The 110,475-nt window shown below is 38.2% G+C and overlaps 9 protein-coding genes, 2 long non-coding RNA genes and 1 pseudogene across 14 annotated transcripts in view; 7 read left to right on the top strand and 5 right to left on the bottom strand.

Annotated features, from left to right (window-relative positions):
• LOC103706986 (DEAD-box ATP-dependent RNA helicase 31-like) overlaps positions 1 to 3,121 on the top strand; it is a 9,731-nt gene extending 6,610 nt beyond the window's left edge. Inside the window, exons 9-10 of the mRNA XM_008791334.4 lie at positions 1,419 to 1,601; positions 2,503 to 3,121. Of these exons, the coding sequence (XP_008789556.2) occupies positions 1,419 to 1,601; positions 2,503 to 2,730 (411 nt within the window). The 3' untranslated portion in view covers positions 2,731 to 3,121. The remainder of the gene's footprint in view (positions 1 to 1,418; positions 1,602 to 2,502) is intronic.
• A 2,131-nt stretch (positions 3,122 to 5,252) lies between these two features.
• LOC103707227 (zinc finger CCCH domain-containing protein 1) lies at positions 5,253 to 8,836 on the top strand. The gene is made up of 2 exons (XM_008791745.4): positions 5,253 to 6,368; positions 8,420 to 8,836. Exons 1-2 carry the CDS (start codon positions 5,481 to 5,483, stop codon positions 8,519 to 8,521), a joined length of 990 nt encoding a protein of 329 aa, XP_008789967.1. The 5' UTR covers positions 5,253 to 5,480; the 3' UTR covers positions 8,522 to 8,836.
• Positions 8,837 to 16,634: 7,798 nt separating this feature from the next.
• Positions 16,635 to 19,653, top strand: LOC103707144 (abscisic acid receptor PYL3-like). Its single transcript, XM_008791563.4, is given in 4 exon segments — positions 16,635 to 17,157; positions 17,650 to 17,845; positions 17,848 to 17,864; positions 18,919 to 19,653. Coding segments are annotated over 4 exon segments (537 nt in total). The 5' UTR covers positions 16,635 to 17,049; the 3' UTR covers positions 19,135 to 19,653.
• Positions 19,654 to 24,100: 4,447 nt separating this feature from the next.
• LOC103707061 lies at positions 24,101 to 27,781 on the top strand. Its single transcript, XM_008791451.4, has 2 exons — positions 24,101 to 24,576; positions 27,260 to 27,781. Exons 1-2 carry the CDS (start codon positions 24,394 to 24,396, stop codon positions 27,518 to 27,520), a joined length of 444 nt encoding a protein of 147 aa, XP_008789673.1. The 5' UTR covers positions 24,101 to 24,393; the 3' UTR covers positions 27,521 to 27,781.
• A 2,533-nt stretch (positions 27,782 to 30,314) lies between these two features.
• Positions 30,315 to 34,869, top strand: LOC103707418 (probable polygalacturonase). Of its 2 annotated transcripts, none has more exons than XM_008791935.4 (6): positions 30,315 to 30,698; positions 30,822 to 31,170; positions 31,512 to 31,632; positions 32,768 to 32,942; positions 33,654 to 33,724; positions 33,954 to 34,869. In XM_008791935.4, exons 2-6 carry the CDS (start codon positions 30,844 to 30,846, stop codon positions 34,586 to 34,588), a joined length of 1,329 nt encoding a protein of 442 aa, XP_008790157.1. In that variant the 5' UTR covers positions 30,315 to 30,698; positions 30,822 to 30,843; the 3' UTR covers positions 34,589 to 34,869. The 2 variants fall into 2 exon arrangements, with proteins under 2 accessions (XP_008790157.1, XP_008790230.1); XM_008792008.4 differs by having other exon boundaries at positions 30,318 to 30,698; positions 30,844 to 31,170.
• Positions 34,870 to 45,422: 10,553 nt separating this feature from the next.
• Positions 45,423 to 52,566, top strand: LOC103707667 (pentatricopeptide repeat-containing protein At1g12620-like). 2 transcript variants are annotated; one of them, XM_026805482.2, is made up of 4 exons: positions 45,423 to 47,812; positions 47,940 to 47,984; positions 50,213 to 50,616; positions 52,182 to 52,566. In XM_026805482.2, the coding sequence occupies exon 1, from the start codon at positions 45,553 to 45,555 to the stop codon at positions 47,446 to 47,448; it is 1,896 nt and encodes a 631-aa protein (XP_026661283.2). In that variant the 5' UTR covers positions 45,423 to 45,552; the 3' UTR covers positions 47,449 to 47,812; positions 47,940 to 47,984; positions 50,213 to 50,616; positions 52,182 to 52,566. The 2 variants fall into 2 exon arrangements, with proteins under 2 accessions (XP_026661283.2, XP_038986228.1); XM_039130300.1 differs by lacking the exons at positions 50,213 to 50,616; positions 52,182 to 52,566 and having other exon boundaries at positions 47,940 to 48,107.
• A 1,066-nt stretch (positions 52,567 to 53,632) lies between these two features.
• Positions 53,633 to 54,610, bottom strand: LOC103707555. The gene is made up of 3 exons (XM_008792122.4): positions 54,483 to 54,610; positions 54,168 to 54,315; positions 53,633 to 54,073 (listed from the first exon to the last, which is right to left on the bottom strand). Exons 1-3 carry the CDS (start codon positions 54,557 to 54,559, stop codon positions 54,011 to 54,013), a joined length of 288 nt encoding a protein of 95 aa, XP_008790344.1. The 5' UTR covers positions 54,560 to 54,610; the 3' UTR covers positions 53,633 to 54,010.
• Positions 54,611 to 60,165: 5,555 nt separating this feature from the next.
• LOC103707838 (KAT8 regulatory NSL complex subunit 3) lies at positions 60,166 to 64,797 on the top strand. Of its 2 annotated transcripts, XM_008792552.4 has the most exons (6): positions 60,166 to 60,429; positions 62,143 to 62,204; positions 62,696 to 62,831; positions 62,947 to 63,019; positions 64,244 to 64,309; positions 64,419 to 64,797. In XM_008792552.4, exons 1-6 carry the CDS (start codon positions 60,284 to 60,286, stop codon positions 64,635 to 64,637), a joined length of 702 nt encoding a protein of 233 aa, XP_008790774.2. In that variant the 5' UTR covers positions 60,166 to 60,283; the 3' UTR covers positions 64,638 to 64,797. The 2 variants fall into 2 exon arrangements, with proteins under 2 accessions (XP_008790774.2, XP_026661531.2); XM_026805730.2 differs by lacking the exon at positions 60,166 to 60,429 and having other exon boundaries at positions 62,143 to 62,289.
• A 3,231-nt stretch (positions 64,798 to 68,028) lies between these two features.
• On the bottom strand, positions 68,029 to 68,860 carry LOC103699726. Its single transcript, XR_602910.3, has 2 exons — positions 68,420 to 68,860; positions 68,029 to 68,321 (listed from the first exon to the last, which is right to left on the bottom strand). It is a non-coding gene; the product is annotated as an uncharacterized LOC103699726 (long non-coding RNA).
• Positions 68,861 to 78,911: 10,051 nt separating this feature from the next.
• LOC103701318 (bidirectional sugar transporter SWEET3b-like) lies at positions 78,912 to 81,809 on the bottom strand. The gene is made up of 5 exons (XM_039130596.1): positions 81,733 to 81,809; positions 81,556 to 81,651; positions 80,365 to 80,416; positions 79,344 to 79,463; positions 78,912 to 79,263 (listed from the first exon to the last, which is right to left on the bottom strand). Exons 1-5 carry the CDS (start codon positions 81,807 to 81,809, stop codon positions 79,093 to 79,095), a joined length of 516 nt encoding a protein of 171 aa, XP_038986524.1. The 3' UTR covers positions 78,912 to 79,092.
• Positions 81,810 to 88,939: 7,130 nt separating this feature from the next.
• Positions 88,940 to 92,709, bottom strand: LOC120112016 (annotated as a pseudogene).
• Positions 92,710 to 97,724: 5,015 nt separating this feature from the next.
• Positions 97,725 to 103,492, bottom strand: LOC103708017. The gene is made up of 3 exons (XR_005513413.1): positions 103,269 to 103,492; positions 103,074 to 103,159; positions 97,725 to 98,095 (listed from the first exon to the last, which is right to left on the bottom strand). It is a non-coding gene; the product is annotated as an uncharacterized LOC103708017 (long non-coding RNA).
• Positions 103,493 to 110,475: the final 6,983 nt, after the last annotated feature.

The raw sequence follows: 110,475 nt of genomic DNA, 5'->3' as shown, positions 1-110,475 counted from the left end.
AGGCTGCAAGCTTAATGACATGTGTTCCTCATGCAGAAGAACGGAAATAGTTCCATATCATCTGCTGCCCTACTATTTAGTTTTAAGACTAGATAGTGACATACATTGGGGTAATGCCCATGTCCAGATAGCCTACATGCAGTTGTCCTGCTATGTGCTTGCACCAGAAACATCCTGTTCCACACATGCATTGCATTGTTCTTCGTATCACAGTAAAGGTGTATGTGATGCTATTCACAAGTGACTGGATATTCCAGTAGGGTGATGTGGCTGATGGACTAGATCCTTGCGTATAAATCTCTATGCTGTCTGTTTGGAACTGATGGACTGGTGCCTTCATCTCTTTGATGGGCAGAACATAAGATTCTGGAGCATTTTGCTGTATTCAGTTTTGTGGTAGACCTGAGAGCAGATGATGCACAATTTTTGAGGATTCCAAATTTTGTATATAACCCTTCAAATACTTTTCTTGCATCTCCTTTTTGAGGGATCATTTATTTATAATAGATTGCCCCTGTTCTTATATCTTGGTTTGTGAACCTTTGTTTTGCTATAATTAATGAGTATACTCTCCTATGTTGGTACCAGATGCTGCAGAATGCGCACCTCTTACTTGGTCTTAATGCATAATTTTTTTGGTTCCTACACATGCAGATATGCTCATTTTTTGGTTCCTACACACATGCTAATATGCTCATAATCAAATAAGAAAATCTCAAGCTCTACTAGGATTTTATGTTCAGGATCTGCAGTCATTTGTTATTTGCTCGTTACTGAGTGAACATCAACGTTGTTGAGTTCATATTCCTTGAAAGAGAGAGCATGTAAGATGACATCAATACATCTTCATCACGATGCGACATCCTTTTGCCCTGAACACTTTGAGCAGACCAATCAGCTGCTCTTCATTGTAAGACTAACCAGAACCTTTTCATTTTTCAACTTTTCTATTTCCAATAGCGGTTAAAATTATAAACATAAGTGACGTAGCGTAAGTTTGTTTGGATTCCAAATGTCAAAGAACTTTTAGTCTTTTACATCTGTCAATTGACATTGTTCAGTCCACAACACCATTAGCTTGAGACATTCCTATAGGATGTCAAAAAATGCAAAAATAATTAAAAAAAAAAATCTCAATGTATATTGTGCCGACTCAGATTTTTTTTTCCATTCATGACAAGGGTCAAATTTGTGCGAAGCAATTTGTTAGCTTTCATTTCTTTTTCTCTATTCTCCGAGATCCATGTAGATGATGAAAATTAAGATTGCTGACTTTAGTAGTTATGTGTAGCTCTAATATTTTCTTTATAATACATGCTGAACTCATTATGAGATGACATATTTCCTCCATCTATTTGGATTTTCTTTCTCCGCCATTTAATTACGATCTTTCATGCACCTAAATATTTGTGTTGCAGTTGGGAGTGCCTGCTGACAGGGAGCAATATATACATCGACTTGGTAGAACAGGCCGGAAAGGCAAGGAAGGAGTAGGCTTATTGATGTTGGCACCATGGGAAGAATTCTTTTTGACTAGCATCAAGGACTTGCCAATAACAAAGGCTCCATTACCACTAATTGATCCTGACACTAGAAAAAAGGTAACTCCAACCTCCATAAGTTCTTTCCCCTTTGTATTCTGCCTTTATGTTTTACTGGCTCGATATATGCTTATTAAAGACAATGTCCTCTGCTCCAAACATTTTCAGATTTTAGATACAGCATCCTTTAACATATCTGTTTTTTTGTTTCAATGTGTAAATAATGATTATGACGTGAACTATTTTTGATATTATACAGCATACATGCAAACTATGCCAAAAAGGGGCAGAAAGCTGATCTTATGTCGGTGCCATGTTTCTTGAACATTTTTCTGTATCAGTATTCTTTGTTGTCAAAAGAACATCCCTAGGTTTTGTTTAGGTGGTCAACCTTTTGATATTATTTTCTTCTGAGTATTTTGCAACTCAAAGAAGACATCATGCTGTGCTCAAGTAGGTTTGAACACTGCAAAAGTGCAAACAGCTAAGCCTTAACACCTGGGCTAAGATATACGGCACATACTGCAGATTGTACTTTTTCTTGTGATTGTCTTCAGCCAGTTGACCCTAGCTAGCTGACAGCCTGATCTTTAGCACAAGAATATGACGATGTTATTGGCAGCCTCACTGAGCCTAGGACCTCGTGTCTTATTCCAAAGGGCAAAAAATGAAGTAGCCTGACTGAATGTCTAGGACAGCTAGATAGTGGTTTCATCTCGGCAAGGTAGGGTGACTTTAAAAGAATTGGGCCTGATGTAGCGTTCCTCTCTATCTGGAAACACCATGGTAGACTCGGTTGAGCTAAGTGCTTGCTCTCACCAAGTAGTGATGTTTTTGATATCTCACTTGTTACTCTTCGCTATAGATTTACATCTGAGACCTTTTTATTTTGTGTGTATGTATATTTATATTATTGGTTAATAGTTAATATGTCTGATTTTTTTTAAACTGGATTCTCTAGGTGGAACGGGCACTGGCACATGTGGAGGTGAAGAACAAAGAATCAGCATATCAAGCATGGCTTGGTTACTATAATTCTAATAAAAATGTTGGCCGTGACAAGTATCAGCTTGTAGCTCTGGCCAATGACTTCAGCCGAAGCATGGGACTTAATGATCCTCCTGCCATTCCTAAACTTGTCCTTAGAAAAATGGGGCTTAACAATATCCCAGGTCTGCGGGCAAAGTAGTTTTACGAACATGGCTACTTCCAAAATTTTGGACAAATTGTTCACCATTGCCTCGGGAAAATCATTTCCCCTGCAGACAAAACGGGAACATATTTGGTATTTTGTTAACATTTGGCAGATGCCAGATGCCAGATGCCTTCATTATTTATATTTTTTTGTTTACAATGCCTTCACTTTTTTAATAGCTTTACACCACATCCATTTCATTTAGTATAACCCAAGGTAATGGACGATTGTGTAATTCGAGTGATGTTATTGGGATTGACATGGAAGGCCTTGTAATTTATGGATTACTTGCATCTCACAAATGTCATTAGTGCTCAATATTTTTGGAGAATCAAACAGACATGTTAACCTAGAACTGTGTTATGGAATTGAGAATTTAGTGTTATTCTTGGTCTGACAGTCATCAAATGACTATTATTCATGTTCTGAATATAGATGTATATCATGTGCAAGGTCAAGTTGGCAAATTCTGCGATTTTTAAATTTAATCTTTATGAGTTCAGTCTAATCATTTGTATGAAATCTTTCTTCTGATTTGTCAACCATCATTTATGCATGAAGTACAATGTGTCACGTAAGTAGCTTTAATTGATCCAAAACGTAAAGCTTATTCAAGAGGGGTCATCTGAACTCCCAGGTTGGATGATACAAGTTTAATTGTCAAGTGAGTCCTTCGAGATCAATACCAACGAACTGTTTTCTAAGTCATTTGAGATTGGTATTAATGACCTCCCTAGATTTTGAACCTCGTTTCCTCCAATCCTGGTTTGTAAATGATACCAATCACCATCTGCATATTAAAAATCTTTTAATTTGTGCATATTAAATATTTTTGATACGATATTTGATTCGTTTATTGGACTTGGTGGAAGAGGCACCTGCATATGCGGAGTTGAAGAACAAAGAGTCAGCATGTGAAGCATGGCTTGGTTACTATAATTCTAGTAAAATTATTGGCCATGACAGTTATCGGCTCTGCAAATGAGTCAAGCCAAAGCATGGGCCCCGAGTCCTGTCATTCCTAAACTTGCCCTCAGAAATGGGGCTTAACAATATCTCAGGTCCGAGCAGAGTAGTTTCCCGGACACCATTACTTCCAAAACTTCGAAAAATTGCTCATTGCAAACCTGAAATAAACTTTTTCCATTGCTGAGAAAAAAAGAGCATATTTAAGGATTTTGTCAACATTTGGCAGATGTAAGCTGCCTCTAGTTTTGTCGTAGTTTTTTCACTCGGTGTATTTCATTTAGTCTAGCTCATGTTAATTGGCCGTTGTATAATCCAAAGTGGAATGCCTTATAGTTATCGGCTACTATTAATTTCATCTAACAAATGTTATTAGTCGTTAGCTTAAGGAAGTTGGTAGTTTAGCATCATTCATGGTAGATGGCGAGCAAATTAGCCAACGCTTTCGTGCCTAGCTGGAACAGCAAGATGTATTTAAGGGGATTTTGATCTTTCTTACTTTGGCTTCAAGTTTTTTTTTTTCACCAGGGGAACTTATGAATAAAGCGTTTGTTTGTCCATGATCATGCTCATGGAATCGATGCGTCTTGAACTTTCGTTAATGCCGAGAGTTCCACTCTCTCTCATCATATTTTCCCCATTAACTCCGAAAGGTTGTTCTCCAAATTTGAAGATAGCATATTTACAGTGAAGTTACATATATAAGATCAATATGCCTCTGCCTCAGTCTCAATAAAAGCATATTTATAGCATCAATTCTAATGAAATTGTCATATGATCTGCTTCTATTTTCCATCATCACATATCAACCATGTACTTTAAATCAGTCAAGTGTAATTTAGGTGCAAGTTTTGTAATTTTTTAATTTTAATTTTTATCTCTATATCCATCTCTATATTTATTAAACGGAAAGGAGACATTAAACTCAATCTTCAAAATTCAAAAAACAAAAAAAAAAAGGTAGAAAAATCGATTCTTTTTAATTACTTTTGAAAGTCATGTAAAAAATGCTCATGTTCTCCACACATAAAAAAATATTTTTTGATTAATTTAGGAAGTCCTGAATAAAAAAATATCCCATTCCACATTCGTGTAAGAAAAAGAAAAAAAGATATTTCCTTAAGAATTTTGTTTTTATATAAAAAATTGGGAGACTCCATGTTAGGAAGTCGTGTAAAAAAAAAAATGCTCATATTTACTCCATGCAAAAAAAAATAATTTTAAAATTATTTTAGAAAGCTCATGCATAAAAAGTTTCAAAATTGTTAATTATTTTAAAAAGTCACGTAAAAAAATTCTTCATATTTTCTTTTAAATATAAAAAATTCGAAAATAAATTCCTCATATTTTTATCCTTTTAAAACTTTATTTATTTATTATAATATAAAATTATGTTTAAATTTTCGTTATTTTTTCGTGCATCGCGCGAGTATCATCCCTCTCATTTCGAGGGAGAGAGTGCAGAACAGCAGCCAGGCGGCGGAGAATCTTTACAACCGAACGCAGAACCGTCAAGTCAACAACCTGACAATATAAACTAGCTCTCATATCCGGGCTCCGGGCCCAGTTTAGTAAAGGCCCAATCCGGTTTGCGCTCGAAAGCCTCCGTCGAAGAGAGCGGCGGTGGCAGTTCCCCAAACCCTAATTTCGCTCTAGTTCTCCAATCTCTTTCGGAATTCGGAATCCTCATCCAACTCTAATCTCCTCCTCTCTGCTCTCATCTTTATCGAATCTTTCTCCTCAAATCCTTCATCTTTTTCTCTGCAAACCCTTCATCCATGGCGGACTCTGGCGAGGTCTGCAACTTCTTCCGAAAGCCCACCAAGAACAAGAACATCCGCAAGCGTAAAGCCGCCGGATCCAGTGACGACGACGATGAAGAAGGCTCCCAACCCTCCTCCTCCATCGCCCAGAGATCCAAGAAGCCCGTCATCGCCGACAACAAGCTCCACTTCTCCACCGCCCGCTCCTCCTCCAAGCCCTCGGGCGACGGCACCGGAGACGATGACGACGACGGCCACAAAGCCGCAGGAGGGCGAGCCAGCGCCCTCTTCCACTTCGAGTCCTCCAAAGAGATCCAGGTCCAGCACGACAGCGGCGCCACGGCGACCCTGGAGACCGAGACCGAATTCTCCAAGGACGCCCGGGCGATCCGGGAGCGGGTCCTGAAGCAGGCCGAGGAGGCGCTCAAGGGGAAGTCCAAGGGCCACGACAAGCTCTACCGCGGCCTCCATGGCTACACCGACTACAAGGCTGGGCTCCGGAGGGAGCAGACGGTGGCCGGGGAAAAGGCCGGCGGCGCCCACGGTCCTCTCCGGGCCTCCTCCAACATCCGGCTGTCGGCGAGGTTCGACTACCAGCCGGATATCTGCAAGGATTACAAGGAGACGGGCTACTGCGGGTATGGGGATGCCTGCAAGTTTTTGCACGATAGGGGGGACTACAAGTCCGGGTGGCAGCTGGAGAAGGAGTGGGAGGTTGTGGAGAAGGCGAGGAAGAGGGGGTTGGCTTTAGGGGGTGGGGAGCCGGATGGGGATGGTGGTGATGATGAGGATGATGACGATGACGATTCATTGCCCTTTGCCTGCTTTATATGCAGACAGCCGTTCGTGGATCCGGTGGTGACAAGGTGCAAGCACTACTTCTGCGAGCATTGTGCTCTAAAGGTTTGACATTTCCTTCTTTCCCTGCTTCTTTTGTTTAAAATGTACGAATTGATTGTGTCTCTATATTTGATACTGGGGATATGAAAATGTGCTTGTTCCTGTTTTGTCAATTAGGAACTCTTCTTTGTATTCTCGAGGATTTTAGAGTACTGTTGGGAATAATTCCGTCTAACCCATGTGGACATTGGCGATGCTTTGAGGATAATTCAAACTATCTTCTTGTTGTTGGCAATATATGCTGAGTGGGCTTTGAAGGCCCATCAATGAAATATTATCATCGATTTTTTGGTTCCATCAAGGGGGTGCTAGTTCTTGCATTGGCACCTTTTGCTTTGTTTTAATACTTGAAGATATACGTGGATATCTGTTGTATCATAGATGTTATCAGTCTCTTAGGTGATGTGATGATTATCTTAATGTCTTTGGATTATCTTTATTTATTAATCATTAGGCTTCATAGAACTTTTTGTTGGGTTGTCATGAATATTAGTGATCATCGAACAGTAATCCAAGAGTACTTTTGTTTCCTTTTTCTTATTCTAGGTATCCAGTGGAGAATAAATCTTAAGAAACTTGGAAGATTAGGTTGGGGCTTGTATCTTTTTCATATTTTCTGTAAGGAGAAAGAAAAGCTGCATTGTATATGTGTGATTTTTAATCTTGATAATTGAGATCCCTTGTTGGAACTACTGATGAAATCTAGTTGATGAAGCAAGATGCATATGTTCTCTCAAATTGGACCTTGTTCATCTTGTCAAACTGGAATTATGAAGTGCAATATTTTTGTTCAGCATTGGCTGGAGTCTAATCATGATGACTAGATTCTGTTCATGGTAATGCAGTGTTCGAGCCTTAATCTTTTTTCCCTTAAAAATATGCAATAAATTGTTAATTTTATGTGACCAGGGGAGGTGGAAGTTTGGAGATAAAAGAGGAAGAGAAAACATTTACAAGTCATTCTGAACACTTCTAGCAAATCCAGATGTTGTGGCCCATCACTTTTTCTCGCTACCCTCCTTAAGTTGTTGCTTTTCTAGCCTTCCTTTATCTCATGTCACTCTTGATAACACATGTGTAGCTTGGACATCTCGCTTAATTTCTAGAAGCTTACCAGAGACCATATTCCCTCCTTGCATTCATGCATGCCCCATTCAAAACATAGCAATCTCCCAAATGATGAAGGGGGGAAAAGGAGACCCCGACCTCCTCTTTCCCTTGGTTCTCTATTATTGCAAATTCCTATATGTCCATCCCCCTCTTTGCCATTTCAATTTGAGTATTTTCTTGGTCTGCAAACCGTGTTTGGTTCTTCATGATGGGTCCAAGAATGAAAGGTGAAATTTTGAAAAGGATCATGCATGGTATTGGAAAAATAAATCTAGATTCCCCAGAGCTGTTAAACTTCATCTGGGGTCTGTTCTGATCTTGTTGTAAGCTGATCCTTCTTCTTCTTTGTCTTCTTGTTCTTTTACTTCTCCTCCAAGTTTAAGAACATGGAAGTTAATGATTTTAAGGTAACTTGCTTATTTCTTGCTTGGTCTGTTATAATCAAAATTATGATTCCTCCCTTGTTTGAGCCATATAAGGTTTATTTAAATATTGAATTTAGACATATTCAAAATATTGGACCTTTTTATTAATATTGAAACCGGAGTGGCATTCAATAATTTCTTGTTATTTTATTCCATAAGGAGGCTCTTTGTTGTCGGTAGCTTTATTATTAACTGAATTAAAATAAGGTGCTCGTGTGACTCTGATGAGAGTTAAGTTGCTCGTGAGACTCTGATGAGAGTTCATATTCCCCAAAGATTTGATGTTTTCTCTTTAAACTTTTTTGTATTTTATTAGCAACTATGCTTGATAATGAGCTCTTTTTGTTTCCTTTGTAATTCATGCTTAAACCTGATTTTTTTTATCATATTCTATACCTCATTTGCCAAGATGTAATCTGCCTTCTTTAGGTTTCTTTTTAAATCATTATTTTTGTACCGATAAGATCACCATTATTTAATCTGACACAATATTTGTTTACTTTCTATCTTGAGCTGCAGCATCATTCAAATAACAAGAAGTGCTTTGTGTGCAACAAACCAACATTTGGCATATTCAACGCAGCTCAAGAGATCCGGAAGAAGATGGCACAAGAAAAATAGTGAGTTCGGATACTTGAAGAGTTCTACTTCTTTAACAGATTATCGGTACCTGTTCTTTTTTCTAACTTTTGTAACTTCGGTAATATTTTTTATTTTTCTTTGTACGCTTGGCGGAGTGGAAGAGTTATGACCTACACTAGATGCTAAGTAGTTTTATAAAACTTCTCTTTCGTAAAATGGTCGAGGGCAACTAGTTCGTCAATGTTTAACTATTGGGCATGCCAAACATATGCATATAAATGCCGCTGAATTATAGCTTGGACTAAATCAATGTTGAGGTTTAGTAATTGCTTAATATTGTCAATTTATTATTTACTTGCTTGAATTTTCTCTTAAATCAATGATGATGTCTATCTTTCATTTAGTATAACATTTATTTAGTAACCTTAGTTTGGTTTTGAATATCACAACTGGTAGTTTTAACGATACAAGAAGCTGGTTCAAAAATTTAATGAACTGTCTTTAAACATTGAAAATATAAAAGGGTTGTGTATAACTGTATAAGTGGCCTAGGACTGACTCTTAGGCCCTGTTTGGGGGAGCTTTTGGAGGGCCAGAAAGCACTTTCTGTTCCTCCAAAAGTATTTTTAGATGAAAAACTGTGTTTGGTAAATTTTTCAAAAAGCTGTTTCAGCTTTTGCGGGAAGCTGAAAATAGCTTTTGGGAGGAAGCTCCAATTTGGAGCTTTTGGGAGGAAGCTGTTTCAGCTTTTTTAGAAAGCTGTATTTTTGACAAAAATGCCCATATTAAAATAACATAATTACATAGTTTATCTCTTTATAAACCTAAAAATCTGCTGGAGCCAAGAACCCAAGCCGTCAGACTCCCTTCCGTAAGAAAAGATATTTTTCTTTTCAATTTTTGTATGCATCTCTTGAACCACATTTTAGAAGAAAATTTTTTTAATCCATTTCCATACCTTCCAAAATCAATCTATTTTTTTTTATCATCAACCTCGCGGCCCACGCTGAGGTCCTCCTCAAGCGTGGACCACGAAGAAGAGCCCCCGGACCGCGGAAAATTATTATGAAAAATTATTTTATACTAATAATTATAATATTTTATACCTTTATTTTTGTATTATACTATAAATATAATATCATATTATATTATATCATAATACATTAATATATTATGTTAAATAATTTAATATTATGTTATATTATGAAAAATTAATTTATACTAATAATTATAATATTTTATACCTTTATTTTGTATTATACTATAAATATAATATCATATTATATTATATCATAATACATTAATATGTTATGTTAAATAATTTAATATTATGTTATATTATGAAAAATTAATTTATACTAATAATTATAATATTTTATACCTTTATTATTTATTATACTATAAATATATATTATATTACATACATTATAATACATTAATATGTTATTTTAAATAATTTAATATTATGTTATATTATGAAAAATTAATTTATAATATTAATTATAATATTTTAGACCTTTATTATTGTATTATACTATAAATATTGTATTATATTACATTACATTATAATACATTAATACGTTATTTTAAATAATTTAATATTATGTTATATTATGAGAAATTAATTTATACTAATAATTATAATATTTTATACTTTATTATTGTATTATACTATACATATAATATATATTACATTATATCATAATACATTAATATGTTATGTTAAATAATTTAATATTATGTTATATTACCAAATATTAATTTACTCTAATAATTATATTACTATTATGCTGTATTAACATAAAATTATTTTATATTACAATAATATTATACTATATCGTATATTTATGTATTAATTTATGTTATGTTTTATTATGTTCTGTTGTATAATACTATGCAATGTCCTTTATGGTAATTTTGTCATATAAAAGTACTTTCTCAGTTTGTTTACCAAACACAAAACAAAGTACCACAGCACTTTACGAATGTAGTTACCAAACAGCAAACAACTTTTTATAACAGCTCTACTTCAGACAGCTCTACTTCCAATAGCTCTACTGCCAACAGCTCCCCCAAACAGGGCCTTAGTTTGCTTTGTGTGTGTGTGTGTGTGAGGGAGAGAGAGAGAGAGAGCTGCTAAGGTCTTCAAACAAGATGTGTGCAAAACTATTGACTTGTCATCAACGGTATGGAAAATAAAATTATGAAAAAGTAAAATGCTTAAGCCATAACTGTCACTCTGCCTCTCTTTCAGGAAGTGAACAAATATTTCTGAAAGCAAATGAAATATCATTGATTTATACTAGAAATTCAGGACCTGGAAGGTAAGAGATCTGTAGTCAAAGGACTTCAGAATTTTTTTTTCTGGTTTCTGTGACAAATATGTGGTTGCTAAATGGTTCTAAATTTCATTGCTTTATTCATCAATTGCAACATCTTTATCTTAATTATATTACTCACATAAATATGATACATAGCATGCAGTATAGCAATCCAGCAGGCAATGATACAAGCTGGTATCTTATAAAATTGAGAAGAAGGTTGAAGGATCAGTAAAAGTTAGTTTTTGCAAAATATTCTTCAAGTTATATTTTGGTTGGTTCTATTTATCATTGTTGGGCAACAAAGAGAATATTGATATGTTAAATGTGATCCGTCGATGTCGACTTATTCATTTTGTCTATAGAAATGCTTTTGTTTTTTATGAAATGCGAGAGATTTATCGACGAAGTGGGGTGAATGTGGAGTAGAAGCCGGTTGTACCTGGGTTAATAGGTTTATGTAATATGGTAATGGCATGTGCAAATGTGGTGGTGAAATATGGCTTTTGATGCATATTGGGGCTTGCTTCAATGGGTACACCCCTCTGCTTAGTAGTCAGAGGTTTTGTGTTTGAGTCTTGGGCGGTACATTTTCAAAAAGCTAAATTGAAGATAATTATAGTGCGAGTAGATCTCCCACCATTTCTCTCAAAGAAATGTGGCTTCTTGATACAATTGAATGGGACTTCGGAAAATATCTAGAAGGGGGATGGGGGGAGCATAGAAATTTTTTTTTTTTTAATGAGGACTAATTTTAATTTTCGTAACTTGATCATTCTCTCTCTAGCTCAAGTAGGCTATTTGTGTGACATCTTAGGGGTGATAGGGATTGAATAGAGGATGTGGAAGGAAGAACAGGGCTCTAGGGGAAGCCATGATCCAACTACTGTAAGATTTTTAGAGTTCATGATGAAACCTGGTATCTCATGAATATAGGGAGTCGTGTGATTGGTGGCCTCCATAACCTCTCCATTCTCCCATCTTTTTGCACCTTTACTCGAGGACTCCTGTGTGGATAGGTCGGTCTAGCATAAAACATGGCTAAAGTGTTTATAACACCTTTAGTGGAATAGGGCTTGAGGGAAAGCTATGATAGGTTTTGAGAGTTCATGATGAAGTCTGGTATCTCTGTGATTCATGGCCTCCTTAACCTCTCCATTCTCCCATCTGTTGCGGGTACTCCTATGTGGATAAGTTGGTCCAGCATACATATGTAAAATGTTTTTTTAACACCTTTAGTGGCAGTTAATATAAATATCAAGAAATTGGTATAAATGAATCTAACGATTTTCTCTAGATTGTGGTCGCAGGATAAATGGAAAAGGTATGAATCTTAAATATTAGATGATTGGTTATAAGGTACCGATCTTAAACATTAGATGATTGGTTGTAAGAGATTTGGTTGTGAGTGGCATTGTGCGCTCGAACTCATTAAGACTGAGCAGTTCGACAGCAATGCAATATATGTTGACTATTTCGGAAATGATCTGATCTCCAGTCTTTATGTACTTTTCAAGGCATCCGAGAAAAGGAAAGGTTTTTATTTATAAGTAGTTGTTCCCAATTAATGGCTCATGCTGTTTCTTGATTCGTTTATGCTCTTCCAAGTTTAGATGTGTCAGTGCCTCCAGATTTGTGGTACTTGAGCTTAATCCTTGGACTAAGAGTTCCTTTAACATAATCTGATAATCAGTAAAGGTACTGGCTTGATCATACTTCTTTTTTGTAATGTATGCTGTAATAAGTTCTACGGTGATGACTGCATAAAAACAATTAATGTCCACCAGAAAATGCATGCCCAAGAAGAGTTAATGATGAGAGAAGAGATTGGTGACAACACTGACAGGGCTCAGAAGCTATAACACCCATTTGGCGGTGTTCATAAAAGTCAGCAAAGCTGTTTGACATGTATAGCTAACTTGGTATTAGTATTTTCTTGGGCAGCAATTTTTTTGTATGTTTTTGCTTTGTTAGTTTCAAACTAAACTGCAACTATTATTTATCAGCTGCACTCCCCTTAATCAGGTTCTATAGAATTCTGTCTGGTTTTTTTCCAGATCAAATAGAGAAAAGAATCTATACGTGAATTGACTTTGCAATCGAATGCTTCACATAGACCATCATTAGAAGCTTAAGAAATTAAGACTTTCGACGATACTTTGTCGATCAGCTTCTCCTGTGGTAAGTTTTTTGTTGTTTGATCCTTTAAAAACAAAGGAGAGATGAGCATCCCATTAAGGAAATGCTGTCAGTGTTAGTAATAAAGGTTCCGGATGCTAAAGTTGCTATTTTTTGATATTGTTACAAAGTATACCCTCAGTTTGTTCATGAAGGCCAAGATGGGTAGTCTCTTATGGGAAATTAAGTCCCACTTCAATGTGGCTACTCGAATCATTGGTGGTAGCCTGCTACATCTATGTGTAGTTTCTGTAACTTGCATTAATGGAGTAATACACTTAAAGCTTTCCTTCAGTCATTGAAATAGCTGGATTTATATGCTTAAATTTTTAAGTTTTTTTTTTTTTTTCTAATTTGTGCAAATACCATTTGTTTGAATAGGTTCTCAATACTGCCATTGCTGTACATCTTTCTGTACTTCATCAAATTTTTTTAGTCATTGCAGTAACAATATCCTCATGGGCTCCTCCATGTATTTGTTCCTTTATTTTTTTGACATGCATTAACTTCTCTTGTACTTAATCCCGTTTTATTATGGTGTTTTCTATTGTTGGATTACTCGACAAACTTAGGCGCTCTTATAGGCTTTTACATGTTTCACTTTGTTGGATTCACACTTAGGTTCCAATGGTGGATTCATCTGTATGTTAGGAAATCAGAGTAACCTATTCTGTCAGCGATGGAACCATAACATGCGAACCCGGAATTTTATTTTTAGGATGTATGAAGAAGTACTTTGGAGCGCACATATAGTATGTATTACACCCATTCAGAATTGTATGGTAAGAATGATTTGTGTTGATATTGTTTTCGACAATATTAGCTCAATTTAGCCAACCTTTTCCACTATCAGTTCATTGTTACGATTCCATAATTCTCTTTCTAAAATATCACCACCTTTCATTATCATTCCTGCTTAATTTTACTTAAACCAGAAAAATTTTGAGCAGGCGTGCCATATATTTTCCTTATGGTTTGGAACAGCTGGTGCAATGTGCCATGCATTTGATGGCACGTTCGGGCATACCTTTTTGCGCTTGCGCTAAAATTTGGCGCAGCAGCCTGTGGCTTCGTCACCGGTCAGCCACTCCACTCAGCCCATGGCAAGCGACGTTAAGTTTACCTGTTGTGACCTGATCCAGAGTACGCCAATTTCTAGTTTATATTATGTTGAGCACGACTTTCCAACAGGGCTTGAGCGGCCACTAAGACCCACCGTCCAAGAAGATAAGAATGCCTCCTCATCTGTTCTTTTATCCTGAAAACGTTAACCCAACAAACCTAAAACTCATCCAAGCGGTATTAGCTTTATTGATTAAGAGCTAAGCTATAGAAAATCAGTAATCTTTACAATTGTGTAACTTTCTAATGTCAATTTCTTATGGAATCAGCATTATATTTGATTCTTAGCCGCCTCGGGGCAGGAACCTGGCAACTTAATTTATGAGTTAGAAGTCATACTTTATTATCAACCTTGTCACTCGTTTGATTGGAACGTTTCTTTGTGATTATCCAAGACGTCCGTGAGAATGAGAGAGAGAGAGAGAGAGATGATACAAATTGATCCGACCTTGGATGTTAGTTGCAAGCCTCTGATTATATATATTTTTTCTATACAATTGTATTGCATCTACATATATCTACTTTTTAAAAAGGAAAAAATCTTTCTGTCCTAGCACAGCTTGATAAAAGAAGCTTTTTGTAGTAGGATTTAATGGAATGGCATTTGTAGTTGCACTACCTGTAGAGGTCTACCTCCGATAGAGAAGTTTGTTGTGGTGTTGGAAACTATAGCTTTTGGCCTTGAACAATAATAAAAGGAAAGTGTCTCCTTGATTCATTTCGTTTACATTTAAAATAGTTTTTTACTGGATGGTGCGTTTCTAGATGTAATTTAGTTTGTTATAGAGTTAAATACATTTATGGTGGATTTTGAGATTGATGCATAGTTCCATGCTCAACTCTTAAAACGTTCTATATGCTGTAGTGAGAGTCTATAGAGATCTAGCTCTCTAGAGATGAAGTGTGTGCGCGGGCATACTTCCAATTTATACATACTTTTCAATTTATTAAATGGGATTGCATCCCTATCCACCTAGTAAAATGACTAAATTAAAGAAAAGAGTATATAAACTTAATGGAAAATACATTTGTGAAATTATTATATATATATATATATATATTGAAGGAATCATATGCATTCTCTTCCAATCAATCATTGATAATATATATGTCTTTTTGTCTGTGAAAAAAATTGATGATTGTTTATCAAATATTCTTTCAGCATGCAATACTAGTATATAAAGATCAGCTGTACTTTGATGAATAAAGTAGTGAAGCGTCTTTGGTTAAATGAATTCAAATCCTTTCTAGTTTGGCATTAAATTGGAAAGATTCAGTCCTGCTTTCATGATCATCTTTCTATTGTGTAACGGTAACAGTTGTAATTAAGTGAACTCCATACAGTTTATGAAAGTATTGTATCATATATTATTTAGGATCCGATCAATTACAATTATTGTGCAAAGCATAAATGGCTGTAACTGAAGGGGTATATCTCCCTGGTTCTATCCTCAACTCAGAGTAGCGAGGAAATGGAACGACTTGCCACGAGCGGGACGGTGGGCACGCCCATCTCGTGCTCTAAAAGGACGACCGACCGCCCATCGGGATGATGGCCATCCAAGCTGGATTCGTTCGTCCGACCACGCTGCTGGATTCGTTCCGGACGAGGCATTCCTTTTATCGTTTGCCTTTAAAATACCTATGATACCACGTGGGATCGTGGATCCCAATTTCTCTTCCATCTATCATTCGAATCAACAAATGGAGTCCTTTCTGCTATCAGTCCGACGGACGGTCGGTTTGCAACTCAACACGAGTATCGTCTCCATCTTCCATCATCTACATATATTTTATTAAATATTATAATTCTACCGGACGTCCAACATTTTATAATAATGCCTTGCCTGATCCATGCTCGACCCGTTGCTATCTTTGTTTGGACAGCAATTGTGTCAAATTTCACTATAGTGAAAAACTGGTCATAGGCTTGTGTACAAAAGTTATTAAATTTTATATAGGTCCGGCTTAAAATTGATTAAAAATGAATAGAGTTTAGGGCTAAAGTCCGGCTCATGATTAGCTTTACTGTAAGGGTATTTAGTATGGGTTGGTCATTACAATATCAAAGATGATGCAGATAGAGATAACGAGATCATCATGTTCAGCTGCACCATAATGATTCTACATGATAGTAATTTCAAATCATTCTTATTTCTCGAATCATTGTCCAATCTAGTAATAAAAATCCATCCTTGAGGTCGGATATCCAAAGGCCATCCAATAATAATGATCTTGGGTTAAAACTTAGAAATAAAAAATACCATTCGGTCCAACAAAAAAATTGGTATATCAAAACACCATTAGTATATTATATCAATATTATATATTATATTTATTAGCATTACATATATTGCATTTATGATATAATTATATTATAATATATTATTAATCATATAATTATCATACTATTATTTATTTAATAATTTTAACAAAAGAAAATGGGTCGCGGCGGGTGCTTGCATCCTGGCGGCAGCTGAAAGTGGTATATCGGTAGATAACGCGGAGAAGCGACGGCATAAATTAATACAAATCGGGTGAGGATAAGACGGCGTTCGCAAGCAGTGGGGCACCCGCGATTTTTTTATCGTTTTGGGGGGCGGACGGTGGAGGGCGAAAGGCAAACCGATCAGAAAAGCTCAGAGCCGAGGCTCGGACCATCGCGATACCTCTCTGTTCTCTCTCTCTTTCTTCGAAGAGAATCATAGAAGTGAGAGAGGATATAGATAAGAGGAGAAGCTTCGTCGCGACTCGCGAGGGAAGGAGGGCGGGTTCGGGGAGAGAGCGGTTTCTCTTCTCCTATTAGCTTGTCTGTTGGGGTTTTTGGGGGTTGGGGGTGGGAAGGGGTCGGGGGCCCTAAAGCTGGATGGTTGGGATGAACGGCGGAGGGCGGGGGAGGACCGGCGATCGGGCGTGGAGGCTGGCTGACGAGATGAACAGCAACGGATGCCGCGGATGGAGTCGGAGTACGTGAGGCGGCTCCATCGGCACGAGCCCAGGGAGAATCAGTGCAGCTCCGCTCTGTTCAAGCACATCAAAGCCCCTGTTCATCTCGTAAGTGTTTCGATTCTTTGGCTATTATTGGTATCGAGAACAAAATCTACGGTGCGGTTTTGAATGGTTGCTCATGGACGTCTAGGGATTTGATATGTGGTATTATCAAATATTTTCGAGTAGATCTGAAGGGGTTCAGATAGAAAAGTTATATGATTTTCTTCAAGAAAAAATATATGTTTGTACTAATTAAGCTATATTTTAGGGGATTGGTGTGGTCCGTTCGATTAGTTTGGATTGGCATGATTTTGTTCTCGTGGTAGCCCGGTTTAATGTGGTTTCCTTCTATTTTCTCTGAAACAGATGGAAGGGCGATACGAGGAATTTCGATTCTAGAAATCTTTAAGGATAATTATAAAAAAATCATCTTCTTTCTGTTGGTAAACAAAGAATAGGATTGATTTGACCGACAATGCTATCTACGATTCAATATATTAGAAATTTATGGAATTTTGGCTACGGTGATGAATTTGATTGTTTCATTGATGGCAGGTATGGTCTTTGGTGAGGAGATTTGATCAGCCGCAGAAGTACAAGCCCTTTGTAAGCAGATGTGTCATGCGAGGGGATCTGGGGATTGGGAGCGTGAGGGAAGTGAATGTCAAATCTGGGCTCCCTGCCACCACCAGCACCGAAAGGTTGGAGTTTCTTGACGACAATGAACACATCCTTAGCATCAAGATTGTCGGAGGGATCATAGGCTCAAGGTCTGGTCCTCTTTATCATCTGTCCCTTGTGTTTCCTTTTTCTTCTTTCTCTGCATGTCTCATTGCTTGGTTCTTGGTCGAATAGGTCTCATCTGTTAAGAAGTTGGCCAAATGGGTAAATTTGATTGCTATATTCCAAGTCACTTAGAATTGCATGCAGTCTTGAATGATCAGGTTTCCATATCTTCACTCTGTGTTGGATAACGTTATGCTTACTAGATGCTTTGTTTCTTCTTGATCAATTATGGATATAAGAATGGCTATAAGAATGACTAGTGCTTTCTCACTGGTTTGCTTGATTGATTTGCATCAACTGAAGCTGCATGTCTGTCTTTGTGCTTGATTCCTGTAGCAGTTCTTCTTTATTTGGACCTTACAGAGATGTTTCCTTTTTGTTCTAAAAAGAAAGGTCCATGTGGTACCAGTCTATAGCTGTGGAAGTTTGATTAGATTTTGGATATATCTCGCTGAACTTATAGTAGCTGTTTCTTTCTTTCCAGCAAAATTTATAACATTTGAGTCAAAATTCCTCCACAAACCTTTTCCACACAGCTGAACATTACCTAAATGCCATAAAAATGGGTGCTCTGTTGACTTCTTAATGGTAAAATTGTTCATCAACTTTCTTCTTTCCATCTAAATCCAATTTTTCAGATTTTCAATTTCCCAATTTGGTGCAGCTTTTGTCATCCAAAATGTAACTTCTTCCTGATTGATGTAAAATATGTGTCAATTCTATCGAGTGTTGTCTTTTTTTCTCCTCATTAGAGCTCCTTCCTTTATATCTGTAGAACTATGTAGTTGTTATTGCAACAGGAGTGTTTATTTTCTAAAAGCGATCCTTGGATCTGGGGATTGTGCATCTGGTATATAATGTAAATGTTTATTTCTTTGTCATAGTTTAGAGCATCGTTACCGAGCTGAATGTCTTTCTCCAATCTGGCTGATGTTGTATATGGGTAGTTTATTTGTAGAGTAACAGCTGATGCTTAGTACTTCATTTTTGACTGCGTTTCGAGTTTTACGGCTCATTCACCAACATGTCACTTGGCAGAACTACTCATCCATCATCACCCTCCACCCCGAGACCATCGACGGGAGGCCAGGGACACTGGTGATCGAGTCATTTGTGGTGGATGTGCCCGATGGGAACACCAGGGACGAGACATGCTTTTTCGTGGAGGCCTTGATCAAGTGCAATCTCAAATCGTTGGCTGACATATCAGAGCGCTTGGGGGTGCAAGATCAGACCGAGCCCATTGATCGGTGATTCCATTGATTCATCTGCGCGCGGAGCAATGAAAGTTGCCGGGATAAAGCTTTCAAGCCATTCTGGACTTGGAAGCTTTTGAGACACTGGTAGTTTATTTTCTTCTTCCTAGCTCCTACTGTTACCCTTTTTATCCTATCCTTCCGTTTCATTCCCATACTCTTTCAAAAGTGAAGGCGATGTTTTTGTCTGGGTAGTACCAGAACCTCATTCTCTCGTGAGACACACAAATTCAGAGGTCGCTTATAGTTAGGTCTCTCTTGGGTTTTCCTGAAGGCCTTTGAACACTGCTTTGGTGAATCTGTGTCCGGAATTGATGATTGTATGATTTTCATGATGAAGGCTAGCTTATTTATCTGATGCTGCCGTGGAGATGGGAATTTAGAGGACCTTCGACTGTTTCGTTGGGTGCACTTTGGAGGTATTGTATATATTCGAACAATGAGATAGATTCTGGATGGACATGGTTTTAGTAATAGATTTCATCTCCCGAGCTGCCATCTTTTCTCTTGGTTGAAATACATATATCGTCACTTCAGACTTGGGACTGTTTTTTTTTTCCCCGCATACGTGCCGCAAGTCATGGACCATCAGTTTATAGTTTTGCATGATTGTCTCGAAAATTTTTGATAGTCCAAATCAGATCTGTTAGTGAAATTTTTCTCTGACGTGCCCCCAGATTACGGGGTATGGCTGGCTACAGTCCTGAAATCTTCTTGTGCGGTGGAGGATGGAAGATAGCCGTCCGGGCCTACGTGGTTGGGACTGGGTTTTTGGGCTCGACGCCTCAGTTGGGGGCCAGCAGAAGCTTTAAATGCGGCTGACCGGCTGCTTTGCCGGTGGAGCCGTTTCTTAATTGGTGGGCCGTTGGGGGAAAGCATCGAGACCGAATGCTGCGGTCGTCGTGGCGTGGACGGTGCATGCGTCACGCTTCCCTCCACTAGACGACAAAGGAAACCTGAAAGCGACTCTCTCCTACCCCCGGCCGGGTTGGCTCTTCGTCTGTTTCGGCGGCGTCTAAAACAATGAAGTTAATTATATCCGTCATTGTCGCCCATCGGCTTCTTCTAGCGGTTCATTTTTAAGGTTGCGAGGTTTTGGTTCAAGTCATTGCGAGTTCCAAGCTCGAGTGGCCGACGCGTCGGCCATGCGGCCCTTTTTTAAGCAACAGATTAGGCATTATTCAATGAGGATGGGATTGTTATATTATTATAATATATTAAAAAAAATATAGCAGAAAGTTGAAGAGTATGAGATAAGAAAAAAAAAATTATTTTATTAAATTAAAACTCAAAACAGTTATAACGTATTACGGGTACTGTACATCAATCGACGGAGTTCATTAAGGAAAAGCAGCATTCTGCTTGTGCAGCGGCTCCCTCCAAAATTTGCCGATTAGTTTGTCATGTGAATTGCTTTTACAGGGACGGATTCGCTGTATCGTCGCCTGTATATCCTGCACGGTGGACCTGATCATCTGAGAAATTCTCTCTCGTTTTAGCATGCGCATCAAGAACGGGAATCACAGGAGGAGGTCCCGAAAAGTTCCCTTGGTTCCTTCATGGAGCAAAGCCTCGCTTGTTAACTGTTACCCATGGTTCGTTCGCAGGGACTCTTGGCAATACACGTGAGCGAGTAAAAAGCATCCGCCCTCACGGTTCCCAAAACAAAACCAGCACGTGCGAGCACGCTCTCGGGCGAGAAGGAGGGTTCCATGTGCGACAAGTCTGCTTTGCACGTGGTGAGATCTAGCAACTAGTTGAGAAGCATACTCATTAGTCAAAACTCTAGCCTTCCTAATAACCGTTTGATCGGGGGCCATAAATTGCTTAAATATATAAGCATCTCGATTCTTCTAATGCCCTATAATATTGCAGCCAAAAAAAGTCCTACCTAGTAATAATTTTTTTTTTGGTACAACAGCGGCTCATAAAAAAATCACATAAAGGCTCAAATAATGACCTATGGACTGCCTAGATAAAATTTTCAAAATGGTGAACGGTAAAGAGACAATCCAGTCTAGACACACTGTGGTCCCATGATCTGTTCCATTATTAATGAGTACCATTCAGTCCAGGTTCTATGAAACCAGTCCTGAACTAGCATGGTTCCAATGCGTAATATCTTGGAACCATATGACGTATAGGGCAAAGACTGTCATGGACAAGACCAATATAATGCAAACAGAGCTGAGTAGGCAGCATACCCCATGACATCCTCCGCATTAAAAAGCTAAATTCTAGGTGCAATTAGGAATCGCCATAGTAGTTGCCAAAAAGTTTTGCAAGAAGAAAACAGTATACAGATCTCGCCTTACCTGCGCCTCTGAAATATAAAATGCGAGAAAAAAAACCATTGGTTACATTAATATCCATAAATTTTAAAAAGAAGGTTTGTAGGTAAGGGGAACCAAAGTCGCCAATGGCTGCGTATAAAGAGAGTTGCATTGTTCCCATCACCACGACTATAACATAGTCCTTGCTTAATGGATGGGGCTCGTAGAAACTAGCACCAAGAGGGGAGACTCTCCTTAAAAAAAGGCCGCATGTCCCGCGGCTCCAAAGATCCATAGGTTACTCTTGGACATAATGGGAAAGAGATGCCCCGCAAGAAAGCAGCCATTCACTGACCGAACCTAATTCTATCTGGGATAAGAACGTCTGCTCAAGATATAAGTGGGAAAAAAGTGAATCTTTATACTTTTTTTTTTCAGTTGAGGATTGTGGATGTGAATTATTATTCCAAGTGATCACTTATATGGCTAGCTGCCTCATCTAGGGCATTCGGAAGTTGGCTCTTGGATATTGGTGATTTGATTTTTATTCCTACAAATATCTTTTCATGTTGCAGGGCTAGACTTACTACCATCAAGAAAGTTTCCTCGAGGTTTCTGGTGTGGTCGTGTAGAGCACCAATCCCCAATGGTATAGAAAATATTTTTCAATGAATTTGGGCCGTGCTTAGTAGTCTTTTTCTTTACCATTGGCGATTCCTCGTGCCTCCCTCTAATCTTTTTTCTGTTTTTGTATCTGATGTGTTAATGTCTTGGGACCCGCCAAAAAGGAGGAAACTGCAGAAAATGTGATCATGATCCAACTGATTCGGATCCTTTCAGGTTGGATTGCCATTAGACCTGCTTATCGGGCGGTTCAGGCCGGATTCGGGCCAGGCTTGATCCAATGCATAACTAAAAGTAGCCAAGCCCGAGCATGACCTGGCCCGGCTTTCTGGCTTACTTCTCAGATCCGAGTCCGGTAGCTTTGGACGTCGGGCCGGGCCTCGTACTTTTCGGATGGTGGATGATGATGCTCACTAGTCGCCTGGGGATCTCCACTAGGGTTGGCGCTTGATGGGCACGCAGAGGGGGAGGGGAGTCCACGGCGGCGGCGGCGGCGGCTAGAGGGGGAAGGGAGCCCGTGGCTGTGGCAAGAGAGCAACGGGAGACCGTGACGGCGGCGAGAGGGGAAAGAGAGGTGTCTGGCAGAGTGGCACTGCTATAGCATGGCCTAAAATTAGACAATGAGGTCTTCTTAGAGAGCTACAAAACGTAGCTGAGTCAACATCATACTGTTATACGTACGGTATAACAATATATATATATATATATATATACACACACACACACACACACAACATAGCTCGAGTATTTGATCAGTTAATGGAATCACTGTGAATACTATTAGGACATTCATGCGGCAATGCTCGTACTATTGACTCGTAACCTTCATACTTGCTGTTTCTTACTAGTTACTATCGCGAACTTGACGGCCCACATACCAAGCACGTGACATATCAAGAAACAAACTCAAAATAGATTTATTTTCGGATGGAAGTATATTCTGAAATTCTCCTTTTTCTTTAAAAAAAAAACATCATCTTACTTGAAGAATGAAGCTTGTAAGAGTAATTTTACCGGCAATACAAAATATGAAACTCCTGCATATTTCTTTTAGAATGGCATTGCCTTAGCATTGCTCGAGCTCAGACAAAGAGGTCTTGGAAAAAAGTCACAAAATGCGTGAGGATCAGCGTTATATAAGCCCGATGAATGGTAAAATAACATAACAAAAGACAACATAAAATAACTCCCAAGTATTTGATCAACTGATGGAATCACTGCCATCCAGGCATGTCGCGAATCCTGCACCAATGACTCGTAAATAATCTTCGAACTTCTTGTTTTTATCTTATTAATGGAACTGGGCTTGTTTATGGTCGGTTCACCTAGCACGTTTGGGCTATATTTGCTTCTGCTATGGGCTTTTCTTTTTGTTGGACTAATTGGGCTTGGATTGTGATTGGTCTAGCTTTGGTGAAATTGCTTGGAGTTGTTCATTAGTTTGGATTCTCTTGCCTCTTCCTTCTCTCTCTCTCTCGGATCCCCTTTTTTTCTTATTCTAGTTGTTTACCCAATTCATATGTAATAGATATATAAAAATTTAAAAATAAAAGTGGACTTATTTTTGGATGAAAGTATAACTGTTTTGGATAACATGCACTCTTCTTAGCTTAGCAAGCTAATTGTTTTTAATGGGACAAAAAAAAAGAGAGCACAGTAACCAAAAACATCGAATAAATGTTCTTTTATTTGAAGTGGCCACTCAGACATTTCTTGCCACTCAGACAAGAAAACAAAATTACCGTCTCTACTTTGTCTTTAATCAACAGAATCTTGGTTCCACCATTGGTTTGCTTTGGAGCCATAAAATAGAGGGTGGGAAGCTTTTTTTTTTTTTTTATAGTTCATCAGCAACTCACACTAGTCTCGCATGAGTACTGCCAGTTTGCCATCTGAGTCAAAAAATAAAATACTCCACAAATGTAGAGGAATGGATACAAAATGGGTCCAGAGAATTTTTCCAGAATGACGAGCAGCAAACGAGGTGATCCAGTCAGTAGCTCTGTTCGTCTTTCGCAATATATGTGCAATCTGAAAGGTATTATATTCCCTCAGCAACCTCCTAATATCATCTTGCTCGTTAGATAAACCGGATTAGCCTCTCTTTGTCCATAGAAAAAAGCAAGATCATATTAACTCGCAGGTGGTACAGAGTTCGACAGCCGATTCCATGGCGCGGCCGAAAAGCGCTGACCCAATTTAGAACCAGGGACCGATTGGAATGGCTTCAAGCGCCACCTCCGTTGCGGCTCCAGACTCCTGAGAAGGTCGAAGGGTTTTGGGGGTTTTGAGGCAACACACGGGAGGAGAGAGAGGCAAGGAAGCGTAGAGTTGATTGGAATAGAGACGGAGGAGAGGGGATGCCTCTTTACGATTGTCTGCTGCTGGCGAAGCCCCATGCAAAGAAGGAGGCGTTGATGGATCTGGTGGCCCGCGTGGGCCGGCGCGTCTACCAGCGCAACGGCGTCATCACCGACCTCAAGTCCTTCGGCACCGTCCAGCTCGGCTATGGCATCAAGAAGCTTGACGGCCGCCACTACCAGGTGCCCCCCTCCCCACCCCCAAATATCTCAATTTTTTTTTAATCTTAATGCCCAATCTGTCCATTTCTTGATTATTATTTCTTTTTCCTTTTCCATTCAATTCCTAATGTTTGCAATTGTACTAATGGAGATCTATGCGGTGCTTTTGGTTTCATGTTCGGGTGTTATGCGATGACAATCCATTATATTAACTTGTTATGCCTCTTTTAGGATGATGATGTCAAGAATCCAACTAATTGTGTAAAAAAAAATTGGGGTGGAGATTTGGATAAATTAGTCTATGTTTCTTTATTTTGTAGCTTCGGTGTTTGATGAAATGAACGGGGAAAGAGAAAACTTGGGTTGCCTGTATTTTCCGAATGGGATCTGAGACGAGTTTAACCTAAGCTTAACTTCATTGGCAATGTTGATTAGAATTATGGTGGTATGATGACGATGACTGCAAAATGCCATTACAAATAAATGTTATTTTCATTCGTTGTGCTAGATCCTAACAATCAGGTGTCACCATGTCAGCCTGTCAGGTTTTCCTCATTTTTGTTGTTAGGTTTTTAACTTGATGGACTGCTTCCTTCAGAGAAATTGTTTTTGCTGGAGGTGTTTTTTTTTTTTAAGATTGTAATTGTTTGGACGCCAGCTATGGAAAGTGGATAAACAATTTTTAGAAAAATGTCCTTTGATATAACCATGACATAAATATTTTGAATTTCTTTTCCAAGTCCACTGAAAAAGACAATAAGTTTGAAATTTTAATCATAACTTAGTATCTAATCTACAGAAAAATTAGCAATGATGCTGGGTTTTTTTAATTATTTTCTTTAGTTTGACTGTCATTCTTCATCTAGTAACTTTTCTTCTCTATTTCCTTCAGGTTGTTGTCTTTTCCCCTAAAACTCCAGACTTCATACAAAGTCATGTCAGTCTAAGAATCTGCAAATTAATTTGCTAGGACCAAATGGAATTAAAGGTGTAGGGTTTGGATCCCTTGATCTTCTGTTGTGGAATGTTTGAATAAGTAAACAAGCTAATGCATAAAACAATGAGAACAAGTGCTGAAGAATGCATGCTTCTCACTGTATGATGTAAGACCAGCAACACTGTAGGCATCGCTGCAATTAATATAAGATGATGGTTTCGTAAATGAACATCTGGTAGAAAAATTTTGCCTTGAAGAAAGATATAGATAACCCTAATCAAGGACATGATAAGGTCAAATTGGATAGGATAGATTAATATTATGAAACACCGGAAAAAGGGGCTTGATTTATGTCAAAGCAATTAAAAGGAGAGAGAAGGCCTGAGAAATCGTGGATTGGAATTTTGATTTGTGATTTGTGAAGAAGGATTTGAAAAAAAAAAATGTAAGCAAATCAAAATTCTGGGATATGAATTATTTCTCTTGAGTTTCAGTGTGCTTCATTAAACAGAAATAAAGGTTAAGCTAGAGCATTTTCTGTAACTTGAAATGATTTCAGTTCTCTCTCTTATCTATTGTAGTTTCTACATTGACCAATTTCTGTCCATTTTCATTTCTTTCTTTTAATATTGAAGATTGTTGCTGTCAATACAGAGTTGGAACCATTCAGAGCCCTTGCAGTATCTTCTCTTGATTTCTTTTTTTGGAGACTATTTGAATTTTATACGAATATCTAAACATTAGAAATTTGCACTGAGAAATTTGACTATTCCTGTTTAAAAGATGGATTTTTAGTCTAGTGTTGAAAAAGAAACAATTAGGAGGCTTGCAAGTCCCTCTGTGAGAATCATTATTCCATGTGTTTCAAGTGTATAGGTGGTGAGGGAAAGTTTGAGTATTTGCCTGCGGACTTCAAGTTGACCCTTCATATTTTCAGTCAATTGCTTCATTCTTGTTGTAAAATATTCTTAATGTATTATTGAATAATTACCGAGAATGCGATAGTGGATTATCCAAAAGCCAGTAGAAGGGTATTTAAATTAATCCCGAGTCATGCTGGAGCATGAATAATTTGGAGAGAAATAATAGGATCAAGAAGACAAGACATAAACTCTACTTGAGGTACAAAAACATGTGGCTGACCAAAAGTAGACTCATGGAGGTTAAGTGCCAATTTTAAACAGACATTTTCTATGAATAAAATTATTAGTGTGATATCATAATTTTTAACCAAAGGAAAAAAGGAATAGAGAGAGGAAAGAAGAGTAGAAAAACTGTGATTTTACAGACATAGAACTGTGGTGACAAATAAATGATATCATTACTCTTTTCGTGCATTTTTATTCCTATGCATGAGTGCATGAGGCTTTATCACTAGAACAGGGATTGTCTTTGGGTTTAAGAGATATAAGTGGAGACTACCTCTGTGTAATGGTATTTTTTTTATATATTTATTTGGCATGTTCTTGCTTGCTTTGGCAAGATTACCCACCTTCATTTGTACAAGTGGATGGATGTTGAAAGGCTTGGGGGTCATGGTGAAGTATTTTGTTATCAAGGCACACATGAAATTCTTTGCTTGTAACATATATTATGTTAGTAAATATGTAATATCTGGTTTGCCTATCATATCCGGTTTTGTTTTTTTTTCCTCCATATGTATAATTATCCCTTGTTATGCGAAGTTGGTGTTGTTGTTAAATGGTAACCATTGTGCTTTAACTGTTCTTTTTTTCTGAATATGCTCAATGCATGCTATATGTGCAGGGCCAACTCATGCAGATGACCATGATGGTTCCACCTACTTTCAATCAGGAACTTCAGTATTTGAATAAGGAAGACCGTCTGCTGCGCTGGCTTGTGGTAAAACACAGGAATGCTGTATATGGACTAGAGTTCATTAATGAGGATGATGGAAAAGATGAGCTAAGCATGTTCCGCAGTGGTAGCTTGATAAATAAGGGAGAAGATGAGGACGACGATGATGAGGATGAGGACGATGACGAGGAGGACTACCAAGTGGAGTAGGCTGGTTAATGAGTTTCTGCACAGTTTTGTATTCAATTCTCCTGCAGTCAAATCGTGAGCATAATAAACTATGCTTGCAATTTGATGGAAAACGGGAAGAGGAAACATATTTTTGATTTGGTTGTGGTAATGGCATTGAAGAACTGGAATTTTGTTCTCTGCTTTTATGATTTGGTTTATGTCTTACTGTTTTATTGTACTGAGTGCATGACACTTCATTTAGAGAAAATTGTGCTTTTGCAGTTCGCATGAATTGCTGTAGACCTTGATTTCAATTTGTTGGCAGTTCAATTTCCAAGTTTTCAATCCCCTCTAGTTACACCTGCCTTTGTTATTTGTTGATGTCATATTTATTACCATAGCAGATGGAGCAAACTCTAAAATATACGCTGACTGGGAACACTGTAAGCATTTGATGAGTCACCTTTTACAAATGGCTTAAGTTACTGCTCCAGAAGCCTTGGAAGCTTCTTCCTCTTCTTTTATTTTATTGGATTGGATCGAATATTTTCTTTTGTTTTTTTTTCTTTTTTGAGTTTTTGACTAATCTGATTTATACTCTTAACCGGAATTGACTTGCAATCATGGAAGGAGAGTATGTAGGGAAAAAGTGGTACAAGACGCCATTGTTTGATAAGCTGATTGTTTAATTATGTTATGCTCTAATGGAAGGATTGATTTTTCACCTGGGCACCCGGATCTTGCACTCATGCTATGCTCAAGTGCATGCTGCCGACCCTTTAGCTAGTATAGATTTTCTCTCAAATGGTAAGGAGCTGCGTGGAGCTCAGAAGAAACTATGCAGGAGTTATTATATGTAGTTGGAGAGTCTATTCATGAGCATGTTGTCTCTGGGTCCATATCAGCAGTTGGATTCTCTTTTTTTTATCCAAAAAAACTATCATCTCTGATCTACATCCTCAATTAATTTGACTCTTTTTTTATATTTAAGAAAGTAAACATACTATTTATGTAAGCCATGTATATCATTTTCTCTTATCACCTATTTTTCAAAATTTTATGTTAAATTATATTCTTAGCATATGCAGCTTTTATATTATAATGAACAGAAAGTTGCCAAACATGAACACTCCTTTCATGGGCAGAAAGATGATGATATGATCTCTATGGACTAGTATAGGTCTTTTTCTTTTTTCTTTTTCCATTCTCGTTGCTTTCGTTTTCTTCTGGCATTTTGTCTCGAGGCTCAAAGCTTCATGTCTTGTCATGTCATGTCACTCGTAACAATTTTAAAATCCTAGTTCACCTTAAGAGGCTCGAACCCATGTCTTTAATTCGAAGAGAGGAGACCGACCCATGAACTACACCTTTTCCACTCAACGACTGCCATATCGCACCGCATCTTACTAAACCGCGCCTGCGAACCAAGTTTTGACACGAGTGATATGCGTCGGTTGTTGTCGTCGGACCATGATACCGTTATATATCTTAACCATGCGTAATGAAGATGCGCTGCCACCAGGTCGGCGTGCCTGTGGATGCCGCCACCTTTGTGGGTGAAATATAAATATAATCCTTGGAGCCCACTCATCTTTTGGTTTTGGGTCTCTGTCCTCTCACTCTATACGTACAGGGTGGCAAAACTCAGCATCGAGCCAGGCTTTCGTCGTATTTGTGATCCCCACCACCAATCCATTTTAAGGGAAGGTAAGTGGTCCATGCTTTCTGCTGGATTTCAGATAAGAGTATACCTTTCATAGCTTCTGTTGTATGAACGTCGCTGGTTGAGGATAGAACGTGTGGGTGAATTGCGACTTCTGGATCGATGAGGTGGAGAGATGCATGAATTTCCCGTCCCACAAGCATTGGCATGTCTCAAATATGCAAATGAGGCACCCTTGAGCTCTTACAAGCGTGTGAATACAAATGGTGATGGGTGTCCATGCATTGCTTCTTGTCTCCAGTGCTCTATTAGGTAAAAGAGAAGCCTCAAACTTGATTGTGTTTAACTTTACTTGACAGAAAGACTCAAATTTTGTCAGTGAGTTTCCAAAGGCATTTTCTTAGTATCTTAGGTATGTCTACAATTTTACCATTACAATACAAACACTTTGCTTCTTCTCATGCTTAGCCCAAGCTTATAAGTGCTAAAAAAAAAAACCCCTCCTCAAGGCATATTAGTTGTTTTTTTAAAACGAAAAACTTTAATGCTTGATTTCCATCACATTTTTTCCTGATAAGAAGATAAGTTTTACTGCACACACACAGAAAAAAGAAGAAGAAGAAAACATTTTTTTAAATCTCCATTGTTATACTCGTAGCCAAACCTGACGTTCGAACTCATCTTGTTTATAATTTTGTTGCACTGTCCATACGAATTGTTAAGTGTCACATTTCTTTTAGAGAAGACACGTAATATCGCTATAATAGCTAATACCAACTATATTTACAACATACATCATAACAGAAAGCATACGATAGCCATCAAATTACATCTCCGTGCTCTCCGGCCATGAGAACGATGCCATCAGAAATTCAGAAAGACGGGACTCAAGAAGCTGGTCCATGGCTAGAGGGTTGACCAAATTCTCAAGTCATAAGATCCAATCGAGCTCACCACCTGCCACCAACACCCTGCGCTAGGATAAGCTCATCTACTACTCGGTGGGATCCAAAACAGAAGACCACACCATGGCAGTATCTATGAACATCATCCTGTCTTCCTAAAGCTCAAATCAAAAGCCCCATCATTCCCAAACTTATAGCAAGTGGAACACAAGCGTGAGTGGCCAGGCCTGTCAGTTACTATTATCCGTGCCCCATGGCCCCTCCTCCAGCCAAGCAATTAAAAAAAAGGAAGGGGAGCAGAAGATTCCCCTACCACCATCTGTCCACTTCACTCCCTGTCTCCTACAATTTTCTTTGCTCCAATCCATGGCACCGAAGAACAGCTTGTAGCAAAAAAATTATTTCCAGTCCTTCGGGCTCTGTTCACTAAACGTTCCCTCAAGCTCTCAAGGTCTCCTCCAGAAGGTGGTGGTAGCAGTGTGCTCCCCCACTGGACTAATCTCTGCGGCTCACGGGTCAATAGCAGTACAGACAACATCTCTTGATCTGGAGTTTTGTGGGTGGACTCACTCGCTCCCTATTCTCTCTCTCCATTAGATCCTGGTTCCCAAGTTCCCCTGTTTTGGATTGTTCTTCCTGGAGTCTCAGAGTAAGTCGCTCTTCTCTCTGGGGATCTAAAGTCCTCGATTTATCCATTAAAAAGCTCTTCTTGGTGCTCTCTCCTTGACCTCTCTGCTTCCAAGCTCCTTTTCTTCTCGTTTCTTTCTTAAAGCCCGTAGCTTTGTTTACAAAAGATGGTATTTCGAGTCTTGGTGGGACTGGCGGCGGCGGCGCTTCTGGTGCAATGCGGCGCGGCAGGGACGGAGGTGACGTGCTCGGGTGCCGTGCCAATGAGGTGGCGGAGGGAGGTGTTATCAATTACCGACTTTGGGGCGGTTGGCGACGGGAGGACTCTCAACACTTGGCCTTTTATGAAGGCGATCTATGTGATTCAGCACCGGAGGAGGAGGGGTGGAACTCTTCTCTATGTTCCTCCTGGTGTCTGGCTTACCGGGAGCTTTAACCTCACCAGCCACATGACCCTGTATCTGGCCAGAGGAGCTGTTATTAAGGCAACCAAGGTATTACTACTTCGTGTCTAGCCTTTTTCCTCTCCTTTTTCAAGTTACTACCATGCAATGTGACCCGGATCTTGTGGTAAAAATTGGATCTTTTGGCTTGAGTTAGAGAAGCATTCATCCAGTTCATCCAGCTGCTAAGTGGAAGGGCATGAAGAGCTTATTTGTTTGATGACTTTGTCAGAGTTTTTTTTTTTCAAAAAATTTGGATCTAGATTGGTGAGGGAATGCTGAACAGAAGTCGTTTTACTTGGCTCTCTTGGCTTCATTTCTTCGATTGATTTCCAGTTGATTTTCTTTTTCCTCCCTTCTTCCAAGTAACCTTCTGGACTTGGTTGGTGCAGGATACATGGAACTGGCCCTTGATGGATCCTTTACCATCTTATGGAAGAGGACGCGAGCTACCCGGAGGAAGATATACGAGTCTCATTCATGGGAATGGAATTCGTGATGTTATAATAACAGGTTAATAATACTAGCTATATTGCTTTTGTTATGTTGCTAACTTGCTGCAGTTTTCCAATTGCTTTAGCAGTAGCATGTTGTTGTTTCCATGGAAGTATTGAAAATAAGATAAATATATATAGATATATAGAAGTAGCTTAAAGATTACTCATAGTATGCTAGAGATTCAGTTTCTTAATGCAGCAAAAAACAGTGAAAAGCCCATTCCATGTCTTAGGGATCTATTATTTTAGTTTTACCACTGCCCTTCAATTGAAACGCCAGAAGCTGTAATTAAAACTCTGACATCTTGTCATGCACCAGAAGCCCTTTTCTTGTCAAAAATCATCTGATGGTTATACTGTTTATATTTCCTTGAAATGTTCTTGATCTGTTAGGTGCAGTAAAGTTTCTAAGAAGCACATGATCTCTTTAAAGAAAATGATTCCTTGACCTTGATAGAAGACAAGACACAAGGAATCCGACATGCGAAGCAATAATAAACTCAGATCAAATAGAACACATATTACAACAAGAATTTACCTTGTATTTTTCCAACAATTTTCTCTTTCATGCTATCAAATTGGATAAAAAAATGTACATGTTGTTGTTGTTTATGCTAAGTGGTTCTTAGGTGTGTTATCCTTTAGTTTTCCTAGGTATGCTAGGCTTGGTTAAGATCACAGGACAGTAAACCTACAAAAGACTGACATATAACCTACATTTCCGAAGCACTTCGCCCAAATTCATACAAAATTCTTTGCATTTCAAGTTATTTATTTTGAAGTGTAAGATATGAACTAACAAATATTTGAAGTTGCAGATAATTTTATCTTTATTTACATACACAATAAAGCATACAATTTAAACAGAAAAGGGCGTGAATTAAGCTGGCTAGCCTAGCTTGACTCGGGTTCATTAGGTTGACCAAGCCTGATTGTATGGTTTGACTCATCTCATGAACATGATATTGAGTTGAATGTTGGTTAAGAACAATACACCGGAAACTGACATTAAAGGAGTTCAGGCTTGCTACTTGCAATGACAATTGTGAACATACATATGTAGGACCATACTAATATAAGTACTTTTATATATGTAATAATGATTTGATTATTCTGAATCATTAGTTTTTCATGTATTCTTTTGTTCACAGGTGAAAAAGGAATAATCGATGGCCAAGGTGGAGTGTGGTGGAATATGTGGAGACAAAGATCCCTGCGTTTCACAAGACCTAATCTCTTGGAGTTCATGCATTCTAGTGATATCCTCATTTCCAACGTGATCCTGCAGAACTCTCCATTTTGGAACATTCACCCTGTTTATTGCAGGTGAATACTGTGTTTTTTTTTTTAATCTCACCAAAATGCTGAGTCTCACTAGGATTCCGCTGTCCTTGTTCCAAAGGAATGGTTAATATGAATACCTGTATTTCCTACTTTATATTGCAAATTATCATAGAAATCTTTCAATTGTTAACCCTGTTATTTTCGAGCTAAGTTTCACAAGAATTTACCTCAAATTCCTTGAGCTTTCAAACCTAGAGTTATGTAAGAAGCCATGCATTTACCAAATTATTTTTTGGTTGTTTCGTGATTGCTGGAACTCCACTATGTTGTCAATAAACCCTTACTCCTGAAGCAATTGCTCTCTTGGAACAATTGCTTGTTCCTTCGGCACATACCTAAACTTCAGAATGCAAAAGAGGAACTAAGGGGCATATTATTCCCCTGTCACTTTTTGGTTGTGAGTATCTTGCTTCCATTTTCTGTGAAGTTAAAGTTGAAATGTCCGAGGCATGAATTCCGTGCTGGCCCTGTATAAAATTCTCTCTGAATCTTCATTTCTGTCCTTCAGGCTTTGATGGTAATCCTACCTGCCCTTAAGTTTGAGTCGCCCAACATTTTACTGTATTTCGGTTAATAATATCATTTCTTTTTTTTTTCATGGTATCGAAAAAATATCTTATATGTTTCTCTATGAGATTTTTGAAAGAAAAGATGGCCATGTTTCATCTAAATCTAACTATTACTTTCTTTCAGCAATGTGGTAATAAGATACGTGACTGTATTGGCTCCATCTGACTCTCCTAACACTGATGGAATAGATCCAGGTATGGTTAACTTCTGTAGTTCTATTTGGCTTCCTTTTGTTTTTATTTTCTTTGTGTTACAAATAGCATATATAAAATATTTAAGTGAAAAAAATTTCTTCTTTTTCTTGTGAATTAGTTTTTGCATAGAAGAGCTCTCTCTCTCTCTCTCTCTCTCTCTCTCTCATCAGTATATGGTGGGCTTGTAAGATTGTTAAACTGTTGGCTTCTCTACAATTATGAATTACAGATTCCAGCTCCAATGTCTGCATTGAGGATTCCTACATTTCCACTGGAGATGATCTGGTGGCTATTAAGAGTGGATGGGATGAATATGGCATCGCCTATGGCCATCCTAGCTCTGGCATTACGATTAGGAGGTTGACAGGCTCCTCTCCCTTTAGTGGGATTGCAATTGGGAGTGAAGCATCAGGAGGGGTGGAGAATGTCTTGGTGGAAAACATTAGTCTCTTCAACACTGGCATTGGCATCCATATCAAGACCAATGTTGGGAGGGGAGGGTATATAAGAAACATAACTTTCGCCGATGTGAACATGAACAATGTCCGCAAGGGAGTGAGGATTGCAGGAGATGTCGGTGACCACCCTGACGACAAGTTCAATCCATATGCAATCCCAGTAGTCGACAAGGTGACGATCAAGAACGTTTGGGGCATCAACGTCCAGCAACCTGGGTCAATTGAAGGCATCAAGACCTCGCCTTTCACTCGGATATGTCTCTTTAATGTCAAGCTCTGGGGCAGGCCCCAGAACACGCCATGGGAGTGCACGGCTGTGAGCGGGGCTGCCCTTGGGGTGCAGCCGTGGCCCTGCGCAGAACTGACCGGCAACTCTGAATCAGGTTTCTGCTCGAATGCTTTCTAATGTTTGCTGATTGTTTCATTGGATGCTATTGTTGTGTGGGGAAGGTATGCATTCACCTTTCCTCTGATTGGAATAAGTTGTTTGAAGGTTAGACAGTGGTTGATTAGACAATAGGATGCTAATGTGGAATTAGAGGTCTTGTCAGGAAGCATTCCTTATCCATTTGTTTTTTAGATGCCCATGAAATAGCTATGGTTTTGCCATGAAGATGTTTGTGCTAATATTTGGAGTCATTGTAATTGTTCGAATTATATTTGCAATCCATTCTTTATTTTCTGCCATCTCTTCTTGGTTTTCTGATGGAGTATACCATCTAAGCCATCTTCGATTCTTTCTTCAGAATCTTAAGTTTTCCTGCTCCTCTACACTGTAAGAATTCTGGCTCTTCTTTCCTAGCACAATCTCAGGATCCTTGCCTGTGCCGGATGTACCACTTTTCATCTCAGGAAATATCTAAGATATTCTGGCAGTAAAGGAGATCACTAGATAAGCTTTGAATATCAGATCTATTATAGGAGCTATTGCAGAGTTACAAGACGTTCATATATCCTAGGATCTCGCACTTCGAGTGGCTTTATTAGACTGAAAAAATCCTTTATAATTGTTTATAATTATTTATAATTATAAATATCGTATCAACTACTATTTGGACTTATGAAATTTTGTTGATAAAATATTTTGGATTCGTTTATATGTATATATAAAGGGCTATAGGATCATGATTAAGAATACATTTCAAGTTAGGAGCAAAATAAATAACATAACTAACTATATAAAAACAAATTAAACCATATATAATTCCTAATCCACTCACCTTCTGTATCACATCAAATTATATAGCGAACCAGGTTGGCTAATATAGGCAAATATGTCTGAACATATCATCTCTTACCAAACATTTAGCACTTAGCATATTATAAATAACCTAATCATGAAAATTTGAAATCAATCGACAAGGCATGATTGCTCTCACCTGCACTATATAAACCAGTATCTCATTTCTCAGTCATGGCAAACCGTTCGAGGCACCTGTTATTTCATCATTTTCGAAATTCTTTACTCTTACATGTCAGCCAAAATAAACCAAGATCTTGGCTATTTTCTTGGCATCAATCACCAGATTGTAGTCCTATTGCAAATCATGCAAACAGTAAAAACAGGCCACACCATTAACAACCGTGTATGCCAAAGAGAACAGAAGAATATACACACAAAAAAAAATGGCGCACGCCATTATCATAACTTAAATACATAGAAATATAGTGTTTACATGAGATCAGCGAACTATATGAGCATATAAACTAGGTAAAAATAATACATAGAGCAAAATAAATACACCAGCTTAAGTAATAATAACGGCACAGCGATGGTCCCCAAGTTTATCTGCTAGCCCTAGGGAACCCTGGAACGCTCAAAGGCGGTTAACAATCGCCCAGAACCGCTTCACGAAATCGCCGTCCTCTCGGTCCTCCTCGCGCTTCGGCCTGACGTTCTCCTCCATCGAGACTTCACGCCCCTCGGCATCCCTCATCCCGTGAGCCATCGCCGCCCTCTCCTTCCAGAACCCGCTCTGGAACTCCGGCCTTCTCATCGGGATCGAGCGCATCTCGCCAGGAAATCCCCCTGGGATTCGAGGTCCCCTCATCGGGATCGAGCGCATCTCGCCAGGAAATCCCCTTGGGATTCGGGGCCCCCTCATCGGGATCGAGCGCATCTCGCCGGGAAACCCCCTCTCCATATGGGGGCCCCTGGGGAACCCTATCATGTCGTCACCAAAGGGGATCTCGCGCCCGCCGGGGCGGCCGTGGCGGTGGCCGCGGCAGCCGTGGCGGAGACGGAGCGGGAAGTGGGGATTGATCGGACGGTGGATGTGGCCGCCGATCGGACGGCGGAGGGAGAGGTCGACATGGTGGAAGGGCTCTACGGCGGCGGAGATGGATCCGTCGAGTGATTTATCGAGCGATACGACGGTGGCCGTCTGATCGGTGTCCTTCGGCGGGTCCTGCTTGGGGACGGCGGTGGAGAACGGGAAGCTGTCATCAGGGACGAAGCTGGCATGGGAGAGGAGGAGGAGGGAGGAGATGACGAAAAAGAGGACAGCGATCTTGGCCGGCGCCATTGCTTGGGACGGAGATGATGATGTGGTGGTGTGGGGAAGGCGATGGGGGAGTGAGGTATTTGTAGAGAGAGACGGGGTTAGAGGGCGCGGTGGGGAGTCGCGGTCAATGCGGGCAGCGGGCAGCGGGCAGCGGGCAGCGAGAGAGAAAAGTAGGACCGGGAGTTCGCTTCGGCTCGAACTCGGTCAATGCCGGGTTCCTTTCTACCAAACAATGGGCAACACGGCATTGGCCGTGCCGAGCTGGGCGGAGCGGAAAGGATGGCGAAGTTTTGGCATCTTGCGGCAGGGAGAGCGGCATCCACTTGCAAACACGTCGTTCCAGATGTGAACATGGAGAATAATGAACCGGGGAATATGACAAAAATACATGTTGGAAAATACTTGTCAACGAGTTACATTAGGCCCTAAGCAATCCATTCTACGAATAACAAGCCGTGCACATCATCATATTTTGACAATGCGCAAGGTCATATTTTGACGGGATAAAGTGAATCGAATAATATTTGTCTAGATTCAATTTTATATTTGAATACATTCAAATATAAATAAAAATTTAGTATTCTACTAATATTTATATCTATATTCATATTTATCAAATAAAAATTAGAATTTTTTGCACAAATACTCTTCTAAATATCGGATTTTACATGAATATTCTTTCAAAATTGATATTTACATATATACCATTGTAAAACTTTGTTATTGTACAAATGCCTCTAATATAATGGTTGTTCTAACGGTGTTAAGAAAAATTACGCTATTGTCCCTATCTTCTTCTCTTGCTATCGGGATCGGAATTGCAATCTATTTGCATGTCTACCCATTAAGGATATTTTAGTCATTTTAATTTAAAACTGTTAATTTTTTAGTATCATTAGATAGCATGAATACATATGCAAAAATAAAAATAGAAAAGGGTAGACATGGGTACATATGCAAAAATAAAAATAAAAAAAAGGTAGAATAGCAAAACAAGTGTTTTGTGAGAATATATATGCAAATATCAATTTTAGAAGGGTATTTATGAAAAATCTGATATTTAGGAGGATATTCATGTAAAAAATCCTAAAAATTAATATGAATAGACAACTATTTAATCTATATTCAAATATTCGATTCTATTTATAATCCTATTTAATTTTGTATAATACTCATAAACTTTTAAAAAATATATATAACTATATTAATATGCTATTAACTTAATTTATTATTCACTTAATAATATCTTTGATTTTGTGGTTATAAAGTTTAATTACTTGAACTTATATCTGTACTTATATTCATACTTTCAGTATCTGATTTGTATCCGTATCTACTTAAAAGTTTAAAGCATTTCTCCAACATGTATATATACCTTGGCAAGAAAAAATTGCTTTAGTTTGCAAATGAAATTGATTCACAATTGATATAAGATATGGAATTAAAATGCTTCACATTTTCTTTTATAGGAACAAGCATGTCAAAGAATCCCATTTGATCATATTAATCATGTTATATATAGTTCACTTGTGAAATTAGCTTGTCTCCAAGATGCACTCTTGTAATCAGAAGCTCTATGGTGAAAGTGGTTGCTTCATTGGCACCTAAGTTTCTTGAACAAACAGAGATGTGGACCTAATCCAAAAGCCTCATAAAAAATTATGATGCCGTAAGTTTGTATCCTAGAGAAACTTTTGAATGTGCTTTGACTGAAAGCACATATATAGCGTATGATTCATGTTGCTATTAGAATTTGGGTTGAGATCAGTCGCTGCCCAAAATGTGCTGAGGTCAGCCAGAACTGAAGTGCGCCGAGATTAGATGAGGCCAAGGTACTCTAAGATTGGCTCAAACTGAGATGGAAGGTAGGATTGACCTACAAAGAAGTTCACTTGCCAGAAGATTTTCGGTGGAAGACTCTTTGATGCTTAAGTCAGAGATTTAAAGCAAGAGTGGAAGAGAGAGAATGAGGAAAGAGGAGTATTAGATTGCTTATGTGAGTGTCCCCTTGTCATCCCTATATATAGGATAAGAGCGGTGCCCCTTATCTAATTCGTCGGGTAGTGTTGTAACTGCATGATAATAGTTGGTCGTGCACTTAACTGCATGGTAATGATTATTCACCATTGTCGGGTGGCGATAATTGCATTGATCGTGCTTTTTCTACCATCACCGTTACCAAGACCGGAATTATAGCCAGCTCAATATCCTTCGGCATTACTCTTGGACAAGACCGACCCATAATACATCGTTTAGTACCGTGCTCATTCACTTCGGCTAAGTCTGAGGTCAAGGAGGTCGGGATAACCTGACGTCAGGTTGACCAACATTCTCCCAGTAAATTCAGTATCTATATTTATACATATTGGCTATATTCATATTTATTGGCAAGTTAAACAATATTCTCCTATAGATGCACCTCTTTGCACAATTATAACAACTAAATTATATAATGTTTTTGTTTTTGTATATGTTTGCCACATATAAATGCAAATATGCAATATCATTTGAAGCTATTTATGTACTTGTTTTTGGATGGATTTAAATACATATATACTAATTCATGATGGTGCTTCAAACTAAACTAGTTTACAGTTTACAGTGCCTGCTTTAAAGTAGGTCTACACCATATATATACTAACTAGATCTGGATATCTTTGATGCTTACAGTTTATTTAGTAAATATATATATGTGGTGGATGGCTGTTATGCTATCCATTCAAGACAAATTGCAATGAATTTGATAAACTATGCTTCGATTTGAGTTTAATATTCATTAATTTAAAAGTGTATATGGAAGTTTATTGACTCATTTCTATGGTTTTCCCATGTCTTCTTCTCAAACAATGGTCACGTAAGATATCATCAAAAATTTTGATGATAGTTTTTTTTTTGTACATAAAAAAGAGAAACCGATGATAGTTGATAGACACCGAGTTGTACTATAATTTTCAAACAAGAAATAAAATTTTTGATAAAAAAATAGAAAAGAAAGTCCCCATAGTTCGATCTATCATTCATTTTAATTAAACTATAACAAAAGTTGAGACCCTTGAAAATGGTGTGGTAAGGAAAAATGAATCGCAAAAGGAAACCTTAACTCCTGATTTCCCTGTGGGCTTCCACTATCTGATTTAGTTTTTCTTTTTTTCTTTTTTCTATCTGATTTAATACCTCCCGTGCACGTAGTCAATAACGGCTACTTGTTTCTGGGCCACAATCGCCAAACTAGGGCATCATCATTCATCACAAGATGCAGCATGCGATCGGCTGCGTTTTATCCCGCATCTATGTTCATACTGCATGGACTCTGCTTTTCCTTGTACCAAATTTACTCTCAGGTTGTGGCTGCCGGTGGCAGTCAGTTATTTGACACTTCAGTTCCGAGTGCGGAGCTGACAGCAGCCTGGGCAGGCCTTCGCCATGCCCGGTGTGTCCTACGGGCTAGGTCCATTATCCTGGAGGGTGATTCAGCCACCATTGTCAGTTGGATCCAAGGGGGTCCAAGGCGTGGCGGGTGTGACCATCCCTTGCTCCATGACATTTGGGTTATGGCGAGGGATGGATGGGCCTTTCGGGCCAAGCATATTTACCGTGAAGGTAATGGTGCTGCGGATTGGGTAGCTGCGTATGTAGCTTCTCACTCCGGAGGCACCTTATGGAGTGGTGATGGGGAGTTGCCCTTGGCACTCCGAGGTATTCTATTTTCTGACTTTATTGGGTGTATCCGGTCCCGTCAGGTCTGATCCACCCGCATTAGCAAAAAAAAAAAAAAAGAAAGAAAAAAAAAACAAAAAAAGATGAAGTGCATTCAAGCTGGAATTTCATGGTGACGAGCAAGCCTAAGGAAAACTAAAAGATAATCCAAGTGAGAAAAATTAAAAGTACGCAAAATAATTTTTTAGTATCTTCTGATAAGATTTGATGAATAATTTGCTACATGGTGCTTTCTAGGAAATATATCCAAGCTTTGATGATAAGCTTATATATCCTTCATTTTACCAAGTTTTTGTACCGTTGCCCCTCTTGTTAAATTTTTCTTCGCCATTCACAATAACTACTTATACAATGACTCTAATGCCCTTGCATCAATATCTTTGTAATGTTTAATCCTTAGTTTATATTGCAAATGAGCTATATTTTGCACAATTTTTTCTAAGATATTAGTATGAATATATTATAATTATTTCACACTAAAGACAAAAATTTATTGACACCAACCATCCCAATTTTCATATATTTGGATGGATCAATGGTCTATTCCACTTTTTTATTCATGTGGCATATCCAATCTAGATCATTATTAGTTTGCTTTTTTTTTCTTTCTTCTTTTCAAGTTCGAATCACATGATTTTAGTCTTTTATCTTCCTGATTTTCTTTGTTTTCTGAGTCAGAATAGGTCGAGGTTTTTTCCTTTTCAAGGTAATGTTCAAAGTCGCCTCAATTCACTTTGGTTTTTTTTTTGCTAAAGAATTCACTTTGGTTTCTCTCATCTCTTTTAGCTGAACAAAGTTAATACTAAACCATAGCTAAATTACATCCTTCTTTTCCTATCTCAAGAAAATGAACTAATACATCATAAAATATCATATAATATCCCAATAACCATGTATCATTAAATCATCAAAGGCTTTATGGCCATTACCATCACGTTGTGAACTTTTTTTTGAGAAATGTTATAAAATTTTCATCACTATATAGGATGGACAAGCTTAATTAGACTATATCAAATAGAATTTCAATTTTTGCAAGTTAGGAGTGGCTAATCCCTGTCCATTATTCTATATCCACCTATCTCACCTAGACCGGTTCGAGCCTAGGATATACCGACCCCAAATCAGCAAAATAAGAGCTCTATCGATCAAGAAGGTTAATAAGAATTGAACTTCGTTTTCATGACAAAATAATAAAGACCAGTGCCAACGGATCACTCACTCCATAATATGATATTCTAATCATTATAAATCAATTGAGACATGAGATAATATCTCCTAATTATTTTGAGAATTCTTTGATCATGTACCCGACGAAGATAACGTGCCATCAAGAGTCTAGCCTAGCTTTGGGCCGGTCACCGATTAATATTGCTTTAATACACTATAAGTTACATATGAATTATCTATTGATTAATCATACCATCACACCCTGTATGCCAATGGAAAAAGAGGATACACAACGGAAACGGCACATTCCATTAATATTATAACTTATTATACAGACGCATAAAATAGGCATGATAATAAGAAGTAAATACAACGCTTAAACCACAAGCATAGCCCACGCTTACATCCCAAGCATCACCATCTTTAGTACAGAACACTCGTGTGTCCGGACCGCACGAAGCAAGCCAAACCGGGACACTCAAAAGCGGTTTAGGAACGCCCAAAACCGCTTCATCCAACCGATTTCAACCCTGCCCCCCTTCTCGTGCTGCGCCCTCTTTTTTTTTTTCTTGATCTCCTTCTCCTCCTCCTCCTCCTCGTCGTCGTCGTCGGAATCCGAGTCTGAGTCCGAGTCCGAGTCCCTGTCTTTCTTCTTCTTCTGGTCTCTCTTCTTCTTCTTTCTCTTGTGCTCCTCTTCCTCCTCCTCCTTCGCCTTCCATTCTACCGGAATCCACTCCTTCGATTCCTCCGCGTGGACCTCAGTGAGATCTTGCGCCATCTCCTCCACTAACTTCCCGGCTACGTCGTCCACTTCCGGCGTCCTCCTCGTCGGGATCCATCGCAACTCGCCGCGAAGACGCCGGGGAAACCCGATCCTGCCGCTGACATGCGGGGACTCGCGCGGGAGAAATTGGCGGTCGACCGGGCGGAGGAAGTGATGGTCGATCGGGCGGCGGAGGGAGAGATCGACGACATGGTGGAAACCCTCGACGGCGGGGGTGGATTCATCGGACGATGATGGTTTGTCGAGCGGGACTGCGATGGCCTGCCGATCGGTGTCCTCCAGTGACTCCCACACGGTGACGGGGGCGGCGGAGAAGTCGTCGAGGACGTAGCGGGCTTGGGAGAGGAGGAAGATGGAGGAGATGGCGTAGAAGATGACGGTGATCCTGGCCAGCCCCATGGCCTCGGACGGACAGAACGGATTGTTGACTTTGGAACGTCGGAGACGTCCTTATAGACAGCGCATAGTTAGGGCTGCAAATGGGCTGGGCCGGGTTGGATAGTTAGGGCTGCAAATGGATCGGGCTGATCCATGACCTGACCCATATAAGATCCAATCCGACCCGAATTATAGGACCTGCGGGGCCGAGTCAGGTTCTAAATTTGGATCCGTTTTATTTTTCAGGTCGGGTCAGGTCCACCCAATCTCGAATCGGATCCGGATCCGACCCGACCCATATTAGGACAACATCATTTGGGCTTCGGAAGTTAGAGAGTGACAGCATCATTTGGGCCTACATTTTAGGTTGGGTTTGGATTATACATAGACCTGACCCGATCCGAATGACCTGTCGAATCAAAATTTATAGACATGGACTCGATCCGACCCGACCCGATTTTCAACCGGGTCATGTCTAGATCCAAAATTAGAACTTGAATAAGAAATCGGGTCGGATCGGGGTCATTTAGGACCCGACCCAACCCATTTGCAGCTCTACACATGGTGGGCTGGTGGCTCAACACCGGGAGTGATAAGGGGCTTTGAATCCACATCGAGATGCACATAAAATGCAGCTCCATTTGACATGCATCTTGATGTGATTCAAAGGTCCGGCGTACATCGGAGGCTTCCGTACATGAAGTTCGGGCCTGTTTGTGTTTTGCACCACATCAAGATGCAGCTCCACTTGATATCGATATGGATCCGACCCGAACTTCATGTACGGAAGCCTCCGATGTACCGCGGACCTTGAATCCACATCAAGATGTGCATAAAATGCAGCTCCATGACAAGCATTTTGATGTGGATTCAAGGTCCGAGGTACATTGAAGGCTACCGTACATGAAGTTCGGGCCGGATTCCCTTACCATTTTGTGTTTTGCACCACATGTTATACAATCAGGATAGCGGCCACATCATCTATCTTAGGAATAACTCATCTCAAAAATTTGAATAGACACGATCGGTGCCAAACCGTGAGGACTCATGCGAGCGTATATGCATTTAGTCCATATTGGTTATTCACTGGGTAGATATTGAGTATTTATACAGAATTAAAAAATTTAAATAATACCTTTTGGCTAGAATTTTTGGATGACCATGGTCCGTTCATGTAGGCCGACAATGGGCAGAGCTGCGTAGATCTTGTATTATTAAAAATAAAGTGGTAGCAACATGTAGACCAATATGTATTGGATGAAACCCATGCAATCATGGCCATAAAATGGCACATCAAAACATGCAATTGATAAACTGCATCTCATTAAAGCCTGAGACAATAAAAAAATTATTTCAATTCATACTTAAAAGCCCGCACCACATACGTGCTAATGTTGACGTGCAGCATCACTTCCTTCTGGTGAAGGTTCTACTTAAAAGTCCATAGTGGCATCTAGATTATTCTAACCTTATTTTTACTTCCTTCATAAGCAAAGTTTCTGACAGATTTTTAGTATGAAAAAGAAAGTTATGACAGATTAATAGTCCATTATGGATCGAGCATTACGTTTATAAATTGCTTTAATTGCTGAAGATAAAATATAATATACATAATTAAAGAGTTTAACCAACTCGCATCTTGACGGCCATTTTTAAAGAAAAAGATGGAATACTTTTACTCTTAAGGTTCTCATTTTCTGGTCCAATCGGGAATTCTACCACAACAACTACGAATCGAATCTCTAAGGCTTAATTAATTATCCATTTCAAGTCAATTCTAATAAAAAATCGAGTCCTAAGTCCAGACCTCAATTATGATATACCTTTGGGCTCTTGGTATCCTAGTTAGAAAAACGTTAGACAAGTAGAGCCATCACCAAGTGACTACTCTTGGAGCGGAGGATGGTGGCTTCATCCGGTGAACTCAAATCTCCATAATTGCATGTAACATCCAAATACTGCTCATTCTCTTTAATAAAAAAGACTATTCTCATGAATCACCCATTTTGATTATTGTCCACTGGTTGCATGCGGCAGTCGAGAATTGGTACAGTACAAATATCCCTGGAAGTCAACTGAGTAGCGAGTTCATTTATCGAAGAATCACGAGAAATACCTGGAAGCCTTATTTTAAAAACATATACTTGGAAGCCAAACCAGGGAAAAGGCCTTGCAATTATCTAATAACTCGCGTTGTCGGCGTGCAATGCACAAGGCGTGGAAAGAGTTCGAAACAGTGAAGGGAAAACAAATCATGCGCGCTGCCGACCTCTGGTATCAGAAAAAATAAATAAAATTGAATCGAACCTGGGATGGAGTTTATACATATCTAGGGCTGGTCCTGGGCTGAGTCTCGGGTGTAAACTTATTCATTTTTATTGGACCTACTTATGATCAACTCTAGTACGTATATATGCATGCATGCATGTATGCATAGATATAGACATGCATATATGCATGTATGTATGTATGTATATAAGATATGAAATAAGGAAAGATCATAGGTCACTTTGATTGGCTAGCCTTGTCTCCAAATCCTCACCCTCAACCTCCAAACAAAAAACTGGTGCTTCTATGAACAAGCCCAACTTGCAGGCCTGCTCTTGTCTCTTCCTCATGGTATAATAGTACATCCAGCCCAAAACTCTGCAGCGTTCCACAAATCATGGGCTTGGGAGGCCCAGTTACTGGCCTAACAACTTCGGCTCGTCTGCCGGCGAAGGCGAACGATGACCGCACGCCCCTGTCATTTTAGCCCCTAAAACCCTCACGCCCATCCCGGCGCTAAACCCTCGTCTTCTCCGCCAGGGGCTTCCCCCCATGCTGATAGCATGGTGGAGAAGAACTCTTCCAGCTATTGCAACTAGCCTTCCTTCTTCGAGGAATCGAAACCTGTCCCTCCCATTGCCCGCCGCTCCCCTCGGCCCCGTGCTGTCCGCCACTGAAGACCGGATTAAATCTTTCTTGAAATCCGGAATGATCGACGACGCCGTCTCCCTCCTAACCCGAGCCCCCGAAACGAGCTCGAAACCGTCCTCTGTTCTCTGCTTCAACCTCGTACTATCTTCTCTGACGCGAGCTCGTAGATTCGAGTCCACGGTCTCCCTCTACCACTCCATGCGCCGCTCCGGCGTGCCTCCGGACGTCGTCACCCTTAACATCCTCATCAACTGCTACTGTGAGTGGGGCCATTTGGATCTTGCGCGCCAGGTGTTCGACGAAATAAGGTTCTGGTCTTACTCCCCGAATGCAATCTCTTGTAATACTCTGATCAAGGGCTATTGCAGAAAAGGTAGGATCTTTGATGCGTTTGATGTTCTACGTGAGATGAGGGAGAAGGGGCCCAGCCCTGACAGCAGAACCTACTCGATTTTGATTGATTTGGTTTGCAGTAATTCGAATTCGGAATTGGGCATGCGTTTGATTTCTGAAATGCTGAGAATTGGATTGGTTCCGAGTGAGATTGCTTACAATTGTGTCTTGGCTGGGCTTTGTAGCGAAGGGAAGATGAAGTTGGCGATGATGCTCTATACTAGGATTGTCAAAATGGGAGTTAAGGGAAATGTGGTAACATATACTGGTTTTATAAATGGATTGTGTCAGGAGAGGAGGCTAGTTGAAGCAAAATTGCTTTTTGATGAAATGCTGGAGACGGGCTTCTCTCCAAATGTCATAACTTACACTGCTCTGATTCATGGACTATGTGAGTATGGTCAGCTGGAAGAGGCCATGGGAATGATCGAAGAGATGATTTGTCGTGGTTGCAGTCCGAATGTAGTTACATACACAGGAGTCATGGGTGGACTTTGTAAAGAGGGTATGGTAGAAGAGGCGTTGAGGCTTTTAGATGTGATGACCCAAAAAGGGGTAGACCCTAATGAATTCACATACTGTACTCTACTAAATGGGTTATGTAAAAGAGGGCGAATTGAGGAAGCAATCAGATTCTTTAGCCAAATGGAAGAGAGAGGATTCGGGGATAATGTTGTTGCTTATAATATTTTGATCTGCGGATTTTGCAAAATGGGTAATATGGAGGAAGCCAGGAAGCTTCTCCAGGATATGAAAAGGAAAGGGACCAAGCCTGATGTCATCACGTATAACACCTTGATGGATGGGTACTGTAAGATTGGGAAAATTGAGGCTGCACATGATTTATTAAGTGACATGGAAAGGCAGTGTTTAAGGCCAAACGTGGTGAGTTATAATACTTTAATGGCTGGTTTTTGCAAGGTGGGTGATCTTGAGCGTGCTGCAAATTTGGTGGAAGAGATGGCTGGTAAAGGAGTGGAGCTTGATGTTGTAAGTTATAGTATACTTTCAGATGGAATGTGTAAGGCTGGCAGGTACCAAGATACAGAGAATTTGCTGCATCATATGGCTGAGAATGAGATAGAACCTGATGCTATGATGTATTCATGTATACTTAATGCATACTGTAAAAATATGCGCTTGCAGGAAGCCAAAAGTATTATTAGAAGGATGACAGAAAAGGGGCATCAGACAAATATAGTAATCCATAATGCTATTCTGCAGGGCTTTTGCATCAAAGGTGAGATTAAGGAAGCAATTAGGGTGCTCAATGAAATAATTTTGAATGACATCGCTCCATCTACTGTTATGGTTTCTCTTTTTCTAGAGTATATTTGTAGGTTCGGTCAGCTAGATAAGTTCTTAGACTTGCTGCCAGTCATGCCTGATAAGGATGGGGATTGATGCCGTGATGAGTCTGCAAGTGTTTTACAATTCAAATGCCTGTGGCAACTATGAGTTTGGAACATAACAACCAGATACTATGAGCACTCCCTCTTTGAGATCTCCTTTGTCAGAAGTAGTATAGTAAGGCAAGAGTTGATATGTTGAGAATCTGATTTCTGCAACATCTTCCAGCTGCTTCACAGTTTGCAAGATGAAAGGACATATTATCTCAAGAAGCAATTATGTTGTCGAAGCATTATTTGCATGCCTCTTTCCATCCTGCAACTAATTTGGGTAAAGTAAACCATTTACCTACCTGAGAAATGAGGAGATGCTACATTTGCTGGTTGCCCATTTATAAAAGACACAGCTGTTTTACTTGGTAAGAGTGCCAGGCCTTACCAGGAGTTCAAAGTGCATTGCATGTCGATAGTTAGTTTTAATTCTACCAAAAGTGTGCCAGAAGTTTCTGTACAGTTTGTAACTGTCTTTTTTGTGTGTTTTGACAGGTCTTTCTTAGGATTGTGGAAGAGAAATCTCAAAGATGTTGACATGTATTTTTACGACTTCTATTAACATGCATTTGTTGTTTACATGCTTTTCGAGATGGCAACAATTTCATATGAACATGACATAAATTCTATACTGGTGCTCTGGGTGTTGCAAATTTTTCCTTATATGTGAAAGGGCTCCTATTTTGACTGAAAACGATGTGGCTTTTCCCTTTCTATAGAATAGAGACTTAATAACACAATGAAGAGAATTAAAGGAAAAACAAAAGAATTTAAAAGACTTGGATTTCCATGCGACCTTGTGTATATAAAAAGATGCCAGAACTTGCTAAAACTTATGTTTTAATGACTTTAACACTTCTTCACTCAATTTAAACCTAAATTAGAATTCTTGGACACTATTTCTATCCTAAACAGGATCCCAAACAACCCTAATTTAGCCCAAAAGATCAACTGGATTTAGAAGAACAAGGCATAAGGTAGTTTTAACACTATTAAGAAAAACATTAAGGAAAACTTGACAAACCAAAGAACTCATTCAATTTAAAGAAAAAATGAGGAAAAAAAAAAACGTCTTTTGTTGAAACAACTAGCTTTCTCACACATCTTTCTTCCTGCAAACCAACGAGTTTTGCGTTGGAAGTTCATACCATGTTTCAAACTGATATAGGAAGAACCTACCACTTGGTACTCTCCAGAATCTGAAGATTTTCCTCAATTGATTCATGGCTGGCCTTCAAAATTGATTTCACCAACCCAATTAAACAAGCCCATATTAAGCTTACTTTGTTCAGTGAATCCTTGTTCACTGCTTGATGTAGGTTTTATCAGCTCTTCGTGAACTTGTGAAATTTTGTACAGATTTTATAGACTAGATCTGTTTGTTATTTATTCTTTTCCCATAAACACAAAAGCACATGAATATATGGATGCATGTACTTATGCATGCATGTATCCATGCATGCATATATGTATGTATGCAAGTATATGTTGGTCGATAGGTAGGTATACTGGTATGTATGTATGTATGCACATATGTATGTGTGTCTGTATGCATGTGTGTGTATGTATGTGTGTTTGCGTGTATGTGTATATGTATGTATTTAGGTACTTGCGCTTGTGTGTATATATATATATATCTGTTTGTGTGTATGTATGTATGTATGTATGTGTTTGTATGTAAGTATGTGTGTGTGTGTGTATCTATTGTGCGACTTTTTTTGTAAGGTTTTAGAGTTTAAACTATTCACTTAAGAATTTTCATGAAAGCTGAAAGGTCGAACATAAACGGGCTCATCCATGGAAGATAAGAACGGGTAGGGCGAAAACTGAGAAGGTAAGTTTTCTTTTACCATATGAACCTGGTGTGATGGAAGGTATTTGCTAAAAATTTCTATAGTTCTTTTGAAATCTCCAAGAGCATGGTATCTTTTATCTAAAGGGTGTGATTGGATTTTCCTTGTTTATTGTTCATGGCAAAGGGGATAAGTGAGTGGGGGGTTGTGGAAGTTGATATTTTATGCAAATCAAATGAGAAACCTATACAAAATTTTTTCTTGTTCTAGCATGGATAGGTTTGCAAGTCGAGCTTTCTTATTATGTCTTTTCAAATTACTTCATTCTTGATAGCTGGTATAAAAAAACTTCATTGTGGCTTATGTTCCTGTGTTTGCCTCTTGTTCTTCAATTATTTCTGGAAACTTAGTAAAGGAAATCAAATGCGAGATTTTGGCATGCTATGACTTATAATATCTTCACTGCGAATCTGGTAATTGCTCGTTAATGCTTGCTAGGATGAGCAATCACCTATAGAGTATATATATTTTTTCCTGTATACAACCATTTGATAATATCTTCTTATTCAAGTTGGTAATAAAAATATCCAATGAGGCCAAGCAATATTTCAAATTGGACATAGACACTAATTGTTTCAACTGGATTCTGATATTTCTTGAGAAAAACGGTGGGAATGCCACCCTCAGTGTTCAAACCTGGATTTGAGTATGATTGTTGCAGTGCTTCTCATAAATTGGTATTCATTATTATTTCTATGGAAGTGCTACATATTGCATTCATTTTTGTGATCTTCCATTTATTGTTCTAATATGTCATTTTATTGGCATTCAATCTGTTCAAGTTGAAGAGCTAGATGATGTGAGTGGATTTTCTGTCAGTTTCTCATTAGATTTACAAAATTGAAACTGTCATGCTTTAGAATTACTGTTTCCATGTCTTTCAGGTCAGATGATCATTTTGGTCATGCTTGACAGGTATGTGAATTGTGACAACACCTAACAAGAGATGTCTCTCAAGGGCGTAATTTTTGAGGTCAACTTTTGGCATTATATGCAAGAGAATTGAATCTATAACCATGCACACTTCTTATTTTTGTTGTGTACGGTTCAAGACTTGCCTACTTTGGGTCAAGATTCACAGTGGGTTTGGTTGCTGTTATGGTGTGCTGCTTCATTTTGAAATGAATTGATCCACACTATCAGAGATTGCAGCAGGCACAGCCAAACCACTAGCATCCTCCACCACCACCATGACCTGCTCCTTGTTCCTTTGGGTGAGAGGGGGTCAGCTATGAAGTGCAACCCTATAAGAGTTCTCCAGAAAGGATCAAGCAACATATTATAGCTGGCTGTCAGGCCAAATCATCCACCAGAATCATGTAAACATTTTTATCCACTTCTTTTATTGCAGTTAAGTATTTCATTATATGCATTGGATACTGAATGCTAGTGTGCATAGGCTTAAAAGTCTTTCATTGAAAGGTTGTGAGCCATTTTTTTGTAATGCCTAAGACAAAAGGAACATTATTGTGCTTGTACGAAGATTGTGTGTTCAGTCACATCTCGAGGAGTATTTTTTTGGGCTCAATTGGATTTATACTAAGCCTAAACTTATTGCAATATTTTCCATGTCTATTGTCTTGATCAAACTTAGTACTAGGTTATCTGATTTTTCTTTTTTAGGTTAAAAATCAGGTTCACTTGCTGAAATGCTACTCATACCAACATCCTAAAATTCCTATTAGGTGTTGTGATCGCCAACCTCAGTGCATTTCTACATTTTGCAGTTACTGCTACTGTCATCATCAATACCATCACCACTTCACTTTGAAAGTTGCCCCCAATGGAACATTGGGGGTGGGGGGAGGGACACTGCATTCCAAAGTTCATACTCAGTGAAGTATTAAAAGGCTGTTCTCTGTTCTGCAATTATAGGGCCTCAAAATGAAAACCATTAAGATGTGTGGCTCCACTTGTTCTGGTCGTGTATCAAAACTATTTTCATAGATGTATCAATTACTTGATAGTCAAAATCGAGAAGATCATACTATTTCTCAAATCAAACATATGTCAATTGTGGCCATTTCTGTATTTTTGAATTCTTTTCTTTAATCCTTTTTTTAAGGACTCCTCCCTTTTGTAGTCCAACGGGCTCCTCTGAAGAGTTTTCCCATTATATCTAGCTTCCATGGTTCTTTTGAAACTTTAGATGCTCCTTGGACCTTAAGAAAAATGTTGTATTGCTTTTGAGCACTCCTAGAGCCAAGACATCTCATATGTGAGACCACGACTTGAGTTTCCCATCAATCTTTTCTCTGTCTTGGAAAAACTGTTAGCTGTTGAAATCACCGCTTGTCCCAAAAGCTTAAGTTAATAGAATGAGGTAAATTTACTTATATATTTTATATTTTCTTACACTCTTCCTCACATGTGGGCTGGACTTTCCTTCAATAGGTGAGCCCAACATGTGAAATTTTTAATAATGGGGTTAAAGAGTGCGGAGACAGGATTCGAACTCAGGACCTCTGCTCTGATACCATGTTGAAATCACCATTTGTTCCAAAAGCTTAAGATGATAGGATGAGGTAGATTTATTTATATATTTTATATTTTCTTACACTAGCTACCTAAGCTATAAAGCTATGACTTGAGTTTTCCTTCAATCTTTTCTATATTTTGAGGGGCTGCGGTCTTTTTTGAGAGAGTAAAAAAAAATCTGGCTGTTAAGAGAGTATTTTGAGTCTAGATTATATGTGTTTGGTGTTCATTTTCATTTCTGAACTAATTCAATGAGATCAGGTACTTATACCAAGAAAAGGGCACCAGAGATCCTGACAACTAGAGGCTTTGCCTATCAAAACTACGTGATCCACAGCGTCTGTCACGAGTGTCACCTGAAAACAAGAAACTCTGAAGTCTGAATCTAAGTCTGTTCTTAATGCAGTGGGAACTCGGAACTCCTCTGGACGACTCTTACATATTAACATGCTACTGATACGGGAGGTGACAGCATGGCGCTGGAGTTGATTTGCGCAAAAGAAATGCATCTACCCCCGCCCCAAGAGTGCACAGGAGGTGTCTGCATTCATACCCAATTCCTGCATGAGAGCTTTCAACTCACTGCAAACAGACTGCTGCTAATTTTTTTTTATCCAGATACATGAAAGAGAACTCAGATTTTAACCAATCAGGCTCACTGCTTCCTTGAATCTTAAAATTCTTGTCTTTCTAGCCTGGATGACTATGCTTGTGTAACTCCTTTTTGAATTGGTGACATGGATGACTATGATTCCTTGAATCAAACAAATATGGTTCTTATTTCTTCCGCATCTATACCTTTTCCGCAAGTTTTTTTCGTTCTCTGGTTAATGAGGTTAAATTGAAGGGAGGTTTCCGTTCTTCCGGCTTCCTGGGTTTATGGGTAACATCATTTTTGTTCAGTTATCTTGCACTAGTTCATAGTGCGTCAAAGGTCGAGAGCCGGCAGTGAAACTTTAATCCGAGCAACGTAGATGGGATGATGCTCGTCGACAATGGGTAATTTTTGTTAATCATCCAATTTAGACTTCAAAAAAGAAACTTCGCCATGCTTGCTCGCATGAAGACTTGGATGCAAGGGGTAATACCTATCTCAAAGTTCTTAATGGAGAATCTAATGTACAACACTAAATCATCTAGGACAAGGAGTGTATGCTTTTCAACCACTATGATGATGCTAAGCCCAGTTTAATTCACCCATTCTTATAATGACCTAGATGAATTGCATATAGACGTCCAAACTGGCCCACATTGAAAACGGAAGGCCATAAGAACGCCGTTTAATTTTCGAGGCATGTGGAATCATGTCTCCTGTAAACGGGAGAGCTAGATGACGGGAGAGAAAATGAAGGGGGAACAAAGGGGTGCTTCACATTTCTCATCACCATCCGTTCCAGTTGACACATGGTGGACATCCAACTCTCCAGATTGGTGCACCAATCTCGAGGCCGATGATCGATCCGGCTTCCATGTTAGAAATTGCATTCGCTACACTATTGTGGTGTTGCATGTTTGATACTCTTTAGGCTAGGTCGAAAGAGAAAATTGTAAAATTTGAATTAGCTTAATCATCATCTTGAATTCAATGTGGGGTTTACATTCAATAGGCATCATTTTGTTTGGCTTTTCTCATCACATTTGCATCGCTGATGTCGATTCCATTAGCAAACCTAGCCGATGAATGACTATGATCAACTAAATAGCAATTTGCTCTTCTGACTTTTAAAATCAACGTGCCAGACTGATTTTTTTACTCTACAAATTTAACTTAATACCTGGTCAAACACACCCACATTCTCGTTCACATTCTACAGCTAGATAGTTTATATATGTAATTAGATTACAGATTCAGACATCAATAGAAACTCGAGTTTAACACAAAAGAAGTAATAACAATAAATCAACCGAAGCATTTGGAGTCGTCAAACACCAATTGCCTTAAAATGAAGTCAGATGAAGACTTTAATAAAGCCTTTCCCTAGATCCTACTCTAGGAGGTTTGAGAGTTTCTAAACCTTGACTTAACCCTTGGCTTATCTTCTATAAAAAAAAGAAAAAAGACTAGACCCATGGCTGCAAGAGCCATAAAGTCGCACTACTAGACATGGATATTATAAGTTTTCCCCCTGCAACACCCAGCCAACTCCCAGGACGACTGTTATAATACATGACCATATCATGTTACCTCCTTCTAAACTTGTTAACACCGAGCACACACATATTACATTTCATGGATCAAGCAAGCTCTTGGTTCTTCTCAACCACCCTCACTTCTTTGGCTGATCTTAGGATAGCTGCCTGATGCAATCACAACGTCGTCATGAGCAACATACATTTCACCACTAACGACCCAAAAACTTGAAATAATATGCTTCAAACCCAAGAGGAATACCTGCTTTTCAGTAATTTCCACGGCGAAGCCATCAACAATAGCCAAAGAAGATCTCTTGTTGTAAGTGTTTGGTTGGAGCAGCTTCGCTAGCAGCTGGTCGTGCTTGTTGCTCAGATAAGCGTCGAGCTCCGATGAACCTTTCGTCGACCTATTGAGGTTTCATCACAAGACAAAAAAAAAAAAAAAGAAAGAAAGAAAAGAAAAAAGAAAGAAAAAAAAGCACCAGAAAATGTGAGAGGTATTATTGATCAGGAACCAAGAAATCCAATCCCCATACTGAAGAGAATAAGTAAGGGCTGGTTGGGTATGACAAACTGATTCGCTCGCAGGCGCTCGTACTCAGGATCAAAGTTCAAGAACACAAAATACACTTCGGCTTCTGGATTCCCCATCTTCACCAGCAACTCCCCTACTCCTTGATGATCTCCCAATATCTACACACACTAACTTGGTTTTTTCTCTCATTTCAAGGTCTCTATTTATACTACGAGGAGAGTGGTGGTGATGGCATGAAAGTCCACAAGTAGCTTGTTTGGTGGTCTTACTTCCTTTCATTATTTTCCTGGATTCTCTTGCTAATCAACTCATTGACCCGGTAGTAGTATTAGTTTATGTTTCCACCAATAGTTAACATATCTTATTTACAGGCAGTCAAGGGGGCCGGGGGCATCTTGTGATGATACCGTGCTCATGTCTCATTTGTCACATATATAGTTGTTTTAGTGGGTGGTGACTGGTTGCACCGCTTTAATTTAATAGGGTAATATGGCCATTCCAAAGAATGCTTTTGTTTGTGGGGTACAGGGTTAGAACCTTTGGAGAGAAATTGCATGGAAATGGTCAAGGCTTTCAGCAATTAGGAAGCTGAGATTGGGATCCAAGTGGGATGACCTCAGAGGTGGAGGGACCGGATCAGGTTAGTTGGAAGGACGCGGATTGGCATGACGAAGGACAGCGATTTGGTCATGGTTCGGGCCCGCTGCGGTATTCAGATGCCCACTCTTCGGGGTTTCGCTTGGATCACATGCTCGCCAACTTGGACTGGGTCAGGGTCCGTAGTAGAAGGACCACATCCCAACCCCGCTCCTCTGGCTTTCGGTTTTGGGTTTGGGTGGGGCCCTCTCCTACGATGCATTCCACGAGTACTCGGTGGTCGCTCGCTGGAAACTTGCTGGACTAATTTATCTGTAGTACCCTAGATCTATTAGGGCTTATTTGGTTTGCAGAAAAAATATATAATATATATATATATATTAATTGATCATTAAAAAAAAAGCATGTTACAGAGTGACTTGTATTTAATTGAGTATTTTTTTTAAAAAATATATAAAATATCTATTATGCTCTAGATAAAGAGAAATATCTTATCCAATTATATTGAAAAGTGTAAGAGTATTTTTTAAAAAAAAATATTTCGATTTTCAAATGATGGGAATTGAGATTTTTTTCTTATGAAATGCAGGAATCTAATCCGTCCTTTTTTTTTTTTTGGGTACAATGACCGCTCACACGCAACGGGGGTGAGTGAAGCCAACAAAATTAGAAAAGAGAATATAATGCAGAGGATAAGATACCAACACGTGGTCTACCCAGGTGAAACCTCCAGCATGGTGAGCCACGAATGAGGCCATCTAGTCAGCAATGCTATTTATCTCCCTATAGACATGTGCAGTCCGAGAGACCACACTCATCTAAGAGCCTGCGAATATCATGAAACGGTAGTCTAGACCAGCATCGCGTCTTCGACCGCGGATCCACTCGATCACCATGGCCGAGTTTTCCTCAAGAAGAATGCGGTTCGCCCTCAGTACACACCTCGCATATGTGATGCCCTCCCATGCAGCTCCAAGCTTAGCACTGACTATAGGCATGTCAAAAATTCGTCAGCCCCCAGTGGCTCACAATCTGGCATCATGGTTTCTGATGACGAATCTCATGCCTCCATTGCTCCCTCCCTCGCCAATACTACCGTTGAAGTTCATCTTGAGAAAACCAAGAGGTAGGGGCTTTTAATTTTTTGATAGGATGGACGAATCACACAAATCTAGTATGATTACATCCATACAAGAAACAAAATATCTCGAAAGGAGAATGGCAAGGCCGCACCATCCATCCACAATAATTTGCAGCGATCGGCAATAAAAGATGTAACACAATCAATGGCTTTATTTACCTCATGCTAGGCATAACTCAGCTTAAAAATGGTACAATTCCTTGCACAGTGTCAAATGTCTTGGAACAAGAGGCAATGCTATAAGATCTTTAGTAGCTATTTTTCTTGAGGAGTAAGCTATAAGGTCTTGTTCCTTGCACATAAAAAGAACCCATGCCATCTGATGTAATTAGGAATCAGTGTAATTTATAAGATTTGCTGCAATACATAGAATGTGATAAAATATGGAGTTGCCAAACTAGCACTAGGTGGATTCATCGAACTTTTCCTCTGCATCAGCCCCAAAGCGTTCTGTTTTCCCAAGCAAATGCCAATGTTTCGGGTACACTTGTTGCTTTTTAAAGTTGTTATGATTTTTGTGTGGTTAATAGAAAGAATCTATGTGAGGGCCCATATAAGTATATATTTAGTCTCACATTAGTAATTTATTGGAGAGATTTTGGGTACTTATTCTGGACAAAAAAATTCAAAAAATACCTTATTGCTAGCCATTTTGGGTGAGGACCTGGGTTTGAGATTTTGAGTACTTATACAGGACTAAGAAACCAAAAAAAATACTTTCCACTTATTCGTCAGAGAAATTTTCCCTACTTTGGAGTACCATAGGGCTGCATTAAATTGTAGAAGGTACCATATGTCTACAAAGAGCTTTGGTAGAAGATTCTGAATTGTTACAAATAATATCAGAGCGGGCCTGGTCTATGGCCTATGTGGACTAGAGAACACTACAGCATGGGCTCATTAAGACTCATCATGTACCGATCGTGTTGTTTGTGATTAGATTTGAATAGATTTAGACTCTTAGCTTGATGAGGACGTTATAGCTTAAACGAATGAAGTATACGAGGACTCATGTGAGCATGTATTTAGTCTGATATCGGTTATTCGTTGAGAAGATCTTGGGTACTTATACAGGACTAAGGAAGTCAAAATTGTTAGAATATATTGGGATATTTCTATCGTCACCATTCATCACTGTATTCATCATTATTACAATGATTATCATCACTTATACTGATTAATTAATTATATAATTTATGCTTGTACTTGATGGGAAATAGCAAGTGATTGGCTCGTCCTACTTGGAGCTGGTTGAAAGGGGAGAGGCTATCCCGTTGGGAATCAGATCACCAGCAATGGATTGTTCTTGCCTTCGAACCCGGCTATTGGAAGCATAAATTGTCCACAGGTAGTGAGAAAGAAAACGATGCAGCGACCTCTATTGCCAACCATGGTAGATTCACGTATTTAGGTTTCTTTCATGAAACTCTATTTCCCCATGATCTGTACATTGTTGTCTTTAGTGATGTCTTGGGTCTATACACAGAAAGTACTGCATCATGGCTGCTTGGCCGAATCTATGTTAATTATGGCTCCTCAGAAATTTGTCTTAATTGATGAGTTGTTTATCTAGTAATAGATTGTGGATTTGTTAGAATAAATAATAGATTGTGAAATTTCATTGCAATTCAATACACTGAAGAGATGTGGAAATAAAAGACCATCAAGTACAGATTCCTACAAAGATAGGATATGCTAATCCTTGCACTAAGCTAATAAGAGGTAGCCATAAGAAATTTCCCCAACTTTGGAGTATCATACGTCTGCATTAAACCGTAGAAGGTACCATAGGTCTGCAAAGAGCCTTGTCGGAAGGAACCACAAAAGGTATTCACGTTGTAGCCATTTGGTTTCTCACGTAACATTGAGAACCTACTTTGGAGTCCTCAAACTGCACTCAAGCTTGAGTCCTCTAATAGATTGGTCAGGTTGGAGTTTCTTCGGGTTCGTGCATCATAATTCTTACTTTAGCTCCAAAAGATTTTAGGTCTTCGAACAAGCTAATGAAAGATGAGAGATGGATTTGTGTCCAACCAGTCAAAAGCCAGCAAATGTCTTATGTACCCAAGTCTAGGAGTCCATAAAAAGAAACAACCACAGATTTTTTTGGCCGACCCAATTCTCATGCGAGTGTAATGCAGAGATGGAAAGATTACGTGTCAAAGAAACGAAGCATCCCTTATCCATTCTTTCCTCTTAACAAAGAGAAGTTGACATTTCTTCATTGCCTGCACCGCTAGTAAGAATATGCAATACCAATACGTTTTTAATCGTTGGTCTGCCATGGGCCTGGTGAGAATATGGGATGTTTTATTAAACTTGAGGCACTTTTGGCCTCGATACATCCGGGATTAGGCGTCTTATAACATATGACAAACTTCTATTCTTTCTCAGTGGCTCATGTGACAAGAATCCAGGCACAATTTTAGCCATGATTAGCTAATAGAAGCTGAAAAAGCTTTTCTAATGACAATATTTTTGTGTCTGAGAGAGAGAGAGGGAGAGGGAGAGAGAGAGAGAGCTCTTCATATATAAAAATCACCTCCAAATCTTGTCACGTATGAAAACTAACATGAGATACTGGCACATGAGTCCGTTTAGACCAGGTCGGCAGAATACACATGTGCATGCAGTCCCAAAGTCAACATGCCTCGTGAGATGAGGCAAAGATCCGGTGAATAGAAAATAGAGCAAACTTAGCCTCCATCAATACATTGAACAATGAGTGCTGCAGGACCCAATGCAGCCAAACTAGTCATTGTCCTTAAGATTGTGAAGCATATTAGTTGTGCTGCTACATCACATCAAGATCGCTTCACAAGAACTCTAGCACGTCATGCACCATCAGGGGGGTGGGGAGTTGTCAAAGTTTGACATACAGCTAAAAAAAGGGTCCGAAGTTTGAATTCTGGTAACTCTAATGGTTGTGTTCATTTGGATATGACTAGTTCGTGCCATCTAACCGATTGGCTTCCTATTAAATCGTTGTACTCCATTGCAATGCCCTAAAAAATCGTCTAAAAACAGGCCAAATCGCCAGGTTAGTAACTTACTGAGGCACGATTGATCTAGTCCCGCTAGGTTCAGAGGTGGATCAAGGGCAAACCACACCCAAATTAAGCAAACCACTCAAGATTCGAGTTCAAGTCCACCCGAATCGATTAGTTCGCAGGAAGGTAAGAATTTAATTGAAAGGATGATTTTATGATCATGATGATGGGAGAAGGTAAAAGTATATTTGATCAAATGAATGGCATGTCTTGTCCAATCTCCTCCAAGAGCTTCTAGCTAGCTTTTAAAGAGAACTTGTTCAACCTATGCAAGAGCTTCTAATCCTCTCTAAAGTGGAATGCGCTTCTCAATTGGATGTTCAATCTTTGGCTTAGCTTACTGAAAATTTGGATTTGAGGCCCCTTCTTATATACTGTGACGTTGCCTTGATATTTTTGTTTGTAGCAAGGACTTTGATAGAGCCGACCCCAAGTGGTTGAGATTAAGGCTTGATGGTTATGGATAGTAAGAACTTTGGTGGGTGGGTTTGGTCATTTGGAGTGTGTATTATTAAGCTTGAAACTATCCCTTTTTTTTATTGTTATCAACCAGCAAAGATTTGGTTTTTTTTACAAGAATTTGAACTTGTTTGACCCAACTGATTTCATCTTTTATTGCTCGCAAACTAGAACGCAAAATGTTTTACAGATGACCGACCACAGGCAAAGTTATCATGCACAAGATACTAGCAACTGCTGCTTTTTGGTAGATAGGGCTGCATCAGAATTCAAGGGGGGCTTCCCCGCCATGGCATGGGCCTAATTCGCCCCTCTTGCAGACTCGCGTCCCACGCACTGGGCTCTTGCATCCAGCCCAGTCCATTTATTTGGCCCATGACCAAAAACCCTAAACGTTGCCGGTTATACTCTCTGCATCACTCCAAGCGCAATTGTTGCGAGTCTAAAGATGTCAAATTGTATCCGGTTCCGGTCAAGACCGGCGTGAATATTAACGCAGCAGGGTGGCAGTATCAGCTCGCGCGCCTGGAGGCCTCCTCCCGGGATTTCCTCGCTCGTTAGGTCTTTTTCTTCCACCGCCTCCCTCCCCTCCCATGGCTTCCGGTCCTCCCTCTAAGCGTCGCCGGAAGGACCAGAGCGAAGAGAAGGCGGCTGAGGAGGCTCCTGGGACGGGATCGTCGCCTCTCGTGGTCTTCGCCCATGGAGCCGGGGCTCCTTCCACTTCCGAATGGATGGTCAGGTGAGTGCCAGTTTCGTACGCCAAACCATTCCAAAACAACCCAAAATTTGCATCTTTATTTGATTTCTTCGTCCTCTCTAGCTTCGACGCTTTGAGTTCTGGAGGAACCTAAAAGAATGTTTCTTTGAAATTGTTAGGGTTTTTGTAAGGGGTTTCTCTCTCTCTGAAAGAAGGTTGTCTTGGTTTTTAACGGTAAGTATGAATTCTGTATTTCGGACTAGTGTGTGTTGGAGTTTGGAGTCGATTGAAGGTTGGGATGCTGCGGAATGGGAGTGTGAACAATTTTTACCTCATTTTGCTGGACTAGGTCAGGATTTAACCACATTACACAAGTAACTCAGTTGTGAGAGGACGCTAGTTGTCGTGTTCAGATTGAGTCCTAGGAGTCCGTCCTCCATAACCACCATTAAAAGTATAGATTCTTCTGATAGCGTTCCAAAAATGCCTCTTTCGGACATGCTTCTTCATCGCACTTCCTTCAAGCTAGAGTATAAATTTGGTGATGTGAAGATCGTAGGTCATGTATATCAACTGTATCTTTGGGTGGATTTGTGAAAGTTGATCTCCAAACTGGTCTTCTGGGGGAGCTACGGTTATTTTGAATGCTTCCAATTGTCTTCGTGGGAGACAAAGTTGAGATCACTACTTTAGTGGTTCTAAAAATCCAAGTTCTCCACTTCAGGGTAAGTTAGTCGAGCCATTTAACTAAAAGTAAGCACTTCCAGCTAATTTGGACCTTGTACCTTCACTTTTAATAAATTAATCATGCCCTAAGTGACATTTAACCTCCATTGGTAAGATAACTGGATGGGTGTGCAATTTCTTTATCTCTTTTAGCAAATCAAGCTCATACCTCATTAATTTGGGAAATGAAGGTAACCTCTTTGGATGAGCTGCCTCCATGCTTAGCAAGTAGTTCCTGGGGTATCCTTTAAGGTTCGGCATAGGTACTATGAGATCATCATTGACCATTGTATCATTAAATATTAATAATTAATATTAGCAGTTTCTGTGTTAGTCCATCTTACAAAGATCTATGACTGCGATGCATTTTCAGTGCTATAGGTAATTATTTTCAGCCACAATTGGATTTCTTCATTTTTCACACCATTGTTTCTCTCCTTTGTGTAGAAAGCCATAATATTGAATTATGTGCACCTTGTTTTTAATGCTTTCCATTTACAAGTACATGCTACAAGGATTGGAGATGATCTGTCCCAACTTTGAAATATTCAAATATATAATTATGGGTATCTCGATAGGTACCCTATTGTAAATACTTGGAAGAATTGCCAAAATAAGATCTTCACAAGACTGCATCTTTGAACTTGATTTGGGTATCTGGGATATTGTTACATCTGTAAGCTTTGGTTTTGTCAACATTCTACATTATGCTCTTCAGAAGTAGTGAAATTATCATATCTGAATTTAGGCATAAGTTGGTTTACTTTTCTGCCCTATTATCATTGATTTGAGTTAACAAATAACGGCTTTCTTTTGTTATAAGGCCTCCTCTCTCGGAGTACTCTTAAATACAAGCATGATGATTAACGATTATCTATTCCGTAAGCAATTCTTTGGTATATACCTGAATGGAAAATTCCTTCTTTCTAGAACCACCTTATCTGACCTTGTATGCTAATTTTATTTGCACACGTGGCTTGTCAGCTTACAATGCCATTCTAAAGTGGAAAATGCTCTTCACCTTTGCAGGTGGAAGGAAATGTTAGGTGAAGCATTGGATGCTGTCCAAGTAGTCACCTTTGATTATCCATGTGGGTTGAATTATAGCAGAATCATTTGTTGCTCATTGTAAGACTGCAGATTGTTTTGTTGAATAATGAGTTAAACTGATGATTGGTTAGTTTACTTAACTCTCAACTCACAAAATAATGTTTCTTTTGGATCATTGTTTTTTTCCCCTCTTTTTTGGTTTGCGATGTTCGTAAGGTGCTTTAAGTATGCTACTTCATGGGTGTGGAGTGATAATTCATTTCTTAAGTGTTTGATCAATAAATAATAACTTCTTTAAGAGAACTTCACCCACAGCAAGATAAGCAGTTGGTTAACAAATAGGTGCTATGGATTTTCAGAAAGCAGGTTCTTTAAAATATTTAATGATGCTTTCAATTTTAAAAAAAGAGATAGGGACTTAATAGGAAGGGATTATCTCACATATGATTGTCAATGCCAACATAAGATAGATAGATAAGACTTTTTAGCTGTTGATGGCACATGGCAACTTAACTTAACAAATGTTTGACAGATATCTCTGGTGGAAAACGTAAAGCTCCCCCTCGAGCAGAAAAGTTAGTTGATCATCACTTGGGTGTTGTAAAGGATGCTGTCACAAAATATCCTGGGCATCCTCTGATTCTGGTGGGGAAATCAATGGGTTCAAGGTAATATTTGGTCTTAATAAACTAGTTTATTGCCCTAATTTTTTATCAGAAACATTCTCTCTTTTTGTTTTAAAAATTTTGTGAAGGTTCATGCTTATTTATGTTTTTTGTGCAGAGTCAGCTGCATGGTTGCTGGTGCAGAATGTATCAATGTTTCAGTAGTTATATGCTTGGGTTACCCACTTAAGGTTTGTATATTTGTTTCTCCAATAATTTTACAGTGTTACTTATATCATGTAGTCTGTAATATCAAGCTCACTTTTTTCATCAAATAATAGTTCTCTTATACTTTTGAATTTACCTACCAAAAAATAACTATTTATGGTCCATGAAATGGATGGATGAGAAATTCTCATCTCAGAAGTTACAAGGTCTTTTGATTTTTGAACATTTAAAGCTATGAGTATTACATCTTTAACATAGCTTCTCATAATAACCTAAGATGCTGTTATTTATGGTCTGACATTATGGAACAAATAAAAAGCATTTCAGAAGTTGAAGATGTATCTGATGGTGCTCTATCATTCTTCTTTTTTTAGAAAAATAAGCTAAGGATTTGATTCCCAAATATGCAACATTCTTGTCTGACCATTCAATTCTAAGTTTTTTGGTCAAGCATGAAGATTGTTATGTAGCGCATTCATTCTATAGTGCATGGTAGGGTATGATGGGGCTTTGCTTTTCACTTGGAATCTGGAAGAGCAATTACCAAAACTGTCAGATATCTTTGAGCTATATATATCTTTGAGATGTTAATGACCCCCTCCTTAGGTCTTGAAAAGCCACTTTCTACTGATTACTCCTTTGTAAACATACATATGTGAACCAAAGTAGCTCGTCTCATACAGATTCCTTTATCATGTGCGCACACATGCAGATGCATGCTTCCACACTCACACCTCTTCTTGCTTACCAACATTGGAAACAGTGACTAGAAAGGATGCTTTCATCTAGGATGCTCCATACTTTATATGACTTAGGCAATGTATAGATGTGTATGTGAACTACATCTATGCATTTCTTATCATTAGAATCTTCTATGTAGCGACTTCATTATAGATTCTGCTTGCTATTAACTACATCAAGCTGATTTTTAAGGATCAACGCTTTATTTTCTGCATTCAGCTTGATCTCCCAGTCACTCCTCCTTAACCTTGGCTTATGTTAGTAGATTGTCAGGTTGCAATGAATGCTCTCAATTACTTCACGTACATTTTTGTGTTTTAGCTTAAAATGATTTCTTTGATCAGTACTTCTGATTAAAAGTAACGTGCATTGATAATAATGTTCTGATTTCTTTTAATTTAGTAGATGAGCCTTGCACACTTGTCTTCCTACTAAAAATCTAATATGATCTACACCAGAAGTACCTCCTAAATGCTCATACCTTTCGTTGCTGCATTGCAATTTAGGGCATGAATGGGGCAATACGTGATGAGACTTTGTTGCAGCTAAGGACTTCAACGTTTTTTGTACAGGTAATAATACATGTACCAGTGAGCACCTATTAGAATATATAATCATCACCTCCTTATGCAGAACTCATTCTGCTTTGTTATTAAATTTTTAAGTGGACTACTCTTGTAGGGTAGTAAAGATGGCTTGTGTCCCCTGGATAAGCTTGCAACCACCCGTAAGAAGATGAAATGCATCAATGAGTTATATGTGATTGATGGTGGTGATCACTCTTTCAAGATTGGAAAAAAGTACCAAGAGTCAACTGGATTGGGCCAGGAAGAAGCTGAAACAAGAGCTGTCAAGGCTATTGCAGAGTTTGTCACAAAATGCATCCAAAAAGGTGATTAATGTTACATCTATGAAATTTTTTGTTAGTAAATCAAATACAACATGTCTTGTCTGTTTCCTTATATAGGCATTGTAAAATTTATTGTGAGTTTTGATATCCGGTACAACTAAAGTATGACCTATATATGTAATGATCCGTGCAGGCATGTGTTTAGTCTCACATCAATTATTCGCTGGATAGATTTTGGGTAATTATACAAGATCAAGGAACCCAATTAATAGATTTCTAGCCTTTTTGGATGAGGTTTTAGGTTGTTACAAAGGTAACAGAGCGGACCCGATCTAGGATCTATGTAGATTAGGGGACACTACAACACAGATATATTTGAGCTGACCACGAGCTGATTGTGGTGTTTGTGATTGGATTTGAATTGATACAGAACTTTAGCCTGGTGAGGACGCCAAGGCTTAAATAGGAGTATGTGATGACTCGTGTGGGCATGTGTTTAGTTCTACATCGGTTATTGGTTAGGTAGATCTTAGATAATTATTTAGGATCAAGAAATTCAAATAATACCTTTCGGTTAGTTTTTTTAGGTAAAGTTCTGGATTATTATACTATATTTTCTGAAAATGTTATTAAACTGCTATTTCCAGTTTTGTGAAGCTGGGTGTCAAAAGGTTGGACATCATATATGAAGTTTTGGATTAGGGTAAAGATATTGCTTTATGTTGACATGTGCTAACACTTTATCCGAAGAAAGCATCACACATTATCATTGGCATAGCTAACTTAAACTTAATCACCGGTCTTCGCCATAAAAGACAATATAGTGTCAAATTTGGATCCTCTGCCTGACCGACCATAAGGGCCTGCGCTGGCTATAATTTGGATTAAATCATCTGCTACATTTTTCTTGTTACGGAGAAATAAACGCATGTTCTGTAGGTTTCTGGATGCTCATCTGAGGACCTTACTGGTGTTTGCTTTGAGTGTGGATTTTTTTTTCCCCTTTGGGTAGGACTGCAGGTGGTCCTTTTTGGAAGAACCTTTTAGTAGTTGCTGAATCAGGGGATTTATCTCGTGTTGATTGGCATGGACATCGCTTTTCCTTATTAGTTTATTGGATGCTACATTTCAACAATTAAGCATATTACCAGTCTCAGAAATGAACTTAGAAGTTTGCATGGCAAAGTTGCATAGGTATTAGCTGCCCTTTAGTTACGATATTCTAGGTGCTAGCCAAATGAATTGGCTCTGTCAATCAGTGGCCATCAAAATTGATGGTCTAGATTTTATAGCTAGGCACAACCAAACCCAACTCCTCCCCTGCATAGAATAATATGGACAAAAGCTGCCATTAAGATAATATAGCCAACAATTTTTTGACTTGATAGGTACCAACTACCAAGTACCAAGGCCATCTTCGCGTGCTCTTTCTTAGGAACTTATCTGCCTTCTCAGTAAGCTAATATATGCAATGTAACACAGATCAGAATAAAATGGATCCAATATACTGAATCCATAGAAAACTCCCCAGAATCTTAAAGCTGGCATGGATCGAGCCGTAGAAATCATTCCTATTGACCACACCACGCGCCAAGAACAGCAAACTTCCAATGAATGAAGGAACCTGGACGCTCTTTTGCACAGGATCTGGATTCAGATCTCTCGTAGATCTGGCACAGATTGTGATAGATCGAGCCGTGGGCCCAGAACACTGGCCTGCCATGCCATAGGTGTGTTCAAAGCATGCTTTTCTAGCCTGTGACTATGTCCTCTCTCTGCCTGCAATGTCCATCACAGTATAACAACTATTGTTTCGTTTGAATAACATGTATAAAACTTCAAATGTGAATCAAAAAGTCTTCAGTCAACTAAGATTAATGACCAAAGTGCCTCCAATGGTTCAAGAGATCGAACACAAATCTGTATGAGAACGAAGAGAACGCCGATGAAGGCGATGATGGATCCCAAAATGTGCACCAAAGGGACGGCGAACTCCGCGAGAGCTAACCACATCGAAGTTCATGAATGCCGATTCCGGCCATGTGGGTGACGAGATCATGGCAGTTCACCAAGGTGACCAGCCCAAGTCCAGTGAGGACAACTGCGAGCCCTGACTTGGCACCGAGTCGCGTCGGGGAGAGCTGCGCTATACGAAGCCGCTGATGAGGAGGATAGCGGCCGGCGAAGAGGTAAGAGGCCGGCGTTGATGTACTCCCATTGGTTGTGGGCCGGGTGGGGGCCGTACGTCCGGCTCTCTGGAGCGGTAGCGAGCTTCACCATGCCGGGAATCCACTGGCTGAAACCTTGGGGTTTGGCCGGGGGATGGGGCGTGGGAAGAAGAGATGGATCGGGCGTTTGGGGTAGAGAAGCGGCGGGAGATCGCTGCGTGGCTTCGTGCATGGGCCTCCTGTAGTCTAATAAACGAGTAGCTTTGCTGTTAGTTCGTAACTTGATTAACTCAAGGCTTACCGAAGAAAAAGAGATACGGCAAGTGGCTGGACTGTCGTCAACAGTACTTTGTTTGTTCCAATCACAACCATCACTATATAAAAAAATGTTGATCAAGGAGGCACGTGTGATGGTCCTCGTGCTACATCACTCCTCTCATCGGACATTCCCTAGCTCCAAAAGTACAGGAATTAATTTTTCCAGGTTCCAACAATTAAGTGATCACTCAAAATTCGCTGATGAGAAATTTACAACCAATATAACAAGATCAATATATATATATATATATATATATATATATATATATATATATATATATATATATATATATATATATTCTTTTTTCTTTCATACTAGTGAATGGTCGATAGGTGATCCCGAACAGGATTCTACATGCATGTAATATGTGCAATTTTCATCCTCTCAGCTCGATCTATTTTTTCGCTGTATCCTCTCTCTCACTGTGTGTTCGGCTGATATCCGGGTGGGGAGGATTGAACCCAGATCACTGCGATCAACTTTACCAACTCAACAGTTGGCACCCTCATTGCATTCCTCAATCTAATGCGACATACTTCGTCTTCCTGACCTTTGAACAAATAAACTTATCAAAGTATCTATTTTATGACTTAGCTGGTTCCTCATCCATGAATTATTGGAAATTATCCAAATTGTCAAGAAGCGATCTTCCTTAACAAAACGAACAATTCAAGTTTGGGTAGAGCTCAAGCTATGTTCATTTCAGAGATTATCTTCAGAGCCTGTCCTACATGAACGCAAAAGCTTCTCGCATCAAATTTTGGAACTGTCTACAATACCGTTCTGCAGTGGCAGGATCTTCATCGGACTTCATGCTGTAAGTAGTGAAGAATCCAGATTTTACCTTCAAGGATTAAATATATCGATTAACATAAGTTTCTAAATGTTCTTTACTAATTCCTCTACATAGGTTCAGATTAATATGAACATTTTAATAGCCTTTCTTTCGTGCACTAACATCTTTATAGCTTGTCACTTTGTTATCAAACATCTACCTTTATCTGTTAACCAAGCAGACATGAATGCGTGCACAACCAAGCTCTTATCTAGATTAAACATTACAGATTCTTGCACACCAATTTACCGTATGAAAAGGGAACACCATAGACATATTTGGCACGTAGTGAAGATACTTAGCACGCCGATCCTTGGTAAGAGGGGTGGCATATCATAGTGTTCTGTGGCATGGGAATTTTATTCTTCATATTATAATGCTCTGACCAGTTTTGTCTTCACTTCCCTCCCTTCTGCAATCCAATGGAGAAACCAAAAACACCAAGTCATTGAAAGCAGTCACCAATATTACATGAGAATATATATTTCAGAATTTGCCAAATACTAGTACCTTCTTGCTGGAAATATCATCCTCAGTCTCACTTCTTGCTCTTTCTCTTGCTCTTCTTCTTCTCCTTTTTCTTCTTCCTCCTCCCAATCTTATGCTCAGATTTCACGGGCTTCATTGGTACCATGTTAATACCATCATATGTCGCAGAGCACAGGCCTTCCCTTACCTCTTTCTTGTCCATCTCTTGTGTCTTCCCAATGGCAGTGAACTGTTCATCTGAGTAGAACTCAGCTAGATTTATGCGGCTCTTCTCAATCACTACTTGCTTGGTATCTGCTTCACGGTGTTTTCGAGTAGTTGTGTGCTCATCATACTGGCGGTTTGCCACTGGGAGGGATTCTTGGATAGGCTTCTTTAGTTGGGGGGAAGCCATGCTGATAGAGGCAACAAAGGAAGGGCTTGTTTTGCTCCTTGGATTGCTTCAGTCTATGTTGGTAGCTTTAAAGCAATGGTAGGTATTGAATTATTCCGACTTTGCATCTTTCTGGAGAGGCCAAGAGTCGCAATATTCTGCTTCTCCATTCATGAGTGCTCCTTTGTGTCAGTCTTTGCATCATATTATTCCATTCCTCAGCTTTTTGATTAAATTGCATCAATCTTCTCTATTATTTTGAACCTCAAGTTTTAAAAAAAAAAAAAAAAAATCTAGGGGGTCGAACTATGGGCACCAAAAAAACTTGGTTTGATTGGGAACTTCCACCGATCAAGACAAAACCCCTTTAGCTTGGTTATGAGCCATGACTAGGTTTAAATATTAGATGCCGGTCGCAAAAATATGAAGCTTTTCTTGCAAGCGTCTAGAGTCGCAGTCAGTCATAATGCATATCGCGTCGTGGGAGGATCACATCAAAAGTTCCTGCATGACTTGGCACCTTACACGGCGTGCAGCAGCCAGAGCATCTGATTCACGAGGCCCCTTTTTCTTTCTTTTCTTTCTTCTTCTTCTTCTTCTTCTTCTTCTTTTTTTTTCTTTTTTTTTTTCTTTTTTTTTTTAGATTTTTTTTTTCTGTTTTGTCTTTGAAGCATTTTCTGTGGTGGGCCTTCTTTGGGCTAAGGCCTTAGGCGACCACCTTAGTCGCCTAAGGGTTGGGCCAGCCCTGTATACAATCAATGGTGCATCCAACATTTACAGTTGCACTTAGATCTAATGCTAATACGGTCGCTTAAGGGTTGGGCCGGCCTTGTATACAATCAATGGTGCATCCAACATTTGCGGTTGCACTTAGATCTAATACCAAATAACTAACCAATTGAAGTATAACTGAATGACTCTAGCTATGGAGATGAGCGATAGTATCTCATGCATGCACAAGCATGGGACCTTTAATGGAAGTAATAATTATTTCTTGTATAACACTTGCATAGATTTTTCTTTTCTTCCAAAAAGAGTGCATGTCATGCTTTTACTTAGGACATCATGATTTAGTTTGTAAGGGTCCTCCTGCAAAGCTAAGAATATAGGCACTGTGACCATGCCATGAGTCATCCAATTATTGCCCCTATCAATCGTCTTTAACTAAAGATCATGAGCAACTACTGTTACCCACATAATCGTTGGATTTAATCCATAGTGCGCTTCATAATTTTGTATGAATCTGTCAGCTAAACCACATCCTTATTTTTCACTTGTTAAAGTGGGAAATTATTAGATTTTTTTTAGGGGTCGAGGCCTCACAATGGAAAGAACCAGGCAGATCCTTTGAAAATATTTATGCATGAAAATTCTAACTCTCATTGCTAATTATCTTTGTACGGGCAGAGAGCTTGGACTACATTGCTATTCTATGCTCAACCTCAACTTAAAAAAAAATTATTATCTATACTGTATGCACCAATCTATCACAGTCGCTAGTTTTTGCGTCAGGCTTGATGAATAAATGTTTAAAAAAATAGTGATCGTGATTAATTGTATATATGGTTGTATGGTGCATGCGGTGTAGAAAATAATTTCTTCAACTAAAAGCTAGGCAAATGCAAACCTAAGATACCAGTATAATCATGCATACAGGACCACGATGATACTCCAATGTTATCCTCAGCTCAGAAGGTTCAACCAATGGTGGCATCTTTTGGGTGAAAAACAACACTCAGAACTCTTCGACTCTGATGGAACATCGCATGCCTATTCATCCCCGCTGCCAGTGGATGATGTTTTCTCCCCGAAAAACAGTGAATTTTGTGAATATTTTTCCATTTTTTTAAGATAGCATAGGCTCCATTGATCCAATTATTGCAGAGTAGTATCAATAGTTCTCTTTTTACTCCAGTTAGCTGTGTCTTGGTGGACTGTTGGCTGTTTGCTGCGATAGTTGATATTCAAGCCTTAATTATAGAGACATGCTTGAATAGGTACTTGATTTCTTTGGCACCAAAGCATATTTGGTTGAAAAAAGTTGGACTCTAGACTAGAAATAGAAATAAGTGACTCCTATCATAACCCAGAATTTCACCCAAAAAAGTTAGACGGAAGGTATTTTTTGGGTTATGTAGTCCTATATAAGTATCCAAAATCTCTTCGATGAATAACCGATGTGGAAGATATGGCCATTCTGATTTCACGAACCAAATGCTTTGGAAGATATAGCCATTCTATTTTAATTATTGCAGCCTTGTCAATTGTGCAAACACGAAAGCCGCTCTAAGGTTATGATACAATGATTTTCTGTTTGAAAAAAGAAAAACATGTCCTCATATTAGCCCTTGCAATAATTATAGTGTGCATGAAGAAGAGTTTCTTTTGCTAAAACAAGAAAGAAGAGCCTTTCCCCACCCTGGGTGCTCAATGTGGTTGCATCACCGGATTGGCCCATTTGCATGCGGTCAAAACGCTATGCACTTTTAACATATGTTGATGTAAAACATTATAATTTTCAGACGAGAGAACCAGCAATGACGCGATGCCGCTAAAATTTCAATGCCTTGAGACGGAGCCTGTCAGACTATAAAGACTCGGGCATTTTGTTCGCTAGGAGGATCTAATATGTGTGTGTACATGGAAAATCTAATAGTACACTCGCTTGATTTTCTATATGGCCAATCACATACTTATTGAATTTCTTCCACAAATCTTTCTATTCAGTTATTAGATATTTTGTTTGCCAATTTCTATATATATATATATATATATTATTCGTTTGATATTTTATTTGCTAATTTTCACAGACGTATCTATACTAGAATAATTTAATTTGTTTTCAATTTATCAAAAATGCTTTGAAAAATAGAAATATTTTAATATTTTTTGGTATTTCTCAAAAAGAAAAAGCTATTAGTAAAGTAGCAAGTTCAGACCAAGGACATTTTCTCAGAGAATATTTTGCATGTCCTGATTTTTTTTTTCCTATAATCTTTCAGAACAATCGAGCTCGGATTGAGATAATCTCCAAAACAAATGCCACGCAGTAGTTGACAGGAGAAATCTGTTCATTTAGAAGACCATCGTCGAGGACCATAGCAGTGAGCAACACGGAAAAGGAGAATAATATTATTCCGCAGAAAATATTTCTTTGTTCCAACTGTGCTTGGCTCCAGTTCACTTGCTGGGGATGCCATCCTTGCTGTCACACGAAAGTCGGGACAACAGATGGAGAACGGAAGAGCCATGAATTTCAAGTTCCGACATAAGCCGATGTTCTACGGCCCAATTTCTACAATTTTATGTGTCAAATTTTGATTAGTCATTAAGGAATACTTTTTATTTTAAAAATGGCCAATAGAACATATAGATGAGGTCAATCATTGGAAACGAATCAACCCGTCTCAATTGAGTATGACCCTTCTTTAAGAATATGGATGGAATGTCACCACTTGGGTTTGAATTGGAACCTCTCTCTCTCTCTCTCTCCAGTGCTTGGACTTAGGAGAGGGGTTTCAACTAGTTGAGTGAAGCACTTCAAACAAAATTGGGCATAACCCTTGTAGCATGGATAGAAATGGTTTTTTTAAACTCATGTTTGGTTGGAGGAAGTTCGATTCTAAAATAGAAAATGGGAATGAGGGACTCCTACTCAAGCTATCTAGTTGGAGAAAATTCCATTTCAATTCTGATTTAAGAGAGAAAATATAAGGATTGATTGTACCAGATTTACTAGCTCAACGGTCAACCAATCCAACCACGAACCAATATACACAAACACATTAAAAAAAAAAATAGAAGAGAAAGGAAGCAATTAAAATTTGTGGTTGGACTGGTCCGCTGGCTCAGCAGTGGACTTGGTCCAACTGAAAATTTCGTCAATTTATGGGATCAAAAAATATTATCCTCTTATTTTGAAGGTTTGGCCAACCAGGTAAGCTTGACCATCCCAGGGCAGTGCAACATTATTCAATACTCAAAACTTGGATGGCCTGGCTAGAGATGCTTTGATGGGGCAGAATTAAGGAGCTAGAAGCACACCAATTAATATCAATGTCCATGAGAGGCTTGTGGAGGATCGCGGCCTGGACTTTATTAATATGTACCTATGTGAACAGCTGCATAGATTATAAATCGTGAAATTTCATGTGCCAGGAATGTTGTAATTTCGAGGCACTGTGGCATGGATTTTGTAGATACAAACTAATTTGAAGGAAGAATTTCATAATTTTTTGAGAATGGAAGATGCAAATGGCTTATGCAGAAGTATTTTGAATCTTTGATGCAATATGTCCATGGATTCAACATAACAGAGAAAAGTTTAAGCTCAACTATCTTAGATAACATACAAAAATTAGTTTCAATCAACTAGAGAGCAGCCCTTTCGTTCAGGATTCTATACCCTATGAAGGCCCTGTTTGGGGGAGCTTTTGGAGGGCCAGAAAGCACTTTCTGGCCCTCCAAAAGTACTTTTAGATGAAAAACTATGTTTGGTAAATTTTTCAAAAAGCTGTTTCAGCTTTTGCGGGAAGCTGAAAACAGCTTTTGGGAGGAAGCTCCAATTTGGAGCTTTTGGGAGGAAGCTGTTTCAGCTTTTTCGGAAAGCTATATTTTTGACAAAAATGCCCATATTAAAATAACATAATTACATAGTTTATCCCTGTATAAACCTAAAAATCTGCTGGAGCCAAGAACCCAAGCCGTCAGACTCCCTTCCGTAAAAAAAGGTATTTTTCTTTTCAATTTTTGTATGCATCTCTTGAACCACATTTTAGAAGAAAAAAAATTTTAATCCTTTTCTATACCTTCCAAAATCAATCTATTGTTTTTTTTTTATCATCAACCTCGCGGCCCACGCTGAGGTCCTCCTCGAGCGTGGACCATGAAGAAGAGCCCCTGGACCGCGGAAAATTATTTTATGAAAAATTATGGAAAATTATTATGGAAAATTATTTTATACTAATAATTATAATATTTTATATCTTTATTTTTGTATTATACTATAAATATAATATCATATTATATTATATCATAATACATTAATATGTTATATTAAATAATTTAATATTATATTATATTATGAAAAATTAATTTATACTAATAATTATAATATTTTATACCTTTATTTTTGTATTATACTATAAATATAATATCATATTATATTATATCATAATACATTAATATGTTATGTTAAATAATTTAATATTATGTTATATTATGGAAAATTAATTTATACTAATAATTATAATATTTTATACCTTTATTATTGTATTATACTATAAATATTGTATTATATTACATTACATTATAATACATTAATATGTTATTTTAAATAATTTAATATTATGGTATATTATGGAAAATTAATTTATAATATTAATTATAATATTTTATACCTTTATTTTTGTATTAAACTATAAATATAATATCATATTATATTATATCATAATACATTAATATGTTATGTTAAATAATTTAATATTATGTTATATTATGAAAAATTAATTTATACTAATAATTATAATATTTTATACCTTTATTTTTGTATTATACCATAAATATAATATCATATTATATTATATCATAATACATTAATATGGTATGTTAAATAATTTAATATTATGTTATATTATGGAAAATTAATTGATACTAATAATTATAATATTTTATACCTTTATTATTGTATTATACTATAAATATTGTATTATATTACATTACATTATAATACATTAATATGTTATTTTAAATAATTTAATATTGTGTTATATTATGAAAAATTAATTTATAATATTAATTATAATATTTTATACCTTTATTATTGTATTATACTATAAATATTGTATTATATTACATTACATTATAATACATTAATATGTTATTTTAAATAATTTAATATTATGTTATGTTATGAAAATTAATTTATAATATTAATTATAATATTTTATACCTTTATTATTGTATTATACTATAAATATTGTATTATATTACATTACATTATAATACATTAATATGTTATTTTAAATAATTTAATATTATGTTATATTATGAAAAATTAATTTATAATATTAATTATAATATTTTATACCTTTATTATTGTATTATACTATAAATATTGTATTATATTACATTACATTATAATACATTAATATGTTATTTTAAATAATTTAATATTATGTTATATTATGAGAAATTAATTTATATTAATAATTATAATATTTTATACTTTTATTATTGTATTATATTATAAATATAATATATATTACATTATATCATAATACATTAATATGTTATGTTAAATAATTTAATATTATGTTATATTATCAAATATTAATTTACTCTAATAATTATATTACTATTATGCTATATTAACATAATATTATTTTATATTACAATAATATTATACTATATCGTATAGACTGACTCTTAATGTATTGTAATTGGCCAACACGCTATGAGAACCAAAAGGAAAAAGACTAACCCAGGTATTGAGATGGAAAAATTTAGGCATTGGAATCCTCCTTGCTCCTTGCCACCGGAGAATTGTTGTTAATCTTGGGAGAAGCCTTTCATTTCGTCGAGCGAGATTTTCTGATCTCAAAAGAAGAAAGAACAGCCTAACTAAAGTTCCCCTATTGAAAGTAGCTCGAGTATCTTTTTGCTGGTGAATGCAAAGGGATTCAGCTTTTAGGCTATTTGTCTAACCAGCAACGGCTAGCTCGAGATTAAACATGCGTCCAAGAGAACAAAAGCGTAAGCGCTTCAGCCCATGATTCGAAGTCAGGAAACGACAACTGCCAAAGACGTTTGTGGGCATCTTTATGCACCACCGCACTAGACATTATCCCATATATCATAAAATACTTCTACTCACCAAGGAAACATTCGATTTATAAACAAATAAGTACTGATATATTTTTGTTGGAAAACTAATATCTGAATATATAACATCTGAAAAAATAATTTTGATATATTTAATTAATCATAAAAATAGCATATTCCAGGATTACTTATATATAACGAATATAGGACTGAATATCTCTATTTAAGCTCAGGTGAATTTGTCTAATTAAAAATTCAGGTCTAATCAAATCTAATTATAAATATCATGATTGATCCATAATTATTCGACGAAAAACTTATGCCACAAAATTCTCTAATTCATAATATATATATATATATATATATATATATATATATGCTGGATCCACTTGATATTTGTAAAGATTCAAGATCAAAGATTACATTTTAAATATTTTTAGCTAGCTTTATATAAATATTCAAGATTCCTTTAGTATATAATGAATATAATTTGTGTATTATGTAGTTATATTCAAAAATGAGCATACAAAATAGGACTCGATATAAAATTTTATCACTAGCATGCTGCATGCAACGCGCGCGGGGGGATGAAATCTACGTGCATTCATGAACCGCGCAGCACGAAACAAGAGATATTCGCGTTCCACGGCCCGTTCAACCCGAAACTGGGTCCCACGGCGTACATCACGCGATTACTAGTTGCAGCCTTGCAGGAGCCCACGAATAAAATTATTCAGAATTTTCTTATAAAACTGATAGCTAGATGAAATTTTTTACGGCGAAATCTAGCTTTTTTTTATAGTCATGTTAAATATTTTCAAGCTCATAGATCCAAACGAAGATGCGGCGGCTACCGTCCTTTACTCCATGGACATCTGAGCCATAACAAAAAATGAAATTGTATTTTAGGCTAAACATGCTTTTCGTGAGGCCTAATGCTTCAGAGGCGCCATAATAGATGGCCAGCCATACTGGTAGTACATCGATTGAAAATGAGAAACTGTCTCGGAGCATTTCGAGATATTTTGTTTTTTAATTTTTATTAGATGTATTTTGTATTTATCAGATATTAATCATCGGTTCTAGCAGAAAGAAAGAAAAAAAAATTACCGGTTATAAATTTGACCAAACCGGCGTGTAACGCGCGGCGCAGCCGTTTTAGCTCGAACGAAGCAGACCTTGCGCAGCTGGAAGGCAGGGTCATCTGCATGCAACTGTGGGTACCGCCATCCAACAGGGAAAGAGTAATGAGGCCAAACCGAAACGGCACCATTAGCATCGCGTCACCTTCATCAGAAGTGAAATAATAATTTCTAAGAGAAGGACGGGACGAAACCATGGGTCCCACCTCCAACCCCCTCTTGCTCTCCTCTTTTCTCGGAGCAGGTCCGTTACCCGGCGATGAGACCGCCGCAGACGTCGCTGGAAAAGGAGGCATGAGGGGTGGAGAAGTGGAGATCAGAGTAGGTAAGGCCCGTTGGCGGACTCCCGCTGGGGGCTGGAAATGCATGAAGACGAAGGCGGAGGCATAGAGCTCCCACGAGACGCTGAAAGACTTCCGCCACGTTCGTGAGAGGCATGAGAAGAAGGGTGGAGGGATAGAGATTCAAAATCCTCTCTGTTTCCAAGAAAATCAGTGGTTTTGATAATGGAAAATATGCTTTATATTGCTCCATTGTTAGCTATTATCGGGATTACAGTAATATGATTATGAAAGTTGGGATGTAAACAGAAAATAAACATGTGTACGAGGTAAGATGAGGAATAGGTACGAGTGGTGCCTATTAGGAAAAAAGCGATAGAAAGCCAAATAAGATTGGATGAGTACCTGAAATGGAGACCCCCAAGGAAGCTCTAGTACGGAGAGATGCTAGAATTTGTGTTTTAGAGTCCAAGGAGAAGACGTAAGCTTATATATGTAGGTTTTGAAATAAGACTTGGAAAAGCATGAATAACATATCGTTGCCATTTATAGGTGTGATTGGGAAATACAAATTCACATAGCTGGCCCCAAATAGTTGTGAAACGGCTTAATGATAAATTAATAATGGTTATATTAGACGTATTGATTGTAGTGGAATATCACATTCTAATGTCAACTCTTAACAATAGCTACGTTCTCTACCTTTTGTAAGTATGGTTTTCGTCCTGTGAGAAAAGGAGTAAACTTGATAAATATTTGTTCCTCAGATAATATGCTCTCCACTAAATTGTGATCAGCATCTTTTAATTCATGATTTATAATCAGACAAATGCCAGAAAAGGGTCAAAAAAAAGAATAGAGAGAGAGAGAGAGAGAGAGAGAGAGAGTAGTTATCCACTCTCTTGATAGAACTTAAGCAATAATCAAAGGTATTATTTGGTTTCTTGGAATGCACATTGAGCTTGGACTTCTTGTCTGGACTTATCAACATTTGGTGTTAGAAACTGTTTTTCAGCCTTTTGGCTCATAATACCTATCACTGAGATGAAGGCAATTTCCAATGTCATAGTTTGCCTTGTTTTCTAGTTTGGCTAGTCTTTTTCCATGTTTAGGAAAACTCTGCACGCTTCCTTTTCTTGCACAAGCTTTAAGTGTAGAATGAATTAGTTATGCCTCATGAATCAATTATTCTTTAGGATTGGTGTCTAGCTTTTCTCTTGCTTAAGGTTGCTTAGTTATGGCGTTTAGGACCAACTATTTGGGGGCTAATGCTAAAGTGAGAGCACTTACACTTTTGACTAATCTTATTTAAATTCCAAAATCAACCTCCATAGGTATGGGGCAAGCCTTGTTAGTTAAGATCAGGGTCTGCTTCTTCTACATCACTTACATATGCTGGTTTTTTTCTTGTCCATCCAGCCAGACAAGCATATCCTTCCCTTGTGGTGTGAGGGTTTGATTTTGTGCCCTACTTTTCTATCCTATGTCACTTAAATCTCACAAATGTCGCCAATCCACCTTTTCAAGAGAGTGCAAATACCTCTGGTTTTCTTATTTTTTTTAGTTATTGATTGATGGCCTACTCTTGCACTCTGCTCAATTTGCTTTTCTTTCATGTTGACCATTTTGCTTTGAAATTATCAAAATAATGGTTATTTAGGCACTACAATAGTAGTAGGTGCAGTAAGTTTGGAAACTAAGTTTGGCTCTTTTTGTTTGGAGAAAACTATCAACTGGCTACTAGGTGTGTATTAAATTGGTGACAGGGGTTATAGATTTGCTACATCTTCAGGATCAACGAATTTAAGCTTTGCTCTAGTGCATGGAGATTGTTTCTTTTATCTCTATGAAGAGTATAGAGATTCCCAACTTTGAATGATAACGAAATAGCGAAAGAACAGAATAACGCTTGTCCATGTTATTAAGATTTCTTATGAAGTGCCATAGCCATATCCATCTAGCTCACATAATTTATTATAATGTGCTACACATTACACAAGGACATGCATGTACTTGCATGCATACATAAATGACCCTTGTGTTATACTCTGCTTAATAAAAGGACAAATTATTTTTTCAATTTTCAAGTTTCTTTTCATGAACCTCCTGTAGTTGTGTTGTAAATTTCGCTCCATTCATTTCCAAATCCACTTTGTTGGGTTCTGTGTGAGCTTCCTTGCTTTTTCTGTACAAGCAGTATAGTACCAGTTGAAGGAGGCCAATGGGGCTGCCCAAGAGATTAGGTGCCTGTAACAAAAAATTTCAAGTTTAGTTGATATGGAAAGCTTGATTTCTTAATCAAGGTATTATGGTTTTAGCTTGCCAACCGCAATGAAAAGATCTTTTCCTAAGAATCCATATGTCATCCAAAGAGAGCTGGCAAAGAAGGAGAAGAATGATAGGTAGAAAGGCATGAACTCCACGCTCTTGGTCTTTATGACTTGCTTCTGCAATTTAATGTTGTAAGTCGTGCTTAAATTATAATGGCGTTTCAAGTTAAATAATTCTACTTGGTTCAATATGAATTAGAGCAAAGATAATAATATAAAATAGAAGGTATTAAAGGGAAGCATTGGCCTAAAATGTATATTCTTGTACGTTTGCCATATAAATGTAAGAAAATCATTACAATGTGAAACATACAACCTCCTGAGACATCATGTTGATGCATAAATCCTGACTCCCTAATTGATTGTTCAAATATTACTCAGTAATTAATTTATACACTTCACCACAAAAAATCATAGAAAGTCAAAGTTATTTCAAATTTTACTTGCTCCATCCTTATTAAGAGATTTTATAGTTAATTCAAGGTGATATCTGTTTAGAATAGTAAGCAGCATCAGTCCACATTGAATTTTTTTGGTGATTTCTTGCTTGTCATGTGTGCTTACATCATGGTTGCAGAGACAAACCTATGGCTCCCAAGAAACTGAAAGACCCATGGAAAGGAACTAGTGATCTAAAAATTACCAAGACAAACAACTCTAAATACATTTTCAAAATACTGGACCCCAAATGATGCTGCCTTTGTTTTGAGAGACTTCACAATTTCAGCTGGTCATCCCAACAGAAGTGAGTAATCAAGAAGATGAACGAATTTAGGTGGGTAAAATTTAGCAAAAGCAACCTGCATAACTATGTATATTTTGACACGATAGGGTCATATATGGACATTTAATGTGATTTTTTTTGTAAATTTTGTTCATATTGGTTGGATTGACAAAAACAAGGATAACATTCATTACGCGTTGGGGAAAAAACCTATGCATTTGAAGTTTTGAAATACTCATAAGCCAGTTAAGGTGAAGAGTTAGTGAACAAAAGTATATGGGAAAGAGAACGCACCATAGCTACAAGTGGAGAACTGTACATGGATATGGAGGCCACTAATCCAATGCTTCCAACAAACACTCTCCGATGGTGGTGATCATTTTACACGAAGCTTGAGACAATTGCAGTCATAGTGAATAATACTATCACCGGCAGCACCATTAAAGAAACAAATTTCTGCACCATTTGATAACAAGCAATCGATCTGTGTTCGTACAGTCATTTAAAAGAAACATAGGCCTACAGTGTTTTAAGTGGACATTATATCTTATGCTAATACTGACGAATGGATACACTGGCACTGGCACATACAATAGAGTGGTTTCAGTGTGCCCTACATCCCATGCTAATGCTAACAAACAGATACTCTAGCATTGGCAGACACAAGGTAAGATGATAAGCATCACTACATGTGCATGAAAAAGGGCAAAGAAGCAGCGATGTTTAACAAAAATGTAATTAGTTATGAGCAGATGATGAGTCAAGAGGAACTTGTGAATAGCTACCTATTCTCATCCCGCGAGAGAAATTTCTATCAAGGATGCTTTGCTATATTCACTCTTTATTTTATTACAGAAGCAATTTTACTTGAATAGCTAAAACATAATGTGGACAATTTCTTGATTTCTTTCAGACGCATTTCATGCATTGTGGACCACATCTATGAACATGCATCCATGAACAATTACATATAGTTTGGTATAACTCTCTTGATACTTTCTGGAAGACAAAGTGCAAATATATGCATCTCCTTTTCTCACATTTAATGCAATATTTTCACAACTAGATGCTAAATATTGTGTACATCATGGATTCGTTGTTTGTTAAGCCACCAGTATATAATTTAAACTGCAAGAAAACAAGAATTGAAGTATATTCATGTAAACACTAGAATATCTAATACATCAGTTAATTAATATCAAATATTTGGCTATATTGAAGGCAGCTTTGCTCTTTTATATCTTTCTGGTATCAAAGTTACATGAAAACATGAATAACGAACATCAAACATACATGAACAAATTACCGACTAAAAAGAACATTGATCGAACGATGTCAAAGAAAGCAGTAGAACTTACCTTTTGTCTTGGCACTGAAAACCATATATATATGACTATGAATGAGGTTTCCAGTAGTATCCCTAAGCCATTGATGGTGATAACAGGAAGGTTCTCCCATCCTTGGCTTACTATTGGCAGACCATACCATGTATATAGAAGGCAATTCAGTAAAGCAATGATGTATGGGACGCCTGAAAACTCTTCTGTGCTCCTCTTCCTTATCACCCTCTTAAAAGTTAGTCTGAAAACAGAACATGAAAGGTTTTCAGAAACAGTATTAAATTATTATTTTTTTTAAAGAATGCAAGATATAGCTGAGTACATGGGTGCTGCATATAGGAGCAGAGAAGCTGCATTTGCTGCAAAATCATACAGAGGTAAGCCATTAGAACAGACCATAGCTAATTCTTTCAATCAATATCAAAATGAAAGAGAAAATACCCATTATTCCAACTGTTACACGTAAGTTGTGTCCCATTTTTTATGTCCCCGAGGGCACTTGTGTTGGAGATGAAAAGATTCTAAGAGCCTACCAAGAGATGATTCGGCTGATGTTGCCTGAGATTGGTTTAGACCATGCAAGGACTATTTATAATAGTCACAGCTACAGTGAGCAACTTCTTTTTCAGCATGGCGGACAGGTAAAATGGGAGCACGTACTCGGCTGTATTTTCTTGACTCGGGCAGCAAATGGTTTGCTTATACCACTAGCGTCTTAATTCAACTTAGTAGCCTATTCATTTTAAATAGTACAAGCTTGAGTCATGGGCCCCCAGGCCTCCGCACCTTCGGCAAGGCCCATAAAACTCTGACAAAAGTTGAGTCATGCAATGTAATTCACGCGGCAGAATAGATTGACAAAAGCGTACGTAGTTGCCTTCCGTTCCCATCGGTTCCACGGCCTACTTCAGTCGGAGATGGGCCATTCATCGCTGGTGGTCATGCCGACATGGGTTAAAAATGGCAAATAGGACGCCCTTGGTTGATGAGATCTGCCTTAATTTGGTATGATGAAAGGAAATCACAGCAGTTTCTGCCAATCTTCCGCCATCTTCGCCTTGCGACGTGCTCCCTTCCGCGTTTACCTAATGAGAGTGCGTATAGTTTCTGGACGCGGGCAGCAAATGGTTTGCTTATACCACTAGCGTCTTAATTTAGTTGGAATTCCACTTTGTAGCCTATTCATTTCAAATGGTACAAGCTTGAGTCACATTTTGGAGCGGACAAAAACTTGTCGGAGAAGGCACAAAACGTGATACGCTGCTTTTGTTTTTGGGTTTTCCGGTGATTGGAACCTGTTACATATGACTTTCACTAGCCAACTCCACTTGGAGAAGGTGTCTCCTAGGAGAACCATGCGACCTTTTTATTCCTTGCTTGAGACACTTCGTTCTTGGAAGACTGGCTAAGGGATTTAATTGGTGGAACCTAATCTGTTAGGATACTGTTTTGTGGATCTCAGGAGTGTGAACTATATTTCATGCAGCTGCTTTTCACTGGTTGCGGCTCTTTGCTGGTGTTCTCAGGCATGCTTATCATGAGGTAAGCTCTTTAGGTGAATGATCAGGGTTTTCAAATGCAAAGGAGGGAATTTATTTGTTAGATTGATGATGGAGAAAACCATTGGAAAAGAGAGATGATAGCAGAATTGCTTCTACCCCTTGTCGTCCTTGTTACCATTAATTCCATGTGAACAACCAACTCTGGTTACTTTTATTCTGTCATGATTCTTATGCCTGATGCCCATCGTTTCTCAGCTGCAATAGTTTTACTTCATCTCACAAATATCTAAAACTATCGTTTAACTTTGTGCCGAGATCCTATGTGGCAATTGGTGGGTGGTAGCCTAGAAAGTTTTCGATTTATTGTTTCCACGAAAAGGTGGCCTGCCGAGTGAAGTGGTTGCGGAAGTTTTTAAGCCATGAATTACTAGGCCTCCAATGGCTATGATCTGGCCCTGCCAATGGAGATTATTCGTTGGCGCTGTTGACTTATAATTTGAGGAATTAGTTTCGACACCAAATTACCGGTAATTAGAATAGTGATATCTGGATGTCGAACCATGAGTGATTAGAAAAATAGTATTTGGCACTTTGTGCATTATATATCTGACCCATATCACTAGATTACGTGGCTTTAGCCTGATGTTAGATTTCTAGTATTAGCTTATTAAAATAATAAAAAAAAGTTTAAAAGATATATATGTATTATTCGAAAATTGATTTATTTCTAGTCAGTATCATACTTTTTAATTACTTATTTCTTTAGCATACTTAGATCCGACTTTTTGATGTTATGTTGCTTACTAGACTAGTATAGCTTATTATTTTTTTCTATTTTTTAATTCTACATCATGATTATTTAGAAGAGTGCACTAGATCTTCTAAAGATATTCAAAATTATTGGAGTTCTAGTTTAGATTAGTTTAGTTACAACATTTTATTTGATTTGAATTAGCTAACATATTTTGACTTCTGTCACTTTGAAACAATTAATTAGGAGAATGACCTTGTCTTGATTAAATTAGTCTTCAAGAATTGAAGAATTATTAATATTATTCTTTCAAGATTATTGTGACTTAATCTATAGCCTTGCATGCTTGCATAGTCCGTTTTGCAAGTATGTGGTGTCTATTATGCTCTAGGTTCGGAGTGCACTCCGGATTCAAGGCGTAACAGATTATACCATTTGCCATAACTCAGGATCTCACTCAAAAAAGCAAGCCAAGAGATATATTTTAAATTCTATTTTGTTTAAAAAAATTTAGCCAACAGCAAAATAAAAAGATATTTCATATCTCTTTATAGTTTTTTTAAAAAATAAAAAATATTTTTTATAGAAATAAATTTTTTATATTTTATAAAAAAATTATATAGTATATAAAAAAGTTTAAATTTTGTCGGTTGAAAATTAAGATGATTTTTTTTCAAAAATACTCTTAAGTTTTTTGATAGAATTAATGGATAAGAATTTTTTTTTATTAAGAGCATAATAGGAGCCTGTCTTCATAGGGTATAGAATCCTGAACGAAAGAGCCGCTCTGTAGCTGATTGAAACTAATTTTTGTATGTTAGCTAAGATGGTTGAGCTTAAACTTTTCTTTGTCATGTTGAATCCATGGACATATTGCATCAAAGATTCAAAATACTTCTTCATAGCCATTTGCATCTTCCATTCTCAAAAATTTATGAAATTCTTCCTTCAAATTAGTTTGTATCTACAAAATCCATGCCACAGTACCTCAAATTACAACAATCCTGGGACATGAAATTTCAGGATTTATGATCTATGCAGCTGTTCACATAGGTACATATTAAAAAAGTCCAGGCCGCAATCCTCCACAAGCCTCTCATGGACATTGATATTAATTGGTGTGTTTCTAGCTCCTTAATTCTGCCAGTTCAGAGCATCAGCACGCTACCCTGGATGGTCAAGCTTTCCTGGTTGGCCAAACCTTCAAAATTAGATGATAACAATTTTTGGTTCTATATTTTGATCAAATTTTTACTTGGACCAGATCCACCACTAAGTTGGTGACTAGTCCAACCACAAATTTTTAATTGCTTCCTTTCTCTTCTTCTTTTTTTTTTTTGTCAATCTTTGCGCATGTTGGTTCGTTGTTGGATTGGTTCACCATTGATCTAGTAAATCTAATACAACCAATCCTTGGAATTTTCATTTTCTCCCTAAAATCAGAATAGAAATAGAACTCTCCCCAACCAGAAAGCTATAGCTTGAACAAGAGACACTCATTCCTATTTTATATTTAAGAATCGAGCTTTTCTCCAACCAAACATGTCTTAAGATTTTTCAAAACCATTCCTGTCCATGCTACGAAGGTTATGCTTAATTTTGTTTGAAGTGCTTCACTCAACTGGTTGAAACCCCTCTCCTAAGTCTATGCACCGGAGAGAGGTTCCAATTCAAACCCAGGTGGTGACATTCCATCCATATTCTTAACGAAGGGTCATACTCAATTGAGACGGGTGATTCGTTTCCAATGATTGACCTCATCTATATGCTCTATTGGCCATTTTTAAAATAAAAAGTATTCCTTAAGGACTAATCAAAATTTGACACATAAAATTGTAGAAATTGGGCCGTAGAACATCGGCTTATGTCGGAACTTAAAATTCACGGTTCTTCCATTCTCCATCTATTGTCTCGACTTCGTGTAACAGCCAGGATGACATCCCCTGCAAGTGAACTGGAGCCAAGCACGGTTGGAACAAAGAAATAATTTATGCAGGATAATATTATTCCCCTTTTCCATGTTGCTCACTGCTACGGTCCTCAACGACTACCTTCTAAATGAACAGATTTCTTCTATGAACTACTGCGTGGCATTTGCCTTAGAGATTATCTCAATCCGAGCTCGGTTGTTCTGAAAGATTATAGAAAAAAAAAAGGACATGCAAGATATTCCCTGAAAAAATGTTCTTGGCCTGAACTTGCTACTTTACTGGTAGCTTTTTCTTTCCTTGAAATACAAAAAAATATTAAAATATTTCTATTTTTCAAAGCAATTTTTTGATAAATCAGAAAAAAATAAATTATTCGAATATAGGTACATCTCTGAAAATTAGCAAACAAAATATCTGTAGAAATCAGCAAAAAAAATACCTAATAACTGAATAGAAAGATTTATCGAAGAAATTCATTAAGCAATCCCCATGTGATTGGCCATAGAAAATCATTCAAGCGACCGTACCATTAGATTTTCCATGTATAAACACACGCACATGGAGTTCTTTGTATTGCCCAAGTGTGAAAGGCCGGGACCCCTGCCGGCAACTGGGGCGCAGACCTCCTCCTAGCGCACAAAATGCCCGGGTCTTTGTAGTCTGACAGGCTCCGTCTCAAGGCATTGAAATTTTAGCAGCATCACGTCATGGTGATAACAGTCATTGCTGGTTCTCTCGTCTGAAAATTATAATGTTTTACATCAACATATGTTAAGAGTGCATAGCGTTTTGACCGCATGCAAATGGGCCAATCCGGTGATGTAACCACATTCAGCACCCAGGGTGGGAAAGGCTCTTCTTTCTTGTTTTAGCAAAAGAAACTCTTCTTCATGCACACTATAATTATTGCAAGGGCTAATATGAGGACATGTTTTTCTTTCTTCAAACACAAAATCATTGTATCATAACCTTAGAGCGGCTTTCGTGTTTGCACAATTGACAAAGCCGCAATAATTAAAAAAGAAAGTCTCCTTCCACATCATTCTGGAACTCTTTTGGACCAACCAATCTGCAACACCATTACCCTCTCGGCATCACCAGGCATAGTTGCTATTTGTTAATTACCATATTATCCAAGACAACCTCGCACGACCTCTTTTTTTTTCTTTTTTTTAATCCGACTTAAGTGACTCGTAGGGTGCCTTTGGTTCGTGACCAAAATTAGAATTAAAATCAAAATAATTTGAAATAAAAAATCAGAATTACCATATCTTCCAATGCATTTAATTCGTGACTTAAATCAGAATAGCCATATCTTCCACCTCGGTTATTCGCCGAAGAAATTTTGGATACTTATATAGGACTACAGAATCCAAAAAATACCTTCCATCTAACTTTCCATCTAACTTTTTTTTGGTAAGAGAGTCACTCATTTTTATTTCTAGTCCAGAGTCCAACTTTTTTCAACCAAATATGCCCTTGGTGCCAAAAAAATCAAGTACCCAATCAAGCATGTTTCTAAAATTAAGGCTTGAATATCAACTATTGCAGCCAACAGTCCACCAAGACACAGCTAACCGGAGTAAAAAAGAACTATCGATACTACTCTGCAATAATTGGATCAATGGAGCCTATGCTATCTTTAAAAAATTTGGAAAAACATTCACAAAATTCACTGTTTTTCAGGGAGAAAACATCATCCACAATGGGGATGAGTAGGCATGCGATGTTCTATCAGAGTGGAAGAGTTCTCAGTGTTGTTTTTCACCCAAAAGATGCCACCATTCGTTGAACCTTCTGAGCTAAGGATAACACACTGGAGTATCTTTGTGGAATTGTACCATTGTGCACCATGACCACTTGCCCCATTATACTTTCACCCGTCATTCATAACAAATTGGCTAAAGCTGCAGTACCTAGCATATAGACGATATAATTTTTGGCAGAATTGGTCCACAAGCTAATGGATCTAGTATAACAATCCAGGACCTCACCCAAAATGACTAGTCGAAAAGTATTATTTGGATTCTTTGATCCTGTATAAGTACCCAAGATTTACGTAGCAAATAACCAATGTGGGACTAAACACACGCCTGCACAATTCCTCACATACTCCCCCCATTTAAGCCTTTACGTCCTCGTTAAGCTAAGGATTCAAATCCATTCAAATCTAATCACAAATATCAAGATCGGCATGCGGTCAGTCCTAATGAAACTATGCTGCAGTATCCCCTAATCCACATAGGTTATGGGCCAAGTTCACTTTGATACCATTTGAAATAACCTAGAACCTCAACCAAAAGAGTTAGCCGAAAGGTATTATTTAGGATCCTTAATCTTATATAAGTACTCAAGATCTATCCAGCGAATAACCGATGTGGGACTAAACACACGCCCGCACGGATCCTCACATATCTTTAGAGTTTATATTCTATTTATCAATGTCAAAGCAGGAGGTTCGCTTAATTAATGAAGCTGATACTAGAACCATAGAGGCTAGTGTTATATGGTGATCATAATGTTGCATGTACTATTCGGTAATACGTAATTTTAACACTCTGAGAAGCATTTCTTATAATATTTATTGAGCTATGCTTTGAAACATATGAAAAACAAACCAGCATTTCTCCTAATATCTTTTTTTTTGGTAAAAATAATATCTTCAAAGTTATCATTCATGACATGGGAGGCCTAGTAATTCATGGCTTAAAAACTTCCCCAACCACTTCACTCAGCAGGCCACCTTCCGTGGAAACAATAAATCAAAAACTTTCTAGGCTACCACCCACCAATTGTCACATAGGATCTCGGCACAAAGTTAAACGATAGTTTTAAATATTTGTAAAATGAAGTAAAACTATTACAGCTGAGAAACGACGGGCATCAGGCATAAGAATCATGACAGAATAAAAGTAACCAGAGTTGGTTGTTCACATGGAATTAATGGTAACAAGGACAAAGGGTAGAAGCAATTCTGCTATCATCTTTCTAGTGTATAAGATGGGCAATAAACAAATATGCTTCTTTTCCCTTTTAATATAGTTCTTGTTTTCTTGCTGTTTTGATTATATACTGGTGGCTTAACAAACAACAAATCCATGATGTACGCAGTATTTAGCATCTAGTTGTGAAAAGTTTGCATTAAATGTGAGAAAAAGAGATGCATATATTTGCACTTTGTCTTCCAGAAAGTATCAAGAGAGTTATACCAAACTATATGTAATTGTTCATGGATGCATGTTCATAGATGTGGTCCACAATGCATGAAATGCGTCTAAAAGAAATCAAGAAATTGTCTACATTATGTTTTAGCTATTCAAGCAAAATTGCTTCTGTAATAAGATAAAGAGCGAATATGGCAAAGCATCCTTGATAGAAATTTCTCTTGCAGGATGAGAATAGGTAGGTATTCACAAGTTCCTCTTGACTCATCATCTGCTCATAACTAATTACATTTTTGTTAAACATTGTTGCTTTTTTTCCCTTTTTCATGCACATGTAGTGATGTTTATCATCTTACATTGTGTCTGCCAATGCCAGAGTATCTGTTTGTTAGCATTAGCATGAGACGTAGGGTACACTGAAACCACTGTATTGTATCAGCCAGTGCCAGTGTATCCATTCATCAGTATTAGCATGAGATATAATGTACACTTAAAACACTGTAGGCCTATGTTTCTTTTACATGACAGTATGAACACAGATCGATTGCTTGTTATCAAATGGTGCAGACATTTGTTTCTTTAATGGTGTTGCCAGTGATAGCATTATTCACTATAACCGCAATCGTCTCAAGCTTCGCGTTACATGATTACCACCATCGGAAAGTGTTTGTTGGAAGCATTGGATTAGTGGCCTCCATATCTATGTACTGTGGTGCGTTCTCTTTTTCATATACTTTTGTTCCCTAACTCTTTACCTTAACTGGCTTATGAGTATTTCAAAACATCAAATGCATAGGTTTTTTCCCCCAATGCTTAATGAATGCTACCCTTGTTTTGTCAATCCAACCAATATGAACAAAATTTACAAAAGAAATCACATTAAATGTCCATATATGACCCTATCATGTCAAAATATACATAGTTATGTAGGTTGCTTTTGCTAAATTTTACCGACCTAAATTCGTTCATCTTCTTGACTGCTCTCTTCTGTTGGGATGACCAGCTGAAATTGTGAAAGTCTCCTCGACACAAAGGCAGCATCTTTTGGGGTTCAGTATTTTGAAAATGTATTTGGAGTTGTTTGTCTTGGTAATTTTTAGATCACTAGTTCCTTTCCATGGATCTTTCAGTTTGTTGGTAGCCATAGATTTGTCTCTGCAGCCATGGTGTAAGCACACACGACAAGCAAGAAATCACCAAAAAAATTCAATATGGACCGATGCTGCTTACTATTCTAAACAGATATCACCTTGAATTAACTATAAAATCTCTTAAAAAGAATGGAGCAAGTAAAATTTGAAATAACTTTGACTTTTTATGATTTTTTGTGGTGAAGTGCATAAATTAATTACTGAGTAATATTTGAATAGTTAATTAGGGAGTCAGGATTTATGCATCAACATGATGTCTCAGGATGTTGCATGTTTCACATTGTAATGATTTTCTTACATTTATGTGGCAAACATACAAGAATATACATTTTAGTCCAATGCTTCCCCTTAATACCTTCTATTTTATATTATTATCTTTGCGCTAATTCATGTTGAACCAAGTAGAATTATTTAACTTGAAACGCCATTATAATTTAAGCACAACTTACAACATTAAATTGCAGAAGCAAGTCATAAAGACCAAGAGCGTGAAGTTAATGCCTTTCTTCCTATCATTCTTCTCCTTCTTTGCCAGCTTTCGATGGATGACATATGGATTCTTAGGAAGGGATCTTTTCATTGCGGTTGGCAAGCTAAAACCATGATACCTTGATATAAGAAATTAAGCTTTCCATATCAACTAAACTTGAAATTTTTTGTTACAGGCACCTAATCTCTTTTCCAAATCCACTTTGTTGGATTCTAGCTTCCTTGCTTTTTCTGTACATGCCGTATAGTACCAGTTGAAGGAGGCCAATGGGGCTGCCCAAGAGATTAGATGCCTGTAACAAAAAATTTCAAGTTTAGTTGATATGGAAAGCTTGATTTCTTATATCAAGGTACCATGGTTTTAGCCTGCCAACCGCAATGAAAAGATCCCTCCCTAACAACGCATATGTCATCCATAGAGAGCTGGCAAAGAAGGAGAAGAATTATAGGTAAAAAGGCATGAACTCCACATTCTTGGTCTCTATAACTTGCTTCTGCAATTTAAGGTTGCAAGTTGTGCTTAAATTATACTGGGGTTTCGAATTAAATAATTCTACTAGGTTCAACATGAATTAGAGCAAAGATAATAATATAAAATAGAAGGTATTAAAGGGAAGTATTGGCCTAAAATGTATATTCTTTTACGTTTGCCACATAAATGTAAAAAAATCATTATAATGTGAAACATGCAACCTCCTGAGATATCATGTTGATGCATAAATCCTGACTCCCTAATTAACTGTTCAAATATTACTCAGTAATTAATTTATGCACTTCACCAAAAAAATTATAAAAGTCAAATTTATTTCAAATTTGACTTGGTCCATCCTTATTAAGAGATTTTATAGTTAATTCAAAGTGATATCTGTTTAGAATAATAAGCAGCATCAGTCCATGTTGAATTTCTTTTGTGATTTCTTGCTTGTCATGTGTGCTTACATCTTGGCTGAGACAAACCTAAGGCTACCAAGAAACTGAAAGACCCATAGAAAGGAACTAGTGATCTAAAAATTACCAAGACAAACAACTCCAAATACATTTTCAAAATATTAGACCCCAAAAGATGCTGCCTTTGTTTTGAGGAGACTTCACAATTTCAACTGGTCATCTCAACAGAAGTGAGCAATCAAGAAGATGAACAAATTTAGGTCTGTAAAATTTAGCAAAAGCAACCTACATAACTAAGTATATTTTGACATAATAGGGTAATGTATGGACATTTAATGTGATTTCTTTTGTAAATGTTGTTCATATTGGTTGGATTGACAAAACAAGGATAACATTCATTAAGCATTGGGGAAAAAACCTATGCATTTGAAGTTTTGAAATACTCATAAGCCAGTAAAGGTGAAGAGTAAGCGAATAAAAGTATATGGGAAAGAGAACACACCATAGCTACAAGTGGAGAACTGTACATGGATACGGAGGCCACTAATCCAATGCTTCCAACAAATGCTCTTCAATGGTGGTGATCATGTAACACTAAGCTTGAGACGAATGCAATCGAAGTGAATAATACTATCACTTGCAGCACCACTAAAGAAACAAATTTATGCACCATTTGATAACAAGCAATCGATCTATGTTCGTACTATGATGTAAAAGAAACATAGGGCTACAGTGTTTTAAGTGTACATTATATCTCATGCTAATACTGACAAATGGATACACTGGCACTGGCAGATACAATACAGTGGTTTCAGTGTACCCTACATCTCATGCTAATGCTAGCAAACAGATACTCTAGCATTGGCAGACACAAGGTAAGATGATAAACATCAGCTGAATCTCTATTTTGATATTGATTAAAAGAATTAACAATGGCGTGTTCTAATGGCTTACCTCTGTATGGTTTTGCCGCAAATGCAGCTTCAATGCTCCTATATGCAGCACCCATGTACTCAGTTGTATCTCACATTCTTGAAAGAATAACAATTTAATACCGTCTCTGAAAACCTTTCATGTTCTGTTTTTCAGTCTAACTTTTAAGAGGGTGATAAGGCAGAGGAGCACAGAAGCGTTTTCATGCTTCCCATACATCCTTGCTTTACTGAATTGCCTTTTATATACCCGGTATGGTCTGCCAATAATAAGCCGAGGATGGGAGAGCCTTCCTGTTATCACCATCAAATTAGGGATAACATGAAGGTTCTCCCATCCTTGGCTTACTATCGGCAGACCATACTAGGTATAAAAGGCAATTCAGTAAAGCAATAATGTATGGGATGCATGAAAACTCTTTTGTGCTCCTCTTCCTTATCACCCTCTTAAAAGTTAGTCTGAAAACAGAAGATGAAAAGTTTTCAGAAATAGTATTAAATTATTTTTTTATTTTAGGAATGTGAGATACAACTGAGTACATGGGTGCTGCATATAGGAGCACAAAAGCTTCATTTGCTGCAAAACCATACAGAGGTAAGCCATTATAACATGCCATTGTTAATTCTTTTAATCAATATCAAAATGAAAGAGAAAATACCTGAGGATTGGAGCTGTGTTGGATACCACGAAAGATGATTCAGCTGATGTTACCTGAGATTGGTTTCGACTATGCAAGGACTATTTATAATGGTCGCAGCTAGAGTGACCAACTTCTTTTTCAGTATAGTGGACAGGTATAATAGTACTTGGCTGTATTTTCTTGACACGTGCAGCCAGCAAGAGAATATTGCTTCATGCTATGGATGTGAGCCGCCCTTCTTGAAGATTCAATTAAAAACCTAACAACTCCCTCATACGGAAAAAAGAAAAAATAGAAACCATAGGAATGTATATATAGGTCATATCCCAATAAGCCATGTGCCATCGATCATGCTTGTCATTTTTGGAAACCTAAAGACTACTAGTAATAAATTAAGGGACTGAAAATAACTCGCAATAAATTTGAAAGCATTCTATTAAAACATGCAATAACTAGAAGTACAAACAGATCGGGCCGGACGACCCCGACCCAATCCGGCTTTTTGCTCAAGTTCTAATTTTGGACCATACCCAATCCAACAAAAGATCGGGTCTACAGCTATATTTTTTGACCCAACAGATCATTTGGGTCGGTTCGGGTTGGGTCTATATATAACCTAGTCTCAATCCAATCGGATCCGGTCTGGTCCGTTTGTGAAAATATAACACGAGAACATGAAAAGTTTTAGAGTTTGCCAGATTTGAAGAATAAATTTGCTCTCTGTTTCTGAAATAAGAGAATGGGTGGACCATGAGAACATAAGATAGATTAAGAGTTCAAACCACACTCAGATCATCACAGACAAACAGCAAAAACACAAAAAGGAATATCAAAGCACTGAAGAAATGACAAGCTGTTTCAGCACCATGCACCAAGGGAAAAAAAAGAAAAGAAAGAGAACTATGATCCGTAAAGACACAAAGAAGAGTTGAAACACGAAATAACAAAACTCAAAACCATCAAAAGCTTCAGCAGAAATACAAGATTGTATCAATTTTCATGTTACCACAGAAAAACGCTTGTAAGTATCATTCCTTCAGCAATGCAGAAACTAATCAAAAAGCATAATAAAATTCTAAAATTGTTTTAAAAAAAATACTTTTTGTTCAAAGGAACAGCACTGAAGAACAAATCAAACCTAATTTCTTAAAAAAAAAAATTATGGGAAATATGGGTTAAAAATAAAAATAAAAATCCCAACTTTCTCCTCAAAACCCTCTCCCAACCCGAATCTTCCCCCGATCAAAACCCCAAAAATCAAATCAATAATAGAAATCGAGAAAACAAAGAAGAAAGCGAGAAAGATCAGAGATTTACCGAAGCCACCTCGAGATATGAATAGGAAAATAAAGCCGAACGCTTCTCTCTCTCCCCCTTTCCCCAACTCTCCCTAAATAGTAAATATGCAGTTCTAGGGTTTCAGAGGAGGGGGATACCTTGAGAATCGGAACGAAGTATGCCAAAGTCGCCGGACGCCGAAGTCGCCAGACGCCAAAGAGATGCAGGATCTAGGGTTTTGCCGAAGAGATCGAGAGCGATTGTCGATGGGCAAGAAGATCTAGGGGTCTGCCGTCTGGGAGAGAGAGCGATGGCCGCTGGCCGACGGGATTTGCCGATCTGGGACGGCCGGACGGGTCGGGACTCGGGATGGCAGACGGAAGAGGGGAAGAGACGGTCAGACGAAGGGCGAAGGCTCGAAACTGGGGAAAATCGAAATGGTCGGTGAGTCACAGACTGGGCCAGGCCTTTTAAGTTAAGAGTTAGCTATTAAGTTAAGTGTCAGTGAATCACACTGGGTCGGGCCTTAAAGACTTATCTTGCACATGCAGCCTGCAGGTCCAAATAATTTTGCAGATTGGAATCGGAACAAATAAGAATGAGTCGTAAAATTAAAAATCAAAAACTATCTAAATTTCAAATGGATAAGATCGACTTGGGTCGGGTCTGAATTCAGTAAACCCATACCCGATGCAGAAAATGGAACGGTCCAATTTTAGGTCCTCCAAAATGGATCGAGTCGGGTCATGGGTCAAACCAACCCATTGCACATCTAGCAATAGAACCTAGTTACTATACTTTTTGCTTAGTAATTAGAGGTTTGGAGCTTGCATTTTGAATTGTATATTTTCAAGTACTGAATAATTATAGCATGAAAGCCGCGAATGAGTCATCTTGTCTTTCTCTCAAAAAAAAAAAATATTTGATAAGATCTTGAAAAGCTATAAGAAGCGGATTCTCTAACAAAACCAATTATCTATATATAGTTCTCTACTACCACTCCGTAGCTTCTAAAATGTCAGGCATTTCTTGCCATTTTTCTTTCTCGTGTTCTGCAACTGCCACCACCTTTCTTTCTTATGTTTTGGTAATTGCCACCACTTTAATTCTGTCTAAAATAAATAACCTAGTTTTTCTATAGATAAACCTAGTTTTTCTATGAGCATGGCATGCTCCATATGCATGCATCTTATAATAAAGGTCTTCGCAGTAGCTGCTCCTGTCAGAGGCAGTCGAATATTAAATTGCTGGGATTGGAATAGCAACTATATATATATATAGATGTCAGGGAAGCGCAGTAGCCATGGTTGAGAGTCATGGCCCCCCAGGCCTCCGCACCCTCGCCAAAGCCCATCAAAATCTGACAACCATACTATTATCTCATGCAATGCAATTCACGCGGCAGAATAGTTGCTTTCAGTTCACAGGGGACGCGTTGTCCCATCGGTTCCACCTTTGAAATGGAATCAGGCCAAATTCTAACAGCCTACTTCAGTCGGAGATGGGCCCATTCATCGCTGGCTAGCTAGCCTCCATGGTGGTCATGCCGACATGGGTTAAAATGGCAAATAGGACGCCCTTGGTTGATGAGATCTGCCTTAATTTGGTATGATGAAAGGAAATCACAACAGTTTTTACTGGTTGCGGTTCTCGGCTGGTGTTCTCAGGCATGCTTATGAGGTAAGCTCTTTAGGTGAGTGATCAAGGTTTTCAAATGCAAAGGAGGGAATTTATTTGTTAGATTGATGATGGAGAAAACCATTGGAAAAGAGAGATGATAGCAGAATTCCTTCTGCCCCTTGTTGTCCTTGTTACCATTAATTCCATGTGAACAACCAACTCTGGTTACTTTATTCAGTCATGATTCTTATGCCTGATGCCCATCGTTTCTCAGCTGTATAATGGTTTTGCTTCATCTCACAAATATCTAAAACTATTGTCTAATTTTGTGCCGAGATCCTATGCGACAATTGGTGGGTGGTAGCCTAGTAAGTTTTATATTCATTGATTCGACGAAAAGGTGGCCTGCTGAATGAAGTTGTTTGTGGAAGTTTTTAAGCCATGAATTACTAGGCCTCCCCATGTCATGAATGATAACTTGGAAGATATTAGGAGAAAATGCTGGTTTGGTTTTCATATGTTTTAAAGCAAAGCTTGATAAAGATTATAAGATATGATTATCAGAATGTTAAAATTACGCATTACAGAATAGCACATACAACATTATGATCACTACATATGTGAGGGCCCGATGCCTTGGGCCTGTTGGCGGGCCCGAAGACTCCATCTTCTTCCTCCTCCAGATTTGGGAAAAATTGAGGACTCCCAGGGCAATCCAAGTTCATCGAGGGCAATCCGTCTATTTGATAGGTGCTGCAGCTTTAGACAATTTGTTATGAACGACAGGTGAAAGTCCAATGGTGCAAGCGATCATGGTGCACAAAGGTACAATTTTCAAAATGATACTCCAGTGTTATTCTTAGCTCAGAAGGTGCAACGGATGGTGGCATCTTTTGGGTGAAAAACAACACGGAGAACTCTTCCACTCTGAACGAACATCGCATGCCTATTCATCCACTGCCAGTGGATGATGTTTTCTCCCCAAAAAACAGTGAATTTTGGGAATATTTTTGCAAATTTTTTTTAAGATAGCATAGGCTCTATTGATCCAATTATTGTAGAGTAGTATCGATGGTCCTCTTTTACTCCTGTTACGAGTTCTTGGTGGACTGTTGGCTGCAATAGTTGATAATTCAAGCCTCAATTTTAGAAACATGCTTGATTTCTTTGTCATCAAGGGCATGTTTAGTCGGAGAAAGTTGAAATCTAGACTAAAAATGAAAATGAGTCCTTAGCTCTGCATAAGTATTCAAGATCTCTCTGACGAATAATCGATATGGAACTAAATATATGCGTGCATGAGTTTTAACATACTTTCTTTGTTTAAGTTTTAACGTCCTCGTTAAATTTAAGATTCAAATTTATTCAAATCGTAATTGCTGGCTCGAGATTAGACATGCATGCGAAGAAAAGCATAAGTGCTTCAGCCCATGATTTGAAGTCACGAAACAATAACCGCCAAAGATAGATTGGCATCTTTATGCGCTACTACACTAGACGTTGTCCGATATATCATAAAATACTTTCACTCACCGAGGACACATTTGATTTATAGAAAAAAATAATTACTAATATATTTTTTGAAAACTAATATCTAAATATATAATACCTAAAAATAATTTTTATATATTTAATTGACCATAAAAATAGCACAATTCAAAATTAAATTATATATAATTGAGCATCCACTTATATATATATATATATATATATAAAATACCTATTATGCTCTTAATATAAAAAAAAATCTTATCTATTCTATCTACACACTTAAGAGTATTTTTTTTAAAAAAAAATCGCCTTAATTTTCAAACGATAAAAATTAAAATTTTTCATATACCATATTTTTTAATAAAATATAAAAATCTTATTTTTATAAAAAATACTTTTTATTTTTTAAAAAAATCAAATAGATATGAAATAATTTTTTAAGTTTCCGTTGGCTATAATTTTTTCTGCAAAACAAATGAGTCTTAAAACTGATTGGTGACTAAAGCAATTCTGGGCTCTAATCTCGAAGCCCGAAACAATTAATCACAATGTTGGCCTCTTTCGCACGGGCTGGATCAATAAAATGAAAAATACTACACACTTTCTCTCTCACAAGGAACAAAAAGAAAATGCAATACAAAAAAAATTACATACTCTAACGGCTCTAACCCAACTAAAACAAAAGGGAGAAGGGTGCACTTCTGCCTCATCCTAATCTCCCAAGCCCACCTCTGCTGGCTCCCTTAACTGTCTCTTCTCAGCAAATGCTTCATCATGCCTCATTATCCAGAACCTCTCTATCTCTTCTGGCTTACGGCCCGGGATGCGGCCTGCTATCAAAGCCCACCTACAAGATGGTCAAATCACAAACATATAAAAATTTGTGAAATCAAAGGAGACTGTTAAGGGTCCAAGTTGCACCTTTTCGCATGAATCCACCATTGGATCGCCCACCATATAGATCTCAAATACTTCATCATTCATGCCACCTATATAAATCTCAAAACGACTAATAGATGATCCAATAGCAGATTCATACAAAAAGAAAAAAATGACGAATCCTTAGTTATCGCGTTAGATACAATCCCGACCCAACTATTATAGGTAAAGACATTAATGGTCAAATTTTACCTACACGCTTAAAGTATCACATTTGTTATTTCTGATAAGTGGACTCTGTCTCACTTAGATGGAACCTGGTGGTTCATGCCAAGTGTGATTTTGCCACACAAGGATAAAACTTGGCATGTCCTCAATAGTTAAAAACTAGCATACAATATGTAATTTACATTGGCGTAATTTCTGGCGGGGGTTATCGTCTAGCTGAAGTCTGGTGGTAAATATTCAAACTACCACCATTACCTTGACCTGCAGCCATTGACGAAAAGTCCGCAGACTGGTTGTCATTTAAAGCGTCCAGGCTCCAACTCCAGAGGACAACAAGAAGGTCGGCAGTCGCTACTAAGATTTATGCTTTTGTGTCTACTGTCAAAAAAAAAAATTCATGCTCTTCCGAGATGCAACATGTTACAACCCCTCGAAAATAACTAGATAAATAATAAAAAAATAATGAATAAAAATAAAATTAGTATTTGAATGCCACCAAGGAGCTATGGAGATATCAATACTTAAGAAGCGGTAAAGAAAAGTTTCTTTGATCCTCTCCTCTCCCTCTTCCCTCTTCTTCTTTGGTTCTTCCCTTCCGCTCTTTTCTCTCTCTATTTCATTTTTCTCTCCCGTGGGACATCTTTGTTTCACACCTCAATAGGATGCCAAAACCCTTCTTTCATATAATCGCGATCCTTTGCAGTATATCTTTTGCACCCACAAAACACTATATAACCCTAGATAGCCATTGTATCATTCATCTCGAAGATGAACAACTGTCATAATGTATCGCATTTAGCACTCAACGGCTATTTATCTGCCGAATGAATAATGTGACACCATCCAAAGTTGTACAACCCTTTGTTGTCCAATTCACATATCGCAATATGAACATCCTTTTGCAAGCCACATCCTCTATTTAGTTCCAGCCAAAATCCTTTTAGAGGATATATGAGAGAGTCTCTTGCTATGTACATGGTCCCGAGAATGAGGTTAGCTTGGATTCTACTTTGTGTTGTGATAATAAAAGCCAGTTATCCAACACAGTTTCATGGTCAGTCTTAAAATAGCATCTTTATTTTCTGATCCTATATAAGTATTCAAAATTTTTTCCAGCACATAACCAATATAGGACTAAAGATCTCTATTTAAATTCGGGCAAACTTATCTAATTAAAGATTCAGATCTAATCAAATCTAATTGCAAATACTATGATCGATCCATAATTGGTCGTAGAAAAACTTATACCACAGAATTCTCTAATTCACATATCCACTCTGATATTTGTAAAGATTCAAGCTCAAAAGTTACATTTTTAAATATTTTTAGCTCTATATAAATATTCAAGATCCCTTTAGTATATAATGAATATAATTTTTATATCTAGCACAGACCATTTATGTAGTTATATTCAAAAATGAGCATACAACATAGGATCGATATAAAATTTTATCACTTGCATGTAGGGTTGCAAATAGATCGAGTCGGGTCGGGTCCTGAGTGACCCTGATCCGACTTGATTTCTTATTCCGGGTCCTAATTTTGGACCCAGACCCGACCCAATTGAAGATCGAGTCAGGTTGGATCATATCCAGGCCTACAATATTTAACCCAACGGGTTATTCGGGTTGGGTTAGGTCCATGTATAACCCAGATCCGACCCAAAAAATTTGGATCTAGGTCAGGTCTAGTCCGAGTCGAGTCACGGGTCCAAACTCCTCAGCCCACTCAAAAAAAGCCCAAAAACAAGACCAATGGCTGATTTCACTCAAAAAAAAAAGACCAATGGCTTCAACCCGACCCCAAAACCTCCACTCCCGAGCCGAAAATCTGGGGAAAACCGAGAGAAGGCTTAAACCTTTCACCCACCTGCTTGTTGCTCAGCCACCAGTGCTTCTTCTTCGCGGACAGAGAAGGCGAGCCCGACATTGTCTCCAACGCATCACCTTGCCCGCCCCTCTCCAATCCAAAAACACAGAGCAAAGCTAGATGGGAAGAGAACAACCCCAAAAAATAGGGGGGGGGGGGGGGGGGGGGGGGGGGGGGGGGGGGGGGGGGGGGGGGGGGGGGGGGGGGGGGGGGGCGGAAGCCCAACTCTCTCACGATTTCAGTCCTCTCTCACTTCCAATGGGAGGCATTAATAAGGAACGAGACCAACTCCCCAAAAATTTGAAGAGAGAAAAATGCCAGTTTGAGCCCCGCCTCTCTCTCTCTCTCCCCTCCTGCTTTTGCTTTATGGAAAGCTTCGATCCTTCAACCTCCTCACTGGCAAGATAGGTTTCTTCTTCTCCTGCCCCTCCTCAAATCTCACAACTACCCCCGACAACCCCACCGTCCCTCTCCCTCTTCTTCTCCCTCAAGTCCGACCTCGTTGCCCTCTTTATAAGACAAGCCTCTCTCGCCGGAACCTCCTTCCGACCAATGCTAAAAAAATTCCAAAGGAGGGACATACCTTAGGATGTCGAAGAGACTGCAGGCAGGGTCTTCCTCTTCTCCAGATCTAAAGCACTCGGAACTCGAAAGCGCTCAAAATCATCTTATGTCTTATATCATATGGGCTATGGCTAGCGGTTGACAGCCTGCAGGCCTGAGGAGTCACGGCTACAAGAACACTTTTTCTTGCAGGCTGCGGGCTTGCGGTAGTGGCATGTGGCCATGCGGGTCTAAAGAATAATTTAGGTTTAGGTCGAATGGGATCTTTTTGGTAAACGATCTAAAAATTGATCCCAAAAAAAAAAAAGATCGGATTAGATCTGTATCAAATTGAAATTGGATTAATCCAAATTTAATCCAAAAATAGAATGAGTTCAAATGTAAAACTCAGCCCAGCCCCATGAGTCCTGAATCCGGATCGAAGTGGGCCATGAGTCGACGTGACTCATTTGCGGCCCTTCCTGCGTGCAGCTTGCAAGAGGCGGTTCTAGTCCACAATTTCCACAAACTGGCAACCGCACAACGCGCAAGTGGGGATGAAATCTATGTTGCGTTCATGGAACCAGCGCAGCACGAAAAAGAGATATCGCGTTCAACCCGAAACTGGGTCCCGGCGTACATCACGCAGTAACTAGTTGCAGGAGCCCACGAGAACCAAACCGTGTTCAATTGTATGTTTGCTGGGATATCTCATATATATATATACTGTAATATAATACCGTGGTTTTCATCAATAAAGCGAAGCTCTTTTCCAAGTTTCGACGTCTCTGCTTGCTTCCTTCAGAAGGTAAAAAAAAAAAAAAAGCTTAATGATTATTTTGGAGGTGTGGGTTTCTCCAAGCAGTTTTGCTTCTCATATTTAAATTTGTGATCGCATGGCAGCATGCACGATCTTTTTCATCCTATTCTCTGAAACGAAGCTCGATGGATTTTACAGCCAATTTTTTGAATCTGAAAAGGGAGAAGCTTTTTTTTATAGCAAAATGGTAGCAAAACCTTCAAAACTGCTTTGTGGGAAAAAAAAGAAAAAGGAAGAGAGGAGAGAGAGAGGGGGAGACAGAGGGGATGAGGGAGTAGCCATGGCGTTTTTTAAAAATCATTTAGAACCTAATTCTATTATCCAACTGCATCTAATATAGAGGCTTAACATGGCATGAAGCCAGGTTTGCAACCTTACAAATTTTCTGTACCGTAAAACTGGCCTGATCTAAAATTTTTGTTATTAATTTTATTGGATGTCTCGTACTCGTATAATGTGAGGCGCCCGTCTAAAAAAAAAACATTTTGGAAGGATTTGTATTGTATCTTGCTAAGAGTTCCGATCTCAAGTAATTGTAATTGAGGTGTGGCTTTGAAATGGGTTGGAATGAAGTTCTATTCATATATAGATTTTATAGTTTGGGATTGGCTCGAGTAAGGCTCATTAGAAGATTGATCATTGGCATATAGATTGGATTTTGAAACTATTTTCAATATGTATGGGTTGACCATTGAAAATGACTCGATCGAAGTCCTACACTTAACACAAACCTTAGATAAGTTATTTTTGGTGCAGGTTCCGTTTGTTAAACAATACCTTTTACTTGCGGTTTTGTGGGATAAGTGCAAGATATGACAAACTTTTGAGGGTTTGGATGTATTTCAGGTAAAAGACGCCTACAAGGTTCAAGTTTATGACATTTTCTCATACTAAAAACTCAAATTCCTTAATATATTGCACAAGAACCTCCTCCAACAATAAGTTTTCACCACACTTCAACCTGATCCCAAATTAAGAGTAAAAAATTATATTACAAGCCAATTTGTTGTTGAAAGCAATCTCCATGAGGAGGGCTATGGTAACACGAAAATCTAATCTTAAAAAAAAGAAAAAGAAAAAAAAAGGACGGCCTCCGTTGCCCTATTTCTCTAGCTAGCTAACACCATATACATGCAGCTTGCTAGATCGAGAAGCTCACGCATCAGTTATGTAACTTTTTTGTGTGAGATTTGTATTATTAGAAAAGCATCTCTCTCTTGCAATAGTTGCCAGCTAGGAACTCGTTCACTAAATTTGCAGCGCCAATGGAAATCGAAGTTGTATTCATTAGACATACGAAAAAAGATTTACAAACCGAGGACTAACCAGTTTTCTCGATGGTTATATTACTACTTCTTGCCACTTTAATGCACCATTTGAAGAAAGTTAATGTTGCTGTTCACCTAAAAATAAATATATAGTTTTGTTTGTTCTTGAGTTGAAGCATAGATGCTGCGGAAGGAACCCATAATAAGGAAAATTTAACCTGTCGCCACCAACCTATACATTCTGTAGATGAGATCCTCTTCTTGTCCGTCATGTTGATGAACTCCCACTCTATGCTGCTAACTTCTGCCACAAAACAAAGAGCTAAAACGTCAACCAAACACCAAACAAACTAGGACATATAATTTAAGGAGTATCAAGACCAGTTAATGGAAGAGTAGAAACATTAGCAAACCTTCTGAATCATAACCACAAATCTTGGCCTGCTTCCGGGGCGCTTGTCCATAGCTCCTAGAGATAGCAAAAGGCAAGCTAACGAGGGCCAGAAGAGAAGACAGTCTAAGGTGGAGGTATGGCAAAGACCTATCCGGGAAAGAGGAATAAGGCACTCTGAAACAGAGGAATAGATGATTTTAACAGTTGTAGCTGATAGGCAATCTGGTGGGCACTTGAGATCTTTGGTTGTATCGATGTTGGCTAAAGCATAAGCGCTAACGACAGGCTATAAATGAGAGATGGCGACAAACCGGGATGCATATCTAATTGCTCGAATCAACCCTGAATAAAGTCAGACGGTCTTAATCAAAATTAAATTTGAGATGGCATCGATAAAAAATTTAAAATTAAAAATTAATCAGTTTTGATTTTGACGTCGATACCAAATCCAAAACTAAATATATTAATATTTAATATTCTTACTATCTTAAATATTTAGTAGAAATCCAAATGACTAACTTTATAAGAATAGTTATATTATTAGTTTCGAATGCTTTTATTAGATAATTGGTATGAATTATATTATGAGAATCCCGGATAACATTTTTATTTTGGTTATTTATATTCAAAATTTTGAAAATAAATAAAAAATTAAACTTCGATTTTTTGTTTTGGATTTGGCTTTTGATTTTCTTATAGTAGTTATAATTTTTTATTTCAAAAATATTTAGTTCGGATTTTAGTTTCTATTTTGGATGGTAGTAAATTTTGATTTTGATCTTTTTATTAATCGTACTGAATTCATCCTGTTAATGTCTCTAATGATAAAACTTGAAATAGTAAAATTGTAGTAATAAATATTAAAGGCCCGCCTTTGGCATTATACTGGCTGCCGGTCTTACCGCAAGTCCGCAATCTCAACGAGCTAGAAACCCAACAACGAATCAGGAAGCATCTTCCCCCAAAACAACAACCGGATCCAATCATTTCAAAGATATTTTCCTCAAAAACAAATATCAATCGATCTTCAAAAATTTGGAAAAGTTGTTAATAATCTATAGTCTGGCTGATTGCCATCCAATCCCTCCAGAGATCTTTGTTCAACCTTAGAAATTAGAATTTAATTTTTTCAAAAAAAATGAAAAAGTTGATTATTACAAGCGATGCATAACATTTGCAAGCCTAGTGCACGGCTAGCCATGCAAGTTGTCTTCATGGCATCAAAGCATATCAAACCACCACAGGAAACTCTGCAACGAGTGCTATTTAAGGGTTACTCACCGGCTGGTGCTTAGTTTAAAGCTATATTAGCACTGCTTGCAGCAAAATTATATTTGGTCTGAGAACCTAGACACATCCATGGGAATATTGATCTTGTTAGATATTGGACTTCGAAAAGGATGGCAATGACAACTTGGACAAATATTAGCCACGTTGTTTCACCTTGGCCACAAAAATTTAGTCACTCCAGCATGTCTGTCTTTATTTTATGAAATCCATCATGTCTATATTTATGTCCATTAAATGCGAGAGTCTCCTCAAATGAATTGGACCGCAAGTGGGTAGTGAGTAGATGCGGTCCTAGGAATGGTTCGGAATGAATGATGGTGTGATTTGTGCCCCAGTGCTTAAAAGCGATGCGACACGCAACGAAAGGACCCATCACCTTCCTCTTCGCCTCAATTAGTACTCATAGCATGCGCACGGAAATGGCGACGTAGCCACAGGAATGGACGAGCCCTCCGCAGGTGAACCTCATGTTAATATATATTTCCAAAGTACTCATCCTCGTCGAGTTGAATAAGGCCAATGAAAGCTGAAAGAAAGGCAGGCCTTTACAAAAGCTTGCCGGCGATCACATCAATCACCTAACCTCTGTTGATTGGATTTTTAACCTGGAAATATGAAATATCCCCCTAAAATATTCTCCTTTCTCCTAGGTACGAGGGCGTCAGATTCCAATAAAGGCCATTCACCGGACGGCATTCATGCCTACCTTGTCCAAGAGCTAGCATCCAGGAGCCAAAGACACTGGCGTTCCAGAGCTCGGAGTACGGAGTGCAGGTCCCTGCTCTCTGACGAGTTAGTGCCATTATGAGGGCGGGCCCCGAGGTTCGGTTCTCCGTGCCTTTCTCATAAATATTGGGTTGGTTGGACTTGATGAACACCAAGGAAAAATCGTGTTGTGTGGGGAAAAATCTTGAGTTTTCATTGCTAAATATTTATTTTATAGTAACAATAAATGATATTTGTCATCACACGGACGTGGTTGGACCCATCTTTTGCGGTTGCAGCTACAAACGAAATTGGTTCTCGGCAAAAATGATAACAAATAAAAGAAAGCATCAATTTTTGAAGGGAATATTTACAGTTGAGAATAATAAAGATAATTGCAGTGAGGAGAAACCAAAAGGGAATCTGATTAGAATCAAATTTCAGAGGAGGAAAATGCTTGAAGGTGCTTGTTGGTGCATGGAAGAGCTCCACAAGCTCATGCATGTATTGCAAGTTTGGCAACTCAATATCCAACCATCCTTATGTATTATATCAATTTTTCCAAGTTACAAAATTTTCTTATGCTAAGTTTGGCATCCCTCTCCACATGAAAGGTCTTGTTTTAAATCGAGGTTGTGAAATCCCTACACAAGTTTTAAGAAAAAAATTATGAGAAAATCTGCTCTAAGAAAATAATTAGGGATCGAGGAAGGAATTTTAGATGAACTTTCAAATACTGCTATAAGAGATTTCTATAAGAACTATGAAACTTTATAATGGCATACATGTGCCTGCAAATGCAAAATCAATGGCTGAAAAAGGCTTGAACAAGCTAATGATTTGAGGCCTGAGTTCCTGGTGCATGCAAAAAATGTTTATGATTCGTTTGTGTCACTTTTCAAGAAAAGTTTGCAGGATTTTGCTTCGATATATATCATATTTCTGATTTTTAGCTCAAGTGTATAAAATCGAGTAAAATGATATCAACATCAGCCATTACCCAAAGGATTAGGTAGTGCTTGGGCTAGACCACGCTAGGCTACACATCCCAGCCCAAGCCCATGATGAAGTGGAGCCCGGACAAACTCTCTAGCACAAGTCAACCTCCAACCCATAAAACTTGAAACTTCGGGAAAATTATAGTGACACCTCCTCAAACCCTTTCATTATCTCCATTGACAGAGCGATGGTATGTGACCATCATATGATAGCATAAAGTAGTCGTAGAACAAAAATATCCTCGATGTGTATTGAATAGGGTGGAGTCTCAAAGAGTTTTTTGTGCAAAATATATCTCAAAGTAACAAATCTTAAAGCACACTTGGTATATGTCCCATAGTTAAGGATTACACTGCACGGATCTCAAAGCACTCAAAACTCTTTCATTCATCTATTTATACAGATCTCAAAGCACACAAAATTTCTTCGAGCATGCATCTACACACATCGCAAGGCAACCTTAATTAATATATGGTCCATCATAAAGGATGACCCACCATGCGGATCTCAAAGCACTTTGAATAACTTCATCCATCCATCCATGCATATCTCAAGGCATCCTTAGTATATGGCCTATAATTAAAGATAACCAACTGCACAAATTTCAAAGCACTCCAAACTTCTTAATTCATTCACTTACATAGATCTCAAAAGTATCTTTAATATATGGCCCATAGTTAAGGATCATACACAGATCTCAAAAAATCTTTAATATATGATCAATAGTAAAGACCACCAACAACACAAATCTCAAAGCATGCCGAACTTCTTCATTCATCCGCCTATACAGATTACAAGCATCTTTAGCATAAGGCCATAATTAAAGATCACCCATCGTGCGGATCTCAAAAACACTCCGAACCCCTTCGCTCATTCGCCTATGTAGCTCCTAAAGCATCCTTATTGTATGGCCTATAGTTATAGATCACCCATCGCACGGGATCTCAAAAGCGTTCTAAACTCCATTCATCATCCTTCACGGATCTTAAAGTATCTTTAGTATGGCTCATATTTAAGGATCACCCACAGCACAAATATTAAAGCATCCTTAGTATATGACCCATAATTAAAGATTATCGGCTGCATAGACGTCAAAATATTCTAAATTTCATTTAACTGTGTGGATAGATCTCAAAGCATACGTAGGTATGTGCCTATAGTTAAGAATCAAGCACCAAAACACTCTGAACTTTTTTATTTATCCGCATGGACAAATTTCATAGATGTCTAAAGTGAGTGAGGATAATTCAGCCATTTGCAATAACAGGCTAACGACGTCGGTTGCTTATCGAGTCCGAGAGCCACTTTGGAATAATTGTAAAATTTGAACCGTCGGCTTAAAACTTTTTGAAGTTGACGGGTGTCATGCGTCGAGAGGACTGTCACCATAATTTTTTCTGGAACCTTTTCCAAAACGTCAAAAGGTTAGGCTAGAGTTAGCGGAGGCGAGGTTGCCCGATCGAGAGGGCATCCACTGCGACGACCATCCCCTGTTAGCCGCTAAGTCGAACAGGTGGAGCAGAGGACACCGCTGTCACTGGGCGAATAATGGAGACAGCCACAAGGGAGAAGCGAAGGCACGGGGAAGAGAAGCAAACGGAAGAGGGTTAGGGAGGAGAGAGGCGGAGCAGAGGCGCGGGAGAGGGAAAAGAGAGGGAGGGAGGGGGGGAAGAGAGAGAGAGACAATAGGATACTGACTCATCTGAACATATAAACCTTTCTTGTATTCAAATTATAAAATTCTCATTGTTATCGAACCCATTACTTCCTGAAATTACAGAAATATTATTATAATGATTAATTTTTATTCAAATAAGGTAGATAAAGAAATCCAATCCTTCAGAATAGAATCGAGACTGGTATACTTTAGTGGACGGGGTAAAGTGAAAAACCAATGGAGCAAAGGTAAAACTTTTTGTGTACTGAAATATGAATCACTTGGTGGCAGCCCATAACCAGAAATTTTCAGCCCATTGTGGAAGCTCGATACATAAAGTCAAGCCATACGCTTGGGCCTATAATAAAAAGACTAAGGGCGCTTAGTTCAAGCCCAGTGTGCAGCCCAGTCAACCATCTCCAGCGAGACTGGCTGTGGACTTGGTCGAGCTAGGATTTGTTTGGTTTTTATTTTTATTTTAAAACGATGGAAAGGGAGACAAGAAGCCATGGTTTGTTTAAAAGCGGCTGTCGCATGAATTAATGAGAGTACGTGAATAAGAAATCGCCATGCATTACTTACACGTTATAATTAAATCTGTGGACTTCTTAAAGCGTGTGGTTTTTCACTTGGTGGAGTGGTGGTACGGTTTCTGATGACGCCCTTGGACCTTGATTCAATTGGGAGATGGACAGCATGGGAAGCGGCTCTTTCTCGAATAATTAATAATAAAGGGCATTATACTCTTTCCCTACCTGTAGTTTCTCTATGCATTTTGCTTTGAACTGCTTGTTAGAGTACGTGACAGAGGCATCTTCTGAATTATTTTAGTGTTGAAGTCTCAAACGAAACTGCTGACAGGGATTATATTTCTTTTAATTTAATGGGGATGTAAACGAGCCGAACTCAAGTTAGCTCATTTAATTAATTCCAAGCAAAACCCGAGCAGTTGATGGAAAATAGCTACTTGAACGTAATTATCATGCTAATATATAAATGATGTGGATATTTTATGGATAAATATTTAAATCAACTCAGATGAGAATGAGCAGGCACACGTCCTCATTGACTGCAATGCTCTCGTTAGGAATCAATAAATGAAAATTATGAAACAGGAGCAGTTTTGGACTTTGCTGTTGTGGAGAGGTGGCAGACATTTCGGAACCGCTGAAAACTAACTATGTTGGTTGGAAAAACACAATTATATTATATTTTAGTTTTTTTTACATAAATACTCTTTTAAAAATTTAAATTTAGATAAATATTTTTTTAAAATTTATATTTATTTTTATACCCTCATAAAATACTGTTTTTGAACAAATGCCCCTAAGAATTACCGACGCTTAATGAAAGCGTCGGCAAATATTTGGGCGGTGAACTTTTTTCCGACGCTTTCTCCTAGCGTCGGTAGAAAAGCGTCGGGAAAAGACCATTTTCCTGTAGTGTAATATAATAGTTCTTCTAAGGCCGTTAATAAAAACCATATTTATTTTAATTAAAAATAAAATAAAATTTTAAAATTATTTTTTTATTCTCCATCACGATCATTCTAAAAATATTTTTTTCGCACATCTACCCATTAAGAATATTTTAGTCATTTTAATTTGAAACTATTAATTTTTTTAATGGCGTTGGTACCTATGCAAAGACAAGAATTATGGATACAAAAAAGGTAGAATAGCAAAACAAGTGTTTAACGAGTGTATACATGCAAATATTAATTTTTAAAAAGTTATTCACATAAAATTTAATATTTAGATGGGTACTTATGAAAAAAAAATTCCTAATATTTTAATATGCATTCGTACAGTATACATACATACATATCTATCGCTCTATATATATTATAATTTTCCCACACCGGCAATGATGCGTCCAGTGCATCACCAACTCGGGCGATGAAACTGACCTCTGAACTGCTCTTCAAAATGCTTCTTTTCCAGTTCGAGTTGAAATAATATTCTAGAGGTGGTTCTTCTTTCCTCCAACCCAATCACGAGACCTTCCAGATTTCTCATCCTCTCCGTGACAGAGGCTCTGAAAGGGTCGTGAACTGGGCTAAAGGAACACGCTACTTTGAAGGGTGTCGAGAAAGTTACACTAGTCTAATTAGACGAGACTGCCCACCTCAGAGGATGCTATAAAAATATCCTCCACAAGGGTGAATTCGTCACCTTGAGCTTCTGGAGAAGTCTCTTTGTCGAACGGTGATGATCTTGCGTTAGCTCAAAAATATCCTCCATGCAGCACACGATATCTCACTTGGTCGGTCCACACGTTTTAGATAAAACCGAGTGATCCCGTGGTGGTCTCTGGTCTTGCGTTAGCTGAAGGGCAGAAAGGATAAGGAAGCAACATGACTACATGAGGCGCATGGTATTTTGTGGATTACTCCTGTTTGCTCCTAAGCAGTGATCGTTCCAAGGTCTTGTTTTAAAGCTGAATTGTAGAGTAGATTCTCATTTTGCTTCGCAAAGTGCTCGAAGAATTCTTCCTTCCCCTTTTCTATTAACTAATCAAGACTACGTACGATAAGCTCTTGTAAATAGCCTTTCTCAATAAATTCCGGATGGAT

Source organism: Phoenix dactylifera, chromosome 9 (assembly GCF_009389715.1).
Source record: "Phoenix dactylifera cultivar Barhee BC4 chromosome 9, palm_55x_up_171113_PBpolish2nd_filt_p, whole genome shotgun sequence".
NCBI classification, from domain to species: domain Eukaryota; kingdom Viridiplantae; phylum Streptophyta; class Magnoliopsida; order Arecales; family Arecaceae; genus Phoenix; species Phoenix dactylifera.
The sequence above is the reverse complement of the archived record's forward strand: the minus strand, read 5'-3'. Positions and strand labels throughout refer to the sequence as shown.

Bases quoted from the DNA above. Each gene is read 5' to 3' on its own strand.
- LOC103707838 (XM_008792552.4), top strand. From the start codon at position 60,284: ATGGCTTCCGGTCCTCCCTCTAAGCGTCGCCGGAAGGACCAGAGCGAA. The intron at 62,832-62,946 runs GTAATATTTGGT...TTTTTTGTGCAG, and splicing joins GGGAAATCAATGGGTTCAAG to AGTCAGCTGCATGGTTGCTG. The intron at 64,310-64,418 runs GTAATAATACAT...CTACTCTTGTAG, and splicing joins CTTCAACGTTTTTTGTACAG to GGTAGTAAAGATGGCTTGTG.
- LOC103707061 (XM_008791451.4), top strand. From the start codon at position 24,394: ATGCCTCTTTACGATTGTCTGCTGCTGGCGAAGCCCCATGCAAAGAAG. The intron at 24,577-27,259 runs GTGCCCCCCTCC...CTATATGTGCAG, and splicing joins TTGACGGCCGCCACTACCAG to GGCCAACTCATGCAGATGAC.
- LOC103707418 (XM_008791935.4), top strand. From the start codon at position 30,844: ATGGTATTTCGAGTCTTGGTGGGACTGGCGGCGGCGGCGCTTCTGGTG. The intron at 31,171-31,511 runs GTATTACTACTT...TGGTTGGTGCAG, and splicing joins CTGTTATTAAGGCAACCAAG to GATACATGGAACTGGCCCTT. The intron at 33,725-33,953 runs GTATGGTTAACT...TATGAATTACAG, and splicing joins CACTGATGGAATAGATCCAG to ATTCCAGCTCCAATGTCTGC.
- LOC103701318 (XM_039130596.1), bottom strand. From the start codon at position 81,809: ATGGTCTGTTCTAATGGCTTACCTCTGTATGATTTTGCAGCAAATGCA. The intron at 79,464-80,364 runs GTGCGTTCTCTT...ATTAAATTGCAG, and splicing joins GTTCTCCACTTGTAGCTATG to AAGCAAGTCATAAAGACCAA. The intron at 79,264-79,343 runs GTTGGCAAGCTA...TTTTTGTTACAG, and splicing joins GAAAAGATCTTTTCATTGCG to GCACCTAATCTCTTGGGCAG.
- LOC103707667 (XM_026805482.2), top strand. From the start codon at position 45,553: ATGCTGATAGCATGGTGGAGAAGAACTCTTCCAGCTATTGCAACTAGC.
- LOC103707227 (XM_008791745.4), top strand. From the start codon at position 5,481: ATGGCGGACTCTGGCGAGGTCTGCAACTTCTTCCGAAAGCCCACCAAG. The intron at 6,369-8,419 runs GTTTGACATTTC...CTTGAGCTGCAG, and splicing joins GCGAGCATTGTGCTCTAAAG to CATCATTCAAATAACAAGAA.
- LOC103707555 (XM_008792122.4), bottom strand. From the start codon at position 54,559: ATGGGGAATCCAGAAGCCGAAGTGTATTTTGTGTTCTTGAACTTTGAT. The intron at 54,316-54,482 runs GTTTGTCATACC...AAACCTCAATAG, and splicing joins GAGCGCCTGCGAGCGAATCA to GTCGACGAAAGGTTCATCGG. The intron at 54,074-54,167 runs GTATTCCTCTTG...TGATTGCATCAG, and splicing joins TGGAAATTACTGAAAAGCAG to GCAGCTATCCTAAGATCAGC.